At 40.4% G+C, this 144179-nt stretch overlaps 2 protein-coding genes across 2 annotated transcripts; one reads left to right on the plus strand and one right to left on the minus strand.

Annotated features, from left to right (window-relative positions):
- The first annotated feature begins 37040 nt into the window (after nt 1–37040).
- On the plus strand, nt 37041–89570 carry LOC119258217 (prolow-density lipoprotein receptor-related protein 1-like). Its single transcript, XM_037526671.1, has 30 exons — nt 37041–37109; nt 48445–48661; nt 51029–51142; nt 53349–53588; nt 59921–60046; nt 60652–60855; nt 61478–61646; nt 61966–62134; nt 62911–63136; nt 63900–64025; nt 65999–66223; nt 72136–72447; nt 73094–73306; nt 74865–75059; nt 75670–75885; nt 76106–76344; nt 77108–77237; nt 77474–77655; nt 78463–78649; nt 79155–79373; nt 79733–79916; nt 80873–81074; nt 81162–81326; nt 81506–81706; nt 82581–83130; nt 83518–83643; nt 84729–84839; nt 88204–88666; nt 88957–89065; nt 89521–89570. The coding sequence occupies exons 1-30, from the start codon at nt 37041–37043 to the stop codon at nt 89548–89550; spliced, it is 5919 nt and encodes a 1972-aa protein (XP_037382568.1). The 3' UTR covers nt 89551–89570.
- A 7926-nt stretch (nt 89571–97496) lies between these two features.
- On the minus strand, nt 97497–99698 carry CLDN23 (claudin 23). Its single transcript, XM_037524678.2, has one exon. The coding sequence runs from the start codon at nt 99696–99698 to the stop codon at nt 98820–98822; it is 879 nt and encodes a 292-aa protein (XP_037380575.1). The 3' UTR covers nt 97497–98819.
- Nucleotides 99699–144179: the final 44481 nt, after the last annotated feature.

Genomic DNA, 144179 nt, shown 5'->3' on the forward strand with positions numbered 1-144179 from the left:
TGATATAAAAACATATGAAAGCAAAATTTAGCTAAATAGGTGTATCAACTGTTACAGAGGTGTATCACTGAACCCCACACCTCTCCAAAATAACATCATCTGGACTGGAATTTCAAATTAATTATAGGATTATGAATGGCATAATCCTATACATCGTTTTTTTTCTAAGCTGGCGAGTAATTGAACAAACATTAGACAGACTGATAAAAGCAGGAAAAATCAGAGAGAATTAATACCATATACCTCTTCTGTATTCAAGTGAGACCAGTTATGACTGGGAACCTGCCACATGGCTTTACATGCCATCTTGGATACCTTAATTAGGACAAGGGGAAGAAAGAAGTCAGGGTGTTTACTGGGGAAAACAAAAGTACTTTTTCCAAGGAGAAGAGATAAGTGGATTCTATTCCTGGAAAAGAACTTTATCAAGAGAGGTTTAGGTATAAACATTGAAAAGCAAATTTATCTTTGTTGACATGGACAAAGTCAATTACTCTTTCTTGCTGAATACCATGAGCTCCCTTTTTAAATTAAACACATTTAAACATAAATAAAAGTATTAATACCCAACATTGTAACTAAGATATGCATACTGCAAATTAAACCACTAAATTCCGAACTAGTTGTTGCTTACCAAAATTCTAGATCATGCTCTCATTTTTTTCTATTAGAATTTATATGCGCACCATTTATAATTAACATACTAGAGGCAAAAGACAAACACAGATGTCTAGATTTTCATTTAAAATTTTGGTCATGTGTACTAATTTTAGGAAATAGTTGTCTTACCAATATTTGTGAATATACTCAGTGCTTTTATAATTTAATTTCTAACTCCTTTAGCTAAGGAAACATTTAAGTTTGCATTTCTAAGAAATGAACCATTGACTTTAAACAAGACAGGGCAAAAGATTTGCATTAATTTCCCAAGGCCACATCTCTATTAAATTTCTAAAGAGATTTTGGATGGATGGGCAGTTTCACCAAAATCATGTTCATTTTTAAAACAAAGACAGCCTAATTTTTGTTTGATACACCCATTTAGCTAAATTTTGCTTTCATATGCTTTTATATCAAGGAGGTCTTCAGTAGAAGATGGATATCAGTGTTTCATTTTAGCCTTTACCAAAACCTCTAATGTCCAAGGCTAGGGACATTTTAAAGGCAAGCAGAGAAAAGTCAGATTGTTAGACAAAGTCCTTGTTTCTGCCCAACCTCACTGAGGCAAGCACATTTCCAAGGCAACAAAACATTTTATTCATGGACCATGAGGCAGACAGGAGAAAAGATTAAGACCTTATTTTGCAGTCTGCCTATCCCTAGGTGCTTATCAGAAATCTGAGGTTTGAAATTCAGCCCATAATAGCTGCACTCCCTCTCTCTATAGTTTCATTTACCAAATTCTAATAAGAAACTCAACTTTTCACAGGTCCAATTTAGAAGTTTATTCTTAAACAGTCCAGAAATGACCTTTTTAAGACTAGGAAAATAGAGGGACACAGAATTTTCTACCCATGGAACAGAACATCTCAAGATGGACTAAAGGAAGGTCCTAAATCCCCCCACAGCTGAAAGGCAGAAGACATATCAATGATCTCAGCACTGGAGCAGAAGTCCAGGCAGCTGCTTGCTGAGAACAAAGACATAGATTCAATGACCAGATGGTTTTACTGATGAATTATACCAAACATTTAAGGGGCAATTAAAGCCTATATTTTCTAGGCTCTTCCAAAACTTTAAAAAAGGAACACTTCAAGAGGAGGACACTATAAGAAAATTGTATGCCATGCCTGAAAAACATGGACACACATATTTTCAACAAAATATTGGCAAACCAAATTCAACAGCACATTAAAAGTATCATACCATGGTCGAGTGGGTTTATTGTAATGGCTCAACATATGCAAATCACTAAGTGCACTATGCCCCATTAGAGGCATGAGAGGAGGAAAGATTAATAGATACAAAAGAATCATTTGACAAAATACAATTTTCTTTCATGATAAAGATGTTCACCAAATTAGGTGTAGAAGGAACATACTTTAAAGATCAGTAACAAGACAAGGTTACCTGTTCTTGCCTCTCCTATTTAACATAGTACTGAAATCCTAGCCAGGGCACAGTGGAAAATAAACCAAAAAGGAACTTAAAATAGAAAAAAAAATTTATGTTTGCAAATAAACATGCTCTTATATTTAGAAATCCTGAAAAGACCATCCAGAAGCTGTTAAAAGGATTCAGTAAGTCATAGGATACAAATTAACATACAAAAATAGGTTATGACAATTACATGCAGTGAAATTGAAATGGCAATCAAAAACCTCCCCAAAAACAAAAGCCCAGGACCTGATGGATTTACAAATGAATTCTACCAAACATTCAGAGACGAATTAGTGCCTATCCTTCACAAACTCTTCCAAAAAATGGAGAAGGAAGGGATAATACCAAACACGTTCATGAAGCCAACATTACACTAATAACCAAAACTGAACAAGGACAACACAAAAAAAGAAAACTACAGGCCAATCTCGCTAATGAACACCGATGCAAAAATCCTCAATAAAATTTTAGCTATCAGAATCCAACAATGTATCCATAAGATAATTCACCACGACCAAGTAGGATTCATTCCAGGGACACAAGGATGGTTCAACATCCGAAAATCAATCAATGTCTTCCAACACATCAAGAAAAAAAATTAAAAACATATGATAATATCAATAGATGCTGAGAGAGCTTTCAACAAAGTTCAACACCCATTCATGATAAAAGCCCTTGAAATTCTTGGGATACAAGGAACATACCTCAATATCATAAAGGTCATATATGACAAGCCAACAGCCAGTATCATTCTTAATGGCAAAAAGCTGAAAGCATTTCCATTAAGATCTGGAACAAGATAAGGATGTCCACTCTCACCACTGCTTTTCAATATAATACTGGAGTCCTAGCCAGAGCAATAAGACAAGAGAAAGACATACAAAGAATCCAAACAGGAAAAGAAGAAGTTAAACTATCACTATTTGCAGATGATATGAGAATATGGATAGAGAACCCCAAAAACTCCACAGAAAAAACTAATTCAACTCATCAATCAGTTCAGTAAAGTGGCAGGATACAAAATCAACATGCAAAAATCAGTAGCCTTCCTATATACAAACAATAAATCTGAAGAAGAAATCAAAAAACCCATCCCTTTTATTATCGAAACAAAAAAAACTCAAATACTTGGGAGTAAATCTAACAAAAGAGGTAAAGGACCTATACAAAGAAAACTATAAAACACTTAAAAGAAACAGAAGACACAAAGTAATGGAAAGACAGCCCCTGCTCATGGATTGAAAGAATTAACATTATCAAAATGGCCATCCTACCAAAAGCAATATACAGATTCAATGCTATTCCAATAAAAATTTCAATGACATACTTCAAAGAAATAGAACAATTATTGATGAAATTCATATGGAATCACCAAAAACCCCGAATAGCCAAAGCTCTCCTGAAAAAAAAAAAAAAAAGGGAATGGAGGCATCACACTCCCAGACTTCAAACTATACTACAAAGCCATAATCATCAAAACTGCATGGTACTGGAACAAGAACAGACACACAGACCAATGGAATCAAATAGAAAATCCAGAAATAAACCCACAGATTTATGGTCAACTAATATTTAACAAAGGAGCAAAGAATATGCACTGGAGCAAAAAAGTTTGTTCAATAAATGGTGCTGGGAAAACTGGGTCACTACATGCAAAAGAATGAAGCTTGACTCTACCTCACACCATACACAAAAACCAACTCAAAATAGATGAAAGAACTAGACATAAGACCTGAAACTATAAAATACATAGAAGAAAATATAGGCAAAATACTACATGACATGCACATCAAAGACATCTTTACACACACATCACCCAAAGCAGTGATAGTGAAGGCAAAGATCAACAGCTGGGACTACATCAAATTAAAGAGCTTCTGCACAGCAAAAGAGACAATAAAGAGAAACCCCACCGACTGGGAGAACATTTTTGCACACAACACTAACGATAAAGGATTGATCACAAAAATCTACAAAGAGCTGATGAGACTCAACAAAAACAAAGAAAATAATTCAGTCAAAAAATGGGCAGAAGAGCTAAAAAGAAACTTCTCTGAAGAAGAAATGCAAATGGCCAATAGGCATATGAAAAAATGGTCAATATCACTTGTAATCAGGGAAATGCAAATCAAAACTACAATGAGATACCATCTCACACCAGTGAGAATGGCACATATTAAAAAAACTAGCAACAACAAATGTTGGTAAGGTTGTGAAGAAAAAGGAACTCTCCTGCACTGCTGGTGGGAGTGCAAACTGGTCCAACCAATATGGAGAGCTGTGTGGAGATTTCTGGACCTACTAAACATAGAGCTTCCATATGATCCAGCAATTCCACTCCTAGGTATTTACCCAAATGACACAGAAACAGTAATTCCAAAGGGCACCTGCACCCCTATGTTTATAGCAGCACTATTTACAATAGCTAAGCTATGGAAGCAACCAAATGCCCAAAAATAGATGACTGGATCAAGAAGATATGGTACATATACACAATGGAATATTACTCAGCACTCAAAAAAGATAAACACATGCAGTTTGTGGCAACATGGATGGAGCTAGAAGGGATCATGCTCAGCGAAATAAGTCAGAAAGAAAAAGAAAAATACCAGATGGTCTCACTCATATCAGGAATTTAGAAAACCTAAATAAGAGACCAGGAAAAAAGACTAATCAATACAAAGTAAAAATCAAAATCAACAAGCCACTATAAAACAGAGACACACTGGGGGGGGGTGGGGAGGGAGCAGCTGGGAAAGGAAGGACTAGAGTCAAAATAAGGGGGGAAGTGCAATTGTATGGGGAATATAACCAAAACGAAAATGCATACATTGTGCAAAGATGAAAAAAAGATGTAAGAATTATATAAAATAAAATATTTTAAAAAAATAGGTTGTGATTCTCTGTAATAATGAGCTATCAGAAAATGAAGAAAGTCAATTCACTGGCTAGGAAAAAAATTAACAAAGAATTAGAAAGACTTTTACACTGAAAACCCTAAAATGCTAATGAAAGATGACAGTGATTGACAGCACTGCTAGGGATATATAATGGGGAAAGGAAAATCTCTTCAGTAAACGATGCAGAAACTGCATACACGCACATGGAGGACACTGGACCCTTATCTCACTTCACATAAGAAGTAACAATGGCTAGAGACTGGACGAGAGGCTGAATCTTAAATAGTTGTTTTTTTTTTAAGATTTATTTATTTATGCATACAAGAGCTGGGGTATAGGCCAGAGATGCGGGGGGTGAGAGGATTCACCAGAGACAGAGTGGGGAACAGAACGGGCAGACTGACTGAAATACACTGCTGAGGGGAGCAGCAGGCGTCGAGACGGGAGAGGTCTGCCTCGCCATGTGGGTTGCTCTCTGGTTGACCAGGGATCAAACTTGCGCTGCAGAGGCTGCGGATTGCTTCATAGTGCAGTGGTTAACCCCTTGTGCCACCAGGGAGGCCCTAGAGACTGAATCTTAAGACGTGAATTTGTAAAATTTTGACATTCATACAAGCAATATATTTTTCGATATGACCCCAAAGTATAGGGCTCTTATTTTTTTTAAAAAGTAAAAACAGAAAAATACCTTGCATCTAAGTAAAAAGCCACTGAACAGCAAATGAAACAGTCAACAGAGGGAAGAGAATATTTACAAAATAGGAAGAAATAACTGCCAAACAGATCTCTAAAATAGGACTAATCTCCAACATATTTAAAGAACCCAAACAAAGCAATAGCAAAACCACCTAATTAAATGGGCAAGGGATAAAATAGACATTTCTGAAAAGAATACAAATGGTCACCTAGTATATGAAAATTTGCTCAAAATCTTACGGAAATGCAAATTAGAATCACAGTGATAGCACCTACCACTTGTTAAAATTGCTATTACAAAAAAGACAAAAGATAAAGTGTCCACGAGGGCCTCCCTGGTGGCACAAGGGGTTAAAAGCAGCACTATGAAGCTATCCACAGCCTCTGCAGCACGAGTTTGATCATCTGGCCAACCAGGGAGCAACCCACATGGCGCAGCAGACCTCTCCTGTCTCGCCCGCTGCTCCCCTCAGCAGTGTATTTCAGTCAATCCACCTCTTCTGTTCCCCTCTGTCTCTGGTGAATGCTCTCACCCCACACACCTCTGGACTGTATACCCCAGTTCTTGTATGCAAAAATAAATATAGCTTTTTTATCAAAGACATCTTTACAGACACATCACCCAAAGCAGTGATAGTGAAGGCAAAGATCAACAGCTGGGACTACATCAAATTAAAGAGCTTCTGCACAGCAAAAGAGACAATAACAAAAACAAAGAGAAACCCCACCAACTGGGAGAACATTTTTGCACACAACACTAATGATAAAGGACTGATCACAAAAATCTGCAAAGAGCTGATGAGACTCAGCAACAAAAAAGAAAATAGTCCAGTCAAAAAATGGGCAGAAGAGCTAAAAAGAAACTTCTCTGAAGAGGAAATCCCATGGCCAACAGGCATATGAAAAAACGTTCAACATCACTTGTCATCAGGGAAATGCAAATCAAAACTACCATGAGATACCATCTTACACCAGTGAGAATGGCACATATTAAAAAAACTAGCAACAGCAAATGTTGGCGAGGTTGTGGAGAAAAAGGAACTCTTCTACACTGTTGGTGGGAGTGCAAACTGGTCCAACCACTATGGAGAGCTGTGTGGAGATTTCTGGACCTACTAAACATAGAGCTTCCATATGATCCAGCAATTCCACTCCTAGGTATTTACCCAAAAGACACAGAAACCTCAATTCCAAAGAGCACCTGCACCCCTATGTTTATAGCAGCACTGTTTACAATAGCTAAGCTTTGGAAACAACCCAAATGCCCAAAAATAGATGACTGGATCAAGAAGATGTGGTACATATATACCATGGAATATTACTCAGCATTCAAAAAAGATAAACACATGCAATTTGCAGCAACATGGATGGCGCTGGAAGGGATCATGCTCAGCGAAATAAGCCAAAAAGAAAAAGAAAAATACCGGATGGTCTCACTCATAGCTGGAATCTAGAAAACTTAAATAAGGGACCAGGAAAATGAATAACTATAAGAAAGTGAAAATCAAAATCAACAAAAACTATGAACCAGAGACACTTTTTGGGGGGTGGGGGGCGGGAGGGGAGGGATTGGGGTCAGAATGGGGGGTTTGCAATTGTATGGGGGAATATAAAAATAAAATTTATTATTTAAAAAAAAAAAAATGGAAAAAATAAATAAATAAATAAATATAGCTTTTTAAAAAGTCTCCAAGATGTGGAGAAAAGGCAGCAATGCTTGTGAACTTTTGATAGGAATGTAAATTGGTTCAGTTACTATGGAACACAGTATAGAGGGTCCTCAAAACATTAGAAAAAACTACCACATCATTTCCACTTCTGTGGTAGACATACATATATATATATATATATATACACACACACACACACACATAGACATATACACACATACTTATACACAAATATATATACACATATTTTCATATATACACATATACATTTATATATATATAGTGGACATGGAGTCAGAATCACCAAGAAATATCTGTTCCTTTGTATCTATTACAGCATTATTTATAATAGTTTGATGTAAAGTAAAAACAGAAAACTACCTTGCTTCTTATTATAATAGCAAAAATAGGGAAATAAGGATGGCTGTGTTCACCATAGATTATGGAAGGACTGATGTCATAAACATGATGGACAAGGGCGGCAAACAAACCTCCCTCAAGGAACAACTAGAATCAGCTATATTTCACACACCATTCAATGGTTTACCACTTAAGAATGCCTGATTTACCCACACCACTGTATTGATGAACCCTTAGAAACGAGTTCCAAAATTAAACGCACAGTGCCACCTACTGGAGAAAGAGGGCATGCAGAGACTCAGGAAATCTGGAAATGAAATTACAACAGGAAAGAGGCAGCTATCCTGCACACCTGTGACTATGCAGGTGTTTCTTTTTACAAACATGTCCTTTTGCCAACCTGTGATTATCCAGGTGCCTCTCTTTTTCTCATTTTCCTAATAAACCTATCCTTTAAAAAAAGTAACCAAAAAATTACAAAATGAAAGAATGAACAAATTCAGAAATCAATCATGGAGACACAGAGTTGGGGTGTCTGATGGACAGTAAATTTAAAATAACTGTCATGCTGAAAATATGAAATGGTTTCTTACACAATAAAATTATTTGTGACAACATGGTTGAAACTGGAGATTATGCTCAAGTGAAGTAAGTAGTAAGAGAAATACAAATACCGATGGTTTCACTTGTATGAGGAATATAGAGAAATAAAACAAGGGGTCAGCTACAACCATATATTAGCAAACCTTAGATCTGAATATTCAAGAATTGAGGCTACCAGAGGGGAGAGGGGAAAGCAAATTAGGTTAGGGACACAATGTGTGATGTAAAGGACTGTGGGTCAGCTACAACCATATATTAGCAAACCTTAGATCTGAATATTCAAGAATTGAGGCTACCAGAGGGGAGAGGGGAAAGCAAATTAGGTTAGGGACACAATGTGTGATGTAAAGGACTGTGGGTGCCTTGGTGGTGGGTGTGGTCTGGTAATCCACACGGGAGGGGTTCAGAACTGTACCTGTATATGATACAGTGTTGTAAACCAACATTACTGAATAAAAAAAATAAAAATAAAATTCTAAAAAATGTCCAGGATTACACTTGCTCAGAAGGAAGAACCTGATTAGCTGCCATGACGAGCCCCCACAGTAAGTGAAATTGGAGGCAGAGGAAGAACAACTGCCATGAAACCTCAAGGAGAGGAAATAAGGGCAACAGCAGCACTTCCCAGGGAGACTGATTTGAAGGGAAGGAAGCAGAAGACAGGCTCCAAATGAGAGTCTCCTTGGAGCTCTGTCTTCCTCTTTCATTTCTAATAAAGCCATTTCCAATAAAAACTCCTGGTTTCAAAAAAATCCTATCTACATTATGCTTACAAGAAACCCATACAGTATTGAGGCAGTGAAGATTGCAGTATAGCAAATAAGACAGTGAGGAAAGCTAGAGCAGCTATACTCATATCATAAACAGGACTTTCAGCAGAAAACATAGTAAAAGCCAAAGATGGACAGTATATAATAATCAAGCGGTCAATCCAACAGGAAGATATAACTATCATTAATATTTAGCACCCAACACAGGATCATCTAAATATATAAAATATATATAATGACAGAAGGAGATATTTACGGCCACACAATAATTGTAGGACATCAACAACCCACTTACATGAACCAATAGACTAACAGACAGAAAATTAACAGGAAAATAATGGCCTTAACTGACATAATAGACCAGATACTTAAAAGACATACATAGAATTTTCCATCCTAAAAGAACTACTGAATACACACTCATAAGTGTATATGGAATATTCTCAAGGATTGATCATATTTTGGGACACAAAACAAATAGCATATGATATGTGAATATCTCACACAAATTTCTGGTCACAGTGCTATGGAGCTAGAAATCATCCATAAAAAGAAAATTGAAAAAAATGTCAAATGTGCAGAAACTAGACATCATGCTTCTCAATGACTCTTGGGTCCATGTGAAAGTCATAGGAAAAATAAATTACTAGAAACAAAGAAATGAAGAGGTAAGCTATCTGAACCTATGAGATGCATCAAAAGCTATATTAAGTGGGAAGTTCATAGAAATAAAGACCTAAAAAAAAAACAATTTCTTGAAGAAACTAATCATACATCTGAAGGACCTAGAAAAGGAATGAAACCAAAAATCAGTATAAGATGAAAACAGAGTGGGAATAATAGAAATAAAATACAAGAGATCAATAAAATTAAGAGCTGTTTCTTTGAAAATATAAACAAAATTGACTTTTAGCTAGACTCATTAATCAGAGAGAAAACACTAATAAAAAAATCAGGAATGACAGAAGCAAAAGTTACCACAGAAATGCAGAGAATTGTAAGAGAAAACTATGAATACATATTTGCCAAAAATTGGACAACACAAAATGTTGGGTATCATTTAATATTAAAGGTTAAAATCTCTGTCCCTAGCTATTGCCCAACAGGAAGTTTTGGGAGGCTTGAGTAAAGGAACTTGATAAAGTTGCCATGGGGACCAGGGGTAAGACTCATCACTTAGACTGTGACTGCAGAAGCAGGGCCAGGCCACATTCTGTGTCAAAGGTCACCACTCAAGACCAGACATCCCAGCGTTAATACTCCCCAGTTATGAAAAGCCCACAAAAACAGGTTATAAAAAATCCTTCTTTGTGTGCAGACCTCTCCTGTCTTGCCTACTGCTTCTCTTCACAGTATATTTCAGTAAATCTGCCTTTTCTATCTTTACTCTGTTTCTGGTGAATTCTTTTACCCCCGTGCCTCCAGTCTACACCCCGACTCTTCCCCACAACATTAGAAACAATGGACAAGCTTTATAATTATAAAACCTTCTAAGACTAAATCAAGAATAGATAGCTTGAATAGAACAATCACAAGTCTAGAAATTGGTATTTTAATTGATTATCTCAAAAACCCAGGAGAAGATGACTTCACTAGTAAATTCTACAAAACTTTTCATAGATCTAAATGTGGTCTTCTCAAATTCTTCCTATAGTCAGAGGAGTGACTGCTCCCAAACAAATTTTTTTTTTAAGATTTTATTTTTATTTATACAAGAGCTGGGGTACAGGTCAGAGGCATGGGAGGGTGAGAGGATTCACCAGAGACAGAGTGGGAAGCAGAACAGGTAGACGGGCCGAAGACACTGCTGAGGGGAGCAGCAGGTGAGGCAGGAGAGGTCTGCAGCACCATGTGGGCATCTCCCTGGCCAGCTGGGAATTGAACCTGTGCTGCAGAGGCTGCAGATAGCTCCATAGCGTTATGCTCAACCTGTTGCGCCACCGGAGAGGCCCCTCGCAAACAAATTTTTTAATGTCAATGTTACCCTGATTCCAAAACCAGACAAAGACAGCACAACAAAAAATAAATAAGAATACTGTGGGCCTCCCTGGTGGCGTAAGGGGTTAAGACGCAACCTACAAAGCTATCCACAGCCACTACAGCACGAGATTCGATCCCTGGCCAGAGAGCAACCCTCAGCAGTGTATTTCCCTCAGCAGTGTATTTCAGTACATCTGCCTGTTCTGTTCCTCACTCTGTCTCGGGTGAATCCTCTCACCCCCACACTCTGGCCTGTACCCCAGTTCTTGTATGCATAAATCTTTAAAAAAAAAAAAAGAATACTGTGAACTATAAACTGATACCTGTAATGAACACAGACACAGAAATCAGCAAGAATGGCTTCCCTCATTTCCTGTAGAATAGGAAAAAGATCTATTTACTTGCTAGTGTGTGTGTTAGCAGGTGAGTGGAGGCTGTGTGAACTCACTGTTTACGGGTCCTGCTCTGAGAAGCAGCAGGTATTGGCTATGTGGCGCGGGCCATGCTACTCATGCTGTCTGACAAGGTCCAGGCTTGGGGGAAATTCCTGAAAAGTCGGGAAGCTCCGCAGCTGGCTCCTGCTACTTCCTTTCATTTGTTTATGGCAGTTATTGAAACCATGGAAATTTTCTATAAGCTTCAGAATAACACAATGAGTGTTGACTTTAATGCCAGTTTCGGTAATGTACGCTTCAGTAGTTTGAGAAAAGTACTTTCTAACATGATTAATGATGAAATGATTCCCGAAAATTCTCCACGTCCACAAATTTGTAATTCAGTAACCATGAGTAACACTGAGTTCTTTAACAAGCCACGCTCCATAGAACTGATGGAACTGAGCCTGGTCAAAGCCCCCATGGGAGGAGACTCTGAGGCACCCCAGAGATGAGGCGGCCCAAGAAAAACACACCCCATTCTGTTCCCATGGTACCGGGACCCTTTGGTTCTATATGGAAAATAGGAAGCTGCCCTCGATCTTACAATGCCTGCTTAATCTTTTAGCTTGACCACACAAATCACATTGTGTATAGCACCTGTTTCTATTTTCAGAAGCACATACATCACCTAGGGAAATAATGTAACCAACTTAATGTAACCAAGTGACCAAGTTAATCATAGACTAGGAAAATTAAGAAAGGGCTGTGCACTGATTGATGATCAAAAATAAATTCTGAAAAATGTAAAAGTAAAATCACATGATTGCATGATGTAATGATCCAATAACAATTTCTGATGTATAAAGAAGTCCCGCTGAGGCTATCAGCAGGAGATGTTTGCACCCTGATGAAGAGTCAGTGTCTCCTCATTCCCTCACTACCTCATCCCCCACCCCTCCATTCCACCGACGCTGTCTCGTACTTTGGGGACCTGTCCTGGTTGGAGCCGGACTCCGGCAGTGTGGCTGACGCTGGAGCTGAATGTGCTTTAATGTATGGAAATGCAGATAAATTAAATCCTATTCAGGAATATTGGTACATATAGAAGAAAAGCAATTGGGGTTGAACAAATATTTACAAATTAATACAATACCACCCAATTACATTTAGTCTTTGTCTCACTGATACCTAAATGTTTTTGGAGTGGATATTTGAAAATTTGGATATTATAACAACTACTGGTGAATTCTGACTTTGCATATGCATATACATAGTCATACATATGCCAAATGGGCTTCAGGAACGTTGCTCTCTCCTTGCAGAATGGTAAATATGAAGCAGTAGTGCTTTCTGGAAGGGCAGAAGGAAATTACCACCACCACCATTATAGAATCAGAAAAGGCAAGGATAATATGCCCCGCACTCAGCCCACACAACAGCCCCGCATGGCTGGCAAGGAAGCCTGATGAAACATGGAGGACGACTATGTGCCAGAGTCCAGCTCCGACCGGGGCATAGTCCCTGAAGGACAAGACAGCGTCGGCGGAATGGAAGGGTGAGGGGATGAGGTAGTGAGGGAATGAGGAGACACTGACTCTTCATCAGGGTGCAAACATCTCCTGCTGATAGCCTCAGCGGGACTTCTTTATACATCAGAAATTGTTACTGGATCATTACATCATGCAATCATGTGATTTTACTTTTACATTGTTTCAGAATATATTTTTGATCATCAATCAGTGCACAGCCCTTTCTTATTTTCCCAGTCCATGATTAACTTGGTCACTTGGTTACATTAAGTTGGTTACATTATTTCCCTAGGTGATGTATGTGCTTCTGAAAATAGAAACAGGTGCTATACACAATGTGATTTATGTGGTCAAGCTGAAAGATTAAGCAGGCATTGTAAGATCGAGGGCAGCTTCCTATTTTCTATATAGAACCAAAGGATCCCGGTACCATGGGAACAGAATGGGGTGTGTTTTTTTCTGAACCGCTTCGCCTCCCTGGGCGCCTCAGGGCCTTCTCATGTGAGGGCTTTGACCAGGCTCAGTTCCATCAGTTCTATGGAGCGTGGCTTGTTAAAGAACTCAGTGTTACTCATGGTAACTGAATTACAAATTGGACATAGAGAAATATTGGGAACCGTTTCATGATCAATCATGTTGGAAGGGCCATTTCTCAAACTACTGAAGCATGCATTCCTGACACTGGCATTAATGCCAACACTCATGTGTTATTCTGAAGCTTATAGAAAATTTCCATGGTTTCAGTAACTGCCATAAACAAATGAAAGGAAGTAGCAGGAGCCAGTTGGGGAGCTTCCCGACTTTTCAGGAATTTCCCCCAAGCCCGAACCTTGTCAGACAGCATGAGTAGCATGGCCCATGCCAACTATATATCCCCAAGAGCTAAGATCACTCTGCTACTACTTGCTGCCAAGCTCAACACAGAAGCCTGCCTATATCGAACTCCAGTGCCTCCAGGGTTGTATCATGGTGTCTTTGATTTCTAATGTTTTCTCTTTAGCATCCCTTTGGATGTCTCAGCCCAGGATCAGTTTGCCTTTTCCTGGGATGGACATTCTTCCACAAGGGTATTCACAGTCCCATTATTTGCCATCATTTAGAGAACAGAATCTGAGAAGGTGGACTGGACCTCGCTCAGTGACAATTTCTCATTATGTACATAATAGATTACCCTGTGATGATGTGTGTCTATTGCTAGGAGCTACCACTAATATAAGAGTTCCCACCGCAACAAGCATGGACAGTCAGTACCAACAAGATGCAGGCACCAGGACAATCAGTAATGTACTTGTCTGCGTAAAACTAAGGTCAAGCCACCTACTATGATATGAAAGAACCAGTCTTTCCCAGCATCCGCCACTGTCAAAAGACCAAAACTTTTTGTTGGTTTATTAGGATATTAGAAAGCTTTCCTTCTCCACATACTCCAGATTTTGTGTCCTCTATACCAAATGGTAAAAAGTGGGGGCAACTTGAGATAGCAAGACCAAAATAAGAAGACCTCATCCAGGTTGAACTTTAGTACAGCAGCTACAGCATTAGGCACACTAGAGGGTGACAGGGAATGTGAATTGAATGTAGGGGTCACCCTGATAGGTTTTGTCACAGCTATAAAAGGGCACTGAAATTAAATACAGTCCCATTGAGAGATAGTCAATAACTGTATATCTTGCCTTACAACAAACAAAATTTGATGGATACTTTACCCAAGAAGGTAAAGGCCTCTCTTCCTATATGAAGATGGACTAGAGACATATTTATAAGACCCAAGAGTGCCTGTGCCCAGAATAGCACACCAAAGAAATGGCAGACTTATTTGCAACAGACTTTTAAAAAAAGTCTTATTTCCAAAGAAACACATCACTTATTGGATTAACTAGATTCTGAGGGGTCTCCTTCAATCCCTGACTTAATGGCTAATATACAGACTGTATTTGTGGGGGACAGGTCCCCAGTGAATGAAATCTGGTAGACAGGTAACAGCAACAGAGGACAATTACTGGCATAGAGAGCCACTGCAATGCACTTAGATTCAGACATCTGTGTAGAGAAGGGACAAGGACATAGAGCGTGGGCTAACTAAGCACAGTATGGATAGTCATGATGTATGAAAAGCTTTTGCCACAGAAAGCTGGACATTGTACCAAGGGCTTACAATGTGGATGCCACAGCGACACCACAAAATGTGGACAACACTCAGGGTGTGTGGGGTCAAGAATTATGGAAGGATTTCTGAGAAAGGTCTTCCTTCCCTACTTGATGGTATGGCACTCCCAAACAAGTCGACAGCAACTGAGGCTCTTATTTTCTGGGCAGGAAATCCAGGAATAGGCTGAAGCAAACAATATTAAATGGCCTTCTAATCTGCAGCAAAACTCTACTGCTTTAGGGTAAGTGGAAAGGAAGAATGGACAATTATATGATATTTGAAGAAAACTGCACTAGACCATTCTCCTTGGAGATAGAAAATTGAATGAAGTCATCAGATCTCTAAACACAGACCCAAGAGCAAGCCATATGTCAGCATTTGAAAGACTCCAGTGTCTTCTCAGGCCTACAAGACAGATCACTAAAATTCAAATTTCAATGAATGAATTGAGCCACTATTGTAGATGAGGAGCCAATGTTGAGATTGCCACAAAATTTTCCCCCAGCTGACAGCACATTATACTGGGACCTAGACTAGGTAGGGACAGAGGTGCTCATTTTTGTCAGTGAAGGTCTCCAACAAAGTATGCTAACCCTTGTCAAACATCTTCTTTCTGGAGCTCCTGTTGATTTACTAATATGAATGCATATCTACACTCCCTACTTCAACATGTCACTCATGGAAGGGAATAAGGTGTGATATCCACTCCTAAGAAAGTACCAAAATTAGGAACAATGATTGCTGGGTGTGTGGGAGGGAGGGGGTAAATGAGGAGGGTGCATACAGATACAACTATCTTATTGTGGAGAAGACTTTGCTTTTCTAGTTCCCACTAGAACTTTTTGTATTCTTAGTTTGTTGAGTCTCCTTCCATTACTTTGTCACTGTCATGGGGATAGCTTCCTGGAACTGGTACAACTGAAGTATACAATAAATACAACTGATGAGTTTGTGGATTCTTCCTATATCCAGCAAGGACAGCATACCTTGGATGATGATAACATCCACTTTTTAAAAATTTTTAATTCTTACTATTTTCTTTCTGTGCTATGGTATTTACTGTTACTGTAGCTTTGGCGGACAGTTTAGCTACTGCTATCAAGTCCTAGGGCAAGTGCAGAAGTTTGGTGTAAAGATTGTAGGGGCATAAAGACACATGGTTGTCCTGATTCATAGTAGTTGACCTTATGTGGGGGGGGAGTAATTCTATGCTTCTTTTTGTGCCACTGATCTATAATGTCTATTTTTATGCCCATACATGCTGTTTTGGAGAGCTTATTCAAGGACATATTAGCTGAGAACTTTCCAAACCAGGTGAAGAAGCAGAATATACAAACCCATGAAGCTAACAAAATGCCTGGTTAATTAGATAAAGAGAATTCACCAAGACTTATAACAACAAAATCATCAAGAATGCAAGGCAAAGAATGAATTGTAAAGGTCACAATATAGTGTAGAAAATTAAAAACAGGTAACTTAAAAGGTAATCCCATCAGGCTTTCCTCAGAAGAAAGTTCTGCACCACATCAAGAGGGGATGGAATGACATTCAAAACAAAAAGAAAAACTGCTATCCAGGGAATAATACTCCTTCCCATAATACTCTGTCATATACATATGAGGGAAAAATAAAGGTCTTTTGTTTCTTGGCAAACAAAAACTGAAAGAGTTTGCCAACATCAGACCTCCTTTACAAGACATTTGAAAGAAAAGGAACTCTAGCAAAATAAGAAAAAAGAAAGTCTATGAAAAATTGAACCGGGAAAAATATCGGGAAAACCAGAAGACAGAATGTCAGCAGCAAGTTCTGAAATATCAAAAACCACCCTAAATGTAAATGGCCTGAACGTACTAATAAAAATGCATGGAGTGACTGAATGGTTAAAAAGCAAAACTCAGCTATAATGCTGCTTCAAAGAGACTCATTTATGCTACAAATACAGACTAAAATGAAAGGAATGGTTAATGGTTTCCACCCAATGGAAAATTTTAAAAAGCAGAAAGTTACAATTATATCAGATAAAATAGACTTTCAGGTAAAGAAAAAGGTAGTGATAGACAAAAATGGACATTAGATAATGATAAAAGGATCAATACAACAGGAGGACATAACGAGTATAAATGCACTCAACATAACAGGAATGAAATATATAAAGCAAATATTAGGAGACCTAACAGGAGCTATTGATGGTAACTTAATAGTTGTAAGAAACTATAAAACCCCATTTACAGCAATTGACAAATCATCTGGACAAAAACAATTAACAATGAAACAACAGCCTGACCTGAAAAATTAAATGAAGTGGACTTAATATGATATTTACAGAGCATTCTACCCTCAAGCAACACAATACACATTCTTTTCAAGTGATCACAGAATATTCTTTTTTTATAATTTTTTTTATTTAAATATTTATTTTATATAATTCTTACATCTTTTTTCATCTTTGCACAATGTATGCATTTTCATTTTGGTTATATTCACCATAAAATTGCACCTCCCCCCTTATTTTGACTCTAGTCCTTCCTTTTCCCGCCAGACCCTCCCCCCCTCTGTAGTGTGTCTCTGGTTTATAGTTGCTTGTTGATTTTGATTTTTACTTTGTATTGATTAGTCTTTTTCCTGGTCTCTTATTTAGGTTTTCTAAATTCCTGCTATAAGTGAGACCATCCGGTATTTTTCTTTTTCTTTCTGGCTTACTTCGCTGAGCATGATCCCTTCCACCTCCATCCATGTTGCTGCAAATTGCATGTGTTTATCTTTTTTGAATGCTGAGTAATATTCCATGGTGTATATGTACCACATCTTCTTGATCCAGTCATCTATTTTTGGGCATTTGGGTTGCTTCCATAGCTTAGCTATTGTAAATAGTGCTGCTATAAACATGGGGGTGCAGGTGCCTTTTGGAATTACTGTTTCTGATCACAGAACTTTCTTAAGAGACTATATCTGAGATACGAATTGTCTAAAGTTATCAAGAATGAAATCATATCAATCATCTGTTTGTATCATAAAGTACTCCCATCAGGCTTTCATCAGACTTCTCAGCAGAAAGTTTTACAGACCAAGAGAGAATGGAATGACATATTCGAAATATGCTATGAAACCAGAATTCAGCCACAAGAGGTAAACAGGGAAAACCATAAATTTATGGAGAATAAAGAAGATGGCACTGAACAACTATTGGGTCAATGAGGAAATCAAAGGTAAATTAAAAAATACCTGACAATGAATGAAAATGAAGACACAACTTATGAGAACCTACATCAGTAGGATGAAGCAATAGCAATACTACAAGTGATTTTTTTTTTTTTAGCAATACAGGTTTACAACTGGAAATAAGATGCATCACACAAAAATATCTAAACTTACATCTAGAGGAACTAAAAAAAGAAGAAAAAGCAAAGGAAAAACTATTAAGAATGTGGAGATTAAAAATTAGAACGGGTTTTAACAAAATAGAGAATAAAAACATAATTAAAGATCAACAAAACCAAGAGCTGGTTCTTTGAAAAGATTGGCAAACAGACAAAATTTTATCCAGACTTGCAAAGAAAACACAAAACAATAAAATCACAAAACAATAAAACACAAAACAATAAAATCAGAAATGAAAAAGAAGTTACAACAGATACAGCTAATTAAAAAGGATCATATGTGAGTATTGCAAACAAATGGCAACAAATTAACCAACCCAGAAGAGATGGGCAAATTCATAGACTCCTATAACATTCTAAAGCTGAACCAGGAAGAAACAGAAAACTATGAACACATCCATCATAACTGAGAAACCTGAAACAGTAATTAAAATCCTTCCCCCACCCCCACCCCCACCCTGCAAAAGCCCAGCAACAGATGGCTTCACTTTCAAAGAATATCATCTATCCTTAAATTCTTTGAAAAAATTGGAAAGCACTTTCTAGGAACTTAACAGTATTCCAATTCTGAAACCAGACAAGAACATTACAAAAAAAAAAAAAATACAGATTAATAGATCTGATACACATACATTTAAAAGTCTCCAACAATATACTAACATACTGAATTCTATAATACAGTAAAATGAATCCTATGCTACGGTCAAGTGAGATTTATCCCAGCGATGCAAGCATGGTTCAACATATTCAAACCAAATATTACACATCACATCAAAAATCCTATGATCATCTCATTGGATACTGGAAAAAAAAAAACAAAACCACTCAACAAAATGGTTTTAGGAAGAATGTACCCAAACATAATAAAAACCATATATGACAGACCTTTAGGCAATATCATAATCACTGGTGAAAAAGCGAACACTAAGATCAGGCACAAGACAAGGATGTCCACATTCGCACTAATATTCAACACGGTGTTGGAGGTCCTAAGTAGAGCAATTAGAGAAGAAAAGCATATAAAAGGTATCCAAATCAGAAAGGAAGAAGTAAAACTATTACTATTCATAGATGACATAATATATATAGAAAGTTGCAGAGTTTCCAGTAAAAAAGCTATTAGGACTAATAACCAAATATAGTAAAGTGGCAGGCTACAAAATTAACATATGGAAATCTGTTGTGAAACAAAAAGAAACCAAAACAAACCATTGGAATCTTACTACAAAACAGAAACAACCAGGAAGGGGTGGGGGGAGGGGGTGGTGTAGAACAATGGACTATGAGGAAGGATTTACTGGGGCTCTGGTGGTCAGTGTGGTGTGATAACATACATTTGTAAAGGTGTGCAGCTAGACCCCTAAAATAGCCAGTGTTGCTTTATGTTTTGTTAACAATTACCTCAATCAACATCATAAAAAAATATCTTGTGTTTCTATAATAAATAATGAACAGAGACCCGAGGCACAGGGAAGTGCCTGGCAGACGCACCATATTTAGACAGGGAATTCTGTGTCCCTCCAGACCTCACCAAAGCTGTTGTGTGGAACTGAAAAAGGGCTGTCCCCACAGTCAGAGGTGAGATGAAGGCCCCCACAAGCCAGGCCCTGCCTGGCAGGTAGTCAGAGCCCAGATGCGGATCCAGCCACCACCTGGGCAGCCCCAGGATGCAGGGAAGCTCCCGGCAGACGTGCCATATTTAAGACAGGGAATTCTGCGTGCGTCCAGACCTCACCAAAGCTGTTGTGAGAAAGGGCTGTCCCCACAATAAGAGGTGAGCTGAAGGCGCCCACAAGCCAGGCCCTGCCTGGCAGTGACTTGGAGCCCAGAAGGGGATCCAGCAATTGGAGCGCAATGGGCAATCCAGCCACTGCCAGGGCAGTCTGTGGGACCTCAAGACCCACCTCTGGAATTAAACAAATACAGAAGGAGATTTTCAGGGACAGCGACCATTAACATATCCATAACAACACTGCCCTACTGGACTTCTGGCATAACTGTATTGGACTCTATTGGACCACTAGTTCCCGACATCCCAGAAAGAGCACTCCAAAGGGATGCTGGCCAGTAAGAGCAACAGAGTGTCCCAATGCATAGGACAAATTAGAAAGCAAGCAGCAGGGAGAAGAAAAATTACAAGCAGCCAAGCAAGTCCCCAGGGAAAATACACACCACAAAAAGACAATCAAACACCAGACTGCAACACCAGTGACTTAGAGGAACTTACGAGTCTTCCTGATAGAGAATTTAAAATTGCCATCATTAAAAAACTGAAAGAAGTTGAAAATGATATGGGAAAAATAATCAACAATCAGAAGAATGAAATTGAGTAACTAAAGAGGGACATGAAAGAAATGCAGGAGATCAAAGGATTAATGGAGGAGCTAAAGAAATCTGGGAAAAGGAATGAAAGCAGAACAGATGAAATGGAAGAACGAATAAGTACTCTCAAAGACACAGAAATAAAAAGAACCAAAATGGAAAGGGAAAGAGAAGTATAAGGAAAAAATGAAGAAAGACTACAGGAACTATCTGACTCCATGAGGAAAGGAAACATAAGAGTTACAGGAATCCCAGAAGGAGAGGAGAGAGACATAGGAACAGAGAAAATATTAAAGGAAATAATTGAAGAGAACTTCCCAAACATGAAGGAGCTGAAAATAGATATACAAGAAGCAAGAAAAACACCAAACTTCCATGATGAAAGGAAAAATACAGCAAGACACATAATAGTAAGGCTCCCAAGAATACAAGACAAGGAAAAAATAATGAAGCTGACAAGAGGGAAGAAACAGATAGCATACAAAGGAAAACCAATCAGGCTGACATCAGACTTCTCCGAAGAAAGACTATGCACAAGGAGAGAGTGGAGGGACTTAGTCAACAAACTCCAAGACAACAAATGCCGACCAAGAATACTCTATCCCACAAAGTTTTCCTTCCTCTATGAAGAAAGAATAGGGACCTTCCCAGACAAACTCCGGAATTTCATTATGACTAAACCCCCAATCCAAAAAATACTACAAGGAGTCCTAAAACCAGAATCAACAGAGGGATGAATAAGAATGAAACAAGACAAATTTTTTTAAATAAATAAAACCAAAGAAAAGACAAACAAAATGGCAAATACAGACGCTAACATATCAATATTAACTCTAAATATAAATGGACTAAACTCTTCAATAAAAAGACATAGAGCTGTAGGCTGGATTAAGAAACAAAACCCAACCATTTGCTGTCTCCAGGAAACAAATTTAACTACAAAAGATAAAAGTACAAAGTAAAAGAATGGAAAACAATCCTACAAGCAAATGGACCAAAAAAGAAGGCAGGAACTTATATCAGATAAAACAGATTTCAAACTCAAAAAGGTAAAGAGACCCAGATGGTCACTACATTAGGATCAAGGAGACAATATATCAAGAAGACATAACACTCATTAACATATGGTCACCAAAAGAAGGAGCACCAAAATATATCAGACAACTATTAACATCTCTGAAAACAGACATCAGAGAAAATACATATGTAGTAGGAGACTTCAACACACCACTATCACCAATGGATAGATCAATAAGACTTAAAAAATAAGGACACTAAAGCTCTAAGGATCTAGACCTCATGGGCTTAACAGACATCTACAGAACAATAAACCCCCCAAAAAACAGAGTACACATTTTTCTCAAGCACACATGGATCATGCTCCAGGGTCGATCACATACTGGGACACAAGACAAACATCAACAGATACACCAAGATTGAAATCCTACCAACCATCTTCTCTGACCATGAAGGTATCAAACTAGAAATAAACCATAAAAAGAAGGCAAGGAACCCTTCTACCTCATGGAGATTGAAACCCACACTACTGAAAGACCACTGGACTAATGAGGAGATCAAAGAAGAAATTAAAAAATACTTTGAGTTCAATGACAAGGAGGACACCAATTTCCTAAATGTATGGGATACAGCAAAAGCAGCAATAAGAGAAAAATATATAGCAATACAGGCTCACATCAAGAAACAAGAGAGGACTCAAAGAAACAACCTAATCACACATCTCAAAGAACCAGAAAAAGAACAAAAAAACCCTAAAACCAGTAGAAGAAAATAATAAAACTCAAAGCAGAAATAAATGAAATCAAAACTAAAAAAAAATCCAAAAGACCAAGGAAACCAAAAGTTGGTTCTTTGAAAAAATAAATAAAATAGACAAACCCCTAGCCAGGCTCACAAAGGAAAAACAGGAGAAAGCACAAACAAATAGGATCACAAATGACAGAGGAGAAATCACAACAGACACAGCAGAAATCAAAAGAATAATCAGAAACTACTATGAACAGTTATATGCAAACAAGTGCAGCAATCTAGAAGAGATGGACAAATTCCTACAACTTTACAATCACCCAAAGCTAGATAAAGAAATAGAACACCTAAACAGACCAATTACAAGCAGTGAAATTGAAATGGTAATCAAAACCCTCCCCAGAAACAAAAGCGCAGGACCAGATGGATTTAAAAATGAATTTTACCAGACATTCAGAAATGAACTAGTGCCTATCTTTTATAAACTCTTTCAAAAAATTGAGAAGGAGTAATACCAAACACGTTCTATGAAACCAACATTACACTAATACCAAAACTGAGCAAGGACAACATAAAAAAAGAAAATTACAGGCCAATCTCTAATGAACACTGATGCAAAAATCCTCAATAAAATTTTAGCTATCAGAATCCAACAATGCATCCATAAGATAATTCACCATGACCAAGTAGGATTCATTCCAGGGACACAAGGATGGTTCAACATCCGAAATCAATCAATATAATACAGCACATCAACAACAACAAAAAAATACATAAAAATCATATGATTATATCAATAGATACTGAGAAAGCTTTTGACAAAGTACAACACCCATTTATGATAAAGGCCCTTGAAATTCTCGAGATACAAGGAACATACCTCAACATTATAAAGGCCATATATGACAAGCCCATAGCTGATATCATTCTCAATAATGCAAATTTAAAAGCATTTCCATTAAGATCTGGAACAAGACAAGAATGTTCACTCTCACCACTGCTTTTCAATATAATACTGGAGTCCTAGCCAGAGCAATAAGACAAGAGAAAGACATATAAGGAATCCAAATAGGGAAGGGAGAAGTTAAACTATCACTATTTGCAGATGATATGATAATATAGAGAACCCCAAAAACTCCACAAAAAAACTGATCAAACTAATCAGTTTAGTAAAGTAGGATACAAAATCAACACACAAAAATCAGCAGTCTTTCTATACAAATATGAAGAAGAAATCAAGAAAACCATCCTTTTTATTATTGAAACAAAAAAAAAAGCAAATACTTGGGAATAAACCTAACGAAGAGGTAAAGGATCTATACAAACAAAACTACAAAACACCGTTAAAAGAAATAGAAAAAGACACAAAAAAATGGAAAGACATGCCCTGCTCATGGATTGGAAGAATTAACATTATCAAAATGGCCATCCTACCAAAAGCAATTTACAGATTCAATGCTATTCCAATAAAAAAATTTAATTCTTCAAAGAAATAGAACAAATATTGATGAAATTCATATGGAATCACCAAAAACCCCAAATAGCCAAAGCTCTCCCGAAAAAAAAAGAAAAAAAGGGAATGGAGGTATCACACTCCCAGACTTCAAACTATACTACAAAGCCATAATAATCAAAACTGCATGGTACTGGAACAAGAACAGACACACAGACCAATGGAACCAAATTGAAACTCCAGAAATAAACCTACAGATTTATGGTCAACTAATATTTGACAAAGGAGCAAAGAATATGCATTGGAGCAAAGAAAGTCTGTTCAATAAATGGTGCTGGGAAAACTGGGTCACTACATGCAAAAGAATGAAGCTTGACTACTACCTCACACCATGCACAAAACCAACTCAAAATGGAATAAAGAACTAGACATAAGACCTGAAACCATAAAATATATAGAAGGAAATATAGGTAAAACACTACATGACATACACCTCAGTAACATCTTTAAAGTCACATCACCCAAAGCAGTGGTAGTGAAGACAAAGATAAACAGCTGGGACTACATCAAATTAAAGAGCTTCTGTACAGCAAAACAGACAGTAAGCAAAACAGACAGTAACCAAAACAAAGAGATACCCCACCGAATGGGATAAAATCTTTGCACACAACACTAATGATAAAGGACTGATCACAAAATCTACAAAGAACTGATGAGACTCAACAAAAACAAACAATCCAGTCAAAAACTGGGCAGAAGAGCTAAAAATTCTCTAAAGAGGAAATGCAAATGGCCAACAGGAATATGAAAAAATTTTCAACATCACTTGTAATCAGGGAAATGCAAATCAAAACTACAATGAGGGCCTCCCCGGTGGCGCAGCAGTTGAGTGCTGGGTTGCAAAGCTGCCCGCAGACTCTGCAGTGCCAGTTTGATCTCCGGCTGCTCCCCGGCCATCAGAGGAGGGTCCCACATGGCGCGCAGACCTCTCCTGCCGCCTGCTGCTCCCCTCAGCAGTGTACTTCGGTCCTTCTGCCTGCTCTGCTCCCCGCTCTGGCTCTGGTGAATTCTCTCACCCTCTCGCGCTTCTGACTGTACCCAGTGCTTGTATAAATAATAAATAAATAAATAAATCTTTTTAAAAATTTAAAAAAAAAACTACAATGAGATACTATCTTATACCAGTGAGAATGGCACATATTAAAATAAAAATAGCAACAACAAATGTTGGCGAGGATGTGGAGAACAGGGAATTCTCCTGCACTGCTGGTGGGAGTGCAAGTTGGTCCAGCCACTGTGGAGAGCTGTGTAGAGATTCCTCAACCTATTAAAGATGGAGCTTCCATATGATCCAGCAATTTCACTCCTAGGTATTTACCCAAAGGACACAGAAACATTAATTCAAAAGGGCACCTGCACCCCTACCCCTATGTTTATAGCAGCACTATTTACAATAGCTTATCTATGGAAACAACCCAAATGCCCAAAGATAGATGACTGGCTCAAGAAGATGTGGTACATATACACAATGGAATATTACTCAGCAATCAAAAAGATAAAACTCATGCAGTTTGCAGCACCATGGATGGAGCTGGACGGGAACATGCTCAGCAAAATAAGCCAGAAAGAAAAAGAAAAACACCGGATGGTCTCGCTCATAGCAGGAATTTAGAAAACCTAAATAAGGGGCCAGGAAAAACCCTAATTATAATAAAGTAAAAATCAAAATCAACAAACAACTATAAACCAGAGACACACTACGGAGGGGCGAGGGTAGGAAGGAGTAGGATCAAAACAAGGGGGGTGGGAATTGTATGAGGACTATAACCAAGATGAAAATGCAAACATTGTGCAAAAATGAAAAATGATGTAAAATATGTATAAAAATACAAATAAATAACGAACAGAAAGAAAAAAAATCAGGAAAAATCTCATTTATAATTGCATCAAAATTAAATATCTTGGAATAAATTTAACCAAAATGTGAAAGACCTGTACACAGAAAGCTATAAAACATTGTTAAAAGAAACAGAAGACACCAAGAGATGAAACGATAGTCCATGCTCATGCCTGGAAGAATGAAACTTTTTTAAATGACTGCTTAAGCAACAGACCAACTCAATACAGTGAACACCCCAATGGCATTTTTCCCCCAAGGAAATAGAGCAAAACATCATAAAATTTATTTGGAACTATAGAAGACCCCAAATATTAATAGCAAAAATCTTTCTGAGTACAAAGAGCTCCCTTACTTCAAACAATACTACAAAGTGAAGTAATCAAAACAGCGATGTATTGGAATAAAGACACACAGATCAATAGAACAGAACTGAGATGCCAGAAAGAAAAAGCATATATGGGCAACTAATTTTTTACAAAGGAGCCAAATGCATACAATGAAGTAAGTGGATTTGGGAAAACTGGATAGCCTATGAGAAAATATCATATGGTTTCACTTATAAGAGGAATATAGGGGAACCAAATAAGACATCAGGGGAAAAATAATAATACAAAACACAACAAAACAAAAACAGACAATGTATAAACCAGAGACATTTTGCAGGGGAAGGAGAGGGATCGGAGGGAGGGAGGAGCACAGGGGACTGTGGTGATGGTGCATGAGTGAAATGGTGGAGGAAATTCTATGGGGACTACACCTGGCGGAATATACACATACACATAGAAAAAAAAAGACTGAAACTAGACCACTAACACCACACACAAAATTAAAAATGGATTAAAGACTTCGATGTAAGACCTGAAGTCATAAAACACATAGAAGGAAACAGGAGATACACTCCTTGACATTGGCCTTAAGAGATTTATTTGGTGACTCAACCCCAACAGCACGGGAAACAAAAGCAAAAATAAACAAATGAGACTATATCCAAATAAAAAAGGCTTCTGCATATTGGGAAAAAACATGCATCAAGAAGAAAAGACAATCCACTGAATGGGAGAAGGTATTTGTAATTCCTATGTCCTTCAGGGGTTGCTACCCAAAACATATAATGGATTCATATAATGAATATATTCATACAATGAAACATACAACAAATTCATAAAACTCAACAAGAAACCACCTGATGCATTAAATCACTGAATTGTATTTCATTTATACCTTAATTGTGAATAGTTTCTAATTTGAAGCCATGATAAGCTATTCATGTATAATGCCCTGATGATCCCTTCAATTGCATAGTAATGAATCAGAAGTAAAATTTTGAGTAAACAAATTATTTTCTCTCTGTGGGGTAGAAAAGGTGTCACCATGGAGGGGGTCATGTGGAAGCCTCAATAAGGAAATGAATTGTGCCAACAAGCTAAATGGACTCAGAAGTGGATGCTCCCCTACAGGCTGCAGATAAGAGCCCAGGTCTACCTTGACTCTGACCTTACAGAATTCTGACATGTGAACTGCAGGTCTTTCAAGCTGGAAAACGTGTGAAATTGGTTATGTTATGGTGGTGACAGAAAACGATTGCACTAGACACAGGAACACATTGTATTTTAAAATAATAAATGTAAAGTTATAAAATATTTAAATTAAGCAAAATCCCAGTAAATGACTCCCAATCAATAGTCTGATCTCTAAGTTATATTTTTTAACAGTTGTGTATCCTCCTTATGTGATTGCACAGTGTATATGAAATTGCATTTGAAATCATAGAACACAAACACTATTTTGTACTTGGTTCAATATTTACAAAAATGCTGTCATTTTGAACTGAACATCAATCAAATTGTTTCCTTTAAGCAATGATATATGAATGCGAAGTTTTCATACTAGTAGAGACAATCTACTGATTCCCTGAAACACACCACCTTATCCACCATAATTATGAATAAACCACCTTTATTGATACACTTCCTGTTCACACATTGGCAATGGAATGTCTCCATCTCCTGCTATCACACACATCATAGAATGTGGAGCCATGATTTGCACATATGTTGAGTAGGTGACTAGTTCTGAGACCTGAGATTTTTGCACCATTATGATTGTATGTTCTTAAATAGGGTAGACAGTTGCTCAATTATCCTTGCAAACAGAAGAAAACCCTAACATACCAACTATTTTCACTGTTAAAGTAATTAAATAAGGAAGCTGTTAGACTGAGGTGCAGTATTGCCTCTATTGCCTACCTAGGAAACCACAGCTTAATCCAGAGACAATGTACTTGAAATGGAGAAAAGAAAAATGAATACCAATCATGATAAATGGCAAACAGAGCTTTCCAAATATCAGACAACTGTTTAAGCTACAGTCAATCAAATACTCACCTACTCTGTGTCTTATGTGTAGAACCCTCTGCCCTGGTGCCTGCAGGTGAAGCCCCTGCCACCCCTGGTTCAGCACAGCACTATTTGAATAGATGCCTCCCCAAATTACTCCTGAAAATCAGGGTGTATCTTTTAATGCCACAGAGTTCCGCTTTGCATTGTGAACACTTTTCTCATCTAGCACCCAAATATCTCAGCAAATGCAGTGTGACCTGAGACTGTGTGGAGACGGTCCCCAGCCCTCCCAAGTGTGCCCACTGGACACACCTCTCGCTCACTGACCAGACATCCCTCGGTAACTGCTCAGCACATCGCCTGCAGACTTTCAGGGTCCCACCCAAAGCTGCCTTGCACACAGAGGACTTCTGACCCACAATGCCTCTGCCAGGACAAAACCAACAGCCACTTGCTCCTGGGTTCACCAGCCACCAGCCTTGAACCGTACCACAGCCAAGCCCACGTGGCTGATTTCAGAGTTCAGGCAAGCTGGAACCAGAACCCGAGGCACAGCCCAGTCTTCCCACCAACCAGCATTGTTATCCCCATGGGTTTTTGATACCCCCCTTTAAGCCTTTTTCTTTTGCCCAAATTTTCACATACATGTGCACATGGTGAATGCAGGTGACCCTCAAGGACCTTAATCTGGCACTTTCAACAATGCTGATGACCAGAGAGCACACTGGGGGTTGGGGACTGACCAATAATTACCCTGTCTCTAGAATGGGCCCTTTGATCCCCCTGCTGTTTTAGGCCTAACACTATGGGCACAAAACACAAATGTCCCCAAATATGCATTCAGAATATGACCCTCTGTCTAAAAGGGACTTATAATTCATGGCTGGTGGCTGGTGAACCCAGGAGTAAGTGACTGCTGGTTTTGTCCCTGGCAGAGGCATTGTGGGTCAGAATCCTCTGTGTGCATGTGCAGTTTTAGGTGGGACCCTGAAAGTCTGCAGGCTCTGTGGTGACTTGCAGTGAATTTTTAATTCAGTTTATGTCTAAATTACCTCTAATAAATCACCCCTTTTCTCCCATTCCCCAATTCCCCTATAGGGTAAGTGAATAGGTCAAGCTTTTTGTGCCATTAGCCTCTGTGGCTATCACCTGTGGCCTTGGTTGTGCTAATACAGGAGGCGCTTGGGAGCGTGGGCACAGGGCACGCATGCCTGATTGTGGACACCTGGAGCATGCATGTGGGCTTGTGTCTGTGTGCATACCAGAGCCCCATGTCCAGGGATATGATGACGGCTGCACAGGGAGGTCTATGTGAGGTTGTGGGACTACAGAAGGGCCGAGCCCACAAGAGAATGCCAGAGAGCCCAAAGAAAGTGTTAAAAGTTTGCTGAGGGCTGGACCTGGGCCCCCCTGCCTTGCCAGCCTGTAGGCTTGCCACAATACCCCCTTCTCCAAACACCACAGAAAAATAGAGTTCCTGACATTCTACCTCCTTTGTGCCCAGACCTGGCATACACAATTTCCTGATATTCTGACTCAGGTAAGGACAGCAAAGTACTTAAAATTAGTGAATTTGTCTTTCTGGTTAATATCTTTCTAGTTAATATGGTGATTGCAAACTAATGTATAGCAACACATCTTCCATTCCTTGGGGCCCACTGACAGTCCACAGATTAGAAATGAACAAAATACAAATAACTCATCAACATTCCCTTAGAATCACTAGTCCACCTGTTTTCTGTCTCCCAGTCTCCCATCTATTTTTATGATCAGAAATGATGAAAGAGACAGGGAATCTCTACTCTCAATAAGGCAAGCTAAGTCCTCCTGGGGACGATGAACTGATGTGCATCCTCACACACCTGTGAGCACAAGTTGATGCTCAATAACATTGTGTTAGTGAATGAATGCATGTGTTCCCCCAAAACCTCGGTCAGACAACACTACCTTCTCTGGTCCCTTCAGATTGTCAGTGCTGAGAACAGATTGTCATTCTTGGAGAGGCAGTAAGTCGTCTTCACTGGGAATTGGAATTTGTGCTGAGTTAGAATGATTGGGTTATTAGGCCTCAATTGTGCTGGGCTTGCTCTCTCTAGCTCAGTGCTGCTGGGAAAGAGGTGACCACATTTGGGGTCACTGGGGGTGACCACATTTACCTGAGAAGCTATTGCTTCCTCTTCCTCCTCCTTTTCTCTTTATTGTGCTCTGGAGCTATGTTATATATAGAAATCACAGTCTTTAGAGGCATCAGCACAAGCTCTTTCAACTATTACCACCAAATTCAGAGGCATAAAGACCATGAAATGCAGATGAGAAAGCCCACTCCTCTATCACGGAGAAATTCACAAAATACAAGCTTCTATATGGAGACAAAAACATGATTTTCTTTCATAAATTCCCCTTCCACAGGTGTCTACAATGTCAGATAGATGTGGACTGTGGGCTGTATTGACCTGCTCCTACTGAACATGCACAAAGCCAACCCCATTACCTCCCCTGGACAGAAGCCTGCTCTCACATAAATAACCCCGAGCCCTTGTGCTTAACCCAAGTTTCACTGGAGAATCACCTGCAGCACTTATTTACAACACTGTGCTCCCACCCAGACCATCAGTGGTGGAAGACAAAAGTGAATGTAGTTCTTAAAACTATGTGAGCTGAGATCATTTAGGTAGGCTGTATCTCAAGTTTGAATGTGTATATAAATCACTTAGTGTCCCAGGGCCCAATGAGTAAGTTATGATTCTGTAGGCTTGGAGTGGGGGCCCTGTTTGTGCTGACATGCTCTCACAAACCCATGCTTAGCACTTCCTGCAGTTTCTGTAGTAGAGGAAACAGGCACAGTACTCCTGAGCCCCTTAGTACCAACATCTTATTTCTAATTTTTTTTTGTGTGTGTGTGAGACCCTCACCGGTGGCAGGGGAACGAACCAGTGCTGCAGAGGCTGTGGACAGCCTTGCAGCCCAGCGCTCAAGCACAGCGCCACCAGGGGAGGCCCCCACTATCTTATTTCAACACAACTGCTGCTGGAAACTCACAAACTTGGGCTTGGATGCAGGTGGGATGGGCACAAGGCTCTCAGCTGCTGCTTTCTACCATGGCAGCAACTCACCCTTTGGCTGAAAGTTGCCCAATTCAAGCTAGTCTTCAGTAAGTAGGACCAGCTGAGTCCTTTCTGGCTTGTCTCCCAGCCTGTGGCAAGAGGCTTTGGGTCTGCACCCTAGAAGGACTGGCCCTGACTCAGTGGGTCTCCCAAGATTGCTGAGCTCTGCCCTGAGCTCCCAGCACAATTCTCCCCCATAAGAAATTTATGCAGATGCCTGCCTTGTCTGAAAAGGCTCAGAATCCCCAGAAATTCTACATGCACCATATCTGGGCAAGCCCAACCAGAGCTGGGTAGGCCTCAGTGTCATTTGAAATATGGGAAACTTTTGCAGATTTGTTGCAAAGGAAATCATAAAGAGACATGGCCCTGTGGGCCTCCCCTGGTGGCGCGGGTGGTTGAGCACTGCGCTGTGAAGCTGTCCGCAGCCTTTGCAGCACCGGTTTGATCCCTGCCGGCCGGCGAGGGTCCCACATGGCACGGCAGACCTCTCCTGTCTCGCCTGCTGCTCCCCTCAGCAGTGTATTTCGTCGGTCTGCCTGTTCTGTTCCCCGCTCTGTCTCTGGTGAATCCTCTCACCCTCCCACACATCTGGCCTGTACCCCGGTTCTTGTATAGATAAATCTTTTAAAAAAAAAAAAAAAAAGACATGGCCCTGTAAACTTCATAACTAAATGCCTCATCCCGCCCCCCGCCCCACGTGAATGAACACATTCAAGATTCAAGTCCCTGCCGCGTCCATGCCATGCCATCAGCCTTCCATTTATGGACACCCGTTGTGCCCACAGGAACGCAACAAACGCTGGAGAACTGCAGGAAGGTAAGAGCCCCAGCCCATGGAAGCACGGATCTGCTCCTACAAGCCTGGCTCAGTCGCTTGCAGGCTGCGAGGTCTTGGGCAAACGTTCTCGCTGAGCCTCCGTTTCGCTATCTGGGAAAGGGTATGCAGGTGAGCAAGGTGCGGAGAAGCAGGTAGACCACTCAGCACGGTGCCTGCGCAAGGGGAACCCCACGAGATAGCTTTTGCTCCGGTTACTTCGCTCCCAGGAGACGACCGCATACGGCTCGCTTCACACTTACCTCCGCTACAGCCCACCTGCTCACCGTCTCACTAGCTCATCTGCGTCTCCCGCGTCAAGCGGCAGCCGCGGCGCGGACCCAACGGGCTGGTCGCTGGACTTGAGACACCGCAGCCACGAAGGGATGGGGGGCGGTGCGGGAGCAGGGGTTGACCAGCTCGCGCCTTTTGTGCAGAGCGGGGAATCCTGAGGCCACGCCCCCCAAGATGGGCGGTGCTGATAGGGCCGCGCCTTCGAAGCCAGCCCCGGCTCCGCCCGGTTCCGCCGGCCCTAGGTCCGCCCAGCCCCGCCCGCCGCGTGAGCCCCGAGACCCCCAGTCGCAATATGAGAGGTGAGGGCGGGAGCGCCGGTGTCCTAAGAAGTTGCCTTAACACCAGCACCCGCTCAGATTCCTAGTAGTGGCCATGAAATAGGTTTGAATGAGTGCTTACTGTGCGCCCTGCGCGGTGTCAAATCTTTCCACTAGGGGCTTGCACATTTACCGTGTTCGCATCTCTAACAACTGGAGAATGGGAACAGGGAGACGACCTCCTGGTCAGGTAGCAAATGAAGTGAAGAGCTTGCCTGAGCTCTGTTAACTGTGGCTTAGAATCCACTTGCAAATTGTATTCCCGTTATCTACACGTGGGCAGAATACTTCACTCGTGCAATACACACGCGTGCACGCAACTCACAAAATTTCCAAACTGCAGATGAAGAGACAAGCAGACCCAGAGATACCAGAGGAGGGCAGTAAAACCTTCAGGTTCAGCCTAAGGACTGCGTTTATTATCCAGGAATCCAGCAATTGGAAATCATTCCATTTCACAGGCGACTGGAGGCTCCCAGAGTGCCCCGAGGCCCACAGCTAGTGAGCAGCTGCGCACATTTTGTACACAAGCATTTGACATCCTTAACCTGTGCCTGAAAATACGTAGATTTAGAACCAGAAGAAAGATCTCTGAAACATATAAATCCAAGTTCCTTGTAGGCAAGTGAAGAAGCCAAGACCAGCAAACTAAAGGACTTCCCTACTCAATCACACAGTGTGAACCTACTGTGTGCCGGTCAGGGCAGGAGTGTTGCTTATCCCTGATGAAGACACTAGCGTGCGCCAGCTGCTTATCCACTCAGTACACACATTCTTACGAAGTAACTGAGCAGCTGCTATGCAGAGGTGAGCAGCACAGATAAGATCCCTCTGGGATCTGAGTCTGCAGTATCTAGACTAGAACCTGTTCCGGGGTTAATGAAATTGTCAGGATTTTCCGACCTCCCACCATTAGCATTAATGACAGATCCCTGGGGTCCTACATGCATGCCTGATGGCAGGCACCTGGACTAGGGTGTGGGGCATGCATAAGTGGGCACACCTGGGCTGAGAGATTGGGCTTAAAAGGGCAGTCTCATGGTGAGGCCAGTGGAAGCAGCAAAGAACAAGAGCAGAACCAGAGACCATGAGCGAATGCCAGAGAACCCAGAAGGAGTGAAGATTTGCTGAGGCTGGGAGACATGCCAGCCTCCTGGGTTCCTGGTCCCCCTGTCTGCGTGTACCTGCGTGCCACACTACAAATGATGTAAAAAGCACAACAGAAGCCTGAAAAAGCCACCGAGGGCTCCAGGACTCTCCTTTACCCGTCTGCCAGATCAGAGAGAAACTGCTCTGTGCCTTGCTGGCATTACAACCTGCCAAAGGATGTGGGGGAATTGAGGTGGAATGCAAGTGGGGTGAGAAGAGGGCCCCTTGGTGACAGGTGGGCACATGTTGACATGGAGTCAGAGAGGTGGAAACCCTTGCCCAAGATTTTGGTGTAGGTTAAATGCAAACAAAGAATAATGTAGACATCCTGTCATCTTTTTAAAAAATTTCTGTTTTTGAAACATAATTATTAGCTTAATAGTCATTTATTCAATACTTATTAAGTACCTACTAGGAGCTGGGCTCTGTTTTATGCATTGGGGCATTCAGCAGTGAACAAATCAAACTTTCTGCCTCTCAGCCCCAGTTAAATCCACTTACCCCTATCAACGCACTGAGGCTAATGCTGTTACTGGCAGGAAACTGGGCAGAGTGCAATCAGCTTTCTTGAGGCCGCGCAGCTCTGAGTGGAGGAACTGTTGCTTATCCCTGATGCCCTTGTCCACTCGGCTGTCACATCTTGTGTAACACTGAGCCTTGGGCCTAGGGAAATGGAATAGACTGGTTCCTGTCCCAGCAGAGAAGGGAAGCTACACAGGAGCAGTTCCTCACAGGCCCAGCATTTCGAGCAGGGGTGGAAGCTAACACTGAAACTTCCACAGTTCTGCTAACTTGACCCTCCATCTTCTTGCCAACCATTTTTTTATAGAAATTCTGAAGCTTCTGGCTAGTGAAGCTCTGAAGCTTCATGCTAGCTTCTGGCATGTCCCCAAATGGCTCTGGGGACACCTACCCCAGCCTGGCTTCTCCAGGAGCAGTTGCCAGAGCTGCAACTTGAGGGACCTCTCTGCAGTGTTGTCCCTGAGCCAAGCTCCCAACTCCCATCCAACCTGGAATTCACCATCTGGGCTCACTGCATACCACAGAACCTTCCAGATCCTTACCTTCTCCTTCCCTCAGTTTCTCCTTTCTCTCCTTCTGGGGTCTTCTCATCTGTTCCGTGATTCTGTTCTGTGCTGCTGAACCTCCCTGTTTGACATCTAATTGTTCCCACCACTGAGTGCTGATTTCCAGCAGGCACCTCCCTCTTGGTACTCAGGCAATTCAACTCCATGCAGCTCCATGAAATCCTAGGGGAAGAGACAATTGATACAGCTCAGTCACACATCCGTCTTGGCAGATGCCCAGCCATTGCTATAAGCCTGAGGTCAGGAGATGGATCCTGAGATTGGTGCCTAGGCCTTGAACTCCAGTGGCTAGGGCACCGGGAGTCTAAGTCAGAACAGGGGAGGAGCAGCTGCCCTAAGGAAGAGGGCTGGGCAGAGAGCTGGCCAAGACAGCTGTAGAAGAATGGAGAGGAGGCAGGGGTCAGGTGCTCTCTGGGAAGAGGTTATTATATGCAAAACCTAGAGAGAGAAAAGCCCCTGCATCCAAGCAGGGATCACAACAGGGGGTAAGACCAGAGGGTGAGAGCCTTGAGGAAGCCTGATAAACAATGCAGACTTTTTCCCTGTGGGGGAGAGAATTGAGAACTACCAAAGGCTCTGAATTTGGGCATATCATGGGGTGTCTGTGGGGAAGTGGGCCTGGGGAGAGAGCTGGAATTGATGATTTGAGGGTAGCTCCTGGCACCAAAGAGGATGTTCAGCCATAGTTCCCAGAACAGGTCCCTTCTGAGCACCAAGCTTGCAGGAATGTCAAGTTCATAGTGTAGTGCCAGGAAGGGCACTGAGCTAGTTCTTCATGACCAGAGCAGACCAGAGGGGTAAAGGAGAGACCTGGAGCCCTCGGTGGCTTTCTCAGGCTTTTATTGAGCTTTTACATGTTGTGCAGCAACCACATACTCAGCAGGCAGTGGGAAGGGGGGCACACCAGGAGGCCTATAGGCCTCCAAGCCCCAGTTCAGTCTTCACTCTGGGCTTCTCTGATTCTTTCTCCTGCCTCTGCTTCTCTTGGTGAATATATCAATACTGCAGTCATGGCCCACAGAAGTAAACAATACAACTTATAACAATGTAACAACTGCAGGTGCCCCATCAGGCAGGACAATCCTAATGGCAGGAGGGCAGAAAAGCCTGAAAACCATTTACCCTACAATAGTCTACTGAGCACTTCACAGGAATCCTGCATTCCATCTTCATGCCAAAGCTGTGAGGGGGAATCTATAGAATTTTTATTGAGAAGAAAACTGAGATTCACACATATAAACAAGTTGCTCAGGATCACACAGCAGAAGATACAGAGGTGAGAATCCAGTGGATTTCATAACCTGAACTTGTAATAATTCTCTGATGTATTAATCATTAAAAGTCTAATCCCCAGCCCCCTCCAATCTGGTTCTGGTCCTGAGTTCCAGTTGTGAGCTTTTGGTTATCAAAGGATACCCATGGAAGCAATGAGGTATTGGAAGGAGGGTATCATACTGAATTCTTTGTTATAAAGTTACTAGAATATTCAGCAACTTTTTTTTTTTGTCAGAACACTTGGATGAAAATGAATTTTTGGTTTTGAAGTATGAACACTTATCCTAAAACACTCATGAATACTTCCACCTCAGTCAAGGAAAGGTTTATAAAAAGTGAGGAGGATGTCAAATCCTCAACACCCAGCATGGTGTGGTTTGTGGCTGCCCTGGGATGAAAGTGCCAGCATCCTGGTTCTCATCTCAGTACTAGATTCCTCAGAGGTGTCAAGATCACTCAAGTTGCCTCCTGATACCTTTTTCTTTTCTTTCTTAAAAGTGGAATAATCCCTGATTTCTAATTGAGCATACTGTCACTCAGCTAAAACATACTTTCCAGCCTACATTGCAGCTTCTCCTGATCACAGAAAGATGTTTTTGCCAGAGACGTGAGTGGAATCGTTGTGCGTGACTGCTATGAAGTCTCCTTAAAGGGAGAGGGAGGTGTGCCATTCATTTTTTTTTTTTCCCCTTCTTCCTGCCTGGAAAATGGGTATTGATGGCTGGAGTACAGCAGCCATCTTGGACCAGAAGATGGTCCTTTTTGGGGAACAGAAGGTATGAGTAGTGGCACCTGGATCCATTATAGGGTTTTCTATCTGTCTCACTACATACATCCCACTTCTCTTACATAAAAGAGAAATAAAATTCTATTCCTAGTAGACAAGGAGGAGTAGTCTTTGTTACTCATCTTTGTTACTCATTGTAGGTAGTCTGGTACATCTGTAGCTTAGAAGTAAAATAGATCCAAGGTTAGAGCAAATGAACTGTTTGTTGTTATTATTAGGTTTTTTGTTTTGTTTTTCTTTTTTTAAAAAAGATTTATTTATTTATACATACAAGAACTGGGGTACAGGCCAGAGGCGTGGGGGGTGAGAGGATTCACCAGAAACAGAGACAGTGGGGAACAGAACAGGCAGACTGACTGAAGTACACTGCTGAGGGGAGCAGCGGGTGAGACAGGAGAGGTCTGCTGTGCCATGCGGTAGTGTTAGGGGGAAAAAGAAGTCCTAAAGCTAATTCCATACAGGCTTTGTGGACTCCACCCTCACCCCAGGCCAAAGCCAAAGACACTGGGAACTACAAATCTCATCACCACCAAAGGGAAGGTGGCTGGGACCTGAGGGTGGGGTTAAGCAGCCAGGTTGGTATAAAGCCAGACACGTGGGCTTTGGAGGGGTCCCCCATTTTGACTCTCCGCCAGCTCACAGCGTCTGGCCAGCTCGGAGAGTGCTTTTTGGGTTTCTAGGTGGGCGGATCGGGTAGGACGCATGAAAGACTTTATTTCCCTATTTTCTCCCTGAGTTGTACATTTTCCTTATTTCCTTTTCCCTTGTAAATAAACCTTTTATTAACCTTTTGTGTGTGCCTGTAGTGGAATATTAATAAGTCCCTTGTAAGCGTGCGGGTGAGGACCCACAGCCAGGCAACCCATTCAGTATCAGGGCTGCCCTATAACAGCAGCTCGCTGGCTGGCCGGGGATTGAACTTGTGCCGCAGAGGCTGCAGTGAGCTTCAGAGATTGCATCTTAACCCTTATGCCACCAGGGAGGCCCAGGTTTTTTTTGTTTTGAATCATCCATTTCCTTGTAGAGGAAAAAAAACAAAAGGAAGTATGATTACATCTCTGTGAAAAGGGGGGAAGAAGCTTCATTTCACAATTTCATAAAAGACTTTGTGCTCACGCTGCTCTGCAGACATTGATTTAAGAATCACCCAAACCCTTATCTACAACACAGCTCCCATCCATCATGGGTTTTTGCCCACTCTTCTCTCTCTTCCATTGCGTATAGGTCCAGAGAGCATGATGATGCACGACTGGACATTGCTCAGGAAATTCATTTCCTATGACCTGCATCTGGAAGCAAGTCCAGTGGAACCTGACGCAGATCTGGTGGTGCACCCCCCACTCTCCTAGCTGACCTGCAGGCAAAGGAACAAGGGAAAGTCATGGAGTTAAGGACAGGTTATTCACTTCACTGGGGCAATGGTTCCATCTTCTCTTTTTACTATAAGACACAGACCATGTCTCACTCCCTCTATCTCCCCAGTCCAGCAAGGGAAGATGTTTGAGAAGACCCTGTGCCCATTTCAGGCAGAGGGAAGGAAAGACAGAAAAAAGAATTTAAGTACTGATGGCCCCTCCCTGGGATAACTTAGGGGTTAAGAGAATGGATTCAGATTATGGATTGGACAACCCACGTTTGAATACTAGCAATTTCCTTTTGGACTTGAACCTCAGTTTCCTAGACCATAAAGTGAGGCTAAGAATAGTGTAGATCCCACAGTGTTGCTGGAAGGAATAAATAAAAAAGCGCTGAGTATATAGTGCCTGGAACACTGTCAGTCGTCCCAAAAGTAATCTTGAGGTTGATATACTGGAGATATTGGAGAGGAACTCAAACTAAACCAAGAACTATGTTTAACAATGACAAGTAATGGAAATCATTAGTTAAGTAAAAGTACCCCTTGGCTAGGGAAGGTTTGGAAAGAAAGTCTTCACAGTAGGAAAGGGGAGCAGAGAAGAGCACCTCAATCCTGATGGCTGAGCTTTTAATCCCTTACTTTATTTCTCTCAAATTTCTAGAGGCCTCCACTTTACTCCTTTGATGATTTAAATCATAGATACCACAACCAAGAGTTTAGGGAATATAATGCACTCAACTTCTGGTCTAGGTTTGTTCTGTTTCCCAATGGTAACCAGATGTAAGTCCAAATATTTATTTTATTGATCTTTTCCTTAACCATTTATCTCATGATTGGTCTTATTTTAGGGTAAACCTCTACTTTCTACATACCTAATGAAATTTCAAGTTTTAACATATCTATAAGCAAATAGAGGTAAATTGGAATTTAGACAAGTATGTAATTAATCTAAAAGAAGTAAGGAAGATGGAGGGGAAGAGTAACAAAGGATAAATAAGACAAATTGAAAACAAATAGAGGATGGTTTTAGCACAGCTATATTAACATTTATATTAAAAAAATGATCTAAACACTCCAATTAAAATGCAGAGGTTGTCAGATTGTAAAAAAAAAAAAAAAAATGTAAGGCCTAACTATGTGCTATTTGCAAGAAGCAAATTTTATTCATTTTTAAAAAAGATTTATTTTTATATATTTATTTATGCATACAAGAACTGGGGTAGAAGCCAGAGGTCCAGGAGGTGAGAGTATTCAGCAGAGACAGAGTGGGGAGCAGAACAGGTAGATCTATTGAAACACACTGCTCAGGGGAGCAGCAGGTGACACAGGAAAGGTCTGCTGTACCATGTGGGTCAGCTCACTGGCCAGGGATCGAATTCATGTCGCAGTGGCTGGCAACATCTTCACTGTGCTGAGATTTCAACCCCTGTGCCTCCTGGGAGGCCCAAGAAGCAAATTTTAGGTTCAAAGGTATAGATAGGTTAAAAGTAAAGTGAGGATAAAGTACATAACAATAAACATGTTTACACAAATCAAAAGAAGCTTGGGTAGGGATATTAATATCAGACTATACTTCAGAATAAGGAATCTACCAGAAATAAAGAGAAACTTAGAATGATATAGAAATCCACTCATCAAGAATATGCAAAATTCTAAATGTGTATGTGCCTAAAAATAAGTTTTAAAATATATAAAACATTACAGAACTGAAAGGAGAAGAAGATAAATTCAAATCATAGTTGGAAATTTTAATATTCTCTCACTAATTGATAAAACAAGTAGACAGAAAATCCACAAAGTTACAGAAAGCTTAAACAAAGTTACCATCTAACCATCTTAATTAACATTTATAGAATACTCAGCCGAGCCACAGTAGACTACATATTCTTTTTTAAGTACATAAAATATTCACAAGACTATAATCTGAATCAGAAAATATATCTCAACAGATGTGAAAAGAATGAAGTCTTACAAAATATGTTCACTGACCACAATGGAATTACTCTTAAAAAGATTCTCTATATGAAAAGTATCTGAAAATCTCTACATACTTGGAAATCAAACAATGCATTTCTAAATAATCCATGGGTGAATTAAGAAATCAAAGGGGAAAATTAAAGTATTTTAAATGAATGGAGATAAACATATCAAAAATGTATGGGATGCACTAAAAGAGCACTTAGAAATTAATACCATTAAATACTTACATTTGAAAAAAAGAGAGGTCTTAAATTGATTATCTATGTTTCTACCTTCAGAATCCAAAAAAGATGGGGATCAAATCTAGAGTAAGAAAAAGAGAAATCATAAAAAGCAGAAATTCATAAAACAGAAAAAATTATAGAGAAAATCAATAAAAAGACTTTTTAATCTCAATAAAATTGATCCATTTTTATCCAGAATAATTAAGATGAAAAATGGTAAGACAGACCAATAGAAAGAAAGACACAGTAAAAGGTTAATAAGAACATAATGTGAAAAATTTTATACCAATAAATTTGATCACTAAGATGAGATGGATAAATCCCTTCAAAGACCAAATTGCTAAACTCACTCAAGAAGAAATGGACAAGATTATAAGTTTCATATCTATTAAAGCAAGTTTGTAGTTAAACTCTTCCTATTTAAAAAAACTCATGACTCACTGGTAAACTCAACAAAACCTTTGTGGAAAAATCATACCAACTCTAATACTAACTCTTCTAGAAACAAGAGAAAGGAACACTTCCAAAGTTATTTATGAAGTCAGCACTACCCCAATACCAAAACAAGATAAGGACTTTATAATAAAAAAATGGTACAGACCTATATATCCCTTATAAGGAACACAAGTGAAAATCCTTAACAAAATATTAAACCATATCCTGTTATTTAAAAAAAGAGGCCTCCCAGAACCCAGATTTTGATTCATACACCACACATTTCTTTTTAAAGATTTATTTATGCATTCAAGAACTGGGGTACAGGCCAGAGGTGTGGGGGGTGCGAGTATTAACCAGAGACAGAGTGGGGAACAGAACAGGTGGATCTACTGAAATACACTGTTGAGGGGAACAGTGGGCAAGTCAGGAGAGGTCTGCTGCACCATATGGGTATCTTCCTGGCTGGGGATAGAACTCATGCTGCAGTGGCTATGCTTAGCTTCATAGTTTGCATCTTAACCCCTTGTGCTGCCATGTAGGCCCCCTATACCAGCCTCCTTATTAAAGGAATCAGGGTTCCTTAGAGAAATGACTGATTCTATGGATGGGACATGAAAGCACAGAGGAACTTAGAGTGCACTATAATAGAAAGCAAGGAGTGCTAAGGGCAACAACAAGGACAGGGTTATGTCTAAAGGATAGGAGTAATCTAAAAGACTTCCAATGACTAAAGCTGGAACAATAGGAACAAAATAATGTAGCACATAACCCAAGGAGGATATGGGAAATCTCTAATATCTGTGCACCTCTTCTGTGAAATCTAAAACATCCTAACTTAAAGAGTTTTTCGAAAAACCAATTGGGCCTCGCTGGTAGCACAGGGGTTAAAGATACAGCGCTATCAATCTATCACCAGAGTTCAATCCCTGGCCAGGGAGTAACCCACATGGCACAGCAGACCTGTCCTGTCTTGCCCACTGCTCCCCTCAGCAGTGTATTTCAGTAGATTTGCCACTCTCTCTGGTGAATCCTCTCAGTCCCACATCTCTGGTCTACACCCAGTTCTTATATGCATAAATAAATATTTTTTTAAATTAAAAAACATAAGAAACCAATCAATGCAACTCATGATATCAAGAGAGTAAAGAAGAAAAGCCATTTGATCATTTCAACAGATTCAGCATTTGACAAACCTCAATGTCCAATCATGATAAAAACCCTTAGAAGACTAGAAATAGAAGGAAATGCCTCAACATAAGATGCTTCTAACATCATAATTAATGTTTCTTCTGGTCCAAGTTCATGGGAAGGTCTCTTTTGGCATGGTTATCAAGTGACTTGCAAAAACAGATCTTCCATGAGCTTGGACCAGAAGGAAACATGCCTGTTAAAATATCCATGTCTGTGAGCTTTGTCCTTATTAAGAATTGAGCTTTTATGGCTCTGGGGAGAAATAGGGAGTCCTGATTTCATTAACCACATAATTGAAAAAGGTGAATTATTAGAGGCAACATTTTGGGGACATAAAGCAAGAGAGAGTAAGAAGAGAAAATATTTCCTAGCCCAAACTAAAATTCTGAAATTTTAAGCATCCTTAAAAACAGATCATGAATTACAGAGAAGCTACTTTTTCACTCTCTCATTACTTCCTCCCATGAATTAAATTACTCCCTCTCATAAATTAAAATCACCATGGTCATATTCAGAAGACAACATTTTCAAGTACCTCTTATATACAGGCCTGGGACTACAGAATTGAACAAGACAGAAGTAGTCCCTGTTATTACTGTGGAGTTTAAATCTAGCCTCTAGGGCCTCCCTGGTGGCGCAGACGGTTGAGCGCAGTGCTGTGAAGCTGTCTGCAGCCTCTGCAGTGCCTGTTCGATCCCCTCCGGCCTCGGAGCAACCCACATGGCAGAGCAGACCTCTCCTGTCACGCCCACTGCTCCCCTCAGCAGTGTATTACGTCAGTCTGCCTGTTCTGTTCCCCGCTCTGTCTCTGGTGAATCCTCTTGCCCTCCCGCGCATCTGGCCTGTACCCTGGTTCTTGTATAAATAAAATAAATCTTTAAAAAAAAAAATAAATCTAGCCTCTAGGAAGTCTCCATTGTCCAAATTTCTATAATAGTGACAAGATTTTGCATGCAAAATGCAAAATCTTTGCACTTTGAATCCACCATCTTTTCAACATAAAGGCAATGAAAGCATGAGCCTCTGCTGGAGGACTTGTGCTAGTGAACCCATGGTGAGTTGGGTAAGACAAAGTTGGGAGGATGAACTGAGGACACAATGGGAGGTGGATGGTTTCAAGTTTAGAGATTATAAGAAGGGCAACAGCACATCACTAAAAGTGGGGGCAGGGGAATGACATAGAGGGAGGTATTTTGGTAAAATGACTTTCAGCAGAGAGAAGAATAGATGGGCACTGGGAGAGACCAGCCGTGGGCCTCTGCAGGGTCATCTAGGCTGGAGTCTTCAGCTCTGTTCTTACTCATACCTAAGGCTGTTTTCTCTTTTTGTTCTACTTCTTGCCTTCTTTCTCCTACTCCTGCCAAACTTCCCTAGCCTACACTGCCCCCATTTTCCCTTCTTTCTGATTTATTCTTTTAGTTCTGTGGTAATTACTGTCTGATCCCTAAACTATACTTTTTATATAGTTTCCCAACACTAACAAAATGATACAGTATATAGGTGAACAAGGCTCCTTTCAAGTTAGACAAGAGCAGGACACTTGATGGCCATGGGGCAATGGGTATACATCAAGAGGTATGACTGGGAAAGGCCAGGGGGCGGTGACTGATGTACTTTGCACCCTAAGGACTGATCAGAGGAACGCCTTGTTAATAAGATTGGAGTCATGGGTGGGGGTCAGGAGTATATAATCAGACTCACCCTTCCTAAAGCCCAAAATCCATTATTCAGTTTGACCCACCCTTTTCTCTGTCACTGAAAAGGCCAAGATCTTGCTCTCAGCAGCATCCTACATCCTATAGCCTGCCGCAGGACTCTTCTTTTCTTATCAGTGTGGTGTTGCTAACGCAACAATAATAGTTTATTTTAGAACAACCAAGACTTAGTTACCCAATTACCTGGAATATTTCCTGTTTTGAATTCAACATACAGATCTGTAATATAGTTAATATTTCTGTATTTTTATAAAAAGCTATTTAAGGATTCTAAAAATAATCAGTATCACTTCAACACTTCTCTTTCACAAATTCAATAAAGATCACCAAATGCTCTTGTAATGAAAATTACAATAGCCCCAAGGTTTTGCTTTTTGTTTACAAAATGTCAGGGTTTTACAGTGCTTTATATTAAATAAATAGCATACATTCAAACATACAAGTTTCTCAAAAAATACAAACAATAATACAAGGTTCTCTGATGTTGAATCTACTCAGTGTCATGCCCTCAGGCCAGAAGATGGATAATATGGTCAAAATTCCCTACAGTCAATTTAGGGATTTTTTCTTATTCTATTAACCAGTTGTTGTGGCTTTGTGTAAACCAGGCTAAGGACCTTTTGGTAAGTCATGCTTATTTCTAGCATTCTCAGGCAACCTGTATGCAGAAATAAAACATGTTTTTCATCCATTTTCCCAAAGGCATGTGCATGGTGGTTCAATATATTTGATTCCACTATTTGGTGACAACTAAAACAAAATCAGCAACAAACAAAATTAAACAAAAACAAAACACTCTATATTCAAAATATGGGGAATTTAAACCATAAAAGTGGTTACATAGATAATGGGATCATCATGAAGATCAGAAGACAATGCGTTAACTCAGAGATTAGGAAATAGAAACCTAGTCTTAAGGGTGGAAGACAGGCAGGGTTAACAGAGCCCAGGGCCAGGGTCACCCCAGGGACACTGGAACCGCAACAAGCCTCTCTGGCAGGAGCAGGATCTGTGAAGGAGAAGCTTCTACTACTGCAGATGTGACCCAAGGGAGGATGAAAGAAATTCCTTGGCTCTCCACTCTTCCCATCCTCTTATCTCCTATGCCATCTCCCATTGGTCAAACCTAGCTGTAAGCCAACACAGCCAACATTGCTGTAGAGGCTAGAGTCCTGCTACCCCAGGTGCAGAGCAGAGCAGAAGGATAAGTAATGGAGAAGTAGCTAACGGGCAGGTTCAGCACTATTGATAGATAGGTCAGGGCGTGGAATTGGAGAGAAGTCTTGCTCTCCTAGGTTTGTCCTGACATGCCCTGGACCCCTGATTTTTGTGCCTTCATCAATATTCCCATGGAATTACACAGCCCCTCCCCCTACCGCATGTGAATCTCATTAAAATTCTAGGGTACTTGCTATTTCCTGTTACCAGGTCCGACCAAAGGTGTGAAGTAATATATTACGTGGAATGCCCAGACAGTAAAATTCTTTGCAGACTATGACAGGAGATTGACAGAACCTTAAAATGCAATATCAGACAAAGCAAATGGCTTTTGATTGTCGTTGTTAGTTACTAAGGGAAATATCTATATATGCAGTAGAAAAGATGCCAGGAGCTGTTTTGATTTACTTGAGGCCTACATCTCCTGGCATCTGGCTACATGTTTAGATCCACATGTTACAAATTAGCTACAATTGTAGTCACCACCTGGTAAAGCTTACAATAATTCACAGAGATTAATTCTCATTCTCCAACATGCATCCAGTTTTTGCACTAAACAGATATATGGACTAGAGATGCATGAGCAGTTAGCTATATATTTCAAGTCTCTGATACTGGCACCAATCTTGGGGAGGCAATATTGCTTTGGTTTGTGATTTGGGTAAGGCAGTTCCTAGAGCTTCAGTTGGCCTTAATAACTCTCACTTATGGGTCAAGGATTCAATATGGAGATTCTGCCAATTATGTCTCCAATAACTATTGATTGAGAAAATATGGTCCCAAACCCACTATTCATTCAACAACAATTTTAAATAAATTTCCATCTTACTAATCACAGTGTCATCTAGACACTTACTTAAAAAAAACAGCTCTCCCATTTGTGGAATCATAGTGGGAGTATCTCATATATATATATATATATCTCATATATATATGATATATATAATGTAGAATCATATATATACACATATAATGTGTATATATATATGTAGAATCATATATATACACATAATGTAGAATCATATATATACACATATATCTCACAAATTTGGTGACTTAAAAGGAACACAAATGTATTGTCTTGCATTTCTGGAGGTTAGAAGTCTAAAATAGGTATTATGGGACAATTGCAAGCTTTTTGTAGGCATGTGTTCCTTCTGGAGGTTCTAGGGGAAATTTTGTATCTTTGTCTTTTCCATCTCCTAGAAGCCTCCCTCATTCTTTGGCATTCATATCCTTCCAACCTCTGCTTCTGTCCTGACATGTCCTCTTCTGCCTTCCACTCTCTTCTAAGGACCCTTGTGATTGCATTGGGTCTACCTGAGTAATACGGAATCGTCTCCCCATTTTAAGAGCTTACTTTAATCACACCTGCAAAGTGCCTTTTGCCAAGCAAGGTAACGTATGCCTGGACTTTGAAGATTAGAATATGAGACTTATTTTGGGGAGGGATATTATTCTGTCCTCCACAAGCTGACAAAGTAGAATTAAAAGACAAAGTGGCAAAAGTGGGAGAGACATAGGAAAGACAGCACATATCACGAGGGAAGAATGAGTCAAAGACTAGAAAAATTTAAAGACAAATATAAACTGTATTTAAATGACTTATCATTTATATCACTCACGTCTATGGCTTCCTCAGCTGCTATGGGTTATTAAGAACTGGTGCTGACAGTTTTATTACAATAAAGCTGCCATTTGTGTGCATTCATCATCCCACTTAACTGAGATTTGAACCCCGGTCTACCATCCACCAGTCCCAGGTACTTACTTCCAGCTTCAATGGCCTTCCTATGAGGAAAACTAGTCTCTCTTCATACAATTTCAAGTTGCTCTCCTGTGTCACTGAACACCAGTAAGCATCTAAAAGAATCTGTTTCCAAAGCAAACAACATTTCAGCAGAAATCAATAAGAGCACTTAGGAGATTCTTGTTAAAAACAGAAGGGTCCTTTTAATTGGCTTTATGCAATCAAACCACACGATGAATTTAAGGAAAACTTTAGAGCATATGGCATTCTGATGTCTTCAAAGTATGCTTTGATGGGACTGCAGTGAACATGAAGAGGAGGTATGATTTAAAAGAAAGCTGTTGGAGTATTGTGTTGCAAATAAAATCTAAGAAGGCACTTAGCAATTCACTTTTCTGTTTCTATTTTTTTCATCGTGTTTTATTGCTGTGTTCATTTCCAAACACTACAACTGTTCCTGCCAGTTTTACATTCTAAATTCTAACTCCATCCTGTTCTCTCCAAGAATCTGACACTTGCCTCTCCTGGTGTACAAGAAAGAAGGAATGTCACAGCTGAGCTGCGGAGGGGGTGGGAGGGAGGCTGGCACTAAAGGGAAGGTATCACAGACTCTCATCTTTATCCATCATCTCTTGTGTAAATGTCCGCTTTTGGATAAAATGACCTCTAATTTCTTGCAGTCAGTCCTCTAAGTTTATGGCCCTGGCAGGATTGTGTTTAACTCTGGTTTGGAATCAACAAACTCTATCCCTGTCTGTGTCCAGTTGTTTGTTACAGTGACAGTGATATAAACTGAAAGAGAAATGGAGTGTATGTGTGGTGGTGGTAGTGGTAGAGGCTTTTAAGTTACTTGTATTTAGGTTGTTGATCACTAACCAGCTAGAGCTGTCCTCACACACCCAGGGGCAGGAATGCCTTGGTACAAGGGAGAGAGGCAGAGGGGAGAGAGGGGGCAGAAGGGACAGAGAGAGCCCCCAAGGGGAAGACAACTCCGGAGTGTTGCAGTCCTCCCTGGGGACCTCGGTTTGGAGCTACAGAGACGTTGCTTTCCAAAGTGAGGTCTGAGGACCAGCAACAAAACATCACCTAGGAGTCAGAGAATCTCACCCCTCCTAGACCTTCAAGTTCAGCTTCTGCCTATTAAAGAGACTGCCAAATAATTCACATGCACATTAAAGTTAGGCGCCTTTACTTAAGAGTGGTCACCAAGCCTACCCTGTCCCTAAGGGTCAGGCCCTGAATTAGCCGAGTGTCCACTGTCCCATTACAGGAGGGGGTGGAAGCCCCTGCCACTCCTTCCCACTAAATAGCCAGAGATCCGACCCGACGAGTGCACAGCCGCTTCCCCTGCAGTCCGCACCCCTTCCGTGCAGCTTTTCCCCAAGAGTTGGCGACTTCAACTCTTCCCCCCCAGCCCCTCACCCCCGCGCAGCAGTTTCGCTGAGCCTTAGGCTCGGGAGATAAAGCCAGACGGAACCACCAAGCGCTCCCAGCGCTTCTCTCGCCTGGCTGCTGCGCCCCAGCGAACGCACTCCCCGCCCCGCGGCGTTGGCGCGGAGATCGGGGTCCGCACACTGTCCCCTCCACAGGCCATGGGGCGTCTGGCGCTCATTCTGCTCCTGCCACAGGTGCTGGCCACGCTGGGCGGCCTCGGGGGCTCCCGGGTCGGTGAGTGGGGTACCAAGGGAAGGGATCACAAAGGGTGGAGGGGCCTCAGGGCTGCTGGGGGCTGCTGAGAGCTGGTGAGCTTGGGGCATTCTCGCTTCCCCGGTGACTTACCTAGAAGGGCGAGGCTGGGCCTTCTGGAGTGGCACCAGGTGCCTTTACAAAACTGCCTGTGGATGGGAGGGTAGGGGCTCAGTGAGGAATTTGGTGCTTTCTCCCCATCTGATCCCCGAACAGGCTAGAAAGGGAGCTCTCCTCATACCTGGTGCACTCTCTCTCCTGGCCTCTACAGTACCCTAGTCAGGCACCAGTAGGATTTGCTTTCTAGTCCTGGTCTCAGATGGTCTGTCCAACAGTGTTCACCAGGAAGTGAGCTGGCCTCTTGGAGGCCCAGGTGCCTCGTTCCAGACTCTCATAATAATCAAGAAGTGGAAGAGGCCTCCACTGAGGTGCAGGTTGGAAGCAACTTCTTGTTGCCCTTGTTGCTACCCTCAGGGTTAAGGAGACCCCAAGGAGGCAGGTGTGGGAGGTACCCAATGTCGTGGTACCCTGGTCTGCACACTTGAGGGTCTCTTCTGACAGGTGCCGCTCTCTAAGGTTTTAAATCATTTTAGCTTAGGCGGACCCTTGCTTGTTAAGTGGTTGGGAGTAGGTGCCACTTACCAACTGAATTGTCTTCCAGGAGGGATTCTAACCCTCAGGACTTGGTCTGACCTGGTGCAGCATCTCAGCTGTGACAGTAAGCACTTGTTCTGGGTGGTCTTTTCGCACCACGCCAGCAACAGGAGTTAAAATTACTCTTTTTTTTTTTGGTTTGTGTTTTATTAAGCGGCGGTTTTTAGTGCCTTCTGGCACTCTTTGCAATGTCTGTTTTAGAACAGCATGTGATCCTTGTACTTTGTATATTGACAGACTGAGAGCTACCATAAATTTAATACATAAATAAATGTGCCCCATTTGCAGATACTGTGTAGGATTTGTGCTCATGTTTGACAGATTGAGATTCATCAGATAAAAAAATAATTGTTGAAGGAATGTGACTTTGAGCGCTGACTGTGACCCTTATTGGGATTCTTCTAGAAGTATCTGCTGGAAGAGACAGCAAGAGAGTTACCACTTTATATGCATTTTTATGTGGTGGGTACTGTGTCAACGGGATTTGTGCTCATTTAATCTTTGAATCCTCACTTATTTTCTAGTCTCATTTTATACAAGAAGACAGGCCCAGAGAGAGGAGGTGACTCCCAAGGTCATGTTGTTTGTTGTAAGTGGTCTAACGAAAACGCCAGCCTGTGTAGCCTGTCTGAGCCTGTGCTCCATGTTAGTAGGTGCTAATATAAATGCTCTCAACTTCAAGTTAAGTGCATTTCTGGGATGGTATGTGAGTAGATTTCTGGCAAAGTTGTTATCTATTTACTCGTAACCAATACTTCCTGAATATTTTACTTATAGTGCTTATTATAAGCCAACCTTTTAAAATCAAACATCGAGTAACTATTCTAAAAATACCATCTTGGTGGGATACAAGACTAAGACGTGATCTTTACCAAAGAAGGTGTAGTCTGTGTAATGTCACCGTCAACTTCTATGACAAAGCCTTGTACATGGCTTTCCATTCCTTACACTCATGTTCTCTCTGGAAGTGGGACTTGCTGAGGCTTTACTGCATCTTGCAGAGACTCTCACTAGCACAGACCACATAGCTTATGTTTTCTAGGAGCTAAGGACTGGCCTTTTCTCTTTGAAAGTTAGGACTATATGATAAGTTAAATGCACAATAGGCTTATTTTGGACCATTAAACATTTAAGGTTAAGGGACATATGTTCATGAGATAAGTAAATAGATAATATAAGTTAATGTCTTGTAAGTAGCTGAAAACTTACAATTACTTGCAACCAGGCTATTAGAAGTATTTTTATAATCTATAGGATCCAAAACCCTAATCAGTTTTTAGGATGTAGCTTTCTAAGTCTAAAAGTAAACTAGATTCAAGTTCTTTGAACCTAGACTTCTAACTTAAAACTCTTCATACTGAGTCTTTGAGACAGAGCCAGAACTGGAAAAGTATTCCTGCCTCTTTCACACAAGTGTGAGTCCACCCCATTTTACTAGGAAAACAGGGAAGCAAGAGCCAAGACCCCATCAACAGCTTCACAGGGCTAGAAAGAAGGGTTCCCTAGGGTCATCACTAGAGAATGCATTAGGGTGTTTAGGATACTGGATCCCCCTTGTGTTCTCCTGGGGGTTAGGTGGGAAGGCAGGCTTTGCAAAATTACCTTTGGTTGCAGCTTATCCTGAAAAGATGTTCTCTTGAGTACCAGAGTGAGCCAAGAATTCTCATGGCTTGATTTCTTGGTCATTCCATGCAGATGAAGCAAAGTGTAACAGGACCAGGCAAGCTATGTGTGGTGAGAAATGCATCCCTGTGACCTGGCTCTGCAATGGAGAGCAAGAGTGTCCCGATGGGACTGATGAGCAGTGTGGTAAGTGAGCTCTTCTCACTACTGCATCATGCGCTACCTATACAGGATCCTTAGTGCAATGTGCGTGGCCAGCAGTGTCCATTCTCGTGAATACCCATTAAGGGGTATTCAGAAATATTAGGTGCTCTGGGTTTTTGCAGGATCTCAGTGGACAAGACCACGGATGCTTAAGTATAGGTAACACCGTTAAGACAAGTGGGGCAGGCTAGTTAATATGGAAAATTCAGCAAAAGGCTGATTCCTCCCTTGAATAGGCTTAAACATCTATGTGATATCACTCAAACTTGAATAATACAGAGATTCTTCGTATGAAATCCTTGCAGACCCCAGTGCATACAACTTTCTGTATACAATAAACCAGTTCAACCTTCACAGGCTTAGAGATCTACAACTAAACACAGCTTTCAAGTTAAGCACAGCTTTCAACTTAAGCACAAAAACCTACACAACCAGCGAACCAAAAAGTCCTATCATTCTCATAAAGACAGGTTTGCCATTTGGTACATGTCTTGTTAAACAAATCTCAAGAACTTCTGTGCTAAAAGGCTCAGAGTCCCAGAAGAGGCCTCTGAGCACCCGCATATGTGAGCTTCTTAAACCAGATTCCTCACATCCTTGTGCTATGCATATGGAAAAGATATTTTCTCCTTAAAGGAGAAAAACCCCTCCTCGGTGAGTGCTGTTTGTTTACCCCACATGCACATTCTTGGGGTATCAATTACTATGACATAAATTTACACGATCCATTTGATATTAAACATGTAATATTGACAGTCACACATGTCATGTTACAGGTTAGAAAATAATTCCTTGTGCTCTGCCCCCGTGCACTTCACCAGCTTCCCATGATTGTGGCCTTCTGCTTGTAGGCATACTTAGCTGGAAATTTTAAGGTCTAATTAAAAACGAATTGCTCCCAGGTTCTTGAACATTCCCATCGTCTCAAATACCAAAAGAATTCAAGGAAGTAAACCTATGAATCTACACTGTTCTACACAGTGGCTGCTGGCCATATGTAAGGATTTAAATTTATTTAAACACCTAAAATAATAATATTCAATCCTTCTGTCATACTAGTCACATCTCAGTGTTCAAGAACCAGTGGCCACCATTTGGGATGAACAGAATTAAAATTCTTCCATTTTCACAGAAACTTTTATTGGACAACCGTGCCCTGTAAAATGGTGGGCGTCGTCGGAGGGTGGGAGGGGGTCCTGTGTGATGCTGTCAGGGGTCACATGACAAGAACAGGCACGTTTAGGGTGGACTCTAGAAGCAAAGCAGAATTAATTATTCCTTTGCTAATGAAAATGCTTAATATGAAACCCAAATTTAAAAGCTGTTAGATTCCTGACAAGCACCTTCCTTTTTGTATCTTCTTGAATGCCGCCGCCCCTGGCCCGCAGAGGAAGCATGCCGAGGGCACCCCGGGCTTGGCAGTGTGACGACGGCAGGTGTATTCCTACTAGCTGGCTTTGTGACGGTGCTGGCGACTGCCTGGATGGTTCCGACGAGGTTCACTGTGGCACGTACAGCTTGTTATCTTTAGTCCTATTCTGTTAGTTAAAAGCGTTGACTCATAATCACAGTATTAAGGGAACAAGCAAGCCTTCTACCACATAGGCTCAACCCAGGTGTTAAGTTTTCCCTGGTATTATAGATGACTTTTTTTTACCCACTAACTTATTTTTAGAAAATTACCTGAAATAGGCCTCCCCAGTGGTGCAGCCGGTTAAGCGCAGTGCTGTGAAGCTGTCCCCAGCCTCTGCTGTGCAGGTTCAATTCCCGGCCGGCCACGGAGACGCCCACATGGCGCAGCAGATCTCTCCTGTCTCGCCCGCTGCTCCCCTCAGCAGTGCCTTTGGTCCATCTGCCTGTCCTGCTCCAGGCTCTGTCTCTGGTGAATCCTCTCACCCTCCCATTCCTCTGGCCTGTATCCCAGTTCTTGTACAAATAAATATATCTTTTTAAAAAAAAGGAAAGAAAATTACCTGAAATAAAAAGATTATTAGCTTTATTGATTCTATTTAAAAACATTTTTAGGATGAAATTTCAATATACAAAATTGTATATTGTACATCTCCATGGCTACTGTCTTTCTCAATTCTTGTTTTTTTATAGACAGAGCTCATGAGCAAGCCATTCATGCCTAAATAAGTCTGTAGCATAGCACTTCCACCTCACTGAGCCAATTCCTGCCTTTTAGAGGTACTGACAGCCTGTCCTGGCCAAAAAATCCAGTGTCCGGGAAGTTCTCTGTGCCGTGATGCTCGGGAGCTCTGTGATGCCCCTGAGGACTGTGAAGAGGGTTCTTATGAAGGCCGCTGTCCCCAGAGCCACTGCCTACCTGGGCAATGGCAGTGCAAGAACAGGGTGTGTGTGGCAGACGGCTGGAAGTGTGATGGCACCAACAACTGCGGGGACTCCTCCGATGAGGACGTCTGTGGTGAGTTTTGTTCCTTGTTTCCTTTTAAGGGAAAGGTGCACTGTGTGGGCTGCTTTTTGCAAGTTGGATTTTAATTCCTATGACTAAGACTGTCATCCTGTATCTAAAAACAGGATGTTTCCTCACAATAACCAAAATTTAGTCAATCATGGAAATATAGAGCAATGTTGCATAGTAGCTGCAAAGTATACACTATGCACTGCCTAGATTGTTTCCACCAGTCAATTTGGCCGGTGCAGACAAAACCTGAGCATCCAGATGGGAGGAGGCCTCCTAACAGGTGCCCTTAGCCTTGTGTAGTGAATACAGAGGGGGAAGTTCCTCACTGAAGAAGGAAAACCCCCCAAAGAACTTGGTGGGTGCTCTATGCCTTTTTTCCTAGCCACATACACATAACATAATGGACCCTCCAACAATCCGATTCAATATTTCTAGAGTTGAATCTACAGTATTTAATATATTCAGAGTCTGACATTTTTAAAATAAACTGGTTTCTTAAGCAAATATTTCTTTTAGGATTGTTTTGTTGACTTTAAAACCATTTCAATTAGAACTACTTAATATCAACTCACTTTAATTTGATTATTTCAATCTGATGTTCAGATGTCTTAAGGCTTGATAACAAAGATGTTAAGTTCCCAATTCTCTTAAAACTGCTTACAAAGGGCCCCCCTGGTGGCCTAGGGGCTAAGTCTCAGGGCTATCATGACTGATAAGGTCTGAGACTTATCCCCAGCCAGGGAGCTAACTCACATGTGGTGCAGCAGACCTCTCCTGTCTCCCCCGCTGCTCCCCTTAGCAGTGTATTTCAGTAAATCCGCCTGTTCTGCACCCCACTCTGACTCTGGTGAATCCTCTCACCCCCAGCACATCTGGCCTACAGTCCACTTCTTTTTTTTTTTTTAAAGATTTATTTATTTATTTATTTATTTATTTATACAAGCACTGGGTACAGTCAGAAGCATGGGAGGGTGAGAGAATTCACCAGAGCGGGGAATAAGACAGGCAGACTGGTGAAATACACTGCTGAGGGGAGCAGCGGGCACAGCAGGAGAGGTCTGTCGCACCATGTGGGACCCTCGCCGGTGGCCCTGGGATCAAACTGGTGCTGCAGAGGCCTCAGGCAGCTTCGTAGCCCAGTGCTCAACTGCTGCGCCACCAGGGGAGGCCCTACAGTGCAGTTCTTCTATGCAAAAATAAATAAATAAAATATTTTAAAAGATTGGGTTAAAAAAAAAAACCTGCTTACAAAGATAGAACTTGCTTCCCTACCTAGATTTACTTTGGTTTGTAGAAATATTACCAGCTTACCTGCCTGGTGTAAGAGATGTCTATTCCCACTCTCCCCACTCCCCAACACAAATATTGATGAAAAAGAATGCTTAACTTCCTCCACAGCTTTCTGTCCAGAAGGCATGGTTAGATGTGATGAAGGAAATGCATCCTAGAATCCCTGATGTGTGATGGGAAAGCAGACTGTACAGATGGCACTGATGAACCCACTACATGTGGTAAGAAACCAGTCTCTTGGTTTAAAGCAGGAGGAGATAAAGTCTGAATAGCTCAATGAGCAAATGTCTCCATTAATCAATATGGCCAGTGCATAGGGGTCTACTCTGAGAGAATGCTAGGACCAACTCTTGTAGACAAGCAGTTATTTTTCAGTGATGGATCCCTTACATACGACAAATTGCAGTTCCTGGCATTGGTCTCCTGAGTGTGTATAAATGTTAACTGAGCTATAAAACTTTAAGAGTTGCTCAAATGTTATAGCTTTAGAGAAATAGACTAGCTAAACAACACAATCTATATTGTTCTAAGATTGTGGAATAAAGAACTCAAATTTTGCCACTGAGAATCGTTTGCAAAGACAAAATAGTGAAATCTCCCAGGATTTAGCAGAGAAAGGACTTGGGAAGACTTTCCTGGAGAGAAGGGAGTCTACTGAGCCAGCAGCCCCAATCCTGAATCCTGTAATTCGCACTGTAAAGATCACAGTTGGTTCCAGTTGAAACAGAGGGAGAGTGGGCATCTGTCCCCAAGTCATTTTTCATCTTGTCTTTTAACTTCCTCCCTAAATCTGATCTTTATATATGTGCTGTGAAACCCTCCAGTGTTGTTAAAGACCAAAAGAAGCTTTTCGTCAAAGGAATGCAAATAAGAAATGCTAAAAGCTAAGAAATGGTAGAAAGTATGGGTTTCTGAACTGTGTTCTTGGATTAGTAAATTGTATCATTTTCTGAGGGGAGGGTCTAAACCATCCATAGATTCTAGAGAAAATAGTGAAGAGGTTGCTGGTTTTTCCATGACTGAATAACACACCCACACCTGGAATTGTCCAGAATGTTAGCCTAAAAAGAAATGGCTTCCCCTACTCCATGATGCCAACCTTTCCTTCTAGTGCAGTCTTCCCCCAGTGCCTCATGTTCCTAGGGAAGAGGGCAGTGTCAAAAGTTATGCATACCCAGACATCTGTTGCTCACTTGAATGTAGATAGTTCTGATACAATACAGTTTATAAAATGTTTGATCTTTCACCTCTTTTACCTGTACTCACCATTGCCCTGTCTCTCCCAGGTAAAAACTGCTCTAAAATTAATGGGGGCTGCACCGGGCAGTGCAGTGACACAACCTGGGGTGTCCGGTGTTCCTGTGGACCTGGTTGGCAATTACAGCAAGATGGTCAGAACTGTGGAGGTCAGAACATTTTGGTTTATCTTTTAAAGACATTTTTATTTTCATATAATATAATATCTTCATAATATAAAATTTGCCATTTTTAAGTGTGTAAATCAGTGGCATCAACTGCATTTGCAATGTTGTGCAACCTTCACCACTATGCATTCCAGAGCTCTTTCATCATCTGCAACAGAAACTCTGTTCCCATGAAGTGATAACTTCCCATTCTCTCCTTCCTGCTAACCTCTATTGACTTTTTGTATCTATGAATTTGCCTTTTCCATTACTGCATATAAGTGGAATCCCATAGTTATTTTCCTTTTGTGTCTGGCTTTTTTCACTTAGCATGTCTTTAAGGTTCATGTTGTAACTTGTATCAGAATTTCCCTCCTTTTTAAAGGCCAAGTGATATTGCTTTGTGTATATATATATGCTACATCTTGTTTATCCATTTACCTGTTCAGGGACACTTAGGTTGTTTTGGCTCTCACAGGTAATGCCATTATGAACATTGGTATTTAAGTGTGTTCGATTGCCTACTTTCAGTTCTCTTGCATATATATACCACAAGTGAAATTGCTGGATCAGGGCCTGCATGGTGGCACAAGGTGTTAAGTCTCAGCACTACCAAGCTATTGCCAGCCACTGCAGCATGAGTTCAATCCCCCAGCAGGGGAGCTGACCCACATGGTGCAGCAGACCTCTCCTTTCCTGCTCACTGCTCTCCTCAGCAGTGTATTTCAGTAAATCTGCCTGTTCTGCTCCCCACTCTGTCTCTGGTGAATCCTCTCAACCCCCACACCTCTGGCCTACACCCTAGCTCTTGTATGCACAAATAAATAAATCTTTTTTTTTTAAAGAAACTTCTGGGTCATATAGTAAGTTCTGTTTAAACATTTACCCAATGCTGCACCCTTTAACATTTCCACCAGCAATATGCAAGGTTCCAATTGCTCCACATTCTTGCCAAGAATTCTCCACATTCTCCACTTGTCATCATCCTCTTTTATGGGCAGTGTAGGTCAATGTCGACTAATGAGGAAATGAATTTAACATGTTTTATAGAATTTCAGGGTTGGAATAAATGGTCTTGGAATAAATAGTTACTTCGTGGCCACACCTGAGGTCTATGGCATGATTGGTTGGATAGATTCTGAAATTAGAGTCCACTATACATTTGGCTAGCTGAATTCCTTTGTCATTGAATCCTAAGTCTTATTTCTCCCCTTTGTAAGATGGGATTATAATGCCAGAATAGCAAAAATAAATTTCATATGTCCTTCATATATTGTCTAATAATCTGAAAGTGTTATGGCTGTTATTTTGTAGTACTGATCCCCCAAATAGGGGTTGCCATTTGGGGCAACCCCAGTTCTTATATGAATAAATAAATAAATCTTTAAAAAAAATCATCAAGAATTGTAATGAGCTATTTTGGATAAGGCAATTAAACTTATTATTTCATTAAAAAATCTAAAATCAGTATCTGTTTATAATCTTTTAGGGGCCTGGCTTCAGTTTGTCCCTCCTCTTCTAGAGTCTGCTGCATCCTTCATGGTTTATGGCCCATTGTGGGGCATGTGGGCCACTGAGTTTGACTTATAAACACATCCTGATATTCTCCTGGGCTGGAAAGGGAATATTCTACTTTAGAAGCCCATGGTTTAGGAGAAATAATGGTTTTTCTGGCTATGCCCCCAAGGAACCATATTCCTTCCTGCTTAAAAAACCAAACCAAACCAAGCCAAAATAAACTTCCTAGTCCCCATGATTCACACTTTATTTTTTACTTTTTGTTTTTCACTAAATAAATGTTTGTGTGCTACCTTGTGGCAGGTAGTATCCTGGGAAGATATTCACAACATATTAACAGTGGTTAACTCTGGGGTGCCACATTTTTTCCTTATGCCATTGATATAATAACTCTTTTCCTTTAACTGTAAACACTAAAAGTGTTTATCAGTTATGCTAGAGAATCTAACTTCTCCTCATATTTCATTTTTTCTCAACTTTAACTAAATTCTTACACATAGTTTTGGCTCTTTTTCCCAGTTCTTCTCTATTTTCATTTCTCCACCCTCTTCACTTATACCCTTTGACCTTTCCTCCTTCCCCCAGCCCAGAAACCTCATATCTTTTACTAGTGGCTGCTAGTTTTTATAAGTATATTGCTTTATCAAATCATCTACTATATGTGTCCAAAATTTGACTTTGTAATTGTGACTTGTTTACTAGACATAATTGTGAACTCCATTTTGCTGTCTGTAAATGGCAACATTTTTTTCTTTCCTTATGGCTGCATGGTATTCCATGGTGTGGACATACTGCATCTTGATTCAGTCCTTTGTCACTGGGCACTTAGATTGTTTCCAAGTCCTAGCAATTGTAAATAATGCTGCTGTAAACATTGCAGAGCATATAAATTTTTGAACTAGTAGTTTCATGTTCTTTGGAAAAATGCCCAAGAATGGGATTGCTAGGTTGTATGGTACTTCCATTTATAGTATTTTAAGGTAAATCTGAATCACCTCCCAAAATGGCCATACCAGTTTACATTGCCACCAGCAGTACAGTTCCTCTTCCTCAACATCCTCTCTAGCACTTGTTATTGGGGGATGTTTTAATTTATATGTACCTTTCTCATGGGTGTGAGATGATTAACTCATTATGGTTTTTACTGGCATATTTGTTATTAAAAGTGATGATGAACTTCTTTACATGTGTCTATTGGTGAACTGTCTAATCAGCTCTGCTTTCCATTTATTAATTCTGGTGTATAGCTTTTCATTGTTAAATTTTATAAAGTTTTATGTATCTTGGATAATACCCACTCTTGGTTGTGAATATGTAAATATTTTCTCTCATTTAGTGGAATGTCTTTTAAATATAATTATATGTATTTTATGCTTTTTTATTTCCCTTAACATAGAGGTCAAAGCTACAAAAATATCTTTATCATTGGTACTGTGATACGTATGGATGTTTTCTTCTCTATATTTTATTATTGTAGATCTTATATCTAAGTCTTTAATTCATTTTGAATTTAATTTGCGCATGGAGTTAGAGAGTAATTCAACTTCATTCCTTCACTTGTGGCCATACAGGTTTCCCATTACAGTTTCTATCATTTGTTAGAAACTCTAATTTCCCCACTGTATGGTCATAACTTCTTTATCTTTAATTATTGATATAAACGTCAATGTTCATACTTTAAAGGATCCCTCCCAAACAACTTTGAGAAGTTACAGTGCCTTACCTAAATTCTGCAGTTATACCTGTGAGTTTTAAGATTGTTTTATCATCTTAGATGAGAGATCATATGGCACATTCATGAACTCTAGGCCCTAATGTTTGTCATACTGAATTAGATTCTGACTGGCTTGACAAGTGACACATCCCCAGAAGGTTGCTAGGGTAATAGATCAGTATTCTGTGCCAAGCATGCATTTAGGGTCCCTCTGTTGACCTTTCTGCTAAAATAATTGATGTCCATGGGAATTATGTGGAGATAGGGGTTGTATAGTTCAGGAGCTGACACAGAGATTTCCACATTACACATGTCCACTGAGCATCCAAAAAGTAGCTCAAAAGAACAAAAAGTCTCGAGAGTATTCCTGGGTTTTCTCTAATTTTTGATTCTCTATCTATCACCAGATGTAGATGAGTGCTCTATGGCATACAGTCCTTGTGGTCAACTATGTCATAACACACCAGGCTCATACTCCTGCGAGTGTGTTCAAGGTTACCAGCTCTACAATGGCACTGACTGTCAAGTTACAGGTAAGTTTCAGTATCTAAAGCAATGCCTAAATCCTCCTCTGTTCTTAGTAATTAAGATAAAAGTATATAAATGATTCATTTTAAGGTCTAATATTAGACATGATTTGCTTTATTCTTTCTTTAAACTAGGTACAATCACATTCTTTGGCCAATCATGTCAGTTGCCATCAAGTATGACTTAGTTATTCTGTAGGCCATAGAACTAGATGTTTGGGACATCTAATCAAAGCATCTTAACTTGGCCTGTGTTTCTTTAGCACTTGGACACTTAATCATTCTTGGCTACTATGTACCAGGCTACTATGATATTGACCCCAACTGAAGTCACAGTTTCTTGGATTCCTTGGTTATGTCTTGGTGTGAAGAAGGGCTGAATCAGAAATCAAATAAGATGGTAAAGTTCCAAAGATTAGTTTCAGTTCTCTGGAGTTCAGAGGGAAGAAATAAGTAAAATGTAAGGTAGTTACTTAGATTTCTCCTGTATGAACCTTGCTTCAGTTTTCAGGGATAAGTAGATTTTGTCATGGGAGAGGGGGCAAAATCTTAAAGAGAAGGGTGTGAAAATATGTTTCAAATTAATATCACTTCTTCTACTTCTATTACAGATGATGCTGTTAAAATTCTTACAGCAGCAGATGGAGAACTTGGTGTCCTGAATCACAGAACAGGCATCTATGAGACTCTGTTACCTATAAAATCAAAGCCTACATCTATTGCATATGATCTTGAGAGAAGCATGTACTTCTGGGTGGATGAAGTTTTAAATATGTTTGTTCTTGGGAAGCTGAAATCTGTTCCCCTCTATCCAGGTATGTTTCTTGGCATTAAGAGACTTAGCATTCTAAAGCTATTTAAATGTGGGATCATAAGCATATGCATTCATTTGAGCATCATCTGTGATTCACTTGTCACGAATCCTAAGTGTTCGTAAAATCCAGATTTGAAATAAGACGATGTAGTTTTGGTCTATAGGAACTTTAGAGTATAATATGAGAATGCAACCAATATTAGGATATACTGAAAGCTTGACTATATGGGCTCAAAAACCAGGTCTAAGTCCGATGACTAAGTATGTGACTTTGGGTATATTAACTCCTCTGATACCTCTGGAAATCCTCTGATAGAAATTAAGAGGTAGAGTTCATAATAATTCACCTGAGGCTTCTATGATATTGACCCCAACTGAAGTCACAGTTTCTTGGATTCCTTGGTTATGCTCTGCTAATGCCTTTGTCTTTCCCTACTGTCCACTATATATTGTAAGCACATTAGCACATCTCTGATCCGCATTCCCTGTGTTCTATTTGTCTTATCATAACACTTGAAATCAGAAGATGTCCAGTTCCAAAGAAAGTTATATTGAGTCTCTTTTTTCAAGGTAAGAAACGTGTAGAAGAATATAGGGACATAATGCTGTCTCCTGTGTTCCAGAGCTTAGAGCAGTGAACAGTATCTCCTTGGACTGGTTCACAGGACAGCTGTACTGGGCTAGCAGCTTTGCAAGGGTCATCTGTGCTGGCTTAAGTGATGGCAGAGGTTATGTCAAAATCTTGGAAAAGGATCTTGTTCCACAACAGCTAATAGTGTTTCCTGCAAGGAAGTAAGTATTGTTTCTTTTGGAGTATATCCAAAAGCATTGGTTATCTTATTAAAGGTTTTAGATGAGAACACATCAAACTTTTCTACCCAGGTCTCATTTACTCCAGAAAATTCTTAATTTTGAAGTCTAAATTCAGTATTATGGAGTCAGGGAGACTTTCCCCCCCCCAAAAAAAAAGTCTAGGAGCATACATCTCCAGCATTCTTTGAAGTGCAATAATAAAAGGTCTGCATGAGAGAGCTGAGGGAGCCTGCTGTTCAGAAAATTGTACATGTACCTGAGAGGGTTCTTTAACACCTTGTACTTTTGCTGTTCTTAGGTACTTGTACTGGGTGAATCAAGGTGAGAGGGACATGAGGACTATTGAAACTGCAGGGATGGATGGCTCTGATAGGAAGGTGCTTGCAGTTGTAACCATGGAGGAGCCGATAGGATTAAGTCTTGACCATGTGACTGACAGGCTCTACTGGATCAGCAAATATAAAAAGGTAACCTAGATACAGAGGATTATGTAGGTCCCAAGAAAAAAGGAAACCCATTGAGCAAGGGCTTGGTATGACTATAGGCAATAGTAAGTTCTTTTAAGTATTGCATTAACTCACTGAAGTATGTTCTAGCTATGAAAACAGAGAAGAGCAAGGTATAATTACACAGTATCTTTAGGTTAAGTTAGATGGTATCAGTTTTCTTAAATATTCTATAGTCAAATTTAGCACTGGAATTTCCTGGTAGTATTATGTGCTATCTTGTATCCATGGTACAAAACCTTTCAAAATGGCAGACCACTTCATTGAAAGCACAGGTACTTCCGTGTCTTGTATTTACATTAGAGTTCATGTTATCTCATTTGAAATTGTTTCAAACTAAAAGACCAGTAGAAAACACTGGTTGAAAGCCTGGTTTTGGGAGTTATATTTTTATTTCTTGCTAGCTTTGATTTTGGTTATGATACCTCTTTGAAAAGAAATAAAATATGTATGACAAAAGGCAATTGGAGAATGCAATGAAAGGATTTGGTAAAATGTTTAGATGGTGGCCAGTAATCTCTAGAAGTTACTTGGTATAACATATCACTAATTTGTCCAAGAAGTGGTCCAATTTACTAGCTTTGACATTCTTTTCTATGAGTCCTAAGATGAGTTTCTCTATTCAGTTGATATCACCTAAAAATGTTTATAATTAGTGTCCCAGAAACTAAAGAGCACTAATATTGTTGCCACCTCTTCATGCTATCATGTTCTCATGAGACTTTCTACCCCTTCAGTCCATAGAGACAGTAAAGGTGGACGGCAGGGGGAGGCATACCTTCCCTGAGGTCTTCTTGGAGGATGAACATCCACTGGGACTAGTCGTATTTGAGAACTCTTTCTTCTGGGCAAATAAAATACAGCTGTTCCATACTTCACCCCGCACCCCACAAGAGAGAGTGGTGCTGCTTAATGCCTCCATATCTGCTTTCTTGGTCCTCCACAAATCCCAGCAGCCAAAGAGTAAGTAAACAGCTTGCTTTTCACATGCTTATTTATGAATCAGCCTGCATACTACATTGAAACTACCTAAATTACTACTGTAATCTCTTATTGGAACATCTCTTTTGAGATAAGGGAGGTGTTCTGGATAGCATTCCAGACCTATACGAGATTGCTAAGTAGAAGAACGGAATAAAAACATCGACTGGGACACTCATTCCAACCATGTACCTTGTACTTGTCCAGTGTAGTGGTCACATTTTTTAACTTCTAAAATATAAAAAATAGAAGTACTATAATAGCTTAATTACTGACATGTCAATTGATAATAGAAGATTGAAACAAGCCCAGAATCCTGCTTATAAAAGATAGTCAAATATTCATTGACAGGCATTTAAATGCTTTTAGTCAGTCTGTTTGTATCTGTTAGCTCTCATAGTATTTCTTGAATGGGTTTAAGCAACTAAACAGAGAACCTAGACCATTATTTCTAAGGGAGTCCTTGTTTAACAAGTTAGATAGTCATTTTGCCTTGACTCTAATGGGGAAGATGTTTTTGTTCAAAGCTTTATTGGACCTACCCTACTAGAGATTTGTAATGGTCACTACCTGAGGGACAGGAGGCCACATGAGTTCAAAGACCAGGATGCCTAACCTGAAAACTAACAAGGAGTTCTCCTTCTCCTAAGACAAAAATGGCTTAATTTCCCTGGAGTAACAAGCTTTGAACTGGACTGGATAGATAAACTTGAAATTAAACTAATATATTTCTATTTTAAAATAGGCAGATACCCAGTGTGTGTTCCAGGGGCTTGTAGCCACTTGTGTCTTCTGTCTCCTGTCCGTCCCAAGGGCTACAAGTGTGTGTGTCCAGAAGGAATGTTTCTTCTGCCTTCTGGTACATGTAGTGGTAAGTACCTTAGTGAAATGGGCTTGGCTCATGGAGGCACCTTCATGGTTGGCCTGGAAATTATGTAGCTTCTATTTTTGTTCTATCACTTTTATACTGACAACCTACTTGATAGCAAGTTTGATTATCAAAAGACCTTGATTAGTTTTTTATTGTTAAAAAAACTAATATAAAATTTTATTTTTATATAATTTATAAAAATATATAAAATTTATCATATGAGCCATTTTTAAGGATGTAGTTCAGTGACATTAAGTACATTCACATCTTTGTGCAACTATCACTATCTTCAATCTCCAGAACTTTCGTTTTCCCAACCTGAAGTTCTATACTCACTAAATCCTCTCTTCCACCAGCCCCTGGCAACCACCGTTCTTTCTGTGTCTATGAATATTACTCCTTTAGGTTACTTGATGTATGTCGGCTCTTGCACTGTATTTCCTTTTGACTGGCTTATTTCACGTAGCATAATGGTGTAGAAAGTGTCAGGATTTCCTTTCTTTTTAAGCTTTCTTTTTCATTGCACAGATACTGTATTCTGATATTTGTCTACTATAGAACCAGTAATGTTATATACATAGACTGCATTTTGTTTATCCATTCCTTCATCAATGATGTGTGTTTGATTAATTTTAAAATAAAAAAAGTGCATCACTCAGTTTTTAATAAAAAATATAACAAATATGTTGGTATAAGAAATGAATTCTCTGTAGTGCTGACTCTGTGTTCTGACCTGTTTGTAGAGAGTCCACTTCAATATAGTTATGATGACTTCTTTGTGTTGCTGTTTGTTCCATATTTGAAATATTGATGTCTACATAATCCATTCACCATCTCTATCTACGTGATTTTTCTATAGAACATTGAGATTTTTAAGACTAGATAACATAAATATGTTCATGTTCTAACTACTTTAAAAAAGTCAGTAGGAGAAAGACAAATACAGGATGGTCTCACTAATATGTGGAATATAGAGAAACATTACAAAGTGTCAGTCAAAACCAAACCAACAGGGCCTCCCCTGGTGGTGCAGCGGTTGAGCGCTGGGCTGCAAAGCTGCCTGCAGCCTCTGCACCACCAGTTCGATCCCCGACCCCCAGCAAGGGTCCCACATGGCACGACAGACCTCTCCTGCCACGCCCACTTCTCCCCTCAGCAGTGTATTTCGTCGGTCTGCCTGTTCTGATCCCCGCTCTGGCTCTGGTGAATTCTCTCACCCTCCCGCACTTCTGACTGTACCCAGTGCTTGTATAAATAAATAAATAAATCTTTAAAAAACAACAACAACAAACAAACCAATAATAAACAACCTCTGACTACAAAACTGAGGTAACCAGAGGGGGAGGGTAGATGGGTGGGAGTTGGGAGAAAAGGGGCCTAATGGAACATGGTGGAGAATTGTTGGGGCACACTTGAGGGCAGGGTGTGAAAGTGTACACCTGTAGAGGTTTGAACCTATAACCCCAAGCAGACACAAAGATGTAAACCTACTTTACCTCACTGAACATAATTTTCAAGGAAAAAGAGTACAGTTTATAGAGTAGCCCTAAGGCCATCTTAATGAGTTGTTGGCCCAACTCGAGACTTCAGCTGAAATTGTTGAACATTATATATAAATACCTGAGTAACTTTTCTTTATATAGGTAAGAGGTTAAAATTCTTTACAGTAGAGACTTGTGTATTATAAGCAAGGATTCCATGACATTACTGAGTCTAATGGAAACACTCCAGTCCTAATCTTCATGATTCTGTCTTGAACTTTCAGCTGAAATTGAAGGTTTATTGCTAGGCTTTCCCAAACAAATGACTCACTTTGCTAAAGAACCTAAGACATTTATGTTGAATATATACTTCAGAAGCAAACATCATAAGATCCCTTTCTTTGTTTATCTCAGCTTGAGAGAAATTTGCTCAAGAATGGAACAGGGACTTATCTGACAAACAGATAGCTAATCTCTCTTTTTCCTTGGTAGAGTTAAAACTTGTGTTTTCTTCTGGCAAACATCTCTACTTGTTGAAAGTTGGATTTATGGGAACTGCTATAGAGAGAACTCTACTTCAGGAGCATCCTTGGAATATCTATTTATTGGATATTGACTGGAAAAGAAACACCATCTACTGGACAAATGCCCAAGGATATCTGTTCTACTCTACTAGTTATTCGGGAGAAAAGCAAAAAATTTGGACAGAGCATTCAGGTAAGTTTGAGTTCTTTTTCCTTCTGTTTTTTGACTCTAAATTGAACTAGAGTCAAAATTCCTACTAATTCATGATCAAATCAACCTTAATATCTAATAGTGATTCTAACTAATTTAAGTGTCTCTGTCTTAACATTTTTCTTGTAACTGTTAAAAGACTACCATGTTTTATGGAAGTTGTAGTGGCAGTGATAAGGTTATTAAATTTTTGTTTTTCTGTCCTTAAGTCTGGGTAGGGTAGAAATGAACCCTAAATCCAATTTAGAATTGCAGATTTTTTTCACATTAATTCAGAAGTAATTTGCAATGCAGATTTCAGATTCAACTAGTAAGATTTTCTTACTATGATAATATATACATTTCTCCCCTCCCACACTCCACAATGCCATACCCTACCTAAAGCTTCCTGTACTCAGCCTAAATGCAAACATCTACATTATAAAAGAAACCAAGACTTGACATCTAGGGTGAGTAATTTGAATTTTTTGGTGTCTTTAACATAAGTACTGCTAAGTACTGGAAATATGCTTTACTGCAAGAAATGCCGTATTGAAATACATGTTTCTGAGCCTCCCTGATGGTGGAGGCAGTTGAGCACAATACTGTGAAGCTGTCTGCAGCCTCTGCAGCACCGGTTTGATCCTGGCCTGCCAGGGAGATACCCACAAGGCACGGCAGACCTCTCCTGTTTCGCCCGCTGTTCCTCAGCAGTGTATTTTAGTCAGTGTGCCTGTTCTGTTCCCCACTCTGTCTCTGGTGAATCCTCTCACCCTCCTGCACATCTGGACTGTACCGTGGTTCTTGTATGCATGAATAAATAAATTTTTAAGAAAAAGAAAAGAAAAGAAATATATGTTCCTGAGTCATCCTTCAGAGAATCAGACTCTACCCAGTGTCCTGTGGGCCCGTACAGCACTTGTTATGCTGGAACTTCCTGTATCTAACCTAGAGAACTATAAGGAAAAACTCAAACGAGCAGTGATCTTGTAATATATCAGATGACCATCTAGAAAACTCCTGATTGTGAATTTCTTCCTGTTCAACTAAATACTGTCTCTCTCAACTGGCTAATCTTTTTGCTAACTGGTTTCTGTGTTATGATTATTAGATGAAGGAGTTGTAAGACATTGACAATGCATTTGAGCTTGCTCTAGTGTTGAATATTTAATACCTGTGATATAGGTGGTTGTGACATAATAGAAAATATATGTATTTTATATTTTATATATACACACATATATATCTAAGTATGTTATGCACTCACACACATACACACACACACACAGAGTGAATATTTTGGTCTTTGCTCCTAATTTCTGGCAAAAAGCTCTTAAGGTCTTTGTAGATAGAGCTCCTAAGTCCCTGGAATTCCCTGAGTAATGAGAATACATTTTGTTATAATGAGGTAACTCTTGGTGAGATGCTGGCTGTGAGCTGGTCACCAAAAGACCAAACCATGATTAGAAACTTGGATCTTATAGTCCCATCCCCATTCCTTGCAGAGGGGAGAGGGGCTGGACATGGAGTTAATAATCAATTATGCCTATATGATGAAGTATCCATAAAAATCCCAAAAGTATGGAGCTGCTCAGTTGGTGAACACACCACTGTGCTGGGTGAGTAGCACACCCCAGCTCTACAACCACAGGAGTTCCTGTGTTGGGGAACCTTGGGATGTTGCCCTCTGTATCTCTTCATCTGTTTATCTGTCATCTTTACACAGGAACTAGTAAATGTATTTCCATGAGTTCTTTGAGCCATTCTAGCAAATTATCAAACCCAAGGAGCACCTTGTAGGAACCAGACAGTCAGATTATAGGTGACTATAATCTGGGACTACTTGCATGGGCATCTGAAGTGGGGGCAGTCTTGGAGGACAGAGCCCTTAACATGTGGGATTTAATGCTAACTCCAGATAGACATTGTCAGAACAGAACCAAATTATAGGACACTTAGCTGGTGCCTCAGAATTCCATAGCATGGGGAAAGACCCACACATCTGGTGTTATAATATTGTGTTCTGTGTAATGGTGATAACACAGGAGCATTTGCCCATACAGTGGCTACAAAGCTTGATAAAGCCAGGCAGTTCATTTATAGGTCTTACTCCACTTCACCCTGACGTCTAAACCTGTGCACAGTCTTCAGGGCATTCTTACAACCTATGAATTGCAGCTCTCAGCTTCCCCTAACATCTCTGTATACAGGTGTCAGTGTTTTCCCTTGAGTGTGCTAATCTTGTCCTTATTGAAAATTGAGGCTGGAAATTACAGATCAATTCCTAATACAGGGAAGGACTGCAAAATCCTATTTTATGATTGTTCATGTCTTTAAGAATGTGAGTGGCTCAAAGAACATTCTGTGACCTTGGCTGCTGAACTATCAGCCTGGAATCGGTACAGCACCAAAGTGAAATCTAACTCCAGAGAGCACATGGTCTCTGCAGATGGCAGAGCCCAACAAAGAAGGGAGAAGCTGAGCCAAGTATGGCCAGGCTATTCTTACCAACTTGCTAATCTGGTCACTTCTCTCCTGGACAGGAGTGATTCAAGGACTGTGGGGAGAATTCAGAAGTATAATTGTATACAAGTTCCTCACATGTAAATGTGAGGAAAAGTGAAGATAAACTCCCACCCTAATGACCCAAAAGTGGGAAGCACTTGACAATTTTTGATCCCTTGTCTACTGGTTTCTCCATTCTGACACCTGTGCCCCAGTTCCAAAAAGCAGTCAGTTTGTCAACTTTCTGGGTGGTTAACATGTAGGTTACTAATATAATGCCCAGGGATGTGCTGGGATATATTTAACAGCTGACTCTCTTGGGTAGAGTGTGCATATATACATCTACATGCATTTATAATAAAGCTTGCTGCTACAAACTGTGTGTTACAATACTTTATAGGTGATAAAATATGCAGCATTTTTTATTGTAAGTTTCATATAACTAAATGATTTTCATAGATTAGCCAGAGTCCCAAGAATTCAGAATAAAAAATAATTTAGCATTGCAATTCAAGAGCAAACAAATCCAACTGAGTACATGCTTGATCCCAATCTGATTTGACAAAGACGTTAATGACCTTATCAAGCAAGCATAATTTTAAAAATTGTATTAATTTACCATTGGCTTACAATACTATATAAATTTCAGGATTACAGCTTCATGGCTTCATACCTCTATATGTGCTTGTGTCTCAGTACACCAACCAGCAAAGTTCAGGAGCCATTCACACTATCAGATTGACCTGCTCAACCCTTTGGTTCCATACCATTCCCTTTCTCCTCTGGTGACCACCGTATTTTCACAGTCTAGGCAGGATTTTTGTTGTGTTTATTTGCTTTGGTTATTTATATTCCATAGATGAGAGAAACCATCGAGTAATTGTTTTTCACTTTCTGATATATTTCACTTAGCATAATGACCTCATCCATTCACATTGTTGCAAAAGGCAATATTTCAGCTTTTCAATAGTTGAATCTTAGTCCATCGAGTATATGCTTTCCCATTGAGCATATGCTTTCTTCAGTTATTGTTTGTTGGGAATTTACGTTGTTTCGATGTCTTGGTTATTGTGGCTAATGCTCCTAAGGGATGCAAATAGCTCTCAAATAAGTGGTATTTCTATTTTTAAGAAATTTCCATACCATTTTCAATAGAGGCTATGCCAATTTATAATCATGTACAAGAATGCCTTTTTCTCTACACTCTTGCTAACATGTTTCCAGTTTTTTTTTTTATATAGGTCATATGTGAATGTTGATATAGGTCATACGTAATCTTGATGTGAATGTTGTTTGACACTTTTGTGTCTGTAAGCAATTGAGATGAAAGAGAAGCAATGAGGACTAGTTGGGATAGCTCATCAGTGACATTAATGAGTGCTTTGAGGAATTAGATGATAGTTTTCAAACACTAGAAAATCATTTCCTCAGTGTGTTTGTGGTATTAAAACAAGTAAAGGGAATCAATTATATGTTGTTGGAAATGACTTTTGGTAATAATTATAATGTTGCTTATACAGATGTTGAATTATAATGAGTACACCGGAAACCTATATAAAGTTACAAACCAGTGTTACTTCAATAAAAATTAAAAATAAAACAGAGTACGGCCTCCCCTGGTGGCGCAGCAGTTGAGTGCTGGGCTGCGAAGTTGCCCGCAGCCTCTGCAGTGCCAGTTCGATCCCCGGCCACCAGCGAGGGTCCCACATGGCACGACAGACCACTCCTGCCACCCGCTGCACCCTCGGCAGTGTATTTCTTCATCAGTCTGCCTGTTCTGTTCCCTGCTCTGGCTCTGGTAAATTCTCTCACCCTCTTGCACTTCTGACTGTGCTCAGTGCTTGTATAAATAAATAAATAAATAAATAAATTAATTAATTAATTAATTTAAAAAATCAGTTATCCTTTGAAGAAAAAATGAAACAGGCTAAATACAGGGGTTTTTATTTTTTTGTAAATTTAACCTGCAATATTGACATTTTCTAGCTTTCTTAGTCTAGACCAGAGGTATCAACCTCTTTCTGTAAAAGGTTACATAGTAAATTTTGAGACTTGTGGGCACTCAGCCATTGTATCTCAAAAACAGCCATAGACAATGTGTCAGTAAATGATGGTGTTCCAATAAAACTTAGTTACAAAAACAGGCCACCAGCTGAATTTGGCCCACGGACCACTGTTTGCCAGTCCCTGGTCTAGAAAACAAAACCCAAACCAAATCAAACATTGATCTGTAGTGTTTGCCAATTTCTGTTATTTCCAGCTATGGAGGTGACTTCACTAAACTTAGTAGATGCAATAGATGTAAATAATTAAAAGCATAATAATAGTAGCATGTCAGAAAATAATTAATGATTTGCGTATTTGTTTCAAATATAATTCACTTACGTTTCTGTAATTTAGTTTTTATAATGGCTGTATAGAACAAGCTAACAGAATTCATGAATTTAAAAACTGGCTGCACACCTGCTCCACCATACTGTTTTCCAATAACAGACACTGTCCTAGCATTTCCTGTGTATTACCTCTAATCCTCATAACCTAGGGAAGTACTATCCCTATTGCACATTTGCAGAAACTGAGGCACGGAAATGAACAGACACCTTATTCTGGAACAGGGTTTCCCAATGGCAGTCTGACTTGTTACTTTGATATTGCTCATAATCTTTTTGTGTGCGTGCTATACCATACCCCAGAATAGTTGATCCCTAACTTAGACCCAGTTGTGTAGTTACTGTGGGTGGGAGGAAGGAACCGACATTCTCTGAATGTTAAGTTTGTACCTGACTTGGTTGTTTATGTCTAAAAACTAACACTTTTTGGCTTTTACATACTTGATCCCTACCACATCACCTACTGGATGCTTTCTATTGGGTTGTCAGAAAACTCAGGATGCATTTTTGCATAGAAAACAGAAGAAATATGTTATGACTTTTCCAACAACCTAATAGTTACAGATTTCCTCAATGCCTTTCCATTCAGTGATTCCTTTCACACCACTGTTGTGCTTTTACTTCAGCGCAATCTCAGCTTTTCTATAGTAATTTCAGTCCTAGTTACTTACATGTAGTTGATTCCTTTTCACACTTAGCCTGTGAAGGAAGACTATGAATCTAAAGTGGCAGATCAACAATCAGATGCCAGCCTTGCTGCTTATATGTTTAGCCTGTAAAATGCAGAGAACACCTGCCTGGCCAGGGGCTGTACATCCTGACCAAGCTCATATTGACAAGTGAGGTATCAAAACCAGAGTAGAGACAATGGAGGTCAACATACAAACAAGCAGCTGGGCTTATTAGGGACCTGTCTTTGCAACTCCCCAATTTTCTCCTATCCATCACTGACCTAAAACTTGACAGTGCACAACCAGAGTTGAGTGCCTTTCTAAAGGGAGTTACTTTTCCTCCTTGCAGTCTGCTCAGCAAATGTGGACATAGCAACTGGGAACTTGTACTGGCTGCCCTGTGACAGAAGCACAATTCAAAAGACAAGAATTACTGGCCCAGACACACACGTCCTCTACAGAACGAGCAGCATCATACTGTACCTTCTTCTGGATTGGCCACAGAGGGTGCTCTACTGGGTAGAAAGTGGGAAACACTTGCAAAGTATGACTCTGGATGGCAGAAAGAGACAGGAAGTCTGGAGAGGCTCCTGGTCAGCGGACACCCACATGGCCTTGGACCTCTGCTCCTCTAGCATCCTCTGGACCACCAAAGGGTCAGGTAAGTACATGCAGTGCAGCTGGAAGAAGCTTGAGAGGATGAGTGGGAATGTTTTCAGTATAACAATTATTGTCATTTTTAAAGCTCTGATTTTCATTGGGCACAAGCCACCTCAAATGTAGTCCTCATCATAAATCTAAATTTAAATTTAAATCTAAATTTATGATTTAAACAATAAAAATCTTCAGAAATAATGTTATACCTCTTGCAGCGTACAGATTTAGTTTTTACTCTATATGTAGAAGTAATAGAATCAAACTTATTGCAAAAGAAGTATAGACGGTTTAGCTGAAACTTGATAACAGGTACAACTCATACTTTTGCAGCCAAATCCAATTGTTTTCCCACCCAGAAGGCCTCTCTGAGGCTTAGCAGCTCTGTGCTTATGGCAAGGGTTTAGTATATACAGAGGGCAGTAAAGTCACATCTGATGTTTTCATGTGGCAGGATTCACTTTTCTGGAGCTCTTAACATTTCCTTGGACTTTCATAAGCAGTAAAATTAAAACCTACCAAACATGACAGGAAGAATTTCCATTTATTTTCAATTTGGGCTCATTAAACCATAAATCAAATGGTACCCCTAACTCCCACTGTCACAGGTTACTAGTTCTATATCAACTTACAAGAACTTGACTCTTCCTTAGACTTGCAAAGCCTGAGTCTCCTAAGAAACAGGACATACACTTTGAACAAGACCTGGAGTGATGGGCTGATAGTGGCCCACGAGCCCTACCTCGTGACTGTAAACAGATCAGCTCTGGTGCTGTGGGACAGGAGGATGCAGGCACCCTTCTTGGTGTTGAAAGAGCCATCTATAAGGAAGGTGATCATCCTGGCAGAGAACTTGCAGGTTCCAGGTGAGTCTTCCTGCAGGTGGTTATTCTTTGAGACCCACTTTACCCCACTCTTCTTCGTATGGCTTACGAGGAAGAGATACTGCGCAGCATTGTGTTTTAACGGAAGTTGTCCCACCACACAACTCAGCAGGCTCCTCCCTAGTTTGGCCATGTCCTGGAAGAGCAAGCATCTAACACATTTCTCAGGGTTGCTAAATGGCACAAGTCCTGGCCAACACTCGCAATAGATCGCACAGCAGACCTGCTGTGGGGATTCCTCTTGTACTTGAGAATATTAAAGCTCTTAGTCTGTCAGTAAAGAGATCCATTTTCATTAGCTCTAAACCAGTTTCCCTAACTGACTTTGCCAAGGAACCCCTCTTTCAGGGAAGGCTTAGCAGTGCTATCTTGCTGAGGATCTTTGTAAAGCCACTCCTGGTTGCGGGCACCAGGAACAGCACCCCTCTGCTGTTGAATCTGCACCTTGGCCGTGCAAGGCTGGTTCACCTTCTTTCTTTTCATATAACCTTTTGGCGCAGAGCCAAAAATTTTGATCCTAGAATTTCGAGGCAGAAAAGGAAGGAATCCTATCACTGGATTAGGGAACTTTGTTAAGAAGCAGCTTGGAATCCCAAGGAAGGAGAGAGAAACAGACAGACCATTCCTCCTCCAGCATACTGACTCCAAAGAGGTCTCTCGTCTCCCTTTTCCATCCGGACTGCCTTACTTTTTTTTTTTTTTTTTTAAAGATTTATTTATTTATTTATACAAGCACTGGGTACAGTCAGAAGTGCGGGAGGGTGAGAGAATTCACCAGAGCCAGAGCGGGGAACAGAACAGGCAGACTGACGAAATACACTGCTGAAGGGAGCAGCAGGCGTGGCAGGAGAGGTCTGCGCACCATGTGGGACCCTCGCTGGTGGCCAGGGATTGAACTGGTCCTGCAGAGGCTGCGGGCAGCTTCGGGCAGCTTCGTAGCCCAGTGCTCAACCGCTGTGCCACCAGGGGAGGCCCCTGCCTTACTTTTTGAATCACTTCTTTGTTTAACCTGATCTTAAGAGTGAAGAAGAATTAGGCCTAGGGGCACATTTCTTAGGTGGTAATGTGTGCCAATAAACAGTTAGCTTTGTGGTTACAAATCCAATTTTAATTACTCTAACAAATCTGTTGGTGGTTCAATGGTTGCTGAAGAGTAATTTTGGTAATTTATTAACCTAATTTATAATCTCAACAAATGAGTGCCTCGTTAAGCTGGCCCCTGACCAGCAACCAAACAGAAATCCCTACCTTCAAAAACTTTTATTTTTCATACCCAGAATACAACATCAGGGAAGTGAAAAATTAGACCTGGCAGCAGGAAAAAAAATGCCCAAATTCAAAGCTATTAAATGGCAGGCCAATGTATCACACCTCACGGAAGGAATAAACTTTAGGTCCATTTTATTTTTTCTTCCTTTGAGGTAGAAAAACGTAGCCACATAATCATGACATGGTTTTCTGGAGGGAGGGAGGGGTAGTAGAAACAGATCCCATTGATGAAGCTGATGGACTGACTTGCTAAAGGAACTGCTTATTCTAGATCCTGAGATTGAAGGAGAAGCCACCCACTACCCTCCCACCGTCCCTCCTCCACCCCCTCTGCTTTGCTCTCGCTCCTCTATCTCCTGTCGGAATGGGAAGGAATGTGTTTCTCGGGAGAAGCTCTGTGATGGGAAGCAGGACTGTCTGGATGGCTCAGATGAAAAGAACTGTTCCCAGTTCTGCAACAGACCAGGTGTGTTCACCTCACCTGTTCTCAGTCTTTCATTCCAGGTAAACTGATTCAGCACTGGATGCATGGCATGAATCGCCAGCATGTTTATTATTATCACACTTGCTTCCCATAGGTAAAATATTATAGATAAAAGCCATAGTCTGTCAGAATCCTGATTCTGAGAGTGTCCATTTTATCACATTTATATCAGGTGTATTATCAGGCACAATTTGAGTATTGTGTGCTCCTTAAATTTAAGTGTTCCAGTAGGCTGAGCCAGGGAGTCACTAAATGGACCATTTAGGGCAGACTTGGCAGTGTTCCAATGAGTCGTTAAATTAACTGAGCAAATATGAGGCCTTATTTAAATAGCCTGGTTTAGCTTGCTAACTTAATTGACCTGACTTTATTAAAGCTTGCTGATCAATTAACTAAGAGAAAGAACTCAAAGTAATAAGAAGTTGACCTGACTTTATTAAAGCTTGCTGATCAATTAAGTAAGAGAAAGAACTAAAAGTAATAAGAAGCAGTCTATTTACCCCTCAAGCTCCTGCATGAGTGTGAATTAAGTTAATTTTGACCCTGCAATGTGACAATAGATGGCACTAACTTTTGTCCCTTTTCATGTCAGGGGTTTTCCAGTGTCTGGATGGAAACAAGTGCATTGAGGAGAAATACCACTGTGATGGGGCTCAGCAGTGCTTGGATGGGTCTGATGAGCAGGACTGCTGGAAGCCCATGGAAGATTGTTCTCTGCGCTGTGACAACAAGACCCGCTGCATCCCTAAGAGCTGGCTCTGTGATGGCAACCTGGACTGCTCTGACAAAAGAGATGAACAAGGATGCAGTAAGTTCATGAACCTTCCTCGGACAGAGAGGGTTTTCTGGGCTAGCTTCTATTTTGAAGGTCTTTTCTGGCCTAATGTTCCATTCAAGCCACTTTCCTGCCGGAAGTCCTGCTGGGGCTTAGTTTCCATGGTGATCATCAATTACCAGGAAGTCTTCAGACCTTTTATTTGCCATCAAATCATTCAAGCTGAGTGCCTACCTAAGGCTTTGTTTTTCAGCTCATGAAAAATGCAGCACATCTGAATTTAGATGTGAGAATGGCCAGTGCATCTCTTATTCTCTGCGCTGTGATGGGAACCGAGACTGCCTGGACCACTCGGATGAAGAAGGCTGTCTGCTTGCTGGGCCCCCACGGTGTCCAGCAGGGGAGGTGAAGTGCCCACGGAGTGGAGAATGTGTGTTGGCAGAGTGGATCTGTGACCATGACTTAGACTGCAAAGATGGAGCCGATGAGAAGGTAATCTGCTCTTCCTTCAGAAAGATAGATTTTGAATCCCCAGCAGTAACATGTTATTTCCTGTAGATAACTTGGGAACATACAAGAACAGAAAAGCCTCCCACAATCCCTGCCCAGAAAGCCCCTTGTGACTTCATCAAGGTGCTCAAAGTGTTAAGATCAACTTTCAGGGTTTTTTATTGTAGGAGGTTTGCTAATGTTAGATCTTGATGGCCATGGCTTAAAAGTCCTACCTAGATAGAGACTATACCCTGAAATGTCACACAAATGTCACCATGGAATACTGTGAAGCCCCCACCTCATGTGAGATGCAGCCTGGTTTGGATCCTTCTGCATTTAACCTTAAGAAAATCATGTAACTCCTTAGCACCATATTTCCTCAACATTAAAATTGGTATTGATATGCCTTATATGCCTTATAGTGATATGCCCTATCTAAAGGCTCGGGAGTGCATTTTAATATTCTTGGGTGTGCATAAGAAACGGTGGGAAGGATTCCTGAGAAGAGTTTCTAGGGAAGAAATGCTTATGTTTCTTAATGAAATTACTACCTTCTGATTGGTCAGTCTGACAACACAAGCTATTTCTTTCCACTTCCCACCCACGTTTGTATCACCTAGAAATCTCCTCACCTAAACTCCAGTGTTGAAAAGAGTTTCTTATAATTTGTGTCACCTCTGAGTTTCCAAAGGTGGTTTTCTCTAAGAAACTCCTTCCTGGACACCAAATGCAAATGTCACTCACCGAGTCACTGTCTCCCCAGGACTGTGACCCCAAGGAGCTCCAGTGTGGCTCGAGGCAGTGGTCCTGTGACAGCAGAGACCAGTGTGTTCCTGACTCCTGGCACTGTGATGGCCAGAGGGACTGCAGGGATGGCAGTGATGAGGCTGGCTGTAAGTGGCGGGGCGGGGGGGGGGGCCTCACTGAGAGGAGAAGACAAAGTGATTCAAAGGGGCACCTGCTGCTTGCTTCCAATGGCAGGAGAACCCCACTCGGCCAGGAAATGTTCTAGGACCTGAGATTCATTCCCTTACTGGGAATGGAGGTGTTTTGACAGGGCACAGGAAGCCTTGCCGTGGGAGGGAGGTTTGGGGAGTAGACTACAAAAGTAGAAAGTCATCCCCTCCAGGCCCCCCCTCGGAGTGCCGGCGTTCCGAGTTCCAGTGCCTCAACTCTGCCTGCCTCAACCGCAGCCTGGTATGCGACGGGACGGAGGACTGTGCCGACGGCTCCGATGAAGGTGGCGAGTGCTCGTTGTCATGCAGCCCACGACATTGTCCCCACACCTGCTACCGGTCCCCACTTGGGCCTGTGAGTCAATCTGGTCTCTCGAGTTATATACTTGGTTTGGTGAAAGGGACAACTTCCTCAGTCAGGCTGCGCCCGACTGTTCCTTATTCTCTAAGGTTTACATGGCAGCACTGTCCTGACTCACCCACCAATGTCCCTGGGCCTGGGCCTTTCTGGGCTCCTGTTGAGTCCTCCCTAGCTCCTCCCTGTCTTGCATCTTCTGGATCCATAGCTCCAATTTCCAGAAACTTACTACCATTGTCCTTTTCACCCCAGTGGTGAGTTCTAGGTGACAAAAAGTGTGTGTGGAGTATCTCAAAAGCCAACCAACCCCCATCATGGGACACTGTAGAAATTTAGAACCTGCTCATATGGAAGTCCCTTCCACATAAGTATTTGGAGTATGACCTGCCCTTAAGTTGAGGACTGCCCCTGCATGATGAGTTGGCTTAACATAGTAAACCAGATTCTGATGAATAAGTAGAAGAAAACTCTGTTCTGATGTCTGTCCTAGTAACATCTGTACTGTTAGACAATCCATTCAGTTATGTCTATGGACCTTTTTTCTTACTGATTAACTGGGGATCTAGGTCGCCTGGGCTGAACGTGGCCAACTTCGTTAACTTGGGACCTTGTGGTGGCTGGAGTGAGAGTGTGTAGCATGTTGATAAGAAGGAAGAGTCAGAATATGATAGGCTTGGAACCAAAATAAAGTTGATTCTAAGAACTGTTTAAGTTGCTCAAATTGAACATATCGCCATGTGTTTTTTAAGCTAAGGTTGGTTGTACTGTCTTCAGAGAGTCTTAATGTTTCCTAACTTCCTTCAGGTATGTGCCTGTGAGCCAGGCTTTGAGCTGGAAAGCAGTGGCGTGGACTGCAAGGACGTGGACGAGTGCCGGAAGGCGGGTGGTCAGCTGTGCAGTCAGACATGTATTAACACCAAGGGCTCCTACACCTGTACCTGTCATCCCGGCTACTTTCTGGAGCCTGATGGCCACACTTGTAAAGCAACAGGTGAACTGGAGTGGGGACTATTTCCTAAACCCTGAGAGTTTGAGGTCCTAAATCAAGTCTCTTTCTCAGGACTTAAATGCTTGAGCCTGATGTTTTGTCTTTACAGCCAACCTAGCACATTCCCAAATCCATTTTTTATATCTCATATTTCAGGTTGAATTTGAGCCTGAAAGTCCACTAGTAAATCATCATTATAACAAAACCATAACTCCAGTCTCTGTACCCTACCTAAAGTCAGTGAGAATAAATGTCTAAGGACTTGACAACATTTCTTTCCTTCTCAACTATTTCCAAAATATTTTGTTAGATAGTGGAGTTTTCAAGTTAAGCTAATCATCTCTTTATTCTAAGTATCTTAAAACCATGGGTCTTAGCTTAGCTACACAGATACCAATTAGCTGACTTTATAGCCCTGGCAATGAAAATGTGAAGGCTACTTAGCTAGGGCTGGGATTCACAGTTCATAATCCTTAAGACCCTGCTGAAAACAATTGTTATTTGACAGGTACTGAACCAATCCTGCTTGTGGCAATTCAGTTTAACCTGCTCCTTTATGGATTGAGGAGCTTGAAAGAAGATGTTCTGGCAACCACAGACAAGAACCTAATTATTTTCTCTATTGACTATGACTTAGTGGATCAGAAAATCTTTTGGACAGATGTTGGTGCAGAAACTATTAAGTGGATAAGTATGAACACAAAGAAGAAAGGAACAGTGGTAAAAGGTATGATGGAAATGAAGTGTAGGTTTTTATATTGTGCTTACCAAATACACACAGCATGAAAAATTAAATGCATTAACAGCCTAAACTTTGGTTTAATTATATCTCAAAAGTGACCACAGCTTGCTCATTGGTTAGAAAAGGTGAATTGTCATCTCAGTAGACACAGGAACCAGTCAGGCTGTCATCCAGTGACTATTTGCAGCAGTCATCTTTGTCTACAAATAGTACTTTGGAGCATTTTAAGAAGATCATCCTCATGGAGATGGAAAATAAATTAATATGGCATGAAAATCTGTGAGCAGAAACCTAGTGAAGTTATAATTTAACCTAAGTATACATGTTGACTGGTTCCTTCTCAGGGATAAAATCAGACTGCCTAGTCGTTGACTGGATTGGGAGGAATCTCTACTGGATTGATGGGACAGCCGGGCAGATTTTGGCCATTGCATCAACTACTGTTTGGAGAGGAAAATCTGAGTATACAGTTGTTCTGGATAATGACTTGAACCAACCACGGTCTTTGGCTTTAGATCCTCTAAATGGGTGAGTTCATTTTTAAAGTGAAGTTCTTTAAGTTTAGTTTTCCTCCTTAGTGGTATTCACTCACCATAGAATGAATGACTAGAAACCTTATCTGACTTTACTTTAAATCTATGTATACATGGTACACTTAAAATCTTCTGAAAAAAAATTCTTTGTTTCAGTAAAGTGAGATGTAAGTCTACTCATTTACTGGGCCAGTATATTATTTTGATAACATAAACAAATATATCGCTGAGTACCTCCTACAGGAGAAAGAAAATGGAATTAAGAATCGTACTTAATTTGCAATATATATGATAGGGAGTGAGGTGCAGAAAAATTACATATTGGGATCAAGCCTGATCTATCCAGTTGTTGTTCTATCCAGTTCTTTCTTTCTGCGAAGGGCTGGGACCTTAGAGGCAACATTTCCTATGTGTCATAGCCACACCCTCATTGGGATGGCCTTGTGTGCATCAAATGTAAGAGCAAGATAGAGCAAAATTCAGGAACTGAAGGTGACCCAGTTAAGTACCCCTTCTGCTTTTCTCATGTTTGGAATACCTCCCTCCAGGAACTGTTAGCATGCTCCCTAGAAAACTGGCAGGAATTTTTGACGCATCAAATGACTTGTGGCCAAAGATGAACCTGAGGCACACATCTGTCCATGCAATTAGCCTACTTTCAAGCCCAGAGAAGACTGTAGTTTTCCTGTATATTTTCCAGGCTAGGAACTAATGTATTCCCAAGTTTCTTGTACAACTACCCATGATATTTTACCCCCAATTGATGACTAAACAATCACTGTGAAATTTTCAGTGAATTATTCTTTTACTACTTCACAATCACATTTAAGAGTAGACCAAGTTTTAGTTTGAGGAAAGTATAATTGGGCAGCAAATAAAGAGTTTCAAAGAAATAATTATTGTTTTCAGCAAGGTAGTACTTCATCTTAAAGCTGATTTTTATCCACATAGGTTAATGTACTGGTCTGAAATTGGAGGTGAACCACAAATAGAACAAGCTGGAATGGATGGTAGCAACAGAAAAATACTCATCAATCAAGGTCTTGGTTGGCCAACTAGCATAGCTCTTGATCAGTTGAGTTGGAAGATATTCTGGTCTGATGACAAATTTCACTCTATTGGCTCTGCCAATCTAGATGGTACTGGTATTAGAGTAAGTGCTTTTTGGTTTTAAACTTGTCTGAAATGTTATGTGCCTTGTGTCAAACTCAGGTGAGAAACATCACCTTTGCCATTTTAGATGTTGCAGCTAACACAAATCAAGAGCCCCTTTTCGGTTGCTGTGTTTGAAGATGAAGTTTTCTGGTCTGAAGTGAAAACAAGGACAGTACAGCACATGAAGAAGTCAACAGGCAAGAACAGAGCCGTCCTCATCAAGCGTTTTGAACAGCCTTATGGAGTCAAGGTCTATAGAGTGCTCTTCAAAATATCCCCCTAGTTCTTCCTGAAATGGATACATGTATGAGAGTCTCGGGAACAAACTGTAGTGACACCCATCTGTGATGATAAAAAAGCAAGACTTACTCATTTGCTATTTTGAAGGACTCGATAATGCACAGTGACATCTAGCTTTCTTTCTTCCAGATAATGCATGAAGTGCTGCAACCCAGGTCTTTTAACCCTTGTCTGGACACTAAGTGCTCTCACTTGTGTCTTCTGAGCCCAAAATCAAAGGGAAGCTGTCATTGCCCAGTTGGACTCCTGCTTGCAGATGATGGCATCAGCTGTGCTCCACCCAAGGAGTCTGCATTTATGTTCCTTGTATTGTCCACAGTTGTCATGCAGGTACCATTCCACAGGCTTGCTCAGATCTCTCTGCTTGGGCTGAGAGCTGTATCATAAGGGCTCTTTCTCTTGGAATGTTCTTCAAATACAGTAACTCCTCACTTAACATCATTGATAGGTTCTTAGAAAGTGATTTTTAGCAAAATGATATAAAATAAAAACAGATCCTTGAATAAAGACATTTTGTTCATCATGAGCTGGGGTTGTTTTTATCTGATCAGTGTTATAACCAAATGTTATTTGATGACCTACTATACAAGTTAAATTTTAATATTCACTGTGTGCTGGAAGCTGTCATGAACAAAACAAAGTAGCAGTTAAATTAAATTGCCTAATTAAATTGCCTTAAGCAGTTATTAGTACATTAGAACACAGTGAGGTTAGGGATCTAAGATTGTGTTTAACTCTTCAGTTGTCCAAACAGCTAGCTGACCATGTAGAGTAATTCCAAATACAAGGTGCTCTTCTGGGTTCTAGTCTTTGGGGGTAAGCACATTTTGTGAAGGAACTTTCTTAAATTATAGGAAGATAAAAGGTATAATAATAGTGACCCCTATCTTATACTATCTATAGGACTTGTCCATTTTAACATTTAAAAATGACAAATTGTTGAATAAAAGACCAGCTTCAGTTTCGGATTTTAGTAGAGGAGTGTTCTAGTAGGGGAATAGATCTTCATAATACATGGATTCAAGGAATTTTAAGTGACTAAAACTCCGGGCAGGGAGAGAAATAGCTGGTATCTTCTTTTAGAAGATAGAACATATAAAAACCTTAATTTAGTATCTTAACATTAATGTAAAATCAAAGTGAAGAGTAAGAATAACCTCAACTGTTATCATCCATCTAAGTTTTGTCATTGTTGTTTCCATAGGTCTATCTGAAAAACCTAGAAGCTGTACTCGGGCAAGAAATGTTGCCAGAACATAGGATACTTCCCTTTACCAATGTGAACCAGCTTGCATCAGTGGACTACCTTGTCCAGGAAAAGACTCTCTACCTTTCAGAGTTGGATAAAGGTGATATCAGGCTACTGAGGCTCAAAGAATCTGGAAAGCTCTCTTGGAGGAAAATCCTGTCTGTGGAGGGGGCAGTGGTCCATCTTGCTGTGGACTGGTTGAGTGGAAACATATACTGGATTGATAGTGAAAACCCTCACATCAATGTAGCTACCTCCAAAGGCCAGTATCCCATTGCCTTGCTCAGTGAAAATCTTTACCACCCAGTTGCTGTTGTGCTACACCCACCTACTGCAGTCATGTGCTTTGTGGACCTGGGTCCCCAGGGTGGTGGCAGGCTTGGCTCCAGCATTGAATGTGCCTCCATGGATGGCAACAGGAGAAAGGTGCTGTGGCAGAAATCCCAGTTCCCTGTGGGTCTGGCCTTTTCGGATTCAGGGACCCGAATATACTGGGCTGATACTGGTAAGCAATTGTTGCTTCAATTGGACAGAATGAAATAGTAATGTTCTGCTTTCTGGTCTTCAGTCTTAACTTCCAATGGCCTTTAGGTCTGAGTTCTATTTTCTGCACCATCTTCCAAATAGATATTTTCCATCTTGACTAGCATAAAATAGCCCATGCTGTCATGCAGTTGGCTCTTTGTGAAGGAATAAAGCTGAGAACTTACACAAAGATTTGTTCATACATATTTGCCATCACTGTTAAAATAGGACAATGAAGATAAACTGGTCTTTTTGAGTGCATGGCAAATAGTGTCCTCCTGGAAGGGAGTGAGGGCAAGATATGAAGAGCTCCAGGGCATAGGGCAGATCTTTGGACTAAGAGAAATTAACTGATCTTCTCTTCTAGGGAGGGGACTCATAGAAAGCATCCAGCAAGATGGCTCTAGATACAGAGTAGACTGCAGAGGAATTCAAGGCCTTAACCTCTTTACATATGGCCAAGGCATGATGTTCTGGACAACAATTGATGATGGTGGGTATTAAATATGATGGTGGGTATTATATATATGATTGTCTTTGTGATCTGAATTTACTCCTGGGTGTCTGATGGAGATCTGCCCATGCTTAGCACTGATCGTTGGAAGTATCTATCTTTTGGAAGAATAGTTAGGCAACTTCCCTAATCTAACATGAATGATAACAGTGATTCTGTGACATGCAGGGAGATATTTTACCTGTTTGGTTACTCCTTATATGAATATACTTAATCCCTCTGCCTGTGGTGTCTGGCTTTCATAGCATGCTTTCTCCTCTAGAAGAAAACACCACATGGTATCAAGAAAACTGGGTCAGGAATTGGAAACAGGGGATACACCTACTGTAACACCTTACTGTAAAATGAGAACAATACCTGACTCAGTTGACTAAATATATATGAAATTATTAGGTAAATTACAGGGTATTCTATATTTGCAGTGTATTTCTGGATTCAAAAAGATTGTCCTAAGCCACAGCGCTCTACTGTATTATTTCTGGCTAGAGTCTGGACTTGGTAAAACTGGAAAAGCTGTTTAAAATAAACCTTTTCTCTTTATATTTCCAAATGCTGGTCCATTGACCAGCTGGGCTGACATCAGAATTACAGAAACAAGTTGCCAGATAAACCCCAGAGATGCTAAGTTGTTAGGTATGTGATGAGAACTCTGCTATCTATTTTAAGTTCTCCTGGTGACTCTGGTTGCAGCTATGCTTTTTTCAGAAATGTTCTAAAATAGTTTTCAAAATCATTACCCCTCAATTGCATGAACTACATCTAAGAGCCACATATTCTACGTTTCTCTTTAGATGTGTGGATATGTATGAATGTGTCTGACAACCTACTTATACCTGATTTTATTTTGGAGAAAGGAATAGAATGGTTTTTATTTATCTTGAAGTTTCTTTCCAGTAGCAAGATATAAAAAAATACATGTCTCTTCTGTAATACTTCTGGTACTCAATCTGCAGTTTACCCTGATGAATAACAGTTTTCACATTGAACAATGTTCTTTTCCCAGGAAACAGTCTCAAGGTAAAATTTCACACTTGTTAATACTTGTTCAATGGCTTTTATTTCAGCCCAACTCACTAAAGTGTGGTACAGCAAGGCAGAACTTTCAGAAAAGTGGTGGTTCCAAGTAGACCAGAAGATTGTGGATTTAAAAGTTTATAGTAAACTAAATCAACAGGGTAAGCAACCATGTAATAATTATGACAGCAATGAAGTCTACTGAACTTCCCAAAGGAGGGGAGGTTTCAGCCTGTAATATCTCCTCAAAATATCTCTAGATTCTTTTTTTTTTAAGATTTATTTATTTATTTGTACAAGCACTGGGTACAGTCAGAAGCACGGGAGGGTGAGAGAATTCACCGGAGCCAGAGTGAGGAACAGAACAGGCAGACTGCCGAAATACACTGCTGAGGGGAGTAGCGGGCGTGGCAGGAGAGGTCTGTCGTACCATGTGGGACCCTCACCAGTGGCCGGGGATCAAACTGGCACTGCAAAGGCTGTAGGCAGCTTCTCAGCCCAGCACTCAACTGCTGCGCCACCAGGGGAGGCCCTCTAGATTCTTATTAAATAATTTCTCTGACAAATTCCTATAGATCTGCATAACTGTATTGTTTTATGCAGTTAGATATAGTCTGGTTCTGGTATATAACTGTCCTGTTATTGATTTAATCGACTTGATAGAGGTAATTATTGGACTGGGCTTTGGTAGACTTGGGTTCTAATTTAAAGTACCTATTACTGTAGACTGAATTATAACTCTTCCATAGTCAAAATTCCATTTTATCTCTAATGCAGAAACAATCTTTGTTCTACTCATGGTCACTGGTAACAACTTGGGATGTAACTAATCCTTGAAATGTTAGATATTTCAGATGTGTTTCTCCACCTTTCTTATAGACACAATGGAGTGAATAGATGTTTGGGGGTGATGACAGACTTAACTGAAGTAGTAATTGATAAAATCTGTTGAGATTAATGTCAACTACTCTGATGTATATAGGAGTATATATTTGTCTTAAGGGAATGTTGTTCTTTTGAAAATAAACTTTATAAACTTGTTAGTCGTGATTTAATTCTTGAAGTCTTGGCTTTGTGGAGAGCCCTTGTTAGAAATCTTCAGTGTGATAAAATGGTCACCCAAGTGATAATAATCTGTTGCTTAGTTATGAGAACCCGGGGACTCCTTTTTACCCCAAATGTGGGTTTTGTCTATATACGTATCTATTACATAATTCCTGGAACAAGTCAAGACATGACCTTGGAGAACTATGGTAAGTTAAAAATGGTTGACTTAATCATACTCTTGAGGGGATAATAGAGATCACAGCTTCCAAGTTTTCATTGAAATAGAATATTATTATGAGGGCCCTTTTATATCTGATCTTTAGTATTAAGTTTGAGGGAGAAGAGAACTGACCTCTATTTTCTTGAGCTCATCCCTTGTCTAAACTCTTAAGTCTTCTAAAGCTTCCTTATCCACAAACTGTAGTCAACCAGTTGGTACCTATTTGACTAAAAGGAACTAATTTAAAGAGTTGTCAACTTTGGAGAAAACATCAGTATCCTGTAACTCTGATAGATTATTTTCAGAGAGTTTGCAAAAGAACCTTCTGAGATCCAGTCTAACTCAGTGTGTGTGTGTGTGTGTGTGTGTGCATGTGTGTGTGTATATATGTGCGCACGCGCACGTGACATCCACAGGTATGAACAGCTGCTCAAAAGACAATGGAGGATGCAGCCATATCTGCTTACCGAACCCTGAAGGGAAGACTTGTAAATGTCCCAGTGGGTACTACTTGGCTGACAAAAATGCTTGTATTGAAACTATCCAGTGCTCTACATTGACACGATCCTGTAAGGATGGTCAGAAATGCATTTCTGTGGAACAAGTTTGTGATGGTCAGGCCGACTGTCTGGATGGATCTGATGAAGCGGGTTGTGAGTAACTCCTACCCAGCACCTACTGTTATCACCACAAATGACTGACTTTTATAATATCTAGTTCCACAGGTTTCCTCAAGCTTTTATCTTCTGTAACCTTGTTATCATTGTGGACACTTTCAATTGAACAATATAAAACCTCTAACTATTGGCTATAGATTATGTGAACTGCTTGTGGAAAGCTAATGTGCCCTCTGATTCATTTTATGATAGCAAATATGATACTGAGTTCCAAAGGGCTAAATAGTTTGTATGTTGTTTGAAAGAGAGCTCTTTAACCTTGGTTTGATTCAGTCTGTTTAACTTGATCACACAGTAGACATAGTGAAGGAGAAGAAAGATGGGCAAACTATTTGAGCTGTCTTGTTATCCCCCTTTTAATGTGGAAATAGTCCTTTATATCTCATAAATGTGTTAAGGAATTCAAGATAATGTGCTAAAGCTGTCATTTTAGTATGTAAGATTGTCCTATTCACACTCAAATGCTAGTTATAGAGAGCTATTCTAGAAATACTGAGCCAAATATGCCTTCACGGAAAGGTGGGTCATGTCTGTTCAGTTGAGTGATCAGATATCTGATTTTGCTCTAATTCTGCTATAGTTCCAACAAGTCCCAGTTCCCTAAGCTATGTTATCGAAGATGCAGTAGGCTTGGTACTTACACTGGTTGTAATTAATAAGGAAAGAGATTTGGAAAAGAATCTTAGAACAAAGGGTTGTCATTGACTTTTCAATTTAAAGTTTCATCCTCCTAAACCTGACTAGCTGGAGTACCAGTTACCCTAACCACATCATCTTAAATTGGAAAGAGGACGAATTTTGATTCCCAGCATAATAAGAGTGGTGGTGTGTCAGTAACTCAAGGTGGGGGATCAATGAGTGAGAAACCTGTCACCTTCAACAACTGGTTTTAAAAGTAAACCAGAAACCACATACTTGAACTTGATCTTTCATTATTGATGGCAAAGGCTGAAGAGTTGGCTCTGCTCTGTAATAAATGTTTCACCCTGCCTTTCATGTAAAACTTTGGTAGATTGAGGAGATGGTATTGAACATATAAAGTTAGACTGGCTTCCCCTGGATATACCTACCACCAAAGATCTGCACACTCCTGTAATACCAACTTACAGTGGAGGCATGGAGCAGTTTCATTGCCAATATTGCCTTTCTCCCCTAGTAATTTAGTTTTTAGTGTTCTGGTCAGGAACCAACAATTATGGAGATTATGGTGAAATACCTAAAACACAAATTGAATTGTTGAATTCTTCTTTGGTTAGAAGCACCTTGTTGCCTGCTCCCTGCCTTAGATATGCCCCGCTCACAGCCAAATCTGGTTCAATATTTGCAACTTGATGATCTTGCTAAACCAAAAATGTATGTGCACTCAAAAAATTAAAATATTTACAGATAAACATGTCTTAAAATCAGATGTAGACATAAACTTTTAGAAGTTTTCTTTTTTAGGCCAAAAGAAGTGTTGGTAATTATGATTCCATAAACTCAAATTTATCTGGGTGAATGCACTAGAATTCTTATTTTCTGAGATATTTTTTAACTACATACATGTGTCTACATCCACATTCATACCTACTGTTTTTGTAGGTCCCTATTCAGACGAAACCCGTTCAACAACTATAGATCCAGCAGCTAGAAAAAAGTTGGCTCTGAAAGCTGTGCAGCCCCTCCAGGATACAGAGCCCACCAAGCCTCATCCAGGAGGGATGAATTACCCTTTCAGCAAAACATTCACCTCTCCGAGTCCTGCCAAAGAAAGCAAGGCCCCAGAAACTGAGGAGAGAGGGGAGTTTGCTCAGCCTGAGAACTCACAGAGGACAAAATATCTGCCCTGTAGCAGCAATTTCTGTAACAGGAGGGGCGTCTGTAGAATGGAGGGAGAGCTCAGGAAATGCAGCTGCATGATGGAATATGGTGGAGAGTTCTGTGAGGAGGCAGTGCATAGACCTGCCTCTGGATACCTCACCCTTGGCTTAACCATGGCCTTGTCAGTCATTCTGGTAGCTCTGTCATCATTTGTCTATCTCAGAAGAAAACATGAATTAAAAAGGTGAGCAGCTATTAATATTCCCATGAGAGAGTTTTATTCTAAAGAAGCCTCATAAAATAAGATTAAAAAAATTAATGAGTTTGGAGGCATAAAATCACTCTAGAAATTTATCTTCTGAGGAAGGATTTAGGCGATGAAGCAGCCACATAGGTCACATGATCTGAAAAATAAACTTTTGGGCCATTTCTTTGAGCAAGGCCTGGACAAGCAATAATGCATGTGGTAGGAGGCATTTCTGCAAGTAAAAGTGCCTCAAAGGGGTCAGTGCCTCTGTTTCTTTGATTTCTTAGAAGCAGCATGGCCTCGTCAAGAAATCAGACCCACTACAAAGCAAATGACCAAGAAGAAGAAAATCTAATGAACAGTGAGACTTTTGTCAATGAAGCCTATGATGAACAGGTATGTGCTGAAGACTGATTTGGGGAAAATGCATTGTGAGACATAGTTAAAGATCCCCCTTCTGAAAATTCTATCTGGGTCAAAGGAGGCAGTGTTAACTTCAAGAACTTTTGCTTACTCGTGATTGTTGCTATCACATATATCAAACCAATACTTAGTTACTATTTTATCCTTAGACTCTGGTTTGAACAACTAAAGACTTAACCAAGTAAAACACGCATAAATTAGTCTTTATAAATTCAGCTTTTGGTCGACATCTACAAAGGGCTCAATTTTTGTAGGGTGTAGGTGGGATGTCAGTAGGATTCACTGATGTCACCCACCCCCAAAAGTTATGTCTACCTGTGACTTCTGATTATTTTAACCACCTCTGTGATTTTTGCTGTGTTTTAATATACTATGTGTGTTCAAGTTCAATACTATGTGAACTCAAATTTAAGTTCTTTTTCCTACAGGAATTGTTGACCTCTCTCCAAACTGACTAACCTGATATAAAAGAAGCTGGAACATCTAAATAAACATTGTTTATACATTTCATTGTGTCTTATCTTTTGTAACAGCTGGTGGTAAAGGTATCTTCTTATTGACATAACTGCATTTAAGAAAGAGAAAAACCAGATGGTTTCACTTAGAGGTGGAATCTAGGAAATCAAAGAAAGGATCAAAGACAAATTGTAAGCCCAACCCTTGAAAGCACACAGTAGAGCTGAGACACTCAGGGAAAGGGGAGGGAGTTGGAAAGGGGAAAAGTAAAAAATAGGATAGTGGGGCACAATGGACTATGGTGGGGGACTCTGGGTGCTTTGGGTGGGAAAACCCTGGTGACCACACCTGAGAGTGAAATCCTATATTGTGAAAAAATAAACAAGGATGTTTAAAAAAAACAACAACACACAACACATTAGCCCACCTAATAAAATAAAATAACTGCGTTTCATATTGGAGGAGGTCACTGGCTTTTGGCGCCAAAGTTCTAAAACTGAGTATTCATAGGGAAGATCAGATTTCAGTTCAACCTCCATGTAAATTAGGTTGATTTGCTTAGAGATAATTTCTAATCCCAGAGTTCTGGATCCAGTACTAGTCAGAAGTTCTGAATTTCAATCTTGGTTCTGACTCTAACTTTGAGCTATTCTCTTTAAACTTGTTTCCTACTTTACAAAAGGGGAAGGTCTAAAGGGAATGATCTCTCTTGAGTATTTACCTTTTAGGGTAAAGGTCAGGTTTCTGCAGTGGCATGAATGTTCAAGTGTTATTTTCCTACCACTCCCTCTCTTGTATACACTTCACTGCAAAGTTAGCACTCACTTTTGCTGAAAATCAGTAAAAAAAACAACAACAAAAAAAACATGTTTTTCTAATGCTTTCATTGGATTCTGAAATTAGTATAGATGACTCTATTTTACAGAAATAAAAATTCAAATTTATGCTTTGTGTAAGACTTCTAGGAAGTAAAGTAGGTGACTACTACAGATAGAAATATATAAGGTTAAAGGAATGGATCAGGGTTCATTTCAGCTAGCTCTTCTTGCCTGTTGGGAAAGCATGTGGATGCTCCATGCATCCCAAATTCCCTTTGACTGCTAGTATCTCTGCTATCATGCCTGCATTCATACCCATGTGACAAATCAATGGTGTTGAAGCTATAATGAGACACAGGTAACAAAGCAGGTCTAAAGTCTGATAATAGTGAAACTAACTCCCCATTGATACAAATGGGACCCACAGAACCTACATCCAGCCAGTTGGGCATGAGTCTGAACATATATGTCTATTACCCTAAAAATTTAGGAGGCTACTAAAAGGTAAAGCATGTTTACTTGGGATCAATTAATTATAATTTGGGGTATGCACATTTAGAGATAAACCTAAAATATGTCCCAAAAAGGAACAAAAGTCAGGATGAGGTGGTTAGGTGAACAGGTCATAGAGGTAAAAGATGGTAAAAGTTTACTTTTTCCAGCCCTTTTAAACAGAATATTCTCAATCTTAATAGCTTCTTGGACTGTTGGTGGCTCAGTTCAAGAATGTAACCTAGTTTAAACAGCAAAGTGGTATTTCTGTTGCAGTGGCAGCTCAGCTCCATTTTAAAATGGCTCCACTTATATCAACGTAATTTCCACAAGTTCACATTATAATAAAAATGATTTGGGAGACACTTTCTTGTTTGGGTATTTTCCAGAATAGTCACATTTAGGTTTTTTTGCAGAATGAATTTGTGGGGACTACCAATCACAAAGAGGAAATCCTTACTGCACATAGAATACACTGTGCCTTTCCATCAGCTATAGAAATTCTTAAATTGGGTCCTCCCCAGTGGCACAACAGTTGAGTGCTGGGTTGCAAAGCTGCCCACAGCCTCTGAAGCACTGGTTCGATCCCCGGCCACTGGGTGAGGGTCTCACATGGAGCACAGACCTCTCCTGCTGCCCTCTGTTCCCCTCAGCAGTGTACTTCGTTAGTCTGCTCTGCTCCCCCTCTGGCTTGGTGAATTCTCTCACCCTCCTGGGCTTCTGACTGTACCCTGTGCTTGTATAAATAAATAAATAAATATTTAAAAAAAAAAAAGAAATTCCTAAATAAAGGTCAACTTGACCTGAAAAACAAGGGAGGAGTTCTCCTTGGACCTGGGAGATGCATAGAGCTTAATCAACTTGCCTCCTTGCCTCGAGCTCAGCTGTATTTGAAACCATTTCAGCACCAGAGTACCCTCAGCCTCAATCACCCACAGGGTGAATCTTAGCTTTCCCTTGCTACCTACCTTCTTTCAAAAGCCATCCTGCCAAGTCTGCCATTGGTAAGGCTCTTTTCTTGCTATAAAAAGCACATGAAAATGACAGGCTGGAAAACAAACACTAGTGTTGGCCAACAGTATTACCCACTTTCTCTGAAACCACTTCAATTGCTGCCTCAGTCTCTTTCAGACCTTAAGCCTCAACCAGACTCTAGGACATCTGTCTGGCCAGACTGGTCCAATTCCACAGGCTCTGAGCGCAAAATGATTCTCGTCCAGTCCTGTTCTTGTGCTCGCAAGCCCCACTTCCTGTTGGGGGACCCAGAAACACACCCTATTTCCTCTTTTTTTGAAAAATGAAATGCTAGGGGCCTCCCTGGTGGCACAGTGGTTGAGCGCGCGAAGCTGCCTGCAGCTTCTGCACTGCTGGTTCAATCCCCGGCTGCTCCCCGGCCACCAGAGGAGGGTCCCACATGGCGCGCAGACCTCTCCTGCCGCCCGCTGCTCCCCTCAGCAGTGTACTTCGGTTCTTCTGCCTGCTCTGCTCCCCGCTCTGGCTCTGATGAATTCTCTCACCCTCCCGTGCTTCTGACTGTACCCAGTGCTTGTATAAATAAATAAATATATCTTTAAAAATATGAAAAAATGAAATGCCAGATCTTTGCATTTATCTATCATGTACGCAATCCTTCTGCCTGCCCCTAGCCCCTAACTTCTTTATATCTTTTTCTGCATTTGGTCTCCTATGAAGGTATACCAAAGTACTATCACACCTGAATCCAGTTTAACACATCCTGTTTTGCTTTCCCTATTCAAGAATTCACAAATCCTATCTGAATAACCTTTACACAAGAGTCAAATTTATAAAAGGACACCTACGATTTTATATTTAAAAACTCCTAACCACACATATTGCCTAAATTGGTTTTAATATGCCAATTTCATAACCTTCTCTATTTGAAGCAACGGCATGTTACCAACTTCTAAGAGTCTTCTTTTGAGATAATCTCTACATCATGTGTTCATTTCTTAATTTCTGTACATCTAATAGAACAGTAAACCTTAGCAGATGTAAAATTTGTGTTTCCTGTCAGAAACTCAACTTCTGTCATCTGGTAGTATGTTTGGATTTTCTTCTGGAAGAACAAGGAGTTTTAGAAAAGTTCTTTGGTTTATGCTGTAGGCTCAAACAGCCATATAGAGAGGCTAACCCTTTGTGTCTATCTCTAGCAAATAACAGTTAAATAAACCTCTCAATTTACTAGGAAACAAGTGGGGGGGCATGGATGATGCGAGAGAGGTACCAAGTTTCTACTATTTTAACTATCAGGAGCCTTATGAAATTCAGAGAACCCAAGTAGTAGAACATGGGGTTTGTGCTCCAGACCCTTTACTGATTTTATAGGTCAGTCAGCTTCCCCTAGTCTTCACTGTTCAAATTACAGTTCCCTCCTCCTCAGCCTCATGTATTTCTCAACCTTTACCCTCAGAATATCAAATTTAGAAAGGTCTTCTGAGAACATCTAATCCTGTCTTTTCTTGCCATTTTTACAGGTGAGGAAACTGAAGTCCACCAAGAGCAGGGCTTATGCAATTAGGGAGCATACCTCCCCGCATTCTAGAAAAAACTACAATGACTTGTTCTGTTTCCCTCAGCTCTGTCATGAGTCTTTTCAAGGCACTGAAATGAATGGTAACCTGCTGTAGGAGCATTTGCCACATGCATGGAAAAGGTGTGTGTTACTTGTGAACACACCTACCCTAGTTTTCACATAATGTTTCACATAATGTTTTATAGGTGGGGCTACTCACTCCTCCCTGCTGGAGTCTGTGTGTAATTTGGCCACACAGAGTTTGGCAGAGCAGTTGCTTACATCTGTCTCTGCATATGCTACCCCGGAGAACCAACTCCCCTAATCAATACTGTCTCCACACAGTCCCTTATCTATATTTTCCTCGACTTGAACAAGTTAAAATGCATTTTCCTGTGTTCATTCCTGATTAATGGGGGTCTTGGCGAGGAGGTGACTTGACTGTGTGCAGTGAGAGAGGAATGTGAGCAGAGGTTGTTGGGATGATTGGGTGAGAATTTCATACAAGTTTGTATTTACAGTAAGGATTGAACCCTTATTTTCCTCCCTTGCATACAGGAAGAAAGACCTCATTTGTAGTGACTTGGGAATAAAGAAGGTGTCAATTGTGCTTGGCTGATCTTTACAAGCAAATTATAGCCTGATTCATGAAATTACTCCTGTGGCTCATTCCCGCCAGAGTCAGTCTGCCTCCACCTCTGCATTTCAGAGCACAAATTACTTTTTGTACACATGACAAGTATTTTGCAAGGTAAGGAAGCACTTGGCTACAGAAATGACTGTTCAAGGTAAGTTTAATCATCATTTTGCTAACAGGCGCAGAAGAGGTATTGGTATCCATCCTAGGATTATAAAAATGAACAGAATCCATCCACACCCTTACTTTCAACTTAGAGGTAAAACAAGAAAGAATATCATGAAAACCACATACTCAACATGTAAATAATATGTTCAAACATGACACCCTTCAGCTGCTGGGGATGGGACAGTTTAGGGGATATGTGTGAGAGAGGGTTATGAGGGTTAGAACAGGGGCCTTGGTAAAATATTGAATGGAATGCCAGCTATGTAAACCAAGAAAAGAATACTAAGGAAGATCCTGAGAGTTTAAGGAGATAAAGGACAGCCCCTCATTTCAGAAGGTCAGGGTGAAAATGTGCACTGGCTGCCAGGTGGTCCTATTACTTACCTTGTCCAGCGCTCTGTGAGGTGCTGGGTGGGATCCACCTCTGAGCTTCTAATTTCTTTCTGTCTACTGTACTATGGGGTGGACTGGACCTAGCAGAACAGAATACTCCACATTAGACCTTCATGGATCAAATTGTTTTGAAATATTTGACACTGAAAACAGTCTCTTAAACGGATTGAATGTTCCACACTGTATTCCATACTAAAGAAGCCATTCACCTGATAAAGCACAGAAAGCAAGATTTGCCCAGCCTCATTCAGCAGTACTATGAGTTTCTTCTTGTCCTCACCATCCTGATTTGGAGCGAAGTAGAAGCAACCCATGCTCGCACCCAGACTGCGGTGCAGTGTCTGTCTTCACTAGCTCTCCCTTAGCAAGAACTCAGAGTTTGTTGTTCCCTCCTCCTGGAATGGTCCCCTCTCCCTTCTTTCAGTTCTCTGCTCTGGGAGTACTTTCTGCCTGATCACCTTCTCTAAAAGATCATCTATATTTTCTACTACCTCTCTCATGCTAGAAGTATGTAAGTTCCACAGAGCGAGAAAATGGAAATGGTTTTGTTTGCATGGTATCCACAAATGTGCTGACAAATGTCAGGCGCCCCAACTTACAGGTTGAACGATCCACACAATGAAGAGGAGGGTGCTTGCCAAGCACTTTCAATGGTGCCACCCACAGCCTCTGCCAGGGACAGAGCTTGTGTGCTGAAAACCTTGTCCCTCCTGAACAAGGGCATGCATCTTATGGCAGCCAGACAGAACAAGTAGAGCAGGCACGGTTAAAGCAGTGTCTGCTCTGCTTGACTTTCACAGATTCCCTGGTCCTCCAGGCATAACTTGAGTCATCCTGAAAAGACTTCACCCATTAAGTGGGGACACACTTTGTATGTAATTAGGACCATTAAACCGGAATTGTGATGGTAGATTAGAGGTGTGAAGGGCTCCAGGCTGGTGGTGTTTTCCATACTTGTTTTCACTGTGGTCTAGCTGCTTGGCTGGTTGGTATTAAGTTTAAAAAGTTCACGCCCATAACTGCCACTCCTGAGGCTCAGCCTCTTCTAGCATCTGAAGTGTTAAGCACATCTTCAGTTTGTGCTGCTGTGGCCAAAAAATGGCCCCCAGCCAAAATATCCATGCTTGAGGCAGAATCTGAATGCCCTGTGAAATACTTACGTACATATATACACATACATAAATATATATATATACACACACTTTAAAATTGCTGTAATGTACTGTTAATGCTCTCTTACAGGCTTACCATTCATTTACAAAAGTTTCACATCTAAGTATGTGTACCTGCTTCAGCCACCGCCAAAGTTCTAGTGACTCCACACTATCAAATTGACCCCCATCGCTGTCCTTTGGAAACTGTCAAATTTTTCACAGAGGCTAAGTTATTTGTGTTGGGTTTTGCCAATTTCTTTTCTTTATATTCTACCTATGAGTGAAACCATCAGGTAACTTTCACGTTCTACTTACTTCACTTGGCATAATCACCTCAAGTTCCACCCATGCTGACACAGAAGGCAAGATTACACCTTTTTCAATAGCTGAGTAGCATCATCTGGAATATTTTTATAACAAAGTTTCTTTTATTTTTTTTTTTTTTTAAGATTTATTTATTTATTTATACAAGCACTGGGTACAGTCAGAAGCACGGGAGGGTGAGAGAATTCACCAGAGCCAGAGCGGGGAGCAGACCAGGCAGACTGAAGAAGTACACTGCTGAGGGGAGCAGCGGGCGGCAGGAGAGGTCTGCGCGCCATGTGGGATCCTCCTCCAGTGGCCCGGGAGCAGCCGGGGATCGAACCGGCACTGCAGAGGCTGCGGGCAGCTTCGCAACCCAGCGCTCAACCACTGCGCCACCGGGGAGGCCCATAAAGTTTCTTTTAAAGGGAGTTTTGGTTTTATTTCTGTTAATAGGGCAAAAATGGAGTTCTAACTCTTGGCAACAATATCACAATCAATTGTGATATAGGCAACAATATCTATCACAAGTGTTTTGAATAAATATATTTATATATATAAATATATATAAGCTACTGTTTTGAATATATTTAGGGAAAGAAGACAAGTAAAAACACAAGAAACAACAATTTTGTTTTTACCAAGGCTTCCCTAGAAATATTTGAAATTATAATGCAGGCAATATTAAATAGGTTCAGTACTTGCCAGAAACTCAGTATCTTTAGGGCCTCCCTGATGGCTCAGTGGTTGAGCACTGCCCACAACCTCTGCAGCGCCGGTTCAATCCCTGGTCTCCGGGTGAGGGTCCCACATGGCGCTCAGACCTCTCCTGCCCCCCTCAGCTCCCCTCAGCAGTGTACTTCATTTGTCTGCCTGTTCTGCTCTCTGCTCTGGCTCTGGTGAATTCTCTCACCTTCCTGGGCTTCTGACTGTACCCAGTACTTGTATAAATAAATAAATAAATCTTTAAAAAAAAAAATTCAATATCTTTATATTGTCTTCTAGGTCCTAACTTCTCAGGCTACTAAAGCCTGCCTTTGGAGATATTGGCTGAGAAAAGCAGTTACCTTTTATCCATTCTGACTCTGTCCCCTAGAGCAAGTCTCCTACCTCATCGAAGGGGCGAACTCTCAAAAAGCTCTCTGCTTAATGTGATGCCAGTTGAGATTGAAACTTGAGTGTGACACAGTCCCATAAAAGCCTTGAAATTCCAAGAGGGGCCATGAAACATCAGCATTGGCACCTCGGGGGAGCTAGTTAGGAAATTAGTTTCAGGCTTCACTCCAGATCAATTGAATCAGAATTTGCATTTGAAAGGGATCCCCATCTGATACACCTGTGCACTAAAGTCTCATTGTAAAAAAAGGCAGGTAATTCCAACACAAAACAGCAAGAGAAGTGAGTCTATATTACCCTTACCACTGCTAACAAGCAGCAGATGCTGCTCAGTTCCACTACAGAGCACACTTACTTATTGAACTGAATGTTCCTACCTCGGAATTGGCTACCAGAGACAGCTTTTAAAGGTGAGATTCAGTTCAGTTAAAAGCACCCTTAAATCATCCCCTTGGAATTAGAGCCAGTCCTGCTGGAGATTCAGTTCTGTTCATGGAACACAGAGCTGCCTACCTGTGATTTTAAACACCACTGTTACAAAAGGAAAAGATTTCTAGTCTCTCCTCAAGTGGAAACTGGTGCTTCTAGTTTTTTCAACAATAGAAGTTTTGCATAGAAAACAGCAGGAAACTGAAAATAAAGCAATCGGGATTTAAGTGGGGCCTGTTGGCTGCTTTTAGTAAGCTTATGCTAACAGGTGCAAAGATCTGAGGGCAGGATTTCAGAAACAGTGCCAAGGCAGCCAGGAAACTAATGACTGTGTAAACTCCCTCAGGTTGTACTTGAGACAATTAAAGCTTCCTTAGGTGTACTCAAACTCTTGTTTTCTAAATTTTAATTATAAATAATACGCACACATAGGCACTTTAATAGAATGTGATTAACAGGTTCCATTTGGGACCAAGTGTTTAATCTATATTCCTCTAAGTCCAGGGTGAGGTAGCCAAGGCATAGAACAGTATAGCATTAGTCTCTTTAGTCTCCTGGCTTCTAGAAGAGAAAATCTGGAGTGATATCAACTTTTACCCCAAAAGTAAGTGGTGAAAAAGATAACTGCTATGTGCACATGGAAAAATGTAAATGTGAGTTAATCAAATTATTTCTTTCCATAAAAGTCACTAACACTGCTGCTATTTGCATAGTTCTGTGTTTATATTTTAAGAACCTCATTCAAATATAGACAGAAATATATTGGTCTCCTGAGAATTTGCATGAAAATTATACAACAGAAAAAATATGTAATCACATTAATGAAAGTTTCATGGGCATCTCAGAATATTGTTACTTGGAGGTGTTAAGACAGCTTTTGAGCCTCTATTTGCTGATTTTGACTTATTTGTTGTTGTCCCTGGTCACTGCAACACTCCACTTTCTGTATCTTCTCTAGCTAAAATAATGAGCCGATTCCTCCATTAGGGGAGCCAGGAAACAACTGTATAAAACAAAAGCCAACCCCAGCCTGAACGAGTCGTCCAAGGAGTCTAGCTTAATCACAGGAAAGCTCGCCCTCCAAACCAGTTTGCAGGAACAAGTCCTGGCTTCTGACGCCGAGCCAGGCATTTCCAGCACCCAGGTAACAGACAAGTTCGGGGGTGAACCCTGGTGGGGTGAGTCCTTATCCAGACAGGGTCGGCCCAGAGCGGGCAGGGGATGCCATCTACAGGTCAGAGTCACAGGGCAGCGAGCTGTGGTACAGCTGGGTGCTGCGCGACGATGTGCCACGGGAGCTGGCTCCCTTCTCCCCATCCAGCACATCCACCGGGTTGGTGTAGGCCTTGGGCGGAGGCCGAGGCATAGGAAAGCCGGCCTTGATCTTGCTGGTGGCCCGGTGCTCGGCGGGCCGCGGCCGGTGCTGGCCCCCGCTGTAGTACTTGATGGCGGGCGTGAGCGCGGGCTCCGGCCAGTCGACGTACACGGTGCTGATGCTACTGCGGCGCTGGGTGGAGGCGGGCGCCTTCCGGCAGCGGTGGCAGCGCTCCTCGCACCAGGGCGCCAGGCTGAGCGCCAGCGAGAAGCCGCCCAGCAGCAGCAGGCAGCTGCCCAGATAGCCCAGCACCAGGCTGTAGCCGACCTGCAGCGTGACCGGGCTGGGCGCGGCGGGCAGAACGTTGCGGTCCGCCAAGAAGTGGTTGTACCAGGAGACCGGGATGAGGTTTAAGAGGCCCGCGACGAACAGCACGAAGCCGGAGAGCCCGGCCAACACGAAGTGCGGCTCGTCCTGCCAGCACCGCACCCCGAGCGTCGCCAGCAGCAGCCCCAGGGCCGTGGTGGCCAGGGACGTGACCGTGAGTCCCCGCGCCACGAGCACGGGCTGGGCGCCGAAGTAGTCGTACTCGTCCTTCTGGCCGCACTGGCGCTCGCGGCTGCTCTGCTCGCGGCACATGTCCCACAGGCCCTGGTACAGCACCACGTCCACCGGCTGGTCGCGGAAGCCCTTCACCATTCGCCAGCCGGGCGTGAGCGTGCCGGTCAGGTTGAGCAGCAGCGCGCAGGGCGCGAGCACCATGCCCAGGGTCATCACCACCGGCGTCCGCATCCCGGCAACGCGCTCCCGCCGCCTCCTCGCGATCCCGGCCCTCTGGCGGTTGGTCCCCCGAAGTCAGCACGCGCCCCGCGGCGGGCCCGGGTCCTGCGCCCTGCGCTCGCCCTGCTTCCTCGCCAGCTGGGACCGTCGCCACCGCGCCGCTGGGCGCCAGGTCCCTCTGCGCGTGCCGGCCGCTCCGCCTCCCGCCTCCCGCCGTCCCTAATCGAAACCAGCTCGCGGGCGGGTCTGACCGAAACCGCGGCCGAGGTGCGCACGTCCAGGGGCGGCCGCGGCGGCCCAACCCGTCCAGGGTGGGAGGGGAAGCAGGGACTAGCAGGAGCCAGCCGGGCCCCCTCACGTGCCCCGGCGGCGCGGACACCCCACCCTTCGGGACTGGGCAAAGGTCGCCCCGCCCCTGGCTCCTCCGCGGGCTCGGCTGGCTGGGGGCGGGGGAGGAAAGAGGCGGCTCCGCCGGGACAGCCGCACCCCGCTCGTCGCGGCGCTGCTTCCCTGCTTCTCGGCGGACATCAGTTGCCAAAGTTTTTCCTCCAGTCGCTGCAGGTGGCCCCGCAATGTGGCCTCTGCTTCCGCTCCTAGCGGGATCGGGAGAGTCCCGAAAGGTTTGCACTCCTGAGCCGCAGCCCAGTGGGCGGCGCCCCGAGCCCGGAGCCGCCTGAGATGCGCTGGGCAGGTGTGCACCACCTGCTTGAGAAACGAGCCCCGGTTGAGAAACAGCTTTTTAATAAGCGTTGGTTGATTTGCTTAATAAAGACTCCATGCTCCGGATTAGCTTTGACTTAGAAGAATGAGGGCGAATGCGCTACTGGCTGAGGGGTTACAGATGATTTCATTTTTTCCAGCTTGTGAAAGCGTTTGAAATAGACAAAAAAGGAAGGGCTCGGTGTCGTGTCTAGCACGCTTCTGGGGTTTATCTGATGCTCTAAAGTTCTGTGGCCTTTCATTGTCTAAGAGTTATCCCTTAACAACAGTTTCCATATTTCTTACCGTAGAAGCTTGTAATTGGTTAAAATTAACGCTATTTCTAAAAAAGGTTAATTGTCGGTTTGAAATCATTTTCAATGTTCTAGTGGACAATACCAGGGATCGGAATCGCTACTTTTGTTTTTCTTTAAATTTTTTTAAAAATTAAATATACATAAAATTTACCACCACCATTTTGGCATTTAGCATATTTGCAGTTATAAAATATCAATCACCACCATCCATCTCCAGACTTTTTCATATTTCCAATATTAAACAATCACTCCCTATTCCCCTTCATTCCTTCAGCCCTGGCAACTACCATCCTACTTTCTGACTCTACGAATTTGACTACTCTAGGTCCTTCCTAAAAGTTGAATCATTCCTGATTTGTGACTAGCTTATTTCATTTAGCATGAAATACTCAAATTTTCTCCACGTTGTAGCCTGTGTCAGCTTTCTTCCTTTTGTAGGTTGCATCATACTCCATTATCTCTAGTGTGTGGTATGTATATACCTCATTTTGTGTATCCATTCATCTGTCTGGGGCTTCATCAAATTTACAGGACATACTGAATGATTGTTCAGGCCTGCTGGCTAATAAATGAATATGGTATGAAATTTGGTCTAAGGTTTCCTCTGAAACTGAGTATTAGAAGTTGCTGATATTTATTTTTTATTTTTAAAAGCAAGGTATAAGTGGTATATAATAGAAAAAAACTTATAAGTGAAGTATAATTGGCATGCTGTACACGGCACATATTAAATTTAATAAAGTTTGGCATGTATGCACCTGTGAAACCATCACCATAATCAAGAAAATGAACATAATCTTTACCCACAAAAGTTTCCTTCTGCCCTTGGTAATCTACCTATCAACTCTCCCTGCCACCCCAATGCCCAAGCAACCACTTTTGTCAGTTTAGTATTTCAGTCTAGTCTGTCAGCTTGTATTTTTAGAATTGTATATAAATGGAGTCATTACAATATAGACTGCATGTAGGAGAATATCAAGGTGTCTTCATGGCCCAGCAACTCCTTCACTTGTCTTACCCGTAAGAATTTTCCAAGGTGATCACTTTGGGAAATACAGATTCCTAGTGAATGGGGCCCCCTGGGAAGTGTGCCAAGAATTGGTGTATTTACAGGATCCCAGGGGCCTCTTACTTTTGGAAGGATGGGCATAAAACCAGTGTCACCAAGACTTTTCATCAGCAGCAGAAAGACTTCCTAAAGACTTTATGGGATCAAAATCTTCTTCCAAAAATATTTTCCTTCTCACTTAGATTCCTGTGTGGAGTGAACGAAGTCCAAGTATTATTTATCTGTGGGCAGGAAGGGAATCCTGTATGTTTACCTTCTAAATCTCCATCCTGCTACTTCTCTTTCTTCCCCATTGCCTTACCTAAATACAAGCCATTCTCTCCTTTTTCTCCTACATCTGATGCCTAATTGGTTTTCTATTCCCTTTCTCTACTTTCTTGCCCTTCAAACTGTTGTTATAAATTGTAAATCAAATCTTATGCCTGTATTAATCCTTCATAAGACCTTCCTATGGTCTAGCCCTGCTGTCCAAGCATACCCCCCTCCACCAGCCTCCTAACACCATAACCCAGGAAAACTGGGATTGTTTCTCATTCCGCCCCCCATAAGTACTGTGTTTCCTTTTGCCTCTAGACCCATGCAAGAACTCTTGGCTCTTCCTAGAGTCCTGCCTGCCACTTCCCACCTGCAACTCATCCTTCAGATCACTGCTGTTACATCATTTCTTCTGGGAGGGTTTCTCAATCCCCTGAGTTAAGTTAGCTTTTCCTTTTGTGTATATCCATAATTTCCTCTTCTACTATAATACTTGCCACAATTCCCTTTTACTTGGATCTTCTGGTTTTCTAGCTAAGTTCTCTGAGGGCAGGTACCATGTTCATCTTTGTCTGTTCTGCCCTGAAGCCCATCTTGATGCAAGGTGGGCAATAGCTACTCAACACATCCATTTGACCTCTTTCTGCCTTGTACTCTTTCACGTGCTAGTCACAGAATTCTCTTGCTGGTGATTACCTCTTCTAAAGAGATTGCTCCATCCATCTCAGTAAACAAGTCCATTTGTTTGAATGCTTGTTTTCCCTCTGCGTGCAAAACAATAGCTCCAGAAACTTATAGCCAAAAAGTGTAAGCCTGTAGGGTAACTTCCTATAGGGAGAAGAGGAAGAAAGATTGTGCTAAATAAAGCTTCTGAGTATAGACCTGGGCTCTTTGTGCTGTGGGCTTCCGAGTTCATCGCAAGGCTGAGTGTGAAACAAAGCATGAATCATAGTGTGGCAGGGATGATTACTGCTGAGATTAGTCCTTGTGTGTGTAAGCTGATCCCCTGGCCTGACAATAGCTTTCTTTTCTGAAAGAGAGGCCCTGTGGTCAGGCAAGAGGCTGTTTATGCTGCCCGGGTTTCATTTTGGTCTTTGAAATAGCTTTCAGTATGAGTATGGCATTTATTTATTTAGAAGTGTGTATGTGTGTGTGTGTAGTGGGGAGGAGATCTGGCCGCAATTTTTCTTTTTTAAAAACTACATCGCCAACCACATGAAAGTCCTAAAAGGAAAAACCAAATTCTATAATGATAATAGTGTACCCCAAATTGATGCAAAGATTCAACCCAATTTCAATAAAAATCCATATTAGGATGGAATGGGTAATTTCAAAGTTCAACAGGGAAAAATAAAGGAATCAAACATATTTAGAAACTTTGGTAGAGAAGTAATTAAAGGGCATCCACAATCTGTTAAATATAATAGACTTTTTTTCATTTTTATATTATTTCTTCTTTCAGAAGGTATCTTTAATATTGCCATGTTCACAATTGTGAGTGCTGTATATTCAGGAATATTAAGAAACATACTTTCCCTTCTTGGTGTCGCCTGCCTTCCAGAGTGTTACCAGCTCCCTCTGGCCCATTACTCACTGAACCTGTGAGCTACATGTGGAAGCTCAGCCGGCGGAGACATCATCTCACCTATGGGGGTCTCAGCCAAATGACAAACCAGTCCCTCCTCCTCTAGGCACCTCCTCCTGGTTCTAGGATGTCCTCCTAGCTTTCCTCCCATCCCTTTCCTTTCTGTCCCTTCATAGCCTTTCTTCCTGTTCATCTTCCTCAACATGATCTTTCAACATTGGCCTATGCTTATTCATTGCAAAGGAAAAACAGTAATTTTACAGGGAGAATCCTGGAAGACACCACCTCAGCTAAGTGACATTAAGTTCACATTATTGATGGAAGATGATGGGGTGGGTAGATACTAACTGACCCCTCCCCACCAGAGCCTGCCCTGAGAGGGACACAGGCTTCCCTGTTGGTCTTCTCCCCAACGTTGCATAACCTGAGTCTAATTACAAGAAAACCACACAAACTCAAATCAAAATTCAGTCTACAAAATAACTGGGGTGTCCTTGACCCAAATGGAAATGTCATGAAAGGCAGAGAAACGATGAAGCACTTTTCTAGTAATAGAAATTCAAAAGATCCAAGCAAAACCAAGCTCATAGATGTAGAGAGTGGAATGGTGGTCACAGAGTGGGAGGGGGAAGGGGTCTGGGTGAAACTGTAAAAGGGGTCAATTTTTGTGGTGAGGGATGGAAACTAGACTTTTGACAATGATCATGACATAGAGTACACAGCTGTGTAATTAGGAGGCTTACACTGAAACACACAATATTAGAAACTAGAGCCTCCCCTGGTGGCGCGGTGGTTGAGTGCTGGGCTGTGAAGCTGCCCGCCAGTTCTATACCAGGCCACTGGCTAGGGTCCCACATGGCGCGCAGACCTCTCCTGCCGCACCCGCTGCTCCCCTCAGCAGTGTACTTCATCACTCCGCCTATTCTGCTCCCCGCTCTGGCTCTGGCTCTGGTGAATTCTCTCACCCTCCCACGCTTCTGACTGTACCTAGTGCTTGTATAAATAAATAAATAAATAAATCTTAAATATATATATATATATATATTAGAAACTAGTACTACCTCAATAAAATTTATATTTAGAAAAAAAGACAACATAATACAAAAAAAAGACAACATATTTTTTCTTCTTCCTGGAACTCTGAATAACTTTTGTTTGGTTGCTAAACAGTAAAACAACTCTGTGAATGACCTAATGTGTTTTCAATGTTATGCTATGTGAATTCTGCATATGCTGTGTCAATTCTTCATTGAAACTAGTAACACAGGCCAAAAATTATATCCTGCTAGGTCATAAATTTCAATCGGGAAGTGTCAGTTATATTTAAAGGGAAATTTTAGCTTAAAGATGCTAATTAATTTTTATTTCTTCCCAAATAGTTATCTCCTATGAAGTGGAGCAATAGTTTCCTTTAATGTTATTGCAACTTAATAAATATAACAAGCAATTATTTTGACAGGTGGACCTTCTGGGATTGGAAGTGAAGAAGAAGAATAGATAAAATGTCTCCTTCCTTTTTAGGGCAAGATAACTCCTCTGAACAGATGTAGGACATATATTAATTTTCAAGAGTAGAAAATAGTGGAGCTGTACTGAAAAGTTCTTTGTCACATTTTGCCCGTGTTCACAGCTATATTTCACATCACAAGAGAGAAATGGAATGTATTTCAGTGAAACACCTACGAAAGAAGTAGAGGAGCTTTACATCACTAAAATCTGGGTGGTGATTTTTTAAGCACGTCACAGAGAAACATGCAGAAATAATACGGTCGGTGGGAGATTTATTTAAAGTCCAGTAGCTAGAAAATGAGTGTCATAAAATAAAGAGATTTCTAAGGACAGGCTTTTGAGAAGGATCTTTTTCTATCAGTTTAGCATTCTTCTCCACCTCCCTATCATAGACACAATTCAAAACAGAACCTGTTAAACTTGCAAAACCTGATAGTTGTTTGTGAAGTATGATGTCATCAGTCAGGCATTTTATCAGATTCTCAGTTCACCTGGATCAATAATAGCATATAATATTAACAACTGGACAGGCATACTTTAGTTCCAGAGCCTGCTACAGATCAGAAAGACTTGGACGAAACCCAACAAGAAAGAAATGGGCAACCCTGCCATGCTATGTCCTAATAAGCAAGTGTTGGGGGTGAGGAGGGCCTTAAGGGACATGGAATCTACCCCCCTTATTTTCCTGATGTAGATAAGGAGGTGTAGAGAGAAGTGACTTCACACTGATGGAGTAAGGCAGCACACAGAGAAGACCTGCAAGTAAACCTGGCTCTGCAACTTTTTTTTTGCCTTTGGGCAAGTTGAACTTTCAGAATCTTAACTTTTCCCTTCCAGTGTAAAATGGAGCAGTTAGTTTCTACTCAAAAGGATTGCTATGAGGATGAACCAGATGACCTTAAACCTTGATAAAATATGTAATATATGGTGGACACTTAAAAAATAGCATTTTTTTAATATTAACAATACTGGATTATATGGGAGTGATATTGAGTTTAAACCTCATTTTATGCCTTATCTGGTGTTTGTAAAGTTTTTTTTTTTAAGATTTATTTATTTATTTATACAAGCACTGGGTACAGTCAGAGGCACGGGAGGGTGAGAGAATTCACCAGAGCCAGAGCGGGGAGCAGAGCAGACAGAAGGACCCAAGTACACTGCTGAGGGGAGCAGCAGGCGGCAGGAGAGGTCTGCGCACCATGCGGGACTCTCCTCCGGTGGCTGGGGAGCAGCTGGGGATCGAACCAGTGCAGCGGATTCTTCGGCAGCTTTGCAACCCAGCGCTCAACCACTGCGCCACCAGGGAGGCCCTGGTGTTTGTAAAGTTTATAATAAAAATGGGAACCTACAAGTTCTCAGGAGAGTAGTGGAAGTAGTGTATTCATATTGATGATAAAAGGTAGTGGCTTGAAATAAAAAGCAAAATTTAGGTGTATCTACTTTCTTGAAGAAGCTATGGGATGGAAGATAAAGAATCAACATATGATACAGTGGAATGAGAACAAGTGTGTCCAGTATGCAAAACAATGTAGAGCATCGAGCATTAATACGAAGCTGAATCCTTAGTTCTTGCTACTGAGTTATCTTTAGACCTGAGTTACTCAATCTATAATTCAAATTCAAGTGTTGAAAACTTAGTTTTAAAATTGAGTTAATTTCTTAGCCAGAAAGAAAAAGAAAAATACTGGATGGTCTCACTCATAGCAGGAATTTAGAAAACCTAAATAAGAGACCAGGAAAAAGACATAATAAAGTAAAAATCAAAATCAATAAGCAACTATATACCAGAGACACAGTGGGGGTGGGGGGAGTAGGGTTAAGGGAGTAGGGTCAAAATAAAGGGGATGGGAATTGTATGGGGAATATAACCAAGATGAAAATGCATACATTGTGCAAAAATGAAAAGTGATGTAAAAATTATATAAAATAAAATATTAAAAAATAAAAAAATTAAAAATTGAGTTAATTTCAGAGAGAAGTGCATTAAAAATCTTAAAAGTTGATTCTGCTCAATCTTGACACAGAAGTCCAGAGCTAATTAGAAATATTTTTTTAATCTGTCACTGAAAATGTAAAGGACCATTTCTGAAATGTATATAAAGAATGTTTATATACATTTGGACAATCTGAATGTAAAATTCCAATATGAATACAACTTTGGTACGTGAATATAAAGTATAGTTGATATAGCGGGGGAAAAGAGAGATTCAATAGAAAGTGAATGCGTAAGGAATTGGAATCTCTTTTTAAGAAACCTGGAAGGAACAGCTGATACCTTAAGTTATTATCAGACTCCAGACACATGCTGATTCTGCTTTTTATTTAAATGTGCTTTAAATTTCTTGAGTAATTAATTTTATTAGAGTGCAGTTTATAAACAATGCCAGCAGGATATTACTGTACTTGATGGCTGGCTCTGCTCAAAATACCAGATCTAAGTAACTGGAAGAGGCATGGTCCCTCTTTTGCCTGGGGAACACCTGCTGATCCCATCGGAAGAGGCTGGCTTTAGAGGATTAGTCAGTTGGAATTCTCCCAGGAGAAGCACTCACCTAAGATTCATGCCACTCTTAGTCACATCATCTACAAAAGTCTCATATTATTAGGTCAATAAAACCTACATGGAGGAGCAAGAGTGTTTATCTATAAATGGTAAGGAGAAGAGGAAGTTTCTTGAGAGAAAGCTATAAAGCGTGTGACTTTTGAACTGCATGATAAGGAAGGTAAGGGAGAGAACACTGGCAAGAAATGCCTTCTTGAATGCTTAGAAACAGCTTCACAGCATTTTTCATCCCATAGCTTGAGCTTTGAAGCAAAGAGATTCATAAAAATTATCCCAGGAATATCCTTAGCCAAAGATGCCAGAAAATGTCTTCCTTGCAAATGAAAATGTAAACATTTCTGCTTAAAAAAAAAATCATACTAGACCTTTTATTTTATTTAATATGATATTAATTCTATTTCTTGTCTATGGCAACATAGTGGTCCTGAGGACTGATATGTTGAGCACTTTCCTATGGCAACATATTAGGTCTCAAGGAATGTTTGTTGAATGAGTTAACACCCGAATTATTAAGATTTCTCAATTCTACAAGCGATTTCTCATCACACAGCACCACTGCCATAACAAAACAGTCATGTCAGTTGTGATTTCCAGCTAGTTCTGTGCTGTGCTGAAGCTCACGATGACTCACAGATATTCTACCTCTCCTCAGCAACCAAGCTGCTTATTTAAAAAGATTAAGAAGCCTGCATTAGATAGAAAGAGGCCTCTCAGAGAGTATTACATTACAGAAAACAAATACTCATTAAAATGAGTTCTAATAATTGTAGTATGTACGTTCAGTGGATGATCTTATGTCAATGAAGGTATCTAATTAGTATATATATTAAATAACCACGATATGAAGACTTGGCTTCTATACAGCGACATGATTATTAGCTATTTTTGAATGTTCTACAATGTTTTCAGAGTTAAATTAATGAGAATCAGCTGAGCTGTGTCCATGGCTAGACACCAAATCCACACATCTGAAGCAGGTGTAAAGCTGGTCTATGATATTATTGAAATTTTCAAACCTCCACCAGACCACAACATGGATCTGACAACTTTTTTCTTTCTGGCTTAAGATCCTTTCAGACACACAAGTCCTTAGGATCAGAACCTACTGTGGGAACAGTTTGTATGGGCCCCTGGGCTTGATGCACTGTACTGGGACAGAGCTGGGGCTTGAGTTCATTGCTCAGCATTTTAATTCCTGTAATGTAAAACCATCTTCTAAAAGAAAATTTATTATTCAGAGTGAGGTTGGATTATAGCTGCAGTTAGAGATTTTGGTGAATTTTAGCAATCATTTTGCTATTTTAAAATTGAGATTATATATCATTCAAAAAGAAGCAATAGTGGCTACTGTTTCAGGGTGCCTACTGTGTCAGGCATGGAACAAAATATTTGGCTCACACCAACAAATTTCACCTTTTGTAACAGGATCTTCACTGTCACTTTCCTGTGCTCCAAGCATTTGTCAGAGGCTTCAAAGTTTGAGAATAGGTGCAGACCATCAGTGCAGAACAGTTCTGCGTCATCTTCCCCACCCCCTCTACCTCCAGGCTTCCACTAAGAGGAGGTGGGCAGAGAGGCCCCCCTTCAGAGAGGCACTGAGCTGTGCTGTCCATCTCCCTTCCTCTCTGCTCTGCCCCTGAAATTCATGTAAACCCACAGACTCTATAGGAAGAAAGAAGAAGCCAACTGGGTCTTTCTCAATAATCCACCATTTTGCCTTTCTATAGACTTGTTCTCGTCTGCCTTTGGACGAATTTCTGAGGTTATAGCTTTTATTGTCCCTTTACATATTTAACAGTCTATCATCAAAATGCTAACCACACACTCAATTTATGATGCTTCCTTTCCTTAGGTTTGACCTAGAAGGAAAGTTGACCAGGCCAGGGTAAACGCTCTTTCTAATGCTTCACCCTGACTTTCTCTTCCATCTCCCCTACTTCCTGTGGTCCTGTAAGTCTCAAGGGCAGAGAGGAGAAGAGCAGAGGGCTCAGAAGATTAGATCTGGTTGGGGCAGTTATCATTTGCCCGTGTAAATGTGGCAGATGACCAAACACTGATCTCTAGCTACTGAGGCCCTTTTGTGGGGATCCTGGAGACCCCTACCAAGCACATCAGCAATACTGCCTTGGTGTGACCTTTCTGACATCTACCTATTCTCACTCCCTGTGGATCAGGATGCTGTCCCATCCCCTACCTCCTAGGCAGTCCTTTCAGGTAGAGTCTTTCTGTCTTTAAACATAGATCAAGGTTGGTTGTGTCCACAGGGTGCCCCCTGGACTATGGGAAACTTCACCTCTAACCTTCCTTTGGTGGGAATTGTACAAAACCCCAACAACTTTCTCCAAGGATGCCCTCATACCAGCCTCACTACTGCATCTTTGGTTCAGTCTACTGGATCTTTTTTTAAGGACTCAAACCTTTTTAGAGAAGTTTAAGATCACAGGAAAACTGAGAGGAAGGTGCAGAGATTTCTCATGTACTTCCTTATCCCCCACACATAGTCTCCTGTCACCAGAGGGAAACATTTGTTACAGTTAATGAACCTATATGAACACATCATAATCTCCAAAGCCCACAGTTTGCATCTGGTTCTCTCACTCTTACTGCTATACACGCTGACTTTGCATGACTGCTAGCCACATGACAGCGTTACACAGAATAATAGTTCCACAGCCCCAAACAGAACCCACTCTTCATCACTCCCTCACTTAACTCCTGGCAACCGCTGACCCTCAAACTGTTGTCATAGGTTTTTTTTGTTTTGTTTTGTTTTTTTTAAAAATGGTTTTCTTTTTTAAAAATTTATTTATTTATTTATTTATACAAGCACCCGGTACAGTCAGAAGCATGGGAAGGTGAGAGAATTCACCAGAGCCAGAGCGGGGAACAGAACAGGTAGACTGACGAAGTACACTCCTGAGGGGAGCAGCAGGAGGCAGGAGAGGTCTGCACGCCATGTGGGACCCTCGCTGGCAGCCAGGGATTGAACTGGTGCTGCAGAGGCTGCGGGTGGCTTCGCAACCCAGCGCTCAACCGCTGTGCCACCAGGGGAGGCCCTGTTGTCATAGTTTTGACTTCGCTAGAATGTTTTATAGTTGCAGTCGTGGAGTAAGTGGCCTTTTCAGATTGGCTTTGTCACTTAGTAATATGCAATGAAGCTTCCTCTAGGTTTCTTCATGGCTTGGTAGTTCATTTATTTTTCATGCTAAATAAAATTCCACTGTCTGGATGTACTGTAGCTTGTTCCTCCATTTATCATGGAGGACATCTTATCTTGGTTGTTTCTAAGTTTTGTTAATTATGAATAAAGCTGTGATAAACATCCATGTGCATGTTTGCGCAAGGTCATGGTTTTTAACTTCTTGGATAAATTACAAGGAGTGTCATTGATGGAATATATAATAAGAATATTTTAGCTTTATGAGAAAATGCCAAACTGTCTTCCAAAGTGGCTGGACTGTTCTGCATTCCTGTCCCCACTGAATGAGAGGTCTTGTTGCTCCAGTTCTTCACCAGTATTTTATTTGTCAGTGTTCTGGATCTTGCCCATTTAATAGGTAAGTAATGGTGTTTTGAGTCTTCTACGTATTGAGGGAGGAGTAGGGAAAAAGGTAGTGGTGGCAAACCGGTTTGGGGAGAATCTTTGCAAGTCTTACAGATACGGGTCAACAGTAAATGTTGTGGGGAAACTGGACACCTGTTGCTCTCAGTTTTGCATCCTTGGTACAAACTCTCATTACATTTAAATTAACCTATGGACCAAGAGTTATCTCCTTTTTACAAATTATGAAACTAAGACTCAGAAAGGGTAAGTTGCTAAAATTTGTATGACCTAGCCTCCTTTTCCTGTTGTGAGAGTGTGTCCCACAGGCCTCCTGGATCCTCTTTGACAACAACAAATGGGAAATGTGATTCTGTTTAAAGCCTTTTCTTTATTTCTCCTACCCCAGTGAGTATTAAAAAGTGTTGTGGGTAGAGGGGTAGGGATTCCTGACTTGAGTTTGTCATTTAGCATTTTTATTGTTATAATGGAAAACTCAGTTCTAATAGACAGCCTTGCAAGCACATTGGAACTGATCTGTTATGTGGTTCAGAGTTTAGCTGAAATTTTATTTCTCCTAAAAACCAAAGCCTTATGGATTCTAGGTGAGTCCCGTTTGGATCCCAAAGTTGGAAACAAAGAGTTAGGGTATCCCATAATAGCAAAAGCCCATTGTCCCATCTCAGCTGGTATATGGGTACAGTTAAAAAAGTGGTAAAGAAGTAGTAGATCATTACCATCTCCCTAGAACAAGGAATCCCAGGATACTGTGAAGCTGACTTACAGTCTGTTTCCCCTTTCGGTTCTTGCCTTGTGTAAAGTTGGCATTTGGAGTTTGTTTGTATTTCAGTTAATACTTACATTAGTTTCCTGGAGCTGCTGTGACAAAGTAACACCAACTGAAATACTTTAGACAACAGGAACTTAATTTTCTCACAGCTGTGGAGCCAGGAGCTGGCAGGGCTGTGCTTTTTCTAAAGCTCAGGGGAGGTGCCTTCCTGCCTCTTCTAGTTTCTAGAAGCCCAGGCCTTCTTTGACTTGCTTGGCATAACTTCAGCCTCACAAGGCCCTCTCCCTGTGTGCCTGGTCCAACATTTTCCTCCTATGAGGACACTAGTCATATTGGATTAAGGCCCCATCCTATTTCATTCAATTTAGCTAATAACATTCACAAGGATCCTATTACTCAATAAGGTCATACTCTAAAAACTGAGAGGTAGAACTTCAACACATCTTTTGAGGGGACATAATTTAGTCCGTAACAACACCCCACATTTTTTCCAGTCCACTTGGAGGCAGAAGACCCAGACAAGCCAAGAAAACTAAGGTTGTCTCCAAAACTAGCCTCCTTTTCCTGTTGTGAGAGTGTGTCCCACAGGCCTCCTGGATCCTCAGGTTCCACCTTGAACATGAGGAATTTCATCCATCACTAGTCTGGAATTACTTTACAGCTATTCCTTCTAGAATCTTAACCTTTTAAATGTTGACAAATTCACTTGAGCTGAAAGGGAAGACAATTCAGGATAGAGCAGAGTAGAGACAGGAGTATGGCCAAAAGGAAGTTGTCTGGGATGCCAAGATGCCACCGGAATACTCAGAAACAAGCTGCTATCCCATCTACTCTCTGTTCCCTGCTTTGTGCAGAGCTGGTAAATGACTGGGTTGCCTCCCCTCTTCTAGTCCCTTCATGGCAACCACACCCCATCTCTGTGGACTATCACTGACATGCACCCTGGCGAGTTGCTTGGGGCCATCAGAGCTGTGCCCTCACTCCAAGGCCTGTGGCTGAGAGGGACCCAGCTTGGAGGTCACAGTCAGCTTAAATGGCAGCCCCACCAGCTCATATCATAGTGCATTTCCCCAAGATGACAAGGCTTATTATCTAAAATTAAAATTAATTAAAATAAATGCAATAATATATTTGCACATAATATTATGTTCAATAAAGTTATATTTATGTAATATTTCATGCAAAATAGTTTAATATAAAATCTCTTAGGATTTTTTAGAACTGTAATGCTAGGACAATTCCAAACAAATGGAAATAATGACTATTGTTTTGTGTGGAAATTCAAGAATAATGTCTTCTCAGTTCCTACCAAATAGGTGACAGTTTATGCCCTGGCAGCCCTGGCAGAGTTTCCTGGCCTCAGTCCCCCAGGTACTCCCAGGGCAGCTTCTGCCCACTGATGCGGACAGATGGGGACACTGTGTCTTCCTCCTGCCCTGTCTGATGCTGCACCTGGTATAGAGCAGATGCTTAATGAATACATATGCACATTCTTTTCTTGGCAAAATAAGTGATGGGATTTATGCATGTGAAAGGAAATCTATCAGGGTTAAAAACAAAATTTGACTTTGCAAGCCTTGAAATCCTGACTATCATAAAGATTACTAATTTTAAGACTTAAAACAATAACACAATAAGAAACTTTTAGATCACTTACAAATTTTTTTTAATTGTGTCATTTCCTCTGAAAGATCTGAAAGGTAAAGTTGGAGGGAGGCTGTCAGATTGGAAGCCAAATTCAGACTTGATCAAGACAAACGAAACAGTCTTGACAAAATCCTTTCTGTCTTTCATCAACAAATAACCTGAAGATAAGTACAAAGCCATTTATCTGGCTTGACATACAGCTGAATCATTGTGTTGATCAGGAAAACAAAAGCACTGAAGCTTTGCTCTTTTTATTTTAATAGAAGGTGTCATGATCTAGAAGATATTATTTAGGTCTCATATAATATCAACATTTGCTGTTTGTTGCTATTAATTTTTGATGTGTAGGAAATTAACTTTTCTCTTTTCAATTTTCTCATACATAAAATGAGGTCAGTGTCTGATATAGGGTGGTTTGGTGGGGAGTAAGTAGAACATTGGCACATATGGAGGAGTGAAAATGTATCCCCCAAATTATAATCTAATAAAACCACATCACAGTGCAAATACAAGGATTTAACATAATTTGAAGAGATAAGTGCACTTCCATATTTGTCACAGTATTATTTACAACAGCCAAGTGCCCATTAACAGGTGATTGGTGTATGTACACAATGGAATATTACTCAGCATAAAAGGAGATGAAATTTTCCCATTTATAACAATGTGGATGGACTTAGAGGATATTATGCTTAGTGAAATAAGTCTGACCAAGACAGACACTTTATGATTTCACTCATATGTAATATACAGAGAATACAAATGAACCAAACAAACTAATGAATCACACAAAACAAAATGAACTTTTAGACTATGAGACCATTAGTGGTTTCCAGAAGGGTAGGAGAAAAGGGGTTAGTAAATCAGCTAAAAGCCGTCAATTCCATGGTGAAGTAAACAACAGGACTTTATACAGATGTTGATCTATGATGCACAACTGAAACTTACATATTGTTATAATGCAATGTTACTTCTAAAGAAAAAATATAATTAGAAAAAGTTGTCCTTATATCCCACATCTCTCTTTGGTACCCCCCCAGGACTCCACTTCCCAGCAACATACAACAAAGCTAACAAAGCTGCTCTCATACCCGTGTTCTCATCTACTCTTCTCATCCCATCCCAATAGGTTCTTTGTCCTTTGTGTTTCATGGAAAGGTCACCAATGACTATTGATTAAATCTCATGGTTAATTTTTGTCCTCAGAGCAGTATTTGTCACAGCTAAACACTGTTTTTAATGGAGATGCATTTTTCTCCAGGTGTCCAGGATTTCACAGTTGTCTGGGGTTCCATTCCAACCCCACAGTTCTTCCCACATTTCTTTTTTTTTTTTTATATAAAACCGGCTACTTTCTTTTTTTTTTTTTTAAAAGATCTTTATTTATTTATTTATGCAAGCACTGAGTACAGTCAGAAGCGCGGGAGGGTGAGAGAATTCACCAGAGCCAGAGCGGGGAGCAGAGCAGGCAGAAGGACCGAAGTACACTGCTGAGGGGAGCAGCGGGCGGCAGGAGAGGTCTGCGCGCCATGCGGGACCCTCCTCCCGTGGCCGGGGAGCAGCCTGGGATTGAACCGGTGCTGCAGAGGCTGCGGGCAGTTTCGCAACCCAGCTCTCAACTGCTGCGCCACCGGGGAGGCCCTCTTCCCACATTTCTTTAGTTCACTCCTTGGTGGATTTCTAAATGTGGGCATGCTCCAGGACTCTGTTCTGGGACAACCTCTTCTGTAACTCCTCTGTGCCTGGATCATAGGGTTATCTTATACAAATGCTAGTAACCCTAGCATCTCATCTCAGCTCCAGAATTACATATGGGGCTGTCCTCTTGGATTTCTAACATGCACCTTGCAATAAACAGAACCCAGAGAAAACTTTTTTTTTAAAGATTTATTTATTTATACAAGCACTGGGGTACAGGCCAGAGGTGCGGGAGAGTGAAAGAATCCAACTGAGACAGAGCAGGCAGACTGACTGAAATACACTGCTGAGGGGAGCAGCAGGCAAGACAGGAGAGGTCTGCTGAACCAAATGGGAATCTCTCTGGCTGACTGGGAATCGAACCCACACTGCAGAGGCTGCGCACAGCTTTGCAGCGCTGCGCTCAACCCACTGCACCACCAGGGAAGCCCCCCCCCCCAAAGAAAACTCTTTACCCCATTGAATGTCCTCCAATGCTCACCCCACTCCATCTCTTAGCTAGTTTTCCTTTTCTTATTCCATGGCTTTAGCTTCCATGTGGTGGCTCAGGCAAAAAAAGTAGAAATCATCCTTGACTTATTCTTTTCCTTTTCACATCCAACCCATCAGCAGTTCCTATCAGGGTCAATTCCAAGATAAATCTTGGATCCAACCACTTCTGATGGTCTCTATGGCTAAAATTGTAATCCAGCAACATGGATGGAGCTGGAAGGGATCATGCTCAGCGAAATAAGCCAGAAAGTAAAAGAAAAATACCGGATGGTCTCACTCATAGCAGGAATTTAGAAAACCTAAATAAGGGACCAGGAAAAAGACTAATTATAATAAAGTAAAAATCAAAATCAACAAGCAACTATAAACCAGAGACACACTATGGGGGGCGGGGCGGGCAGTGAGGGGAGTAGGATCAAAACAAGGGTGGTAGGGATTGTATGGGGACTATAAACAAGATGAAAATGCATACATTGTGCAAAAATGAAAAATGATTTAAAAGTATATAAAATTTAAAAATTAAAAAAAAATTGTAATCCAAACGATCATCATCACTCATCTGATTTTCTACCTGGTATCTTGTCCCCTCATGGCCCATTATCCACACAGAACTAGAGAGATCTTCTGGAAGCAAAAATCAGATCATATGAGGTTAATGCTTAAAACCACCCAATAGCTCATTCTGTTAGAAGAGACTTTCTGTTAGAGTGGAATATGAACCCCTTGGTCTGGCCTGCTGCTCCCATATGACCTGACACCTGACTTTTTCTTCATCTGCTTCTCTCATTTTTCCTCCTGCATCCTGGTCTGGTATCACATATCATCTTCCTGTCTCTCTAACATGATGTGCTTCCTCCACACTCAGCACCTCTGCACTTGTTCTTCCTTCTGTGAGGAATTCTCTCCCTTACCCGATGGTCATAATATGGCCCCTTCTCAACATTTAGGACTCAAATGTTTCCTTCTTAAAGGTTTTCCCTGACATGCCTGCAAAAAGAGCCCCCACCTCTTTCACACATATTCTCATTGCCCCATTTTATTCTCTTCTCAGAATCTAGTTCCATCTGACCTTGTGTTTGTTGTTTGTCTGTTTATATGGCAATGGTATGTCTCCTGTCAATGGAAAGTGCACTCTTCAAGGACAGAAATCCATCATCACTAATATATTCCCTGTGTCCAGCACAGAGGACATGCTCATTTCATATGTGTGGAAAAAGTGAAAATTTTCAAATGCTAATGAACAGTAAGCAGCCCATAGATTTGGTTTGTGGAAGGAATTAAAAATCTATGGTTTCCAGAGACACTTTTAGGGGGGCGGGGGCGGGAGGGGAGGGATTGGGGTCAGAATGGGGGTGGGCTGCAATTGTATGGGGAATATAAAAATAAAATTTATAAAAAAAAATAAAAATCTATGGTTTCTCTTTGCATATTTTTTCATGATATCCTTTATTGTGATCTCTACATTTGAGATTCTAAGTTTGAGCTCAAGGATACCAAATGAATAAAATCTGATCCATTAGGAAGTTATAAACTAGTGGGTGAGGTAAACACATAAATAGATCTTTTTAAAATTTATGGTAAAATATGCATATGATATTATCATTTTGACCATTTGTAAGTGTACAATTCAGTGGTATTAGCAACACTCATAATATTGTGTAACCATCACCACTATCTACATCCAAAAATCTGTTGTCATTGCCAAAATAAATTATGTAGCAATTAAAGAGTAAATCCCTTCACTACTCCCCTGACTCCCTGATCACTTCTAGTCTACTTTCCATGTCTACAAATTTACCTACTCCATATAAGTGGAATCATTTATTTGTCCTTTTGTGTCTGGCTTATTTCACTAAGCATAATTTCAAGGTTCCTCCATGTTGTTGCAAGTATCAAAATTTTATTTCTTCTTATTGCTCAATAAATTTCATTGTTTAAAAATTGAGTTTATTAATGAATATCATTGTTTACCAATGGAATTTATCATTGACACTTGGGCTATTTCCACCATTTGGATATTACAATAATTTTGTGATGAACATTGGCATACAGTAGAATGAAAAAGACCCTGTTTTCAATCTTGTGAATGTATACCGAGAAGTGAAATCATTGCATTAGATGATAATTCTATATTTACATTTTTGAGGAATCAAACCTTTCCACATCAGGGGTACCATTTTACATTCCCACTGTCAACACACAATCATCCCAATCTCTCCATCAATGATACTTGCTATTTTCCTTTTTGAAAAATCATAGCCATTCTAGTAGCTATGAAATGGATAAATACATGTCTACAACTCAAATAGTGCTATGGATGAGATGGTAGAGAAGTGAATGGGATGCTATGGAAGTTCTTAAAAATGGAATGTAAAGAGATGCTTCTGACCTGTACCAAGAGAGTGTAAATTTCCAGCTTTTTAAAATAGTAGAGATGATTTATTCTAATCTATCCATATAATTGTGAAGTAATTTGCTAATGGTCTACATTCCTGAGATGGGTTGATAGATTAGGAATACATGTAAATTGCTCTATGAATGAATGAAGCTGATTGACCTACATCCCTGTTATCATTAGCGCCACATTTAAACTCACTCTTTTACTCAGAGTCCCATCCATCCATCCACCCACCCATCCATCCATTTTTTAAATCTGCATATCATTCCATTTATATTTCAACAGAAAATAATTGTGGGGCCTCCCTGGTGGCACAGCGGGTTGAGTGCAGTGCTGTGAAGCTGTCCGCAGCCTCTGCAGCATGGGTTCCATCCCTGCCGGCCGGGGTGATACCCACATGGTGTGGCAGACCTCTCCTGTCTTCCCCGCTGCTCCCCTCAGCAGTGTATTGTGGTTGTCTGCCTGTTCTGCTCCCCATTCTGTCTCTGGTGAAACCTCTCACCCTCCTGCACATCTGGCCTGTACCCTGGTTCTTGTATGCATGAATAAATGAATCTTAAAAAAAAAAAAAAACTTTTTATTTTGCTAAAATCCTGCTAGTATCATTATTCAGTTACTCTATAGGTTAAATAGTATTGTTGAATCACTCTGGGAACTAATCTTCATTTTTAACAATATATTTACAGGAAATTCCTTTAAAGCATCAAGTAAATACCTTATTATCTTTTAGATTGCTAAATTGCATAGATCATATACCAATATAGTATCACAATCAACAGAGTTCACAATTATTTTCTCTTTTAAAAGAAAATATTTTTTTTAAAAAATAAGTTTTCAGTTCTAAGCCAGGGTGCCCTGAACAAGTCTCTATGAATGGAAGGAGTTACAATCCTCTCTCCTCCCCCTCACCAACAACCTTGCCTACAACACTTCTACATTCCTAGAGAATTAATGCTTGGAGTCTCATTTTGTGGTTCCAGAAGTGGAGGTCCTGGGGTGAGAGACCATACTACTAGCAAGAGTAGAAGTGAGGGGGTAACTGCTATGCTATGGAACTCAAAAGTGGAAGTGAGATGGAGGCCTCAGTAAGTGTGAGTCCTGATGTGTCTCCCTATGTGCTCAGTCTCTAGGCTTGGGAAGTGGATATAATGACATCACTCATAGTGACCTTAGCGAATTAAATAAGATCAAATATCCCAGGTATCAGCATGGTATTTGGCCCATGAAAATGCTTAACAAATGACAGTCACTATGATTTTACTATTATTTCAGGGATTCAGTGATGTGTGAAAATGCCTGAAATACAGCAGTTTCTCAACGGACATTTGTTTCTTTTTTGTTGTTGTTGGCGGGGTTGAGAAAGAAGGAAGAAGATTTTGATTTTTTTTGATACTATAATTTGCCAATTTTAAGCCCGAGATTGGTGAGAGATGGAACAGATGAAGGCAACCAGGAGGGAGGCAAAGTGTTGAGAGATGAGAGGTCTCTGTCTATACATACTGCAATGAGTTTGGTGGATGAATACATTATGAATGAAAGAATAGATGATTTGGGAGACATATAAATCAGGAGTATAAGTATGACTTTCTACTATCTTCTTTACTGATTCTAATAAATTTAAAGCTTTTCGAGGATTAGAAAATAAGGGTAACATTGCCTAATTTAGCAGACTTGCTAGAGTTCGGTTGAACTTTTAGCTCCACCTAGTGGGATAAAGTGGTACTGCACAGACTTAAAAGCACAGATGTCTTAGTTATCTAAAGGTAACAAAAGTGCTACAGAAAATGGGAGGCAGGGAATTGTAATAATTTGCTCAGAGTTATCAAGTGAGTTTTATTTTTAGAGATTAATCACCTATTTCATGCTACCTAGAACATAGAGCACAGTTAAGTATGAAAAGTATGTAAAAGGCATCCAAATCATAAAGGAAGAAGTAAAATAGTCTCTATTTGCAGATGATATATTATATACAGAAAGCCCTAAAAACTCCACAGAAACAAAAACTATTCAAAGTAATAAACAAAGTTGTAGGTTATAAGATTAAAACATAAAATTCACTTGTATTTCTATACATTGGCAATGAATTATCAGAAAGAGAAATTAAGAAAACAACTCCATTTACAATTGCACTAAAAAGAATGATATACCTAGGAATAAATTACTCAAGGAAGACCAAGAACTACATGCTGAAAAGTATAAGACACTGATAAAAGAAACTGAAGAAGACACAAATAAATACTATGGTCAGGAATTGGGATAAATACTATTGTTAAAATGTCTATACTAATCTAGGCAATCTATAGATTTGTTAGGGGGAAAGGATGTCCTAAAGCTAATTCCATACAGGCTTTGTGGACTCCACCCCCACCCCAGGCCAAAGCCAAAGACACTGGGAACTCCAAATCCCATCACCACCAAAGGGAAGGTGGCTGGGACCTGAGGGTGGGGTTAAGCAGCCAGGTACATATAAGGCAGACATGTGGGCTTTGGAGGGGGGGGGGGTCCCCCATTTTGGCTCTCCGCCAGCTCGCAGCATCCGGCCAACTCTGAGAGTGACTTTGGGTTTCCAGGTCGGCGGATCGGGTAGGACGCATTAAAGACTTTATTTCCCTATTTTCTCCCTGAGTTGTACATTTTCCTTATTTCCTTTTCCCTTGTAAATAAACCTTTTATTAACCTTTTGTGTATGCCTGTAGTGGAGTATTAATAAGTCCCTTTTAAGCACGCGGGTGAGGACCCACAGCCAGGAACCCATTCAATATCGGAGCTGTCCTATAACAGATTCAGTGCAAATCCTTCTAAAAATTCTAATGGCATTTTCCACAGAAATAGGAGAAACTTTCCCCAGATTTTTAGGAAACCACAAATGACTCCAAATTGCCAAAGCAATTCTGGAGGCATTATTTTTCCTGCTTTCAAACTGTATCACGAAGCTATAGCAATCAAAAAAGTATTGCACTGGTATAGAAACAGACACATAAATCAATGGAACAAAACAGACAGCCCAGAAATTTGCCCATGCATATATGTTCAATTATTTTTCCACAATAGGGTAAGGATAATATCTACAATAAATGGTGCTGGATATTGGGACAACCACAAGCACAAGAATGAAACTGGACTACTCTCTTATGCCATGCACAAAAATAAAGAATTAACATAAGATCTGAAACAATAAAACTCCTACAAGAAAACATAGGGGTAAATTATTTGACATTGATCTTGGTAATGATTTTTAGGTGTTGACACTAAAGCAAAAATAAATAGGCAGGACTACATCAATCCAAAAAAAATTCTTCACATTCAAGAAAACCATCAACAAAATGAAAAGGCAACCTATAGAACAGGAGGAAATATTGTGAGCAAATCATGTTTGATAAAGGTTAATATCCAAAAATATAAAGAATCCACAAACTCAAAAGCAAAAAATAAATCTGATTAAAAAATGGGCAGAGAAACTGAAGAGATATTTTTTTTTAACAAATAAGATATAACAGTGACCCATAAGTACATGAAGCAGTGCTTAACATCACCAAACATCAGAGAAATGAAAATCGAAACCACAAAGGTGATTTAACCTCATACCTGTTAGAATGTCATCAAAAAGATAACAAGTGTTGAGGGGGATGTGAAGAAGAACTCTTTTGCAATCTTGGTGGTAGTATAAATTGAATTATGGAAGAATTTTCAAATAAATAAAATAACAATTATAATACAACAATCCCACTTCAGAATATATATGCAAAGAAAATGAAACAGGGTACTAAAGAGGTATCTATACTCCCATTTTCATTGCAGTATTATTCACAATAGCTAAGTCATGGAAGCAACCCAAGTTTCTGTCAATGAGTGAGCAGATAAAGAAGATGTAGTTATATATACAATTCATTCATGAGACCAAAGGAAATTCTGCTGTTTGCTAGCTGGTACAGACCCAGTGGAAAATGGCATGGAGATTTCTCAAGAAAATAAAAATGGAAATTCCATTTGACCTAACAATACCACTCTTAGGTACTTATCCAAATTACATGAAAAAATCTAATAAGAGGGCCTCCCCTGGTGGCGCAGGTGGTTGAGAGCTGCGCTGTGAGGCTGTCTGCAGCCTCTGAAGTGCCGGTTCCATCCTGGCCGGTTGGTGAGGGTCCCACATAGCGCTGCAGACCTCTCCTGTCTTGCCCGCTGCTCCCCTCACCAGTGTATTTCATCAGTCTGCCTGTTCTGTTCCCCGCTTTGTCTCTGGTGAGTCCTCTCACCCTCCCACGCATCTGGCCTGTACCCCAGTTCTTGAATGAATAAATAAAATCTTTAAAAAAATCTAATAAGAAAACATCTCTCTACACCTATGTATATATCAGCACTGTTTATAATTGCTAAATCATGAAACAAATCAAAGTGCCCTTCAACAGACAAATGGATAGAGAAACTGTGGAGTATATTATATTCAATGCAATATTACACATTTGTGAAGAAAGATGAAACAGATGGGACAACATGAATGGACCTTGAGGTGGTTATATTGAGCGAAATCAGTCAAAAAGTGAAAGACATATTTCAGATGGCTTCACTCATCTGTGTAATATAAATAGCCCCCCCAAAATTACTCACAAACAATGGAAGAAATAAAAATTTGAATTTGGCAAGAAGAAGATAATGGTTACTAGAGAGAATAAAGTATGGTGGAGACAGGTGAGGGAGGCAGATGGGGTATGGGCACGGGTGGGTTGGTGAAGGGAAAAAAAGAATGGACCCATGTCCAGAGAAATTGTTAACTTTGTATTTCTATTTCTTTTTCTTTTTCTTTTTTTTTTTTGACCTGCACAGTAAAGTTTATTATAAAGAAGGGCCAAGTAGAAACCACTGAAATGTCAATAACAACCAAAATAGAAAATCAAATAGAATACTACATCTCTGGGGGCATTACAGAAAGCAATACACTATCGAAGATTTGAAAAATACAGGTTGTGATTCCTATAACACCTTCACCCAATTTACACTTTGGCTTGTGAAAAAGACCACCAGTTCTGGAGAACAACTGTGCATTATTATAAATCTAAACAGGGGGACACTCCAATTGCAGCTTCTGTTTCAGATTGATATTTTTTTATAATAAATTTTTTTTTATATTCCCCATACAATTGCAACCCCCTTATTTTGACCCCAATCCCTCCCCTCCTGCCCCCTAGCCCCCATAGAGTGTCTCTGGTTCATAGTTTTTTGTTGATTTTGATTTTCACTTTCTTATAATTATTCATTTTCCTGGTCCCTTATTTAAGTTTTCTAGATTCCTGCTATGAGTGAGACCATCCGGTATTTGTCTTTTTCTTTCTGGCTTATTTCGCTGAGCATGATCCCTTCCAGTGCCATTCATGTTGCTGCAAATTGCATGTGTTTATCTTTTTTGAATGCTGAGTAATATTCCATGGTGTATATGTACCACATCTTCTTGATCCAGTCACCCTTTGGGTAAATACCTAGGAGTGGAATTGCTGGATCATATGGAAGCTCAATGTTTAGTAGGTCCAGAAATCTCCACACAGCTCTCCATAGTGGTTGGACCAGTTTGCACTCCCACCAACAGTACAGAAGAGTTCCTTTTTCTCCACACCCTCGCCAACATTTGTTGTTGCTAGTTTTTTTAATATGTGCCATTCTCACTGGTGTAAGATGGTATCTCATGGTAGTTTTGATTTGCATTTCCCTGATTACAAGTGATGTTGAACATTTTTTCATATGTCTGTTGGCCATTTGCATTTCCTCTTCAGAGAAGTTTCTTTTTAGCTCTTCTGCCCATTTTTTGACTGGATTATTTTCTTTGTTGTTGCTGAGTCTCATCAGCTCTTTGCAGATTTTTGTGATCAGTCCTTTATCATTAGTGTTGGGTGCAAAAATGTTCTCCCAGTTGGTGGGGTTTCTCTTTGTTTTTGTTATTGTCTCTTTTGCTGTGCAGAAGCTCTTTAATTTGATGTAGTCCCAGCTGTTTATCTTTGCCTTCACTATCACTGCTTTGGGTGATGTGTCTGTAAAGATGTCTTTGATGTGAATATCACGTAGTGTTTCACCTATATTTCCTTCTATGTATTTTATGGCTTCAGGTCTTATGTCTAGTTCTTTAATCCATTTTGAGTTGATTTTTGTGTATGGTGTGAGGTAGTGGTCAAGCTTTATTCTTTTGCATGTAGCGACCCAGTTTTCCCAGCACCATTTATTGAACAAACTTTCTTTGCTCCAATGCATATTCTTTGCTCCTTTGTCAAATATTAGTTGACCATAAATCTGTGGGTTTACTTCTGGATTTTCTATTCAATTCCATTGGTCTGTATGTCTGTTCTTGTTCCAATACCATGCAGTTTTGATGATTATGGCTTTGTAGTATAGTTTGAAATCTGAGAGTGTGATGCCTCCATTCCCTTCTTTTTTTTTCAGGAGAGCTTTGGCTATTCAGGGTTTTTGGTGATTCCATATGAATTTCATCAATAATTGTTCTATTTCTTTGAAGAATGACATTGAAATTTTGATTGGAATAGCACTGAATCTGTATATTGCTTTTGGTAGGATGGCCATTTTAATAATGTTTATTCTTCCAATCCATGAGCAGGGGATATCTTTCCATTTCTTTGTGTCTTCTTCTATTTCTTTTAACAGTGTTTTATAGTTTTCTTTGTATAGGTCCTTTACCTCTTTTGTTAGATTTATTCCCAAATATTTGATTTTTTTTGTTTTGATAATAAAAGGGATGGTGTTTTTTTTTTTTTATTTCTTCTTCTTCAGTGTATTTCTTGTTTGTTCATTATATTGTTGGTTTGGATTTGCATGATAAAAAAAATATGCACTTCAAGTCCAACAACAACAAAAAAAATACAAAAATAATGAAATAACCCAGTAAAAGATAAGGATATACACATCATTTACAAAGAGACTTTGGGTCCTAAATAAAAATTTAAAAAATTAAAAGTTACATCTACAATCTGATCCTGTGTATTATAGAAGTACATTGCAGGCTGAACTCACAGCCTTGCTTTGTCATATTGTGAAAATTATGGCAATCCTTTGCAAAGGGAGAGATCAGAAAATTGGAAATGTATGGGAGAATTTGAGTAAATCTCGGTACTTTGCATGTAAATGACACTGCCTTGCAGGGCAGCTCCTCCTTCCTTATCTGAGGAACTAGACTTCTCTTGTTGGAGCAGACAATGGCCTTATCTGGAGCTGTTATAAGTAGATCCTAGTTTCTCTCTCAAGACCTGTTCCTACCACTCCTCAGTACCTATAGACCTTTAACTAAAGTCAGAACCCAGCAAATACCAGGGGGACAAATACAAGTCTTTTAAGCGAAGAGACAACTTATGTTCCCTGATCCATCCATTAAGAGAGATAGAGATTTTAAAAAAAGAAGGGAAGATTGGTTGGTTTGGAGGAAGATTCCTGGTGCCCCTGTGAATAGCAGTAGAGTATATCAAATCATTTTATTAAATATTTATAATTTCATTTGTCAACTAAACCTCAATAAAAATGAAAAAAATAAAGGAACCCACTTCATTTTGGATTTCAGGAGCCAAGAATTCTTAAACAGAGTAAATTTGGTCTTTATTTGGCCAATTTGGTTAATTGCCTAAGTAACCTGTGTTGGAAAGTGAATAATTTTCTGATAATTAGCCTAAGAAACACTTTTTTTAATTTAGGGAGTATGATTTTTAAAAAATATCCATTTTTTTAAGTGGATGAATGAATGAATGAATGAATGATCTGTTAGGTACTTTGCAGAACATCAAACATCCCAGGGAGCAATGAAGTATTTTTGTGATACAATGGGGTGGCTCTGGTATAGGTTGGGAAACCTGTGGGCATGCTCAGACCTTCCCGTGCCTTTTCCAGTGCTTTCTGCTCTTACTTTTATTGTCTTCATCTAGGAAGATTAAACTGGACTCTAGTCTGCAGCCTTGCAGCATCTCAAAGGCCCTTTTACAGAAACTGCTCTTCGTGGTGACTCATTGTGATCTTTCTATTTGTCAGCAGGTGTCAGCAAATCTCAGGGAGTAAAATACACTGCCAAGATGCAGTCTTTTGTCACTATGTTGGAAGTCTGGAGATGGTTGAAGACAATGGCTAGTAATTCACCAACAGTGCCTACATTAGAGTTTGCTAGGCCTTCCTCAAAGCAAGAGGCAGATTGTCCTCAAGAAATCCCTTGAGAATGGGATTTAAAAATATCAGGGTAAGTCTTTCAGAAGCTCTGTCATTTTGGGCACTTAAATGACTTAAGCTCTAATACACAGCACAGTTGTCTGTAAAAATGATAACAAAGCAATTTACCTTTCAGGATGAACTGCAATAAAAGTAGCTAGCTTTCTTTTTAAAGTTAACTATAGCATACTCTAAAAGTAAAGCAATATTAAAAAAAAAATAACCTGGGGATAAGAAACATCTTGAATGCTACTCTTCTTGCTACTTTTCAGCAGACACCAGCCCAATTTGTAACCAAAACTTTATTTATAACCTCTGCACAGATAGAATTTGTAGTTGCCTGTAGGTGCCATAAAATGTTATCATAGACTTGATTCCTTAAAACTGAAGAGGTGTATTCTCTCACAATTCTGGAAGCTGGAAGCAAAATATGGCATTGTCCCTTGGGAAGCTCTGAAGGATCTGCGCTTTGCTTATCCCAGTCACTGCTGGGTGCTGGCATTCTTTGGTTTCTGGCCACATCACTCCAATGCACACTGCCTTGGTACCATTGCCACCTCCTCCACATTGTGTGGAGACTCGCTCTGCTCCCTCTTTAAGGAGACAGGTTGTATTTAGGCCCCACCCAGATAATCCAGGATAATATCCACATCAAGATCCCTAACTTAATCTTGCTTGCAAAGAATTTGACACATGAGACTTTGCCACCCCCCTGATATCTTGGGGGAAACATTTCTCAGCCTACTACAGAGGGAACTGGAGAGTCTTATATTTATTGCCAGGTATGGAACCCAGGAGGTAAGTAGTAAAGTGACCTGAGCAGAGATTCTGCAGTAATCTCTCCTCTTCCTCAAGATTGGATATATTCAGGGAGTTGCAAGAACGTTTCTGCCTCACCAAATGACAGGATAGCAGAGGATTAAGGGCATAGAGTATTTCTTTAATGAATTACATGGATGCCCTCAAAGTCTGCATTTGGGAAAAATCATAGAGTTGAAAGGGTTCAATGAATATTTCTTACATCTACTCAACTATAATTACATAGCAATAAGCAGCTTATAGATAATATGCATAGAGATGACTATTATTGTGCTTTAATATTTATAAAAATAAAATTAGAACAGTAATAGATTTCTCATCGGAAAACACTGAGGCCATAAGAAAGTGGCACCATATTTTTCAGATGCTGAAAGAAAAAAGCTATCAACCTAAAATCCTATGTCCTGTGAAATTATCTTTCAGGAACAGTGAAATGTCTAACAAAGTCACAGCAAGATTTTTTTGTAGATACTGACAAATTTACTCTAGAATTTATACAAAAAAAGCAAAAGAACTAAAATATTTTAAATAATTTTGAAAAAAAATTAAAGTGGATGGAACCAGTCTATCCGGTTTGAAACTTGCATAGCTACAATAACCAAAACTATAGAAATGACAGAGGGACAGACACATAGTCCAACAGAAAAGGGGAGAGAGCTCAGAAACAGACATGCACAAATAGACCAAACTGACTGTTGCGAGAAGTACAAATTCAATAGAGAGCAGTCTTTTCAAAAAATGTCACTAGATATTGTGACAATTATTTCACAATACATGCAAATATTGTATTATCATGTTATATACTTGAAGCTGAAATAACATTATATGTTAACTGTATCTCAACTTAAAGAAATAGTGCTAGAGTAATTGGACACTCCTAGGCTAAAGCAATGAACCAACTTAAGTGTTTCACTTTATACAAAAAAACAACTTAAAATGGATCATGTACAATGTAAAATGTAATCATTTCATGTAATCATAAAAATTTTAGAAAAAAGCAGGAGAAAACCTTCAGGATCTAGAGGTATGTGAAGAATTCTTAGATGTGTCACAAAAAGCATGATCCATACAAGAAAAAATGATCAACTGGGGTTTCATCAAAATTTTACAGGATGAAAAGCCTAGGAGAAAATATTTGCATATCATGTACCTGACAAAGGAATTGTTTCTAAAAAATATAAAGAACTTTCAAAACTAACCAGAAAAAGAGCAAGCAATCAAATAAATGACATTTAGCATTATATTAGCTTCAGAAGTACAACAAAATTACTTTATATTTGTATATATTGTAAAATGATCACCATAATAATTCTAGATAATATCTATCACCACATACAGTTACAATTTTTCCATGTATTTTTATATTACTGTCTACAAGTGGTTTCAAAGAAAAAATAGATTGCCTAATAAGAGAGTAAAATAATTAGAAAAAATGAAAAGTAAATTTGTGGGATACAGATAAAATGTTCTGAACAATTGGGGTTAGCACATAATCATTTCCATTTATGAAGTTTCCCTTTAAAATTCAGGGTCTTAATTCTGGTTCTTTGAAAAGCTGATGTCAAGACGAAATTATACAGACCAAAATTTATGGGTGGAAAGACTTGTAGAAGAGAGATTTAGTGGGGAGTAAGGAGGAGGACGTAGAGAAGACACTCAGACCACGGAGCAGCTCTGACACCCATGAAAGAAGAGAAGACAGGAGGGTTGGCTACAGGGCTGTAAACTGCACTGCTTCTCTGGGAGAGTCTTGGCCAGGCTGCTGGGGAGTCCTGGAGCAAAGACTGGAGATCAGCGGGTTCTCCTGCTGGGCAGGAATGGTGCCTTTTTCAGTTTTTTGCTGGGATCACTGGAGGTGATGTGGCTTGGCATGAAAGGCTGCAATGGATCAAAGATATGACAAGTGTAGGCTTCAAGCCACCACCTCTATGGCTTGCATTAGGAGTTCTAGAAGAGACATGTGAGAGATACACCTTCCTGGTTACTACCCTAAGTATTTTCACATGATAGGTGTACCCTTTAATAAAATGCAGCTAATAGGGCCTACCTGGTGGCGCAAAGGGTTAAGACGTAACCTGTGAATCTGTCCGCAGCCTCTACAGCAAGAGTTCGATCCCTGGCCAGGGAGCTGACCCACATGGCTCAGCAGACCTCTTCTAACTCCCCCGCTGCTCCCCTCAGCAGTGTATTTCAGTCAATCTGCCTATTCTGTTCACCACTCTGTCTCTGGTGAATCCTCTCACCCCCCTCACCTCTGGCCTGCACCCCAGTTATTGTATGCATAAATAAATAAATAAATAAAATTTAAAAAAATTAAAATGCAGCTAACATAATGATCTAACTATTTACTTGAAAGCCGTAGAAGAAAGTTCTTCATTTCATAAGTTGCTAAATAGATTTTGTCAGGAGTTGGGAGTGGAAGAAAGAGCAATAGATTAGATGCCAGAATAACTGGATTATAACCCCAATTCTGACCGAATCATACTTGGGCCAGTTTACTTGAACTTTCTGAGCCCAGTTTTTTTCTTGCATAAAATACCAGTATTTGCTTTCCTATTTAGGCCTTTCAAAGTATAGTCAGAACCCGGAGTTTCTAATCCCATTTTTGCTATTTGCCAACAAGATAATGCCGGGCACATTCCCTCATTCCTACAATGGGTATGTCAACATGGCCCCAGTAAGGACTTCCAGTCCATGCTGCTCCTCCTTAGGGTTTATGGTGAGACTCAGTGAGAAGACAAGGGATTGAAACACAATAAAAGTTAGCAAAGTATACAAAATTATGGGTATAAAATTTATTTGAACAAGTAAGGTGTTATGTATTGTACTGGATTGGCTGCGGGGTGTCCTAAGCAGCCCTTGAACCCACAGTTACAGCAACATGCTGGCAAATGGCTCACACCCAGCAGCATCCCTGGGACTATGAGTCTCTCCCTTCCCCTGAGCAGTTCTCAGGTTGAATTTCTTGGTGTCCTTGTTCCCTAACTTAGACGTCAGTGGTATCATCCCTGTCCTGGTGATTCCCAAATCCTGCTCATTGAAGAGAATGCTTTTATTTTAATTTCTTAAAGAGCCCCTGGAGAAGTGCTACTTGTCACATTTATTTAATTGAATTGAAAATGCCCTCCATTTTAAGTCATACTATTATTTTTTGTTACATAAAAAGTGGAAAAAACTGTCAATGTGACCATAACACAGCCTTTTAATGACAGCCCTGCCTGATGAATGAATTGGTCACAAGGGTCTCTCCCTGTCACCTCTCCTTGCATTGAAATTTCTTTTATCGACTCTGAAGGACGCTGCAATTTCCCTTGCCTCCAGCTGCACTGCTTCTGATGAGTGATCCCCGGCACGTATCTCAATAATTCAATGTAACTTAGCTTCATTTTATGTTCTTTAAAGCAATGCCCTCAAATTATGTGCATGTACAATCACAGAAATTTTGCTAACATGCTGATCCTGATTCAGTAGGTGTGGGGAGTGTGAAATCTTGCATTTCTAATAATCTTGCAGGTGATGCTATTGCTTCTTAGACCACATTCCAAATAGCAGGTGTAAAGCACGTGGTTTATTTTGCAAGAAATAATGGAATTGCAATTGCATCTCCTTTAATGAATATTCACTTGACAAATAACAAATTTATGCCCCATTGCTCTGTCTCTTCTCCTTTCTGAATACATTGCAAGTTGTCCTTTCAATCCTGAATCATGGTATAATCTTTCTGAAGACATTTTACATGGCAATTAAACCCGGCACATGTAGCACCAACAATGCACATAATCCTGTTGAAGTGATGACAACAGCAACAGCTGTGAACAAGTTTGCACATGCAGGCAATGACAACTAGGTCATGTTGATGCCTGGAGGACAGTGATTGTAAGATGCTTTGGATCATAGGATACATTCCAATTTCAGAGAGTTCAGAGATGTTAAGATGTGAAAAAGAGGTGCCATCTTAGAATCAAAGCAAAATGGAAAGTAATTTATTCTTTCTGTTAATCATAATTCCCTCTCCCCTACTCCTGTGCTCTTAACTTGAAGTTTCCTACAGGGATTGATCTAACAATATCTGCTGCAAATTGACTTTGCATTTTGGGGATGAGTCCACTCATCCCCAAGGGAGTGCCTGGAAGGTCAGGGCCGCTGTCATGACCTTGTTTGGTGCTCTCGGTACTGGGCTGACTGTCACTCTCTAACCTGGTCACTCATCCTCTTCCCCAGGACCCTCTGGGTGCTCCCTGGGCTATCATCCTCTTGGAGACCTCCATGGTAGTGCTAAGTCTTCTGTGAACTTGAAAACCCAATATGCCTCTGGGATACTTACTAAAAATACACTGAATTTAGCACATGTTAGGTGCTTAGAAAACATCTGGTGAATATGTTGGGCTGATAAGCCATGATCGGTGATGTCTGAAACTCCTGAGTCACAGAGGATGCATTTTAGCTCAGAAGATGGTGGACTGACTGCTTAGTGCTTCACATCAGCTTGAGATGAGTTTGGGGAGGCCATTTTTATTTGAGAAGAGTTATGTTAGGAATTTTTTTCACCTATTCACATGTTATCAACCCTTAACCCAGAGTGGAATATCATCACAAAGAGAGGAGAGAATAAATAAATACACAACAGATTAAAATCTCCACATGCACATTTCCCAAAATATTTTTCCATGCAAAAACATTTGACTTTCCAGGGATTATTAGGTGTGCCCAAGAAGTGATTCTGCCAACCACGTAAAATAAAAGCATACTTCAACTTCCCTCCCATTGAACTCAACTATAAAACCTGGACTGAATACATTTCAAATTAGTTTGGGAAATTCTGGGATAAACCAAGTTAAATAGGTTTCCTTACTCTACAAGACTGAGTCATCTTGGTTAAATACTGTGAATATCTAAGAGGAGCCTATTTGTACTTAGTGTTCCCAAACAATTTGATCATGATTTTTTCCCCCAAGAGATATGCTGCTGTGTCCCCATGTGTCCTGTGTCCCCACAAATGGGTTAGATAGATATAACACCTCCTGTATCAATTGGAAATGATGCTTTGTTTTACCAATTTTCATATTTGAGTGAAATAACCTGCAAATTTCACCCATCTGATGGGTGGCTATAAATGATTATGTCTTCTAATTTACAAATTATATCAGACTTGCTATTTGTCCCTTCGGGTGACTCACATGGCAATAATTAATGCAATAAAATAGCAAGATTAACTTTTTGTCCCAATAACTCTGTGAGCTTGATTAACCAAGAGAGCAAAGAAATTAGAACAAAGGAGGCAAGAGAGATGATGCTACATTCAACACTGTTGGAAAGCTGATAGAAAACAGATTTATAACTTTGAGATATTTCCCTACTACTACACTGGGAATTCAGAGGAAGGATAACCAACAAAAAAGATAGCCAAAGAAAGAAAACACTGAGAAACACTTTCAGGCCAACATTTGCAACCTAGACTTCCTTCATTGTAAGCACTGTTTCAGGTAGGATAAAGTATATTAGACTTTTGCAGTGTAACAAATAATCACAAACATAGAGGCTCAAAGCAATACTATTGACTATACCACAGTTTCTGAAAGTCACAAGTCCAGGCAGGGCTCAACTAGATCCTGTGCTCAGGATTACACAAGACTTCCACTAAAGTGGCATCTGGAACTGGTGTCTCACTTGAGGCTCAGAGTATTCTCCCAAGCCTAGGTGGCTGTGGGCAGAATTATTCAATAATTTCCTTGTAATTGTAGAATTCATGGAGGGTGCATCTTCAAGCCCTCTCTAACTTCTTTGAATGGCGCATCAGATTCATTGAATTACATTAGGCAGATCTAGGATCACCTTTCTTTAAAAAAAAAAAATGTATATATACACACACACACATTTTTTTAAACATCATTGTTCATTTTTGTACAATGCATGCTTGCATGCTTTCTCCTTTCAGATGTTTTCCCTGTAAAATCCCCACCACCAATTCACCTGTGAACCATGACTACAGTCCCTGTACTCTTCTCTTCCCTGTTTTGATTCCTCTACCCCACCCCTTCCCTTGCAGAATGTCTCTGATTTATAGTTGCCTGCTAATTTTGTTGTTTTTTTAATTTATTATGATTGTTATTTTTTTCCTGATCCCTTATTTGGTTTTCCTACATTGTTCCTATAATCACTTATAGTTTCACAACCATCTGATATTTTTCTTTTTCCTTCTGGTTTATTTCACTGAGCATAATCCCTTTCAGCTCCATCCATGTTGCTGCAAGTGGCATGAATTTATCTGTTTTGATTGCTGAATAGTATTCCATTGTGTATATGTACCACATCTTCTTGATCCAGTCATCTATTTTTGCATTTGAGTTGTCTCCATATCTTACCTATTATAAATAATGCTGCAATAAACATTGGGGTCCAGGTATCCTTCTGAATTGATGTTTTTGTGTCCTTTGGGTAGATCCCTAGGAGTGGAACTGCAGGATCATATAGTAGATCCATTTTTAGTAGTTTGAGGAAACTCCACATAGCTTTCCATAGTGGTTGGATCAGTTTGCATACCCACCGGCAGTGCAGAAGAGTTCCTTTTTCTCCTCATCCTCGCCAACATTTGTTGTTTCCTGTTTTTTTTAGTATGTGCCATTCTCACTGTTGTAAGGCAGTATCTCACTGTGGTTTTGATTTGCATTTTCCTGATTATAAGTGATGTTGAACATTTTTCATAAATCTGTTGGTCATTTGCATTTCCTGTTTGGATAAGTGTCTTTTTAGCTGTTCTGCCCATTTTTTTTAAATCTGGATTGTTTACTTTATTTTTGTTGAGTTCTGTGAACACTTTGTAGATTTTTGTGATCAATTCCTTATCAGTTGTATTGTGTGCAAAAATTTTTTTCCAATCAGTAGGGTATCACTTTATTTTGGTTAATGTCTCTTTTGCTGTATAGAAGCTTTTTAGTTTGATATAATTCCAGTTGTGCATCTTCTCCTTCACTTTCTTTGCTTTGGGTTATGTGTCTTTAAAGACGTTACTGAGAAATAAATATATAGGTTTTGCCTATATTGTTTTCTATATATTTTATGATTTCAGGTCTTATGTTAAATACTTTTATCTACTTTGAGTTGGTTTTTGTGTATGGTGTGAGGTAGTAGTCTAGCAGTGCTAGTCCAGTTTTCCCAGCACCATTTATTGAACAAACTGTCCTTGTTTCATTGCATATTCTTTGCTCCTTTGTCAAAGATTAGTTGTCCATAATATGTGGATTTATGTCTGGGTTTTCTAATCAGTTACATTGGTCGGTGTGTCTTTGTTCCAATACTGTACTGTTTTAATTATTATGGCTTTGTAGTATAGTTTGAAGTCTGGGAGTGTGATACCTCCACTCTCCTTTTTAGTCAGGAGAGCTTTGGCTAGTCATGGTTTTTTGTTCCATATTGAATTTCATCAATAGTTATTGTATTTCTTTGAAGAATGTCATCTTTCTTTTGATTAATTCAATGTCAACTTATTTGGGACCTTAACAATCATCTTCCATTTTATTAAAATATCCTGCATGTTCTCAAGGAGAGATTATAAAGGGCTTCTACACCAGGGAGCAGAACTCTTGGGACACATGTTAGAATTCTAGATTCAGACAATCACATGAATTAAATATATATCCCCCCTACTTCCCACTGAATTTAACTATAAAATTTATGAGGAAATATTAGGAAAGCTATTTGAGAAATCTGAAAAATAAATCAGCAAGCTAATTAAGAAAGAATACTCTGGGGCCTCCCTGGTGGCTTGAGGGGTTAAGATGCAGTACTATGAAGCTATCCACAGCTACTGCAGTACAAGTTCAATCCCTGGCCAGGGAGGTGACCATATGGCACAGCAGACCTCTTCTGACTCACCCACTGCTCCCCTCAGCAATGTATCAATCCACCTCTTCTGTTCCCCATTGTTTTTGGTGACTCTTCTCACCTCTCCCCCACACCTCTGGTCTGTACCCCAGTTCTTGTATGCATAAATAATTTTTTTCAAAGGAAAGAACACCATAGTTCTAAGCATATACTATCAACAAGATAAAATCTCATCATATAATACTCAAAATGTCCAAAATACCAAAAAAAATTACTTGGCATATGAAGAAGTATGAAAACCTCTACTCATTTGGGAAAAGAAAATCAACTGACACCAATGATGAAATGACACAGATGAGTAATTTTCTGACAGGCACTTGAAGGAACTATCAAAAAATGATTAAATGAATAAACAAACACTCTAGTAGCTTTGGATTTAATTGGGTATTCCTCTTTCTAGTTTCTTCATGTGGAAATTGAGATGATTGATTTAAGAACTCTTGTTTTCTAGTACAGGCTTCTAGTGCTATAAATCTCCCTAAGTACACTTTAAGAGCATCCCACAAATGTTGATAGGCTTATTTTCATTCAGTTGAAAATTTCTAATTCCTTTTTTGATTTCTTCTTTAATTCATCTGGTATTTATGAATGTTTTATTGAGTTTACATCATCCAAACCTGTGGGATTTTCAGAGATTTTTCTACACAGAATTTTTAATTTCATTTTACTGTGTTCAGAGAACATGCTTTGCATAGCTTGAACATTTAAAAATATTTTATATCTTGGTTTTTTAAAAGATTTATTTATACAAGAATCGGGGTACAGGCCAGATGTGTGGGAGGGTGAGAGGATTCACTAGAGATAGAGTGGGGAACAGAACAGACAGACTGACGAAATACACTGCTGAGGGGAGCAGAGGGTGAGACAGGAGAGGTCTACTGCGCCATATGGGTTTCTTCCCGGCTGGCCTGGATCGAACCCTCGCTGCAGAGGTTGCAGACAGCTTCACAATGCAGTGCTCAACCACCTGTACCACCAGTGAGGCCATTTATATCTTGTTTTACAGACTATAAAATGGTCTATCTTGGTAAACCCCATCTAGAGCTAAACATAATGCATTTTGTTGTAATTAGGTAGAGTATATTATAAATGTCAATTATGTCATATTGGTTAATAGTGACTTTCAAATCTTTATGCTTATTGATTTTCTTTCTACTTGTGCTATGAATTATTGAGAGATAATTACTGAAATTGCTGAATATAATTTTGAATTTATTTCTCTTTGTAGTTCTGTCAGGTTTTGTATCATGCAGCTTGGGACTCTATTATTACGTTCGTCTCTACGATTAATATTGCCACTCCACTTTTCTTTTGATTAGTGTTAACACTGTATCATTTCTTTTCCTTTTCCTTTTGAGTTATCTGTGTCTCTATATTTAAAGCATATTCCTCGTGGATAGCATTTATTTACATCTGATTTTTTTTTTTATAATTTTTTTTTTATAGAGGCATGTTTTATTTATTTATTTTATTTGTTTGTTTGTTTTGTTTATACATGCATTGGGCACAGTCAGAAGCGCGGGAGGGTGAGAGAATTCACCAGAGCCAGAGTGGGGAGCAGAGCAGGCAGAAGGACTGAAGTACACTGCTGAGGGGAGCAGCGGGGGGCAGGAGAGATCTGCCCACCATGTGGGATCCTCCTCTGGTGGCCGGGGAGCAGCCGGGGATCGAACCGGCGGCACAGAGGCCGCGGGCAGCTTTGCAACCCAGCGCTCAACCACTGCGCCACCGGGGAGGCCCCTACATCTGATGTTTTTATCCAATCTGACAATCTCTGCCTTTTAATCAGAGGTGTGCAGTTAATTTATACTTAATGTGACTAGTGGTATGGTTTAAGTTTTTATCTTTCTGGTTTTTTTTTTTCCTATCTGTCCCATCTATTTTTTATATATGTTTCCATATTTTTTGATTTTTTTAATTAACTAACTTTTAACTGGGGTAATATTAGTTTACAACACGATAAAGATTCTAGATGTAGTTTCCCAACTTAGCAACTATATATGGATTTATTGTTTCAATGACACCATTTCTTCTCCTTTGTTGCCTTGTTAGTTATAAATATTTGTCATGCTAATTTCATAACTGCAAAAATGTAGTGTATAGTATATTACATGGCTATAATTTAGCACTATCTTCCTGCAAGGGATAATCTACCCCATCTATGTATCTGTGGATCTATCTATCTGTGTAACTTAGAATATTTTCATTTCCCCTCTTCTATTTTTTATCATAGATTTTAACTACACAAAGATTATAAACTCCATAATAAACTTATTATTTTTTATTAAACAAGCAATTCTCTTATAAGACATTTAATAAGAAAAAAAAATCACATGTATTTATCACTTCTGGTACTCTTTATTCATTTGTATAGATCCACATTTTCATCTATTGATAGTATTATTTTTCTTTTGCCTGAAAGATTTTCTTCAGAATTTCCTAGAATGTGGAATTGCTAGTGAATTTTCTGTTTTGTATATCTGAAAACATCTTTACTTCATTTTTATTTTCAAAATATATTCTTGCTGGATGTAAAATTTCATCTTGACAGTTTGTCTCTCAGTATTTTAAAGCTCTCTTCTTGATTACATTCTTTCTTGCTTCCATCCTTGTTTTTGTTTCTCTTTATGCAACATCTTGTGTCAGTTCTGAGTCAGTTTTAATTGTTTGATTATTCTCCTCTAAATTTGTTACATTGTCCTTATGCTGTGAATGTCTCAAAATCCTTGATTGGATGCCATTCATTTTGATTATTGCCTTCTTTGGATACCGGATATTTTGTTTTCCAACTGCCATTCGTGAGCTTTGCACTGGGATGCAATTAAGTTACTTGGAAATAGTGTGAGCTCTTCATGTCCATACTTTCTGATTTGTGAGGTGTTCTGGAGTAGTGTCTGATCTGGGTCTAAATATTTCTCAGTACTGAGATACAACCTTCATGAGTATTCTGCCTAGTGTCCTGAAAAGTTTGATTTTTTTCCTGTGAGAACAGGCTATATTCTCCACCCTCTGTGAAACTTGTGTGCGTCTATCTAATGTTATAAGTTTGTTTTTCCTTCCAGCACTAAGTAGCATCTTCACATACATGTAATGGTCAGAACTCTGCTTCATACTTGAAGGGACCTCCTCTAGATCTTGAGAGTTCTCTCTGTGCATGTCTGCCTCCTCTCTGGTACTTTGACTGTAACTTCAGTTGCCTTGGTCTTTCTGAAACTCATCCCCATCTTCTCAACTTGGGGATTTACCCAGACTATACCTGGGTTCTCCATCCTTGGGAACTCTCTTAAAACCATGATTCTAGGCAATAGTAGAGCTCACCTAACTTGTTCCCTGTCTTTCAGAGGCCATCACCGTCTTTCATTCTTTGAAATATCCTCCATTGTCTTAAAAACTATTGCTTCTTATATTTTATTGTTTTTATTTGTGTGTATTTGTTTCAGGCACCAGGCAAAATGCATTCTTGTTACTTCATCTTAGGCAGAAGTACAATTCCCCAACCAGTGCACATTTACCATCCATGCTGAATAGTTATGCAGTGGGCTGCTGATGGGAAAGTGAGATACTGAGAGGTTCCAGGCCACAGGCAAGTATATCCCCTATCATAATGCTACCTCCTGATGGAAAGGGGGCACTTTCCATGTCTTCACAAGATAAATTTTAGTGGAATCTTTTCCACATAGCCTCAAACTTGGGTCTAATTATATTTATGGATGCTAATAGAAGATAAAATCACAATTATGTTTATCTCTATTTAGTGACTACTGTTGCAAACGATCATGGTCAATGAGCTCAGTTCCTAAATTGGAATTACTAAATCTAGCAATTTAAATAGACCTCTGTTTTAGATAACCTGCCTCTAACATTTATAAATAAATTTATAAACTTAAAAAATGTCTTAATAAAATATAAGCCCTTGCAAAAGAGTTTCATCTTTATTTTCTTTGATGGAACAAAAAAGGAAAACATGCCTGGAGTCAGATTTTTCATCTATCTGTTAGATAACAAGGGCTCTGTGAAGCTTCTCAAAAATATTTTAGAAAATGTTTCCCAAGAAACTGCCCAGTCTGGCTCAGAGCCCTTAAAGGAACTGTAGAGGCATTGATTAGGAGAAACCTCATAACTTGGATGGTGGCAAATAAGAGCTGGCAGCACGGTTAGTCAATGGAAGATAATCAAGACAGGAAATTAAACACATATAAGATCTTTTTATATTTACTTTTCATAGTTTCCTTTGGGAATCCATAAAATGCGGCTATTTTAAGTGAAATGAGAGCTGTAACTGAAATAGTCTTGAAGGCACTTGGTCCCCAAGTCCAGCTCTCCTGAGACTCCAGGACCCACCTTCTTGAAGAGCTCTCTCTTGGAACCTTCTAGCCTGTGCTGCTGTGTGTAAGCCCTGTACGTTTGCTGCTCACCTGTCACCTTGGGCTCCCTCTTGGCCACCAACCTGGAATTGCTTCTCGATTCCATTGTTTCATCTATTTCCTGGATCTCTACTTTCCTTTTAACGGTTATATTTCTGGTGTAGATTCGGAGAGCTTCTAGCAACTTGCTGAAAAAATATAAAAGGGCTAGGATGACCATACTGAGTTCTTTTAATTTTTCCAAGGTACATATCATTCCCTGAAATATCTCCTAGATTCTTTAGGATTCTATAACCATGGGAGGAAATGTTGGAAAATAAAGCTTTTGATGCTAAATCCATTCAATATATTGGATTGCACTATGGAGATGAACTGTAACTCCTCTCTTTGATTTGATTTAATTTAATTTAAGGAGTCATTATGGCTTATATATAAGACAGAAGACTTTGGATTTAGAAAAACCTAACTTCAATTCTTTGATCTGCTACTTCTTGGCAGTAACCTGGGACAAGTTTTTGTTTGTTTAACCTTTAAAACACTCATTCCTCATTTGTAAAATAGGAATAATAATACCTAGTAACTGCCAAGGTTGATTAAATACATTGAGTGATAATTATGTCACTCATGTAAATATATGTAAGTACAAAATACTTGGATTACAATCTGAGAAGTAGTAGGTAGTCAAATAATTGATAGATCTTAATGTAAGAAGAGAGAACACAGAGAAGTATATGGTACATTTTTCCCATAGAAAAGTGTCACCTGTATTACCCAGGGACATAAAGTATGGCATTGCTGTCAAGGAGCTTTGGGGCAGTTCAAGGAGAGGATGATTACCCAGACACAGGAAAATCTTGGAAAACTTGGTGCTTGATTGCTGACACAGACACAGAAACTTCACTGAACGTGTATGTACGCGGTCCCACTACTATACAGTGTTTTCAATACCAGAACAAAGAGGACAATGTCAATATTATTGGTAAGTGAAAAAAACTAAACTCTAGGGACTGGTAATTCTCTAAGCAGCTGGCTCCAAACCTCCCACTTCGCCTTTCTCATCAGGGCCTCTTAGTTACATTTCAGGTGATGTCCCCAAATACCTCTCAACCCCCTTTCGGGACTCTTCCTGTTTCTCTTCATTTGTTCACCTCACCTCTCTCACCCCCACTTAAACAAATTCCACAGGAACATTGGTTGATAAGGAAACACCTTTTCCATATTTAATATAGCTACTTACAAACAACGGTCACTTTAGGGGTAAAACTGGTAAACTTTATGGAACAGATGATTTGATATACATCTGTTAAGAAGAATAAAAAGTGGAATAATAGATGAGGAATTTAATGTTTTTAAAAGATACAGTTTTACCCTTTTGTGTCCTCACATCCTCCCTCCATCTTTCTCTGTCTCTCCCACTCTGTCTCCCCTTACTCCCCTCCCCCCATGCACATTGTCATTAATTTCTGTCTGCAGAGCTCACTGCAGTTCAAATGAGACCACTTTCCCCTGACCCTGGCATACCTTTTCTTAATTGTAATTAAGTTGTTGATGTAATTTCTTTTTTTTTTTTAAGATTTATTTATTTATGCATACAAGAGCTGGGGTAAAGGCCAGAGATGTGGGGGGTGAGAGGATTCACCAGAGACAGAGTGGAGAACAGAACAGGCAGACTGACTGAAATACACTGCTGAGGGGAGCAGTGGGTGAATCAGGAGAGATCTGCTGCGCCATGTGGGTTGCTCCCTGGCCAGCCAGGGATTGAACTCATGCTGCAGAGGCGGTGGATTGCTTCATAGTGCGGTGCTTAACCCGTTGCGCCACCAGGGAGGCCCTGCTGATGTAATTTCATTAGCTATTCTAGAGTTTGCCAACAATTGGCATTCTAAAAGTGATTTCTAAAGATGAAACTTGGGGATGATTAATGGGATGAGTTTATTTTTTTTCCAGTTTGGGCAGCCAGAATGAGTGCAACTGAAGAACCACTATAGCAGGGGATGCTAAGGGAATCCATAATCAGATACTTCCCATGAGAACTGTAAGGAAATGGAGGGGAGATATGAGAAATGCTCAGCACCGTGAGCTACATCCATGTTCCTATTGTCACTTTCACAAATGCTCCCAAGTTAGGGCTCCCATTTCCAAAGGCTTGGAGCTGCCACTTTCCCTGGAATGTTATCCCATCAAATGTGCAATACTCTTCTTGTCTTTTTATAGGTCAAGCCACCTTTCAAGGTTCTGACACCTTTTGGGGTCAACCAGATACTCTGGCTGATGCACATTCCAGAAGACTGAAGTCAGATTGTCATTTTGCCTGAGCACACAACCAAGAGAACAATTCCTGGCAATCAAAGGCATAATGATTGACCCAGCTCTCCTCGTGTTGGAAAGATTAAAAAAAAAAAAAAAAAAAAAAGAAAAGAAAAGAAACAGAATTGAATCTGGGCCATTGAATAACACAGCCTGCTGCTCTTCCCCAAGGCAGAATCGGAGTGTAGTGACTGTTTCCAGAAGATGATCTTGCCTGAAGGACATGCATAACCTTTCCCCCAGTTTATCTTTTAAGGCACGCTTGCCTTGGAGTCACCTCTCTAGGCCATCGACAACACCCGAAATTAGTCTCCATTCACAAATTTTCTCTGACACAGCCTCCCTGGGAAAACTTAAAAGCCTGTTTAACTAGAGGGGAACCTGACGCTGAGAAGTTGGCCTGGGAGAATGGCTGCAATTACATGATGAGAATATTTAGGATCTTGCAGGTATAACAAAGGCTCTTTTCAGTGTCTCAGGTGGGGACATGTTAGCACACTGCCTCTGTCTGGGAAACCATTGTGGGGGTGTGAGAAAGGGGAATTGGAGAGGTGGTGTGGCAAGGGAGGGGAGCATGACTTCTGAGTCTGGAGCGGGGATTGACGCTGGGAGGGAGAGAAATTTAACATTAATATTCATCAGCGACAGGCCCTGTGGCATTTCAGCCTAAGATATATGAGAACAGGTGAGAGATGAAACAAAGCTACGTTTTTTGTTAGATGGTTTATTGTCCGGGGAGGAGGAGGGGGGAAGGGTGCTGGATTTGGTGGGGGGTTGTATGGTACAGGAAGGAAGAACAGAAGGAGCTGCCCCCTATAAGGAGCTGCCCTCTGAAGGGTTTAAGAGCCTCACGGGGGATACTTGGCTAGAGATGTGAGCAGAGTCTCCATCTCAGCCCCATAAGTGGCAGGAAGATGGAAATTCGAGTCCTGATAACCAGCCTTTCCTCTCTCCAGTTGTGTGATCTCCTGTGTGTCCCTAGACAATCCTCATGTCTAGGAAGGGGAGCTGGCCTAGCAGCTAGCACACCCCACTTGCACTTCCAGGGGGCACCCTGCTTGCCTGTGGCTGGGCCGAGCAGCCTCACTGCTCTGAGCTGAGTGTACACTTGCCTCACCATCCAAGCTGATCCAAAGGTCGGTGTGATGGATGCCTCCTGCAAATCTAATAAATAAGTAAATTCGTGCCACTTCCCTCAGCCAAAGCAATTTCATCTCTTCAGGCCACAGAGAGGATAAATGGAATGTGCAGCTCAGGGCTCAGGGCCAGGCTGCCAAACACCTGGGAGGGGGCCTCAGTTCCTCATTCAGGGCTGCCTGAATTGGCCAGATTCCATCCAGGAAGCCTGAATCCCTGATCAATTTACTCTCTCTCTCTCTCTCTCTCTCTCTCTCTCTCTCTCTCAGTTTAACTTCAAGACAATCTGAACCGTATACCTTATAGGGCCATGGACCTTGCTGCAAAGGCCAGGTTGTGCTTTCTGAATTTGTTAAGATGCTCCGTGTTGGACTTTGGAGTGTGAAGGGCAGTGAAAGGAGAAAAGAAGAGAGGAATTGTTAGAACATCTTCTCTTATTGAAGAAAAGCAAGTTTGACCTGGGCTGGGTATCAGGGTATCAGATTCAACATTGTTTATTTTTTTAGATGGGGTAGGAAAAAGAGGTCCAGAGATTCCATTGCCAAGTAGGGAAAGGATAAGGAGGTAGAAAGGAAAGGATGAGACAGGTTTTTCTTGATGCTTCCAGTTTTTTTTTCTGTTCATAAATGTAATACATATTCATTCTGGAAAACTGAAAAAAATACAAAGCCATCTAAAAGGGGAAATTGAAAAACTCATAATACTAAAACTCAGGGATAAATACCATCAATGTTTTGGAGAATTTTATCATTTAATATAGTTTCATAGTCTGCTTTTTTCTTTTAATAGCTATCTTGAAGTTATTAAGATATAAAGGCATTGCCAAATCTCAGAAATGTGTTTTTAAATCAGCTCTTTTGTATTTAATTATATGGATAAAAGTATAATTTTTTTTAAGATTTATTTATTTTGATACAAGAACTGGAGTACAGGCCAGATGCGCAGGAGGGTGAGAGGATTCACCAGGGACAGATCGGGAACAGAACAGGCATACTGACGAAATACACTGCTGAGGGGAGCAGCGGGTAAGTCAGGAGAGGTCTGCTGTGCCATGTGGGATTCTCGCTGGCCGGCCGGGATCAAGCCCGTGCTGCAGAGGCTGCAGACAGCCTCATAGCACGGTGCTCAACCACCTGCACCACCAGAGAGGTCCTAAAAGTATAAATTTTTAAAAGCAGTTCCTAATGCTGGCACCTCGGTTCCCCCCCACAAAGAAAACTTCTTATGAGCACCTTTACATG

The sequence above is a fragment of the Talpa occidentalis genome, unplaced genomic scaffold (assembly GCF_014898055.3).
Source record: "Talpa occidentalis isolate TD23 unplaced genomic scaffold, MPIMG_talOcc4v2.1 talOcc4.4, whole genome shotgun sequence".
Taxonomy (NCBI): Eukaryota; Metazoa; Chordata; class Mammalia; order Eulipotyphla; family Talpidae; genus Talpa; species Talpa occidentalis.

What these genes read in the sequence shown, in the direction of transcription:
- LOC119258217 (XM_037526671.1), top strand. Translation starts at nt 37,041, where the DNA reads ATGGGTATTGATGGCTGGAGTACAGCAGCCATCTTGGACCAGAAGATG. An exon ending in CTGGACCACCAAAGGGTCAG is followed by an intron (nt 72,448 to 73,093) that starts GTAAGTACATGC and finishes ACTCTTCCTTAG; the next exon opens with ACTTGCAAAGCCTGAGTCTC. An exon ending in GCTTTAGATCCTCTAAATGG is followed by an intron (nt 79,917 to 80,872) that starts GTGAGTTCATTT and finishes TTATCCACATAG; the next exon opens with GTTAATGTACTGGTCTGAAA.
- CLDN23 (XM_037524678.2), bottom strand. Translation starts at nt 99,698, where the DNA reads ATGCGGACGCCGGTGGTGATGACCCTGGGCATGGTGCTCGCGCCCTGC.